Consider the following 138,728-nt stretch of genomic DNA (forward strand, 5'->3'; position numbering starts at 1 on the left):
TTCTACCAACGATATCTCAAAAACTATTCATCTGATTGATATAGTGTTTAGTTATAAAAAGAGAAGTTAGATCACGTGGGCAATAAAGAAAATCTGTGGCAATGTGGCTTGACTTATTGGGCGTGTAATAAATCGATATAGTGTTTATTATTAATGATATAGTGTTAAGTTAAAAATACTCAAGACTTGGCCTAAAAGTCTTGATACTAGGCCATAAGCTCCAAAAAAGAAACTTATTGGGTATGTTCTACTAAATGCCCGCGCATGGATTGGAGTAAAATGTTAATTCAATATGGATTCGCGTAGTGGAACGCACTGATTATTTCCGTTAAAAATATTAAAATATTAATAATTTATTATTGAGTTGTTATAACTCATTAATTCTTTCGGGTGCCATTTGCGCGTGTCATGCGCAATGCGATGCGATTTCATTTTTGGGTGCTGGCGTTGTAGCACCCAATTTTGATTTCGATTTTTCTCAAAAACGAAGACACGCGCAAACAAATGTTATTGATCCTTTTTTTCATAAATTTTAACGCGCAGACGATTAAATAAAATTAAATTATCATAAATTATAAATTCATAATTCTGCGTGCCAACTTCATGAACCTAGCAACTTCTTGGAAATAGACTCGGATCAGTCGCTGGGGTGAATGAGCTTGTCTTCATTAAAATGTTTTAGATGCACTCTCCACTGTTTTAAGCTTCTTGATCTCGTTGATTGTAAGCATCGATGTTTTCGATGCATCGATATGTATCGAATATCCCTAGTCATGAGTGTAATTATACTCTTTGGTTATGACAATTATGACATTTATTTATGCAAAATCGAGTAAATATTATTAATTTTATTTAAAATTAAAAACAATGATGAAACGTAGTATAATTGAGTACTATTCTGAACATGACGGTTATAAATGTGGATACTGTAAGAAACCAAACAGTAATTATAACCATGGTAAGATTCTTAAAATACAAATTTTTTACTGTTTAAATTTAATATAATTTTTAATGAAATAGTGTTTTTATGTAGGGTTATGGGCTCATACGATGACCGTTACTGATTATCAAGATCTTATAGACAGAGGATGGAGGCGGTCTGGAAAGTATTGCTATAAACCGATTTTAGATGTGATCTGCTGTCCCATGTATACCATTCGGTTAGTATTAAATTAGTTCCATCTATATATAAGATATCAAATGCTGAGTATATCATTTAATTTATTATTGTACAGTTGTAGAGCTTTAGAATTTAAAACATCCAAGTCCCAGAAAAAAGTATTAAAAAGAGTTAATAAATTCTTGATCGGACAAGATGAACTATCTAGTGAAAATAAATTAAGTTCTAAGAGTAATGAAGATATGGCTGTAGATGATGAGGGCAGAGAACAGTTTGTGGAAACTACGAGAGCCCCTCAGCTAGGGATTGCTGCTGATGTAGATTTATCATTTATAGAAGATGAAATCGATTTGAAGAATAATGAAACAGGTAAATTATATCAAAATGTATGACACTGGTGTATACATTATGTTTGGTTATCAAAATAAATCTAAAAATACTTGACTTTTTAGTAAATATCTCTAGAAAGAATAATTTTTAATGGTCATCTAGTAACTCAGTTATTTTAAGCTTTTAAAAACATCTCCATTTCAGTGATAGAGTAATTTTTAAAGAGTTCAGAAAATTTAGAAAACATGAGTTTAATAAGTAAAAATCTTAAGCCTTATGGGAAAAAACTTATTACACCTAAATTATCTTTATAATAGGAATACTATTTAATATGACTGACACATTATTGATAAATTCTTGATAAAAGAATCACATAATATATTTTCAGTAACTACGTCCACTCAGGAAGCTCACACAAGTAATGAAACAAAAGAAGGTAATATATGTTTATTTATTTATGAATTCTACATAAGTTATATATATATCTAGTTACTGTGTTGACAGATAAATCAACAACAGAAGTGGATGCAGTTCAGGAACATAGTAAAAAAAATCAAAGTAAAGGTAAATAGAATATTGTTTCCTGTATTGTTTTTAATATATAGATATTTTTAAGAAATTTTATTATTTAGTTGCTGGTCCGGATCCAACAAAAGCCCCATGCAAAAAAGCAAAGCAAATAAGACGCGAAAGAATGTTAGAAAAACTAAAAAATAAAGGTGTTGATATTAACACTTTAGACAATAGCAGTAAGAACAAGGAAAAACAGATTGAAGATTTTATTAATGAATTGTCCAATGACGTAAAAAGGAAACTTGAGGTATGTATTTATAAAGTATATGCTTATGGTCTAAAAAAACACTATTATACTTTTTTTATGTTGCACACAGATATGTACAGTTATGAAATATGTCTTAAGTTAAACATATAAAATATATACTATTTCTATTTTTATCGATTCTGATTTTTTTTGTATATTATGGTTGTCAAGCTGAGTATGTCATAATGTAAAAAAGGAAAACTTTTGAAATTAATTTTAATGTATGTAGTTTATTAATTAATTTATTTATTTATTAATACTTTATTGCACAATACATTAAAGAATTGTGCAAAAGGCGGGGTAAAACCATTCTCTACCAGCCAACCTTAGGACATACAAGTGCAGACTATTGTAGGTGTGCAAAATTGAGTATTAGTAAAATTCATTAAGAAAAAAAATAGAGGAAAAATAAGGTAAGTATAATATAGCAATTGCCACTAATGTTAGTGGCTATTGCTATATTATATACACGAGCAAAATAATTCACATAAATACCATACTATGGTATGGTATGGTATGGTTAACACGGGCTGGTTTCTGCAACTCGACGACTTTGCGCCTATTTTGCGTGTGTGGGAGTGATTCGGTTCACCATACAACACCATACAAATATATACATACATAAACAGATAGTTACTTTAATAATTACCTCTTAGGTTTAAAAGTAGTCTAAAAGCTTAGAGGTTGAAATTTTAATGTAACGGTAACAGCAAAACATAATATTTTATAATGGTAATTTACTAATATTTTTGCTTGTGAGAAAAAATATTTATAAATCATATAATAACTTATGCTTATGCCAATAATTTGATCGATGAAATAAAAGTAGATGGTAGCTAGCTACCATCAAATAGATTCTTAAAAAATAAAACATTTTTTTTTTGATAGAGAAGAGACAATAAAAAACAAAAAATCAGAAACCTAAAAAGCTTATACATTACGTAACATTTTCAATTTTTAAATAAATTATATTCAGTTTTCAATTTTGAATATTTTCCATAGTTTTTGACATTATGGTAATTATTTATAGTCATTGACTGTAAGTACCTGCAACCTGCCATAGCTACAAAGTAAAATTATTATTAGTGTTTTCATAGTTCTCTTTTTGGCTTATGGCTGGCTTGGAAAGTTTTTCATGTAGATAATTATTATAAAATGTAGAGTTAGGTTAGGTTAGGTTAGTGTACATAAAATTTTCTGTAGCTGAATTAATGTGATGTAGTAATAAATATAAAGACAATAAATATTTGGAAAATAATTGTTTTGGTCACTATTTCTTGTGTATATATCAGACGTATACCGGTTATAGTTTTATGTATTAACACTACACATCATGGTTAACTTATAATCTTCAAATCATTTCTATAATTTTCAAAATTCCAGATTAAATTAGTAAGGACAACACCACCTAGTGCTGAGTGGCTGGCTACGTCCAAAGAAACACACGAGGTCTATGTGAAATATCAGACAGTGATACATGGTGATAAGCCTGAAAAGTGTACTGAGTCCAAATTTCACGACTTTTTAGTTAATAGCCCGTTATTGGTAATTATATTAATTTAGCTTTTACTCTATTTTTAATATTTTCATGTATTTCCCGTATCTTTCCAATAGTAGTATGTATTTTATATACATATTAACATATTTTGAAAATTAGCAAATGGCATATGGCATCGCAATGGCATGGTATTATGTTCATTGTATGACATTTTTAATAAAATTAACCTTATTTCTTTAGTGAAATTGTTACTGTTACTCACAGGAAGAATATTCAGAATTGGGTCCTTCGTGTGGTTATGGATCATTTCATCAACAATACTGGCTGGATGGAAAAATAATAGCAGTTGGAGTATTGGACATACTACCGAAGTGTATATCATCTGTTTATTTCTTTTACGATCCAGCTTATAAAAATCTAACACTGGGGACATATGGTGCTTTGAGGTAAAGATCTAAAATTTAAAAGTATAATTTATTATGACTGTAGTAGTCATTATGGTGGGCCACAAGATATATTGTGCTTAAAATCATGAACAGCCCGTCTGGGGATGATCCTCAAGCTCACAAAAGGCCACAGCTAAATAATACTGCTTTCAGGTAGTGTTGTGTTCCTGTGGTGAGTAAGGTTTGCAGAGCTTTTGGGGAGGGTCGGGGATAGGGTATGGTGGGCCGTAAGCTTGTTTGCCGACTTAGTAGTATAGAAAAAAAAATATATGTTAAGTTAAATTAGAATAATATTTTTTGAGATTTATTAATCTGCGAACAGAAATATCAACAATTTTTTATTCGATTTATGGTATCAGATATTAACTGTTTAATAGAATCATATAATCTAAAAGATCCTCTGCTTATGCGGTTGCGTCAACCCTCTCCAGAAGCTATGATTATCTGACTTACCACAGGAGCAACACAACTCAAAAGCAGTATTTAAGAGTGATTTTCTTTAAGGTTGGTGTATTCTCCCAGTCAAGCTGTTGCGAATTTTGAGCAAGTTTCCTGCTATAAAATAAATTGTACTAATATTATTTTATCTCATCTATATAGGCGAAAGAGCATTAATGTTGATTATATTTTTCAGAGAAATAGCATTCACGAGGCATTTGCATAACACCTGTCCGAACCTTAAATACTACTATATGGGATTCTACATACACTCTTGCTGTAAGATGAGGTATAAGGGAAATTTCCATCCATCTGATCTACTATGTCCAGAGACATACAATTGGTTTCCCATTAAATATTGTATACCAAAGTTAGAAATAACACCATATTCGAGATTTGACCCTGATATAGATAATGTTGATAAAGATTTCCCTAACAGCAGCGATATTAAATATATTCCAGTGTTATCAAAGGGAGAAGTTATGCATTACAAATTATATAGACGAAGATTCAGCGAGAAAAATGAAAAATTTGAAGAAATACAGGAATATGCGAGGCTTGTTGGTGCTAAAGTGGCTAAAAGTCTAATTATGGTACGATAGAAATAAAAGTAATCTAGAGGAAAACGATAAAAACTAGTCTTTAGCTAAATATTGCGATTTTTAGTTTGATTTATTCCTGTTATGTGCCACTGGGCAAAGACCTTTTTCCATATACAAGAAGTGGTCAAGCTTTATTCACCACGATTTTTTTAAGGGTTGGTGGATAATTTTCCTAAACTCGAACTCACAATCGCCGGCGAATTAAGCGATTACACGCATCACTGCACCAGAACACTTGTAAATATTGTGATTATTTAAGATATTATTATTTTAAAATCTTTTTATTTTAAAATCTCCTCTACCCCAAGGTTGTCTGGAAGAAATCGCTTACCTAGCGATAAGACCGCCTTTGTGCATAGTATTGTTTTGCAAATTTTATTTTTAAAGATGTATGTTATGTAATATGCACAATAAAGTATATTTCTTCTTCTTCTTCTTCTTCTATTACAGAAAATGTAGTTAATTTCAATATGACTCATGAAAGACTCGTTTGCAGAAAGTAATATTAAAAATATAATAAATTATAAAAACAAAATTGAATAGTAGCATATTGTTAGAATAATGCAATTTTAGTTTTAATCCAATTACAGTAAAAAAATATTGCTCTGCATATGTTTCCTGTATTTATTGTTTGACATCTCATCATCTACTACTCGTTTTGTCTGTTTATGTCCCTTTTTAGCTTCATTTTAATATAAGGCTATTCAGTACTTAATTTAGTCGATCATCATTGCATTTTAATAAAACCCACCTGGCGTGTTTACTAAAATAGTTGTTCCATATTTAGTTTATCATAAGGCATTAATAATGTACAATAATGAAATTATTTGTACATACGTATTGTAATTTGCTTAAATAAAGTGTTTCAACATTTTTTTATTTGTTTTCTTTGTTAAAATAATTGATACTCGTCTTTCGTTAGCATTTGTTAACAATGCCCCGAAAACCAGTTTTCTGTAAAGTCATCACTTTAGCCTATCACAGTCCACTGCCATACTGCCACAGCTGGACATAGGCCCCCTCAAGTTGGCGCCAAAACTGGCGCGAACTCATGTGTTTTGCACATAGTCACCACGCTGGGTAGGCGGGTTGGTGACTGCAGGGCTAGTTTTGTCGCACCAAAGAAGCTGTTGCCCGTCTTCGGCCTGTGTATTTGAAAGCCAGCAGTTTGATGGTTATCCCGCCATCATTTGGCTTTTTAGGTTCCAAGGTGGTATTGGAACTGTGTTATCCCTTAGTCGCCTCATACGACACCCATGGGAAGAGAGGGGTGGCTATATTCTTTACTGCCGTTACCACACTATAAAGTTTTCAAGTTTTGTTCTACAGACTCGTGCTATAATAATGACATCATCATAAAATGTAGGTAATTCCTTTTTTTTACATCTCGAAATTATTACACAACACACGAAGTTAAAATATTATTTAACAAATAGGTACATATGTACCTACCTATAGAAATATATTGGCGAACGTTTTTTAACCGACTTCAAAAAAAGGAGGAGGTTACTCAATTCGACCGTATATATATATATTATGTATGTTCGGGGGGATAACTGCGTCGTTTATGAACCGATTTTGATAATTCTTTTTTTTTTGGAAAGAATATATCCCTAGTTTGGTACCATGATAAGGAAACCAGGATTTGATGATGGGGATCCCAGAGAAATCGAGGGAAACTTTCGAAAATCCACATAACTTTTTACTGAGTTTACCGATTTTAATGATTTTTAATTTGTATTGTTTATCTTGTGGTCACATTTAAATTTCATCGAGATCTAATTACAACTTTTGGAGTAATCTTTGATAATGCGTATTTACTTGACTATTTTTTCATCTACCTACGTTGTATTACTTGTCGATATAAATGAAGTCGCTTTTTCTTCGTTTGCCTGCAAACACAATTATTATTTCTTTTTTAAATTCCTTTTTAGTTATTAGTTTCAATTGCAAGTCATTATCTTGTGCTCACATTAGTGATAAAATCTTATGAAATAAACATTTATTTATCTCACGATTGACATACAAAATTTTGACTATAGCTAACTTCCTCACTCATAAAATAAATGCTTGCTATATAATGATACAGTCGTATTATAAGACAATGCATAATAAAAAACGTAATGAACAAGCCATCGTTAGTTAATAGGCCTGGTTAACCCTAATTTAAAAGTTAAACACAATTTAAATGCTATAGGTACACAAACTGTTTATAAATATTTCTTTATACACATGAAAATAGCTTAATTTAAGATAAACTAATTTAATATCCTACATGGAGAAAGAAGCCTATGCCTAGCAGCGGGATGTTACAGCAGGGCCGGATTTAGAGGACTGGATGCCTCGGGGGAACAAAAGAGTGGAGGCGACCTAAATAAAAATATTTAAGAATAAGTTGTTTACTAGTGTTTACTAGCCTGAATTTGAAAAAAAATCCGTAGTCTCTATTGTGGGGGTACCTCTTTTGTGGAGGCACCGTGGCTGTAGCCTCGGTTTCCCTCCCCTAAATCCGGCCCTGTGTTACAGGTTGAATGTTTTAAGCTGAATGCTCCTACATAGTTGTCGATTTACGAACGAATTCAGCTCTAAAATAGTCCCCTAAATATACTCCGAACTAATTTCTTCACACTATATTCAATAAACTATTACTTTTTTTACATTTGAAGTTCTGAGATGTTGTGCCTGCACGTAAGAAGATATTTTTATTTAAAAAACAGAAGGAAGTTTCAGTAAGAAACTGTAGTATTAAGCATTTATTTATAGAGCAAAAACCAAACATTTCCAAATTAAATGGAAAACTCCTATTTTTATAGGGTACGTAGGAATGTTAAAACATCTAGGCTATAGAATATCAAAAATTGTAGGTTATGTGCAGTACTTAATCAAAACGTAAACCAATCAGACGAGTAAATTTAAATTGCGTGAAACCGCTATGCATATCTCGTTCTATAAATAAATAAATAAGAAAAAAATCAAAACTTGTTTTACAATAAAACTAAAACAGATCTTAGTTACTGCGATTTCTACCTCTCGTTTATCATTTTCTTCTGTACCTACATATAAAATATTTCTTATATTCATTCAATAAAAGATTGCACACACTACCACGTATTTGTCACACACACGCATATTATACTCTTTTTATAAAAGGTTCTTTGAGAGTCCGGCTCTACACAGTAAGTATATTCTTGCAGCGTTACAAATACAAAAGGTGCTTTATTTTCATTATTTTTTGTTATAGTTATGGTCGAATTTCGACCACCGGGCGATCACTAGTATATATAGTAAGACTTCATAGTAAACTTTCAATACACTTTTGTATACTTATTAAGTCTAAGTATAAAGCACTGCGAAGTTAACAGTTATTTAACCGTACGGATAGGATAATTAATGAGATTCTCAAATAATTACAAAGTCTTATTAACGGTACCTAATCGAGTTCAACGTTTGACGTTAAGAGGTACTTTAAGGCTGGTGTTAGGTACAGCTTAGTATTCAGGTCTCTAAAGACCTATTGTTGTGATTTTCAAAGGAACAGAAATACTTAAGTAACAATGTTGTAATTTTATTGCAACGTAGATATTTTAATACGTATTCTTAATCAATTATAATACTGCAATCATAATATGTAAAATCATATACCATAAAACATTTACCATGTACATTTCAAAAAGCTATACTTAGTGTGGGGTTTTTAATTAAAAGTCTTCAAATTATCATCATCATATCAGCCTATTGTAGTCCACTGTTAGACGTAGGCTTCCTCAAGTTCGCTCCAAAGATTGCAGTTTTTCGCAACTCATCCAGCCTCCACTGGCAATCTTACGTATCATCGTATGTTATCGTCGGTCCAGCGAGGCAGAAGCTATCCCAAACAGCGTTTGCCATCACGCGGTCTGCACTCGGACACGTTTGCTCCAACGGCCATCGATCCTGCGACACAGGTGACCAGCCTACTTTCACTTCAACTTGCTAATTCTGAGGGCTATGTCGATCACTTTTGTATCTCGCGGATAATCTCATTTCTAATCCTATCTTTTAGAGAAATCTCAAGCATAGCCAGTTCTATTGCATGTTTAGCGACTTTAAAGTTGTTGTCTAGTCCCTACTACGTCCCGTGGACAGGTCCCTTCGTCCGTGTCTACGACTTGGCACCGTTTATTAAAACGGGCTGGACACATTGTTAGAAGACTTTTGTCTTCAGACATTGTGAAATCATCGAAGTGAAGACCCGACGAGGCCTGCCGAACGCCGCCCAGCCCAACTGAATCCTCCTGTCGGCTTCCCTTGCTTGATGGTGTGGGCAAATTAGACATAATCCTGAACAACTCCCACATAGGTACCATCGACAAATACCGGTCTCCTTGGTTGTTAATTAAAAATAAGAAACAAAAATCAAAGTAATAAAAATAAAGAAGAACTGCAATACCAAGTATAGCTGCGGTTTCTCGTTTCTTTTTATTTACTTATTGCTAAAACACGTTTGTCCTATTACGTCCTTGTTTATTTTGCAGTATCATCCAATCCAATAAAACCTATACGAGTATGAAAATAAAAACGATATATAAATAATAACCTGTAGAAGGGTTTTAATGGTATCTTTTTGTGCGTTGTTTTAAGTACCAATGCTCATTGAGTGTTCGGTGGCTGAGAGGCACGCAAGTCTGAGAGGCTTTTACCATTGCGAATAGCAGTCTCGTTAAGACAATCGCACGCGCAGCCCGCCGCTACCTAACGTCTGTGTGCTTTGAGTTTAGGTGTGCGACTTTGACGAAGACTTTATAGTGTTAACAAGTGTGTTATCAGTAAAAATGAAAATAAATATAAAAACCTTTGGTAAGTGATAATTATAAATATAAGTGTATACTGTAAAAAAAAAAATAATTCGTAAGTAAATTATATGAAAATATTAATCAGTAATTACTGAGATCGTGTGCTTAAATACGATAATAAATCAAATTATTTAAATATATAATATCTATAATTAATATTTTAGTTAATTTGAGCAGGTACCTGCATCAATAATTACATATATAATATAAAAATAAATGCGGTAACTTCTTCTAATATATTCTTATACGTAATTCTATCAGCACACTTTCTTTTCTATTTAAGTCAGGTCTTGGACTGAGTAGTGCCAGTCTGAGCGGCAGTTAATATACGTAGTTTTTGTATATGTCATTAAAGTCTTTTATTTTCAGAACAATAAGATTAGGTATAATTAAAACATTATTAATGTTTCAAGCGTCAATGTTCAAGATTAAAGCCTTGATTAAAGTTCCTTTTAATGATTCACCTCATTTAAAATATATAATGTAAGTAAAAAATATCAAACAAAAGAATAAATTTGCAATAATTTAGATTCGATATCATAGCCTTTATAGTTTTTCTAATTAGAATGCAATAAAAAGCGATTAACAATGAATTACAATTCATAAATACTTTTTTTACAAAAAAGAACCTGAGTGACTTGTTTTCAGTTCAACATACTTAGTGGCAACATATCAAGGATTAAAATAAGTATTATAAATGTAATTACAACAAAAGCTATAGTAATGGCGGCACGGCTTTCGGGGGCAAACGAAGTTGTTCTCATCGGAGATGTCAACCAGTTGCCTTATATAGATAGAGAAAATCTGTTCAAAATGAGGTACTGTAGACCTTATCTGACAATCAACATCTCACGTGAGTTGCCCTGCACATACCGGAGTCCCATGAACGTTGTATATACCATCTGCGAGGTATACGTAAATATGTACTCGTCAAATCCCACCATCCAATCCCTGATGAATGGATACACTGACGCGCCAATACCAAAACTTCAAAAGGACACCTATACTTGGTCTATACGCAGGAAGAGAAATCAATCCTGATAGACCAGGGATACGGCATTGGAGAGGGATCGCGCGTCATGACTATTCATGAAGCACAAGGGCAAACCTACGGCGAGGTCATCATCGTCCAGACAAAGACCGAGAGGCTACAAATCCACGACAGTGTGCCTCACGCGATAGTAGCGTTGACAAGACACACCAACACCTGTGTCTACTACACTGACGACGGTGATGACGCAATCGGCAGGTTCGTTAGCCGAGCGCTGGGTGCGTCGACGAAAACAATCTTGGAACACAACCTTAAAAGAACTATCTAAATACAAGCGTGATATGTCGCTGGCAAGGGCTCTGCTCAAAATTCTGGGGGCAGGCGTAGGGTCCGCGTCTGTGACTTAGTGACACAGTGCGGCGTTTGATGTACAAATAAAGTAGATATAGATATATAATTATATAGGTGTATTTAATGTAAGTAAATAGCAGAAATAAATAAATAATAAATAGTTAAATATTATAACATTAGCGTTGGCGCAACGGTTACAGCCATGGAATGTACCTATTGCGCTGGCGGTTGCGGGTTCGATCCCCGCACATGACTAACATTTGTATTGGCCATACAGGTGTTTACCGTGGTCTGGGTGTTTGTGCAGTCCTTGTGAGAGTACGTTAAGCCGTCGGTCCCGGTTGTTATCATGTACACCTGAGAGCGATCGTTACTCAAAGTAGGGAATATATCCGCCAACCCGCATTGGAGCAGCGTGGTGGATTAAGCTCTGATCCTTCTCCTACATGGGGGAAGAGGCCTATGCCCAGTAGTGTGATATTACAGGCTGAAGAGTGCGAGATAAATATTAATAATAACTATATTAGGGGTTTTCGCCTTGACCTTCGTTTATTGTCATTGTGAATATTGGCTTTACCACAAACAACTTTAAGCCATAACTTAAAGGGAGACCTCCTGAATATTCCAAAGAGATTCAATAGGATATGACCTCATTTTTGTCCATGATTGTGGTTCCATTATCTGACTTATTTCATCACAAAAGAAGTTTTATTTTTGTACTTATACATTATACTCGTACGTTATGTTGAAAGTTTATGTGTACCTATTATTAAATTAAATAGTATAAGATTAGTACTGTTGTATCGTAATTATACTTATATTGTTGTTTATATTAACAAATAAAAACACACTTTCGAAACTGGCTATGCCCGCGACTTCGTCCGCATGGAATAGTGACATAGATTTTTTTTTTTGGATATGGTTTATTTTGGACATCAGAATAGCTCTAATATTTTGTCTCTGGTCGCAAACTTATAAAACATTCAAATAAACCTTACATATTTCTATACAAACTTTTATCCTCTATTCTTTAATGTTATTTTACATCCATGAGGGTAAAACTTTTACAAACTTTGAATGTCATATTTATTTATATCGAATCAAATAATAAAAAAATATATACAAAAAATAAGTTTCAAGCTTCTAGCTCTGTAAGTAACGATACTTCTACACAACTTTTCATCACCACCTTTCGACCCCTTACACCCCTTTTTTCGCACTCAAAAGTCTCTGCCCTTTCTCAGGTTCTAGCCTATCTCTACACCTTTCATTTAAATCGGTCCAAGCTTTGGCGTGAAAGCGCGACAGACAGACAGACAGAGTTACTTTCGCATTTTATAATATTACTAGCATTTTCTGAAAGAAATAAAAGGCTTTTTTATTTATTTATTATATACCTAGAAGTTTTTGAGAGTATCGTTATATTAAGAACAACAGAAAAAAAATATTGTTTAGTTCACAGAGTTATAAAATAAATAAATTTCTAAAATAAAAGTAGCCTAAGTTACTTTCTTACTACATCAGCTCACTGCTAGTGCTAGTCCCGTTAAAATCGGTCTAGTCGTTTTAGAAATTAGCTGGAGCAAACAAACATTCAGACAGACAGACAAAAATTGAAAAAAAAAATGTTATTTGGGTATATGTACCGTGTATTCATTCATATGCATTTAGTAAATAGCGGTTATTTTAATATTACAAACAGACACTCCAATTTTATTTACTTGTATACATATAGAAGACTAGCTGTGCCCGAGGCTTCGCCCGCGTTGAAATCAGTCTGTCCTAATGTTTTTCCGGCAAACTTCTAGTGAAACTTTCATCAAGATCGGCTTAGCTCTTCCGTAAACCTTCCTCTTGAAGCCCTCTCTCCATTGGTGAAACCGCATGAAAATCTGTTCAGTAGATTTTAAGGGAATCGATCACATACACTTTTGGGGACTTTGTTTTATAATACACTAATTGTTTAACGCAAATTATTTTTTATTTAAGTGACTTGAAATGCTTATCATACTGATTAACTTTATAAAAGGCACAATTTAGTATAATTTAATAAAAACTTTATAAAACCTCTCTATACACTACACTTTTAGTTTTATTTTTAGGCTGCAGTATAAATAACCTATTAAGCGAACTTATAGGTGTTGTATATGTTTCGTACGAACTATAAGCCCCCATTACATCCTCTTAGCGGTGGAATATCGCAAAATCCGTTCTTAGCGGACGTCTACTAACTATAATCTACCTCCCTACCAAATTTCATCTTTGTCCATCCATGTATAGATTACGATGCATTATTTGGACACCTCGTCACACATCCATATGTAGATTACGATGCCCCGTTTTAACCCCAAAAAGGAGCTGATTTCTAAAGATACGTTATTTGGACACCTTCTCACCATCTATAGAGTATACATTTTAAATTTCAACACTCTTACTTCAAAAACATAGGACTTTCTTACAAACTTCCAACCCCCGTTTTACCCCCTTAGGGGTCGGGTTTCGTAAAATCAGTTCTTAGCGGATGTCTACGCCCTATAAGGAACCTACCTGTTAAATTTCAAGTTTGTAGCTGTTATAGTTCCAGAGATTTCGTGATGAGTGAATCAATCTACCATTCCCCGTTTTAATCCTAAAAGGGAGTTGATTTCTAAAGATACATTATTTGGACACCTTCTCACCATCTATAAAGCATACATTTTAAATTTCAAGTCTCTTACTTCAAAAACATAGGACTTTCATACAAACTTCCAACCCCCGTTTCACCCCCTTAGGGATCGAGTTTCGTAAAATCCGTTCTTAGCGGATGTCTACGTCCTATAAGGAGCCTACCTGCGAAATTTTAAGTTTGTAGGTGTTATAGTTTTGGAGATTTCGTGATGAGTGACCTTTCGCTTTTATATATATTACTAGCTGTGCCCGCGGCTTCGCCCGCGTTGAAATCAGTGTGTCACAAAGTTTTCCCGTCAAACTTCCAGTGAAACTATCATCAAAATCGGCTTAGCCGTTCCGTAAACCTTCCTCTTGAAGCCCACTCTCTATTGGTGAAACCGCATGAAAATCCGTACAGTAGATTTTGAGGGAATCGATCACATACACTTTTGGGGACTTTGTTTTATAACACACTAACTGTTGCCCACGACTACGTTCACGTGGTTATGAAGATATGCATTACTATTAAGATGCTTAACGCGAATTATTTTTTTATTTCAGTCACTTGAAATGCTTATCACAATGAATAACTTTTTAAAAGGCACAATTTAGTATAATTTAATAGTTATTTTTATAAAACCTCTCTCTACACCACATTTTTAGTTTTATTTTCAGAATACAGTATAAATAACCTATCAGGTGAACTTATAGCTGCTGTAGGTATATGTTTCATACAAACTATCGACCCCAAATAAACCCCCTTACCGGTGGAATATCGCAAAATCTGTTCTTAGCGGACGTCTACTAACTATAATCTACCTCCCCGCCAAATTTCATCTTTGTCCATCCTGGATGGATGGACCATCCAGCGGTTTTTGAGTTCTCGTGATGTCAATCAGTGACCTTTCTCTTTTATATATATAGATTACGATGTATTATTTGGACACTTCCTCGCCATCTATAGAGCATACATTTTAAATTTCAAGTCTCTTACCTTAATAACATATGACTTTCATATAAACTTCCAACCCCCGTTTTATCCCCTTATGGATCGAGTTTCGTAAAATCCGTTCTCAGGGGATGTTTACACCCTATAAGGAACCTATCTGCAAAATTTCAAATTTGTAGCTGTTATAGTTTCAGAGATTTCGTGATGAGTGAGTCAACCTACCATACCCCATTTTAACCCCAAAAGGGAGTTGATTTCTAAAGATACATTATTTGAACACCTTCTCAACATCTATAGAGCATACATTTTAAATTTCAAGTCTCTTACTTCAAAAATATAGGACTTTCATACAAAATTCCAACCCCCGTTTTACCCCCTTAGGGGTTGAGTTTCGTAAAATCCGTTCTTACCAGATGTTTATGTCCTACAAAGAGCCTACCTGCCAAATTTTAAGTTTGTAGCTATTATAGTTTCGGAAATTCGCGATGAGTGAGTCAGCCTACCATCCCCCGTTTTAACCCCAAAAGAGAGTTAATTTCTAAAGATACATTATTTGGACACCTTTTCACCATCTATAGAGCTTACATTTTAAATTTCAAGTCTCTTACTTCAAAAACATAGGACTTTCATACAAACTTCCAACCCCCGTTTTACCCCCTTAGGGGTCGAGTTTCGTAAAATCCGTTCTTAGCGGATGCCTACGTCTTATAAAGAACCTACCTGCCAAATTTCAAGTTTGTAGGTGTTATAGTTTTGGAGATTTCGTGATGAGTGAGTGACCTTTCGCTTTTATATATATTATAATATATAATATTATAGATTATAGATATTGATTATATTAGTAAGAATTAGATTAGATATTCGATATTGATTTAAATGCGTATTTGAAACTTACCAACGTAAATTCCGTAATTCCTAACAGTAGATCATGTGATGTGACGTGGTCACGTATTCCAAACCGCTTTTGGCTACAGCGACTGCTACTGTCGATATTGTCGAAAGTGTCAGCAGTAGCCAATTAACTAAGTAGTCAATCTTTATGACAAAGGTGTGTGTAATTGAAATAGATAAAATTTTATCTTGCACAAGGATCTTTTGAAAATAGTTAATTAGTTAAAGTATATTATTTTCACAATGCTATAACGTTTTGAAATTTTTTATCTGTGTACCTGCCAGTGGTATCGCGATTCTGAAACAAATCAAGACATTTTAATTTAATAACTTGTTTGAATGTTGACTTTATCAAGTGTTTTTCTAAATAACTCATCCGGATATCTGCATTTCATTATCTAGTGATAAAGGCATGCCAGTAACTTAACAAATTAAATCAATACAAAATCTGCTATTATGACATATTACTGTTATTATCTTAGCATTCTTATATACTTAAGCATGTTTCGTGTATGGGTTAATCGGGTTTTATGATTAGTTATCAACGAATATATTGTATAAAGATGATAAGTATTATGACGGTGGTTACATGTTTTTCTTTTTATACTTTCATTTGAACACAATCACAGTCACAAAGCCGGGAACTGCTTAGTAGATCAACCCGAAGATGAAGCTAACATTAGTTGTTCTTTCTACAACAGCTCGAGTACTAATAGTAATAACATGCCAGATTTACTGATATCTAACAGTGCGATGGGTTTTAAAGTTTTGACAAAAATGTTACAACTTTGAAGAAAATGAAACAATTATCTTGAGTGATTTGATTTTTGACGACCAGTTAGCGCAATTGTGGCTGTTGCGCTGGCGGTCGTAGTAGTGGGTTCGACCCCCGCGCATTGCATGCATTTCAAACCACGGTAAACATCTGTGGCGTATCCACAGATATAAAAACTTTTATATTGGAATAATAATCAAACCTGATCTTGTTTTTACATTTTTTATAAAAAAAAATTTGATAGAGGTCACGAATTTGTGTTTTAATTATATATATTTAATAATAATAATAATAACTTTATTTGTTAAACACACTGATCCTAACACACAATATATATACATATACATATAACATCAGGCAGGCATTACATTCAAAGTCTTAAATCTAGTACAATATTTGAGAAATAAAAAAATAAAATAAAACATAAACAATAAAAGAAGATATTTACATTCTCTTACATTAGTTTCTACGTGAACGTTGTTTTCGATTCTATTATTCTTTAATAAAAAAATAGTGGAGATGTCACATAGTATAATTACTTTATTCGTTAAATAGTAACATAGCTAAACATCTGTATGACCTATGATGAGATGTTTGCCATGGTGTGCACGTTTGTGACTGCTTAATGTGTGATAAAAGTTGAAATACACACACATACATAAATATTGAAAAAAGAAATAACTGTAGAAACTCACAATTTATTTGTCTTCGTGTATCGCTTTCCTTGAGATTTAAAGTTTTTTTATTAACCCAGAGGAAATCCCATATGGATACACCACGACCCAAGAGATCTGTGGGTTATGTTGGATTCGCACTGACCACAACCACTGCGATGTTCCTTTAACATTCCTGATCGGAATCACAGAGGCCTAACCAGCGGCAACATGAAGTTGCACACACACGATCGCCACAGCCAGCGGCAGTTAAAGAAACGTCGCTGGCGGTGACGGGGTAGTTAACAAAAGTTGAGCAAGACTGAGGTACGGGTGTTCCACGGCATGCGCTCCACGGATTCACTCTGCTATACGCCAGAAAAGTACCCGGAACGCATTCTCTCCAGTCGGTTGTTAGCCGTGACGTGGAATCCGATCGAGCGATCCACAGTTGCGGAACTGTTGACCATCTTGTTGCCCAGGGTGCACCACGAGGAGGTCACCGACAGTTGGCACCCTGCCATTAGGTTTTAACTTAGATTTATAATAGTCAGTAATGCATATGCATATAAAAAAATATTCGAAAATTTTAATGTTTTTTTTAAATATATTTTTAAAAATAGAATTAATTAATAGGTACGTCAAAAGTTCACGATAGATGACAATATAGGCAAACTCAAGTCTACTCGGTGTACTTCGTGACCACCTTTATTTTTTAGATGTCCCTTAAGGCCCATGGAAGGTTTTAAAATAAAAAAAAGAAATTAAAACAAAATGAACAAAAATTAATTTTTACTATTAACTTTTACAGAGCGAAATCTTTCCGGGCAGCTAGTATATAATAAAATTACTAACACTTAAATAGAATTTTTCGCTTTAACTCTATGCCTAAATAATTACGTAAATCATTCTTCAAAATAAACTTAACCCAAACTTTTTATGTTATTTATCTTATATATAAAATTCTCGTGTCACAATGTTAGTTAAAATGCTATTCCGAAACGGGTGGACAGAGTTTTATGAAATTTACTGTGCATATCGGGTAGGTCTGAGAATCGGCTAACATCTAGAGAGTTCATCTATTTTTCATACCCCTAAGTTATAAGGGGGGGATTAAGGGGTTTAATAACATATATGGCAAAACAACGTTTGCGGGGTCAGCTAGTTTTATTATATTATAGTATAATTTTTATAATTTATATATAATATAATTTTTTATATTATAATATTACAATTTTAAATTTTAACTCTATTACAATTATGTTAGATTACCTATGTAAGCAGTTATGTAACAATTCCTGCGTGATGATTTATTATTTGCATTAATAAAAGTAACATAATTGTTTACCTAGATGCACAGGAAAATATGTAGAGAACATAATGTCACGTTCCACTGATATGAACACCTAGACGATAAACGCTTAGACCATTTGATGCATAAATAAACGTCATATGTTAGTTCCTTATAAACGGTAACGTTGAAAATCATAAAAACATTAAATCACACATTAATGAAAACATTTCAGTATATGCGTTGTATGCTAACATTTATAGTTGTGTAAGCAACTACTGTGTGCTACGGTACTTAAAAATATAGCCACACCCACTCTTCCCGTGGGTGTCGTAAGAGGCGACTAAGGGATAACACAGTTCCGCTACCACCTTGGAACTTAAAAAGCTGACTGGTGGTGGGATAACCACCCAACTGCTGGCTTTGAAATACACAAGCCGAAGACGGGCAGCAGCGTCTTCAGTGCAAGAAAGCCAGCCCTGCGGTCACCAACCCGCCTGCCCAGCGTGGTGACTATAGGCAAAACACATGAGTTCACGTTATTTTTGGCGTAAACTTGTGGAGGCCTATGTCCAACAGTGGACTGTATAGGCTGTAATGATGATGATGATAATAATGAGACAATTGTACTTGTAGGCATATCATCAATCAAAAGTCCTGAACGGCGTGGTTACGACCATATAGAATAAGGGTAACAAAGTTACACTACCACCTTAGAACTATTGAAGCCGACCGATGGCGAGGTAATCATCCAACTGCTGGTTTTCAAATACACAAACCGAAGACGGACAGCTGCGTCTTCGGTGCGATAAAGTCAGCCCAGCGGTCAGCAACCTCCCTGCCCAGGGTGGTGCATGTATTTACCCTGTATGACCCCACTGCTGAGCATAGGCCTGTTTCTCCACGTAAGAGAAGGATTGGAGCTTAATTCACCACGCTGCTGCAGCGCAACCACTATAAAATAGGACAAAATGACCAACTACGTGATGAAGGGTGTGTACACTGGGTCGCAGACACTTTTCACCGACGAAATTAACGAAGCAGTCCTAACTTTTTCCCGAAATCTTGGATCTGATGCAGCGGAGCCGCGAGATTGTTGTTGCTTAAGCAGTTTCGCCAGAACAGAAGGCTCTTTCCAAGAGGATACGGAAACTTATACGCAGAGACCTCTTCTGTTTTTTTTTTCTAAACCTCCGATATATATGGTCGGAGCCTGTATCTACGTTGTACTCTTTCATTCCAGTTCTATCATTTATGCCTCTCGTACTTTCATTCCTCATACTAATTTCTTTCTCGCGTTCATCATCTTTCATACTCAGGGTGGGTTCCCAAACTATTTGCTTCCTAAGCTATTCTATCTTTCTTATTTTTACTATGCCTTTATTTTACAGGGTAAAGAAAACAAAGATTTTACTGGTTTATATTTTGCTTTTTACAATTTGTAGGCTTCGCAGTTTTATCTCGTGAAAACCTATATATATATGAACATTCGTTGTAAACTCTTAATTATTTTTACAAATTACATGATCTTATTTCTACTTAATACTATTTTAACTAATTTATTTTATTTAAACAATTTCAATCTGACCTCTTCCGTAGTAATACATAGATCTACGAGAGAACTAGAGTAACCGACATAGCCCACAGAATGAGGAAGTTGAAGAAGAAGAGAGTCGGGGAAAAGAAGGAATAATTCCCAAAATAATAATCCAACCATCAATCCCGGGCATCGATCTGTAATATAAGTACAAAATGAAAGCGTTGACGTTCAAAATATTGTGTGGTATATGCATGTTAAATAAAAAAAAAAATGAATAGCATTTCAATATTATGATATAAAATCCATAATTTTTACTCATTTTATAATTGATACGTAAAGACAGAGACACGAGAGTGAAAATAGGGGCTGAATATAGTGTTTACCCTTTAATATTGGAATAAGAAACATTGGCCATAAATATTGAAGACTGTCGGGGACAGTCATAAAATAAGGTATATCAAGTCCCTTTCACTGATATACTTCCTATCAATTAATTTAGTGGCAACTACAGTTGCTGAATCCATAAATATGCTACAGGATATTTTTTGTAAGCTCGTTGTAACACTGGCTAAAATTAATGAGTAAAGTCAGGTAATGAAAAACATTAAAGACAGTAAATCTGACAGACACGTTTATCAGCTAAAGAGGACGCGTGGAAGAGTTTAAGAGATTATTGGTTCAAAATCCTTACGACTTTGGAACGGATCAAGGCTTATTGTACTGAGAAGTTTGTAACGTGACGAGAAGCGACAGAAATACATTGTACACTGTGTGGAATAGTTTTTCGAAAGTATAAACGAAGTGAACGTACAAATGCAGGCTTCTACTGGAGATTTATTCACCGTAGCCATTATTTACGAATCACTCCGTATTTTTTTTATAGCTGAACGAGAAAATTTGAGATATTTTGAAGAAACAGCTAAAGTATCATGTGTATCGAAGCAATAGGCTTGAAAAAACGTCTGAAGAAGATACGATTATTAGAATAATTGCAAGTGCAAATAACATCATTAAGTCTTGTCGAAGATAGAAAAACGGCATAAAATCAACTGTGGATCTAACCAGTAGTTTTTATTTCTAACCAATTCATTGACGTGCTACCATTAACTTTGAAAAAATGTATTTTAATGATATGGAGACTGACTTAGTTCAGGTCCTTGTACACTTTCAATGCTAATTTGCCAAAAATCAGAGTTTGGATCATTTAAAAGTGTATCTTCGTTCCTGGGAAATTAAAATTTAGATATCCTGGGAAAATGTTTTTGGAAAACATTTAATCAAACTCAGATATATCACTTCATGTAGCTTTTTGCACAGTAGCGACCAATTTTTCCTATAAGAGAAGTTTTTTCTGCTTAAATCGGGAAAAACTATGAGCTAGGCTCAAGTTTCAGAAAAACTAGTCAGTCAGAAAAACTAAGCGCCTTAATCATTTTTGAAATAGAATCAGAATTAATGAGAAATGATTTAAAATCTCGCATATAATTAACATAAAACTTTCATAACTTGAATGACTTCATTGTCATCATTAGCCGGATTATTAATAAAAAATTCAATAAATATATTGTTTGTATTATTGAACTGTAAGTACAGAAAGATATATTTAACAACGTTAACTAAATGAACATTATTTTATGTAAATTGTCGAATTTAAGAAGTCAGTAGAGGGCGGCAAAAATTTAATGCCTACCTGAGGCAATAAATCTGCCACTAAGTCCTAGTCGTATTAACGTAATACTGATGAAATAAGTAGTCTGGTCAAAATAGACGTTTGTAAGCATAACAATTTCGACAGACCTGAATTTTGGTAGACTTTGAGTAAGCCAGTAGATAAAAAGTGCACAAAGTCGCTATAGATTCTACGTGTCTTAAAAAAAGCTATTCAAGATTAACGGTCGATAATTTTGTTATTTTTTTTGGACTCGAAAACGGTAATTTTAATTTAAAAATTAAATATAGCCTAGGAAAATGTTGTAAAAAAATTAAGAATGCGGCGGCAACTACTTTACGCCGCTGGGTTGAGGTACTTCCCAATCGGACTGCTTTAGATCTTAAGTAAGATATTTACTGCTATGTCCTAGGTCATTGATTTATTTTCAATTACAAAAACAAAATAAAATCAGCTAAAGTTTACAGTAATTCTCAATAGTTTATCATACACGTTTTATTCACACGTCGTTTTATTTATTTATTTAGATTAAAAAGCATTCTGGTTGAAACTTGTAGTCTAGTAGACGACAACGAGTAATTTTAAAATATTTTTCTCGCACATTTTTGCTGTTGCGTGGAACTAAACCTCCATTCATTCTATGTCGGCCTTGACAAATCGCATAAAATGCATAGTTACGATCTAACGATTCTGTTACAAAAAGATAATACACATACACTGCAGTAAAGTACGTGGTACTAAAAGTATTAGATTATTAGGTACCCAGAAAATGTATAAACTATGCTATGCATGTTATTGATATTGTAACGCTGTCATATATTAATTGTGCAATAGTTTTCTTTCTTCATTTATATGAAAGGATTATCGACACGAATAATTTAGAAAAATTATAAAGAATTATCACCGATTATGAACTACTAAGTATTATTAAAATATTAAATGTTAAGATAATGTCACTTTACGAGTAAATTTCATTGCATCTCTACGTTTCAGCATACCTACTTGAAATACCTACATATTATAGATGCTCACAATCACACTAAAATATGTTATAGTTACATGATAATCTGGTAATGCTAACTCGAAATATACTATTAACTTGTTATCGTGGAATAAGTTAATATGTAGAGCGCATTTACAAAGAAATGTTACCTACTACAATGTTATGCAAATACTGTATTTAGATTGTATAAACGATACGCATATGTACGTGATGGGTGAATAACACCAATATGAATCAATATTTTGTTATTTAACGAAAGTAGGGCTTACCGTTAATGCTTGTATTAAATTTGTACTTGAAAGTGGTGTTCGATATATGTCACTCAGATAATATACATTGTAAGGTAGAAAAATAAGTTATTAAATTTTAACGTGGGTGGAACCGAATTAACGACGCAGCGGCGATGGTGTCTCGAAGTGAGGGAGATTCGAGCCCTGCATTTTAGCACTTTCACCGTATCATGGAGCCTTCCAGAAGGCAAGGCCGACAAGAGGACACCGTTACGCAAATATGTGCCGTCATGTGATTTACGCATAACTTTTAATATATCGGTAACAAAAACGAATGATCATGGCGATCGGTGAGCTGAGAGGTCACCCGTATGACCTTAAAAACAATAAGGTTTATTCAAAACAAATATAATGAGGACAAACGCACAAATTTAGCTTTAGAGTACTTTGTGCGATTGGATAACGTAAAACGGACGTAACATAGGTACTAGCTACCTAGATATCGATAGATGCGTAAAGTAATAATATCAAATACTTATTATAATACTAAATAAAAGAGAAAACAATATATTGTAAGCATAATTATTTTAGTGCTCGATAGACATCTGACGATAATAGTCATCCAACAAAAACTAACTTGAATATAAATAAATTGTTTAAATAGCTAATATTTATGTTAGCTAAGTTACTTCATTACATTTTATTTTATTTATCAATTTAATATTCGTTAAATAAAATTTGTTGTTTAAATAAAAACAAAATAATTACTATATAAAACATTTATTAATTTGCTTTGTTTTGTTAATTATATCGTAAATACTTTGATAGTAGTGTGTAATTAGTGATTTTTTTCTGTCCTTGAACTTCTTATAACTACTAATTATGAGCAGATGTTTTTTGTGAAAAGTTCTATCCCAGTTAAATATTCTTATTTCTAATTATTAAGCCTGTAAGGTTTATTAGATAAGTCTAATAATAAATAATTTTAACTCTGTAGCAATTAACTACAATCTTATTTTTCGGTAACATTTTCAATGTCAAAAAACTATGTAAAAATATAAATTATATCTATAATATTAAGCACACGAAAATGTTTCACACCCTAATTAAAATTATAAATAAACTATGCATACTTGTTCACTAAATAATTATTTCGATTAACTAGTCCAAGTAATACTCTCCAATTTCGCTTTCACTTGTCTAGATTCGTTTATTTCAAATGGAATTTTTCCATTAGGCTTGTTGTTTTAATCTCAGGTACCTGTTGTCAGTATCTGTCTGTTATTGACATTGTATTTGAAAGTTATCTTCCGCGAAGTTGCTCATAGGTATGTTCGAGGTCGCTCACTTGACTGAGATTGCGAATTTTTACAAATGTGGAAACGTTAACTTCCGTAGATCTCAACTCTGAATTTGACATTGGATATAGGCGAAACTTATTTTTTTATTCGGCCATGAATAAGACATCTAAAAATACGTCTGTCTATTATAATTAGCTTAGTACAATATTATCTATATATATATATATATATATATATATATATATATATATATATACACGCTTCAGCCTGTAATATCCTACTACTATCCTAGGTGAGCTCGTAGCTACAACAGCTGGGTGAATCCTCCGGGGGTGCCCCTGGAAGAATCAGCGTGGACTCTCGTCGATTACGATAGAGGTGGCATATTGGACAGATACGGCTGCCTATTAGCGTCAAGACACCACCATATCCCTAGCCTATGAGGACAGGGGGGAGCATACTTAGTACTTAAAGCCCAAATCACAACCACTTTCACTCCGTGTATAGCCGACTCTCGAAGAGACTACTCTCAGGGCTCGGAGCGACTGCAACAAAAGGCTGAGGCAAAAAAGAAAATGCAAGGACGGCGCGACCCCGAAGATAACACTTAAAGAGCGAAACCACAACTGATGGCGATAGCAAAGTTCGTCCAGGCTACCATCTCCCCCAAAAGAGGTAAACGACTGTCCCACCTTTCCCCAAAATCGGCGCAAACGAGTGAGCTGCTAATGATAGCAATAAGCAGATTTACCAAGGACGAAAGTCCGACGTAATCTCAAGCACCATCAGCCACTCGGACGAGGGTCGACATGGGGCAAGTAACACCACCCAGACTTCGACCAGCGTCCACACCACTACAGCATGCGGAAAATGCGCTGATCGAGTTCCTGGCCATAACAAAGGCTAACCGCGAGGTAAGCCTGGCCATATGCAAGAAAATCAATCAGACCTACCAGTACAACCATGAAAAGTTGCTGGAGGTGGAACTCAAAGAATCCGAAGCAGCCATTTATAATAACGACACCTGGCAAGTCCTCAAGGGCAACATGTTGGGAAGGTACACGCAGGCGGTGGTCACGGTGACTAGACACACTAACACCTGTGTCTATTACACCGACGACAAGGACGACGCAATCGGCCACTTTGTCAGAAGGTAAAGGCGGTGGAGGCAGACCGTAGGCAAATCCTCGAGCACAGCCTCAAAATGGCGATCCATAATAGGGATGCGAACATTATTGAGGACATGATTGAGCGGGCGCTGTTTTAGAAAAATGAGTGTGGCCGTCGACAATGCGGTAAATTAACATTGGAGAGTTAGTTACACATGTAATATATGAAAAAACCATAGTCGTAAATAATTATCTTAATTATAAACCTACATAAATATATATGTGTATATGGGTATATATATCTCTCACGGTCAGTTTTGGACTCACCATCGAATTAGAGAAAATAAGCTGTAGTTCGCAATTTGAAGCATGCAGTGTTGAAAATTATACGCCTCAATGCTTTGAAAATTAAAATGTAAATAAAAAAGGCATGGGCACTTAAGAGCCCATGGATGTTAAAACTTATATAAATAAAATAAATAATATCCTACTGCTAAGCATAGGCTTCTTTCCCCATTTAGGAGAAACGCTGGTATACATGATAACAAACGGGACCGCCGACCGACGGCAACCAGTGCTGTGGCCGTGGCGCCAACGCGTCGTCTTCATAGTGTATATATATATATATATATATAAGATATATAAGATATATATATATACGACCTTAAGATATATATATATACGACCGACCGAGTTTATTATTTTGTGTTATATTAGCCTATGCTTATGCTTATACTTAGGTAAAAGTCAAAGAAAAGAATTCCAATTTGTCCATAGTATAAAGATAAAAATGCACTCTTATTACGCCTTGATATGATTAATTTTCCTCTCATCTGTTAATTTTTTTTCTTTTCGTCGAGGTAAAAAATTAGAATATAAATAAACAATAACTCTACTATATTTTTGATTAAATCTATTGTTTCACTATTACTATTTATTACCTTTCAGATGTGATTCCAGCGCGTTTCAACGTAGCCTTGATGATGTTCTTTGCTTGCTGGGTCAACTACATGTTACGGGTCAACATGAGCGTCAACATTATAGCCATGGTACCAAGCGATAACGAAGATAAATCGTTAGTATTACCTGTCAAGTGTAATTTTTATTATCTAAGAATATTATCTCAAACACGAAAGAAATTAATAAAAATACGACACGACGTTACGACAGTAAAGAATATAGCCACCCCCTGTCTTCCCGTGGGTGTCGTAAGTGGCGACTAAGGGATAACATAGTTCCACTACCACCTTGGAACTTAAAAAGCCGACCGATGGAGGAATATCCATCCAACTGCTGGCTTTAAAATAAACAGGCCGAAGACGGGTAGCAGCGTCTTAGGTGCGACAAAGCTAGCCCCACGGTCACCAACCTGCCCGCACAGCGTGTTGACCATATGGGCAACACACATGAGTTCACGCTATTTTTGGTGCGAACTTGTGGAGCCCTATGTCCAGTAGTGGGCTGCCATAGGCTGAAGTTATGATGAAGTGATGGTTAGTTAAAAATATTTATTACACCTTGATATAAGATATGTTAGATTCGCCTTGATAGTGCGGGCGAACTTAAAATTTTGAAAATGTTTGTCTTCTTAATTTTTGTATCTCTTATTACAGTGTCTAAGAATTGATTTTGTACTTATTTTTAAACGCTAAAAAGGCTACTCGCGGCATTTATGATCTTGGGCTCGAGTATCCCTGATAAAAAATTTAAAATTAAATAACTTGTAATTAATTTATTTGTAAATTGACGATTCGAAGGTGGTTTTAAAGCTTATTTGTATAAAGCTATATTAATTGATTAAATAAATAAAGTTAGTTTACTAACTAAAGAGCATTAAACAAGCAGTGAAACTAATAAAAAATGTAAACTAATGAGAATTATTTGCAAATAAATTTTTTATAAATATAAACATAATAATTATAACAATAAAATTTTGTATATGTAAGTATGATTAGAGCGGGTCTCGTTTGTTTTTTTTAACCCTACCTGTTTGTTTAATCTTAATATATATAAATCTCGTGTCACAATGTTTGTCCTCAATGGACTCCTAAACTACTTAACCGATTTTAGTCAAATTTGCACACCGTGTGCAGTTTGATCCAACTTAAAAGATAGGCTATATTTTATTTTGATATATTATGTTATTATTATATTTCAGAAAAAAATAAGGTGATACGAAGTTCGACAGGTCAGCTAGTGTATTATAAAGTATAATAGGCTCAGATAATAGGTATATTATAAGGTAATAACTTTCTCTTAGGTTTTGAACTATGAAATATTATTTTGAATGAAATACAAACGTTTTGATAATATCGTGCTACGACTATTATTATTATTCTGTTTGTAACTGCCTTCGTTTTGTATTATTATTAAAAACAATAAAATGTTAAACAACACATATACAGTAAAAACTAACAGTTTGATTAGTAGTTGAATTTTTGAGTTAAAAAATAAATGATGTTCCGATGTTTTTCATTAATCTATATATTGGAAGCGATCTCAGTATTATACGCACGAATACGTTTCTAACGATCTACCACTATCTGTACCAAGGATACTCGTGTATGTTATGTATGTATGTTAGCGGTAGGTATTACTCAATCTTTCACGCTTTATTGGCTGATCATATTAATTACTATCCATGGTTATTTACAAATAATGAGAGTAAAATATTGTTTGTAGTTTTTAACAAGTTCTAAAATTTGTTTTCTCAAAAATAATATATCTATATTATTAAAAAAAAACGAGGGAGAAAAATAATTATCGAATCAAAAATAGGTAACCCCTGTAAGTTTTATAAAGAACTAATTGTCCGGAGTATTTTTGTTACTTTATATTTATTGACTCTAATTTACATACAGCTTTTCACACATGTTGAATGAGATGTGTCGACGTAAAAAAATATTATTTTCAGGATCGAACATCCCTTTCTGAAATACAACCTTGATAAAAACGATCACCAAATTTTGTTTTATCTAAGATTAACAGACTACGTAGATCTATCGACAGGATATATCCAATATGTGTGTATTAAAATAAGAATAAGCACGCAAGGTGAGCAAGTTTAATCTTGTGTCGAAATATCAAAATAGTCAAGTCGATATACCTAGGTAGTTAATACAAAATATTCATATGTAATTTTCAAATGACGTCAAAGAATGATCTGAACATCTATATCATTAATTTTATTCATAGCTCGTGTGACTTCATTTATTTATTATTTTTGAAGACCTAGCGAGAGTACTTTTTTATCTTTGTTTTTTTTTATAATAACTTAATAAATAATAACTTAATGCTGTAATATTTACATTAAAAATTACCAATATAAAATACATATGTATATACATACATACATACATACATACGCAGTGTGTCCCGTAAGTCGACGTCAAGCCGGAATCAGGTGTCAATCAATTTTAAGCAACAGTTTTCAGAAGCATTATTCAGGATTACATAATAAAAAGAAAATTAAAAAAAAAAAGTTAGAATTTCAATTCACAGGTGTAGATTTTCTCGACTTTTTTATAAATGTCTGTAATTTTTAAAATACATAGCAAAGTTTTTTTTTATATTTTTATGGTAACTATTATGACTAGACCTACCACCCGATTTAGGCTTGACGTCGACTTACGGGATAGCCTGTAAACGTAAATAAATATATACATGCAGAGTATACCAATTATGAGAGGTTCTTGACTTCGGAGAAAAGATGATTCCTTTTGCTTGTCCTCGAAAGCATAAATTGAAGTGCTTTCTTGGATTACTTCTGGTAAACGATTCCAAATCGTTGCAGCCCGTATTGTGAAGAAATTGATTAGGAAGTTGGTGTAGTATCTGAGGACTTCTAGCATCGATATGATGCAAGGCATCCTAGAGCGTGTTGGGGTAGGAAGAAGATTGAAACGGGATCGAAGGTAGGGAGAGAATTTTGTCTTGAAGTATGTTATAGAGAAAGGAAAGAATGTGCATATCACAGCGAAGTTAAGAAGAAAGTCACTTAAGTTGATACGAAATTTTGATATGTGATCATATTTACGTAAACCAAAGATAAAACATATCACAAGATTTTGTAGACACTCTGAGTGATTAGAGATGAGTGATTTTGAGATTTAGATAACAATTCAATTGTAAAATTTAGCTGATATACATTAACGTCAATCATCTTAACGCGTTATTACGCACATCATTCATCATTTGTGTTTCAAGTTTTGTCATAAACGAAATGATAACATCTGTTTTTCGAAATCTTTTTTACTTAAACACGCATCTTACGAATACCTAGCTAGAGTAATATTTTAAGACGAAAACAATGAAATTCAATTTATCAAAAATAATTTCGCCTTGGTCTGCTCTCCTTGATAAGTGTTCATTTGCGCTTTTTCGACTGCGCTAGTATTTATAACATTTATACTTCCTTCCTTGATCTTGTCAACTGTACGTGCCACTTGTAGAATGATCTTATCAAAATTGATCGTAATGTTAACGAATTATCTAATAAAAAATATGGTTTTGAAAGATGTTTAGAATATTGTTTCCTGCTTGAAACAATTGAAAATTTCATTTTGCTTACTTTTTTTTTTGAATTTTTAATTACCCAATTGCAAGTAATCTTGACACAAACAAGGATGTTACTATTGTTGATCTCAAGATTACTTGCAATAATTGTTTGATGTGCTAGTTATTTTTCTCACATATATATATATATATATATTTTTTTTTTTTTTTTTTTTTTTTTTTCTAATAAAACATTATACATATTTACAATTCACAACTTAAGAACTAATTATTTACAGATAGTTTTGGTATAAATCATGTCCGCGTGGAATTGTGCCAAGAATGCTGGCAACATTTCCCCGTTGAATCGCTATGCCGATTCTCTGGGCAAAAAATGCAACAGCCCTCTTGTCACCAGTGGAGGCAATAAGGCGAGGAATTATCTCATTTAAAATTTTTTTTAAATAGTTATTAATTTTAACCTATTTGTCAAAATAAATTTGTTTTAACTCAGACTGGTTAATACCAATATGTAATATTATTATATACATACTTACCTTATACTCGTATTTTTAAATCTCGGAGTCGTCTGTGAGTTTTATGAAGTAAATAAATAAATAAAAAATGAAAATAATTCTAGAGAAAAGAACAATCTTATCCATATTGTGTATATCTATACAAATAAATAAAATTGGCGTGTCTTTTTGTAATATTAAAATAACCACTTTTTAATAAATGCATATGGACGTATCCACGGTACATATACCAAAAAAACATTTTTTATAATTTTTGTCTGTCTGTCTGCCTGTTTGTTCCGGCTAATTTCTGAAACGGCTGGACCGATTTTGACGGGACTTTCACTGGCAGATAGCTGATGTAATAAGGAGTAACTTAGTCTACTTTTATTTTAGAAATTTATTTATTTTATAACTCTGCGAACTGAACAATAACTTTCGTAACCGACTTCAAAAAAAGGAGGAGGTTACTCAATTCGACCGTATATAATTATTTTTTTTATGTATGTTCGGGGATAACTCCGTCGTTTATGAACCGATTTTGATAATTCTTTTTTTGTTGGAAAGGAGATATTCCTAGTTTGGTACCATGATAAGGAAACTAGGATCTGATGATGGAATCCTAGAGAAATCGAGGGAAACTCTCGAAAATCCGCATAACTTTTTACTCGGTGTACCGATTATGATGATTTTAATGTAATCGAAAGCCGATGTTTATCATGTGGTCACATTTAAATTTCATCGAGATCTCATTACAACTTTTGGAGTAATCTTTGATAATGCGTATTTACTTGACTATTTTTTCGTCTATCTACTTTGTATTACTTGTTGATATAATTGAAGTCGGTTTTCCTTCGTTTGCCTGCAAACACAATTATTGTTAAATTCCACACGGACGAAGTCGTGGGCACAGTTAATATATATTAATAAGTCCAACAAGAATCTACTCCAATATTTCTTTTTTATTTGTAAAATAACGCTCTTGTAAGAGTATTTTATAAGTGTAATACAAAAAATATTTAGTAACGACCCCGATAGAAGCAGTTTTCATTCAATTACAATACTTGTTTTCTAGTTTCATTGTTAGACTGTAGTATTTCACCGTTGAATGATTTTAACACAGTCGATATTTAAAAGTATCGTTAACTTGGATCCAATCAATTCGTTATTCACCAAGTAGTCAGTACGTACGCTTTCCGTTAACCTTTACACATTTATTTCTAACAAGTGTAGAACGTGAAGGCTCTAATACTTTTAAATTAATATAAAATAACAAGTACACCGTAATTTATTTATTTATTTAACACTAGGGCGATTCTAATGAATTGTGAATAATTGAAGTCTTGGATAAGGACGTAAAATATCCTGGATAAGGAAGAGAAGAGAAACAAAGTTATGTTTATATTATAATTTGTTTCATGATCTTTTTTTAAACAATGTTTTTGAATATACTTTACAAAAACGTGTGAGTTTTTTTTAAATGTATTGAATAGGCAATTTATTTTTATGTTTAATGTGGAATGCTTTAAGCCGATACCAATCTCAGACCACACAAAGCATTTATTTCCTTAAGTACTGAATTGTTCTTACAACAAAGAAATCCACAAATATATTTACCCTTTTATAAGTAACTAGCTGTTTCCGCGGCTTCGCCCGCGTTGAAATCAGTGTGTAACAAAGTTTCCCGGCAAACTTCTAGTGAAACTATCATCAAAATTGGCTTAGCCGTTCCGTAAACCTTCCTCTTGAAGCCCTCTCTCCATTTTCCATTTTCTCTCTCTCCACATGAAAATCCGTTCAGTAGATTTTGAAGGAATCGATCACATACACTTTTGGGGACTTTGTTTTATAATACACTAACTGTTGCCCGCGACTACGTTCGCATGGTTATGAAGATATGCATTACTATTAAGATGTTTAACGCAAATTATTTTTTATTTCAGTCACTTGAAATGCTTATCACACTGGGTAACTTTTTCAAAAGCACAATGTAGTATAATTTAATAGTTATATTTATAAAACCTCTCTATACACCACATTTTTTTATTTTCAGGCTGCAGTATAAATAACCTATTTGGCGAAATTATAGCTGCTGTATATGTTTCATACGAACTATTAACCCCAATTAAACCCCCTTAACGGTAGAATATCGCAAAATCCGTTCTTAGCGGACGTCTACTAACTATAATCTACCTCCCTGCCAAATTTCATCTTTGTCCATCCTGGATGGATGGGACCATCCAGCGGTTTTTGAGTTCTCGTAATGATTGAGTCAGTGACCTTTCTCTTTTATATATATATATATAGATTACGACGCATTTTTTGGACACCTTCTCATCATCTATAGAGCAAAAAAACAGGATTTTCATACAAACTTCCAATCCCCGTTTCACCCCCTTAGGGGTCGAGTTTCGTAAAATCCATTCTTAACGGATGTCTACGTCGTATAAGGAGCCTACCTGCCACATTTTAAGTTTGTAGGTGTTATAGTTTTGGAGATTTCGTGATGAGTGACCTTTCGCTTTTATATATATATATATATATATATATATATATATATATATATATATATATATATATATATATATAAACTAGCTGTGCCCGCGGCTTCGCCCGCGTTGAAATCAGTGTGACACAAAGTTTTTCCGGCAAACTTCCAGTGAAACTCTCATCATAATCGGCTTAGCCGTTCCATAAGCCTTCCTCTTGAAGCCCTCTCTCCATTGATGAAACCGCATGAAAATCCGTTCCGTAGATTTTGAGGGTATCGATCACATACACTTTTGGGGACTTTGTTTTATAATACACTAACTGTTGCCCGCGACTACGTGCGCGTGAAGCGCGCGTCGCGTTTAACAAAATGGTTCGTTGAATTCGTCAGAATTGTGGTATGAAATAATGTAGTATTGTAGTGTAAATATGTTTAACTATACTGCATGCAATTCAGTTTTTAATATGGTTCTACGTAACTATATGTCACAGAATAGCGTTACGCACGCTCCTCCGTGACTCCGTGAAGACAGGGGTAAATAAAAAGTATTCTAGTAACGTAAAGGTTGGATATTGTAAAAAATATATTTTTTTGTACTACTTATAAGTGATCAATATAAATGTTTCTTGAACACATAGGGTTACAACGCGGTTATTTTGCTTTAAACCGACCCTGCTGTATAAGTTTCATACAAACTATCAACCCCAATTAAACCCCCTTAGCGGTGGAATATCGCAAAATCCGTTCTTAGCGGACGTCTATTAATTATAATCTACGTCCCTGCCAAATTTCATCTTTGTCCATCCTGGATGAATGGACCATCCAGCAGTTTTTGAGTTCTCGTGATGAGTGAGTCAGTGATCTTTCTCTTTTATATATATAGATTACAATGCATTATTTGAACACCTTCTCACCATGTATAGAGCATACATTTTAAATTTCATGTCTCTTACTTCAAAAACATAGGACTTTTATATAAACTCCCAAGCCCCGTTTTACCCTTTTAAGGATCGAGTTTCGTAAAATTAGTTCTTAGCAGATGTCTACGCCTTATAAGAAACCTACCTGACAAATTTTAAGTTTATAACTGTTATAGTTTCGGAGATTTTGTGATGAGTGAGTCAACCTACCATCCCCCGTTTTAACCCCAAAAAGGAGTTGATTTCTAAAGATACATTATTTGGATACCTTTTTACTACCTATACATACATTTTAAATTTCAAATCTCTTACTTCAAAAACATAGGACTTTCATACAAAGTTCCAACCCCCGTTTTACCCCTTTAAGGGTCGAGTTACGTTAAATCAGTTCTTAGCATATGACTACGCTTTATATGGAACTTACCTGCCAAATGTCAAATTTGTAGCTGTTATAGTTTCGGAGATTTCGTGATGAGTGGGTCAACGTAACATCCCCCGTTTTAACCCCAAAAGGGAGTTGATTTCTAAGAAACATTATTTGGGCACCTTTTCATCATCTATAGAGCATACATTTTAAATTTCAAGTCTCTTACTTCAAAAACATGGGACTTTCATACAAACTTCCAACCCCCGTTTTACCCCTTTAGGGGTCGAGTTTCGTCAAATCCATTCTTAGCAATAGATTAAGCCCTATAAGGAGCCTACCTGCTAAATTTCAAGTTTGTAAGCATTATAGTTTCGGAGATTTCGTGATTAGTGAGTCAACGTAACATCCCCCGTTTTAACCCCAAAAGGGAGTTGATTTCTAAAGATACATTATTTGAATACCTTGTTACCATCTATAGAGCATACATTTTAAATTTCAAGTCTCTTACGTCAAAAACATGGGACTCTCGTACAAACTTCCAACCCCCATTTTACCCCCTTAGGGGTTGAGTTTCGTAAAATCCGTTCTTAGCGGATGTCTACTTCCTATAAGGAGACTACCTGCCAAATTTCAAGTTTGTAGGTGTTATAGTTTCGGAGATTTCGTGATGAATGATTATAGATATATAATATATATATAATATATATATATATATATATATATATATATATATATATATATATATATATATATATATATATATATATATATATAGATGAAATACGAATTGTATAATGTAACTTCCACTGGAATTAAGCAAGTTTAAGTTTTTTTTAAGCATTTTTAAGTCAACATTAAATGAACTTTAACAAAAAATACAAGTCCACTATACCGTATTTTATAATTATGTCCATGTACATAGGGGTCATTTATGTACCCCATTCATGTACATAGGGTGGTGGGGTGGGTCTAAGTTTTGCTAATCGCCCATGACTATTAAAAGCGTCGGATGTGAAAAACAGCATCTTTACAGGAGAGCGATTCAAAGTGTAAATTGCGTGTATCTTTTATATAGAGATTCTATTCTTTTTTAACCGACTTCCAAAAAAGGAGGAGGTTCTCAATTCAACTGTATTTTTTTTATGTATGCTACATCAGAACTTTTGACCGGGTGGACCGATTTCGACATTTTTTTTTTAATCGAAAGGTGGTGTGTGTCAATTGGTCCCATTTAGATTTATTTGAGATCTAACAACTACTTTTCGAGTTATATCTAATAATGCGTTTTTACTTGACGCTTTTTTCGTCGACCTACGTTGTATTTATTATACCGCATAACTTTCTACTGGATGTACTGATTTTGATAATTCTTTTTTTGTTGGAAAGGGGATATAGTAGTTTGGTAGTAGTTTGGTACCATGATAAGGAAATCAGGATCTGATGATGGGATCCCAGAGAAATCGAGGGAAACTCTCGAAAATCCACAATAACTTTTTACTGGGTGTACCGATTTTGATAATTTTTTATTTAATCGAAAGCTGATGTTTATTATGTGGTCACACAAAAATTTTTATCGAGATCTGATAACTACTTTTTGAGTAATCTTTGATAAACGCGTAGTTACTTGACTATTTTTTCGTCGATCTACGTTGTATTACTCGACGATATAATTGAAGTCGGTTTTTTTTTCGATTGCAAGCAACCAGTTATTTCAAAGAATACTTTTAGTATATCGCAGATATGCAACGACAATATAAAGTCAACTAAGTGTGGTTTGTATGGCTTACATTGTTCTTTTGTTCACAGGGTTAAATCTGAATGCGAGGCAATTGAAAATGACGATAGAGCATTATATAATAGCACTTTAAGTGTGATTACGAAGCAAGTACTACGACAGGTAATCACATAATATATTAATTACAACCTCTGTGGTCAAGTCTAATTATAAACAATATTAGAATAATTGAAAACATTTTTAAGCATAAAAATACACACATTGTTCATTATATAAGATCACTGTAACCATGTAAAAATTAAATGTAATGAATGTTTGTTTGATAAACTATTATAAACATTCCGACACGTAATTGTAAATGTCGATACTAATATTTTAAAGTGATTTACATATACGCAACTTATGCACATTACGTAAGAATTGATTATTTAATGAGTTGTGTAATTGAGTTATCGGTGACATATTGTGTTTGCTAATTACATTGATGCATGCACATAAAATATATTCTTTGTATACAATGAAACGCCAAATGACGCCGTGTTGGCGCAACGGTCACGGCCATGGATTGTGCCTGTTGCGCTGGCGGTTGCGGGTTCGATCCCCACACATAAGAAACATTTGTATTAGCCATATAGGTGTTTGCCGTGGTCTGGATGTTTGTGCAGTCCTTGTGGGTCTCCCCACCGTGCCTCGGAAAGCACGTGAAGCCGTCAGTCCCGGTTGTTATCTCATCTCATCCTGATCAGCCGGTTCGGTCCAGTCCCTTTAAAAACACGAATGTATATTCTTGAAAAAATTGTTTAACAAAAAAAAAAGTGGAGTGATATCATAAATATGTTACTTAACATAATTATTATGATATTTATTTCCGTTTATTTTTTCCAATGTATTATTTAATTATGTTTTTATTTTAAATATTAATTATTTTTATGTTATTAATTAATTATTGTTATTATTAATTAAATTTTATTTATTAACTTCTAATAATTAACTACTAATTAACTATTTTCTATTACTTACGACTGCTCCACTGTGTAGAAATGGACTCCCTGCTAGACTGTCCTGATAACTGTATATATACTAAGTGCGTTTAAAAACATTAATAGCGCAATTCAGGCTCAGTTTGCGTAATTTCTTTCAGGCTATTCTGATCTGGACCGGACCAGGTCCTGATGCAGTATGCCTTACCATAGTTGATTATATTTTACATCAGGCTATCCTGATCTGGACCGGACCGGGTCCTGATCCAGTATGCCTTACCATACTTGATTATATTTTACATCAGACTATCCTGATCTGGATCGGACCGGGTCCTGATCCAGTATGCCTTACCATACTTGATAATATTTTACATCAGGATATCCTTCTCTAGACCAGACCTGTTCCTGATAGAGCTTGCTGGATCTGACATGCCTCATTCTATCCTGATCCGGTTCAGATATATATCATACATGATCTGGTTGAGCCTGACCTTTTTTCTACTTGGGTGGGAAATAATTTCTCGGCTATGTTTAGTTTATTGATGCATGTTGAATTCTATTAGTAAGACATAAAACGATCAGATCAAGAGCTAGAGAGCTAAAATTTATCCTATCATACAATCACTTATATACACTCGTAACTGTCCTCCGTTTATACTCGTATCACAAACTTGACACACGACGGATGTTATAATATAAGGCCATCTTGTTTTTTCCTAATCATGATATAAAAACCCAGATAGATTGATCTTTTTTTCGATAACTTTATTTTATTTACATTACATTCGCGATACACATGGTTAGTTTTGTACCATAATACAATCATTCTTTTATTTATCCATTAAAAAAAAATTCTTGCGAGATATTGATTGACGTGAATGATTTTGAGGATTGATAGATGTATAGACGGATGCTTGTTATTTTTGTATGCTAAAATTTTAATCTTAAGTTTTCTGAATCAAAATATATACAATTGAATTGATAAACACACAATATATGATCCAAATTTTTTTTTTTCATGCAGCCCGAAGGTGTAGTTACGTTTGATTGGACCGCACAAGAACAAGCTTATGTGTTATCGAGCTACTTTTGGGGCTATGCTGTCACATCATTCTTCAGCGGTTTTGCAGCAGAACTATACGGTCCAAGAAAAGTCGTCTTCTTAACAATGTTAACAACTGCCGTTCTCACGATTCTCTCACCGGAGGCGGCAAAATTGAGCTATTCATTACTTGTAACCATACGAGTCATTATTGGTCTTGCATCGGTAATTATTAATCAATGGTATTCTATTTTATTACTCATAAGATTTTTTCTCCAGAAATTTTTAATGTAAAACTTCTAAACGACTTAATGATTGTTTTTCTCATATTATGTCTGTCTTTTTTATGTTTTAATCGCATTTTTTTCGTTTGTATTTGTTTCGTTTATATTGTCGTGTGCTGCATATTTCCATATACTTGTCATATGGTTTTCTAATATTATGTTTTTATTAATTTCCGAAACTAAACAACTAATTAAATATTTAAAATAAAAAAGCTTCATCAAAAAGTAATAACGTTAAAACAGTAAAAATAATGACTTTTAAGTTATTTCGATTTAAATGGTAGGCTGTATAAAGTAGAAGGAATAAAAAACAAGACGAATTATTACACCCACAGAAATTGTAAATTAGTGTTAAAACTAAAATTAATACTTAATAAATTATAAGTGCTTTGAGAATTAAAAGTTTTTCAAGAGTAAACCGATATTTTTCTTACAGCAGTTTATTTTTTTAGGGTTTCCTATTTCCTTCTTTGCACGCTCTTGTTGCACATTGGGCTCCACCGGCTGAAAAGGGTAAATTCGTGAGCTGTCTTCTAGGCGGTGCGATAGGAACCGTGGTCACTTGGTCGCTCACCGGTCCTTTAATTGAGAACTTTGGTTGGAGTTCCGCTTTTTACGTACCTGGTAAGATGTGAATGAAATAATAATAGCAAAAGGTTATATATCTCTTATAAATATTGATGAAAAATAGTGTAATACTGTACTGTGTATATATATTAATATTATAAGAACTCTAAGAAGAATCGTTTAGTTTATTTTTTTGTTAGCGAGAGCAGTCAATTAATAGATAGAAAGTTTGCAGGGTGCGTGCAACTTTGACAGCCATCATTAACCTGAGGAATATTAAATAAAAATATTTTCTTAATTTTAATTATGTTATTATTGCAACGTTTTAGTTGATCGCACTATATAGGAAAGAAATGAAATAGAATTGAATTTTATAATACCAACTATTTGGCTAAATAGTTTATTTTTTATTATAGCCTACAAATTCTATACAATTTTCTTTACTTTATAATCGTATGATTCTTGACGTAGCTAATTTATGGTTAAAGAGTATTTTTATTAAAACCTTTGTTTAATATAAATAAATTTTAGGAATAATTGGTGTCGTTTGGTGTGCGGCTTGGTGGATTTTGGTATACGACTCTCCCACTCAGCATCCTCGTATCTCTTCTGATGAAAAGGAATATATTTTAAAAGCCATTGGTGACAAAGTACTCTCTTCAAGACAAAATAAGGTACATAGTAATATTTTTATTCTGGTCCAAGAAAAGATTAAGTAAATGTGAAACTTTTAGCCTTTAATTGAATAATTATGTAAGGAGAAACAGTGATTTGGCTAAAGTGCATTATTAAGAATTGAGTGTTTCTTTCAGGTCAATCTTCCCCTCTTAAAAATTCTCACTTCCTTTCCCTTCCTTGCGATGACAATCCTTCACTTTGGCAACAGCTGGGGAGTATATTTTGTGATGACAGCGGCGCCAAATTTCGTATCTAATGCTCTCGGCTTTAACCTTACATCGACGGGAACATTGGCTTCACTGCCGTATTTAGCGAGGATGATATTTTCACTAATCTTTGGAGCCATCGGAGACAGGTGAGAAACCTGTTACATATATATTGATTAAATTGCTTAAACTAGGTCATAAAAACGTTTTTGTATTCTTTTGCAATATTTAGGTCGCAAGTTCGGAACTGGACGAAACCACATTCTTTTAAAGCGCATACTCCGTTTTATTTAGTTGTGTGAACAACTTAGGTCTTAACTTAGTTTAACATAATTATTGACTCCACATTTTTAAACTTGTGTATTTTAACTAAAAGGTCGAAGGATTCAAATTTATACTTGTACATTACTAGTTTTAGAGCTCAATTTGTTTAAAAAATATTTCTCGCCCGATGAAGAAAGAAAGAGCTGTGTATTATTATCCTGAAAAATAGCTGTGTATATTATCATAGTCTTGGAATAGATACTGAAATACACTCCTCACCATACATTCACTAAGTTATAGCTTAGCAGCATGACGGAATATATTTCAGTTATTCTTCAAATATGTGTAGAGGCCGTTTTCTAGCAGAAGGATATTAGAACTAAACTAAACTGAAGATTTGAAATACAATACTACATTTATAAAAATAAAATTTTAAACTTGCCTTGCGATAGTATAATTTTAAGCTTATGGATTGTAAAGTAGGTACTTTATATAAAAACCAAAGTAACATAATTGTTTCAATTTTAGAATCGTGAAGCAGAATGTAGTTTCGATGACGTTTATGAGAAAATTCTTCTGCATATTCTCTCACATTTTACCTGGTTTGCTCCTGATTGCTCTTGGATTCACGGGCTGTGCCCCCATACTCTCAGTGGCTCTAATAACATTCTCCATGGGATCCAATGGTGCTGCCACATTGACCAATCTTGTCAACCATCAAGATCTAGCCCCTAATTTCGCGGGAACTTTATACGGAATTGCTAATGGAGTCGGAAACACTGCTGGTTTTATAACGCCTCTCGTTACTGCCCACTTTACGAAGGACGGGGTAAGACTTTAAAATTAATTATTATTCATTGCGAATTAACGGTTTTTAAGAAAAAAAAAATGTTGAGCAAATCTAATTTTATAATGATGTTACGTTATAAATGTTTCATGTAGACCGTATATGTCAGTAGAAAAGTAAAATAAATTTAATTCAGTTATCTTATATATATGTCTTGGAAAAAAATATGTAATTGATTAATATTTATAAAGAATTCATAGTACGAACGATTAGCGGAAAAAAGTATGACGACGTTTTTTCTATAGTGTATACTATTAGGTTATAAGCGACAGTAGCAATTGCTTATCACAGCGATTTTATAATTACTTATCTAAGTAATGTTTGTAATTAACAAAAGCAATCAGCCTATAATTATATAAAATGATTAGTGTTCATGGATTTAATTTCTAATTTTAGAACGGTTTTGCGGAATGGAGACCAGTTTTCATAACTGGAGCGTCCGTGTACATCGCTTCGGCTATTTATTTCATTTTATTCGGAACGGCTGAAACACAATCGTGGAATTACATCCCTCCAGCTGAAGAAGATGAAGCTGAAAAGAGACAGAGTGAAAACTCAAACGATACAAGCATCACTATTCCTGTAAAAACATAAAGCATTCATCGCTATACTCGTACTATATATTGTAAGATTTTTTAACTCCCAGATAAAAAAAAAAAAAACACGGTAACTTTAATGGAAAATTCCGAAGCAAATTCGTGTAAAAAATGTACTCACACGGTTCTTACGTATGTATTATTATCGTAATTAATATAATTTACTAGTGTTAAGGCTATATTCCAAATTTAAAAGAATGATTTCATGTAGAATAAATTACAGATATTTTTGTAGATATAGAATAGAGGCTTAATAATGAGAACAATTTTAAAATATACACATATATTTACATATAAAGGTAAAAACTATGACTTCATAATATAGCAAAGTAAAAAGGCTTTTATTAAAAAATAATTATTTTATATTAATAACAATATTATAAAAAACCTCATACCTCATACCTTTGTTTATGTAAAAAATATATATTTATTATTCCTTCTCCTACACGAATAAAGAGGCTTATGCCCAGCAGTGGTATGTTACAGGCTGATTGCGTATGCGATATATTTATTTATCAAATTCCTTTATAGGTATTAACATAATTTAAATTCATTTAAATTATCTTTTATATTTAAACTTACGATGAAAAAGAAAGTTTATATTATTTTGTTTACAATATTGAATTTTATATTATTCCAATGGATTCAGTACAAAACAAAAAATATAAATGAAATCTTAAGCAGACTATTTTTAATAATAATTTCGTGGTTAATTAGAACGAAAAACCGGCTAACGATAAGTACCGACCAGTATAAGTCAGACTTGTACTTGACTTATTATGCACAGATTTTATACTCGTATCAATACAACATATTTATTAAAATCAGTTTTAAACACTAACTGGCCGATGAACCCTGTTACTGGATCACAAAAATAATCTTTAGAAATGATGTCTGAAATTTGTCAGTAACTTATTATAATTATGTCTCTTTATTCATTTGTAATTATTGAGCATAACACAAAATGATTTCTAAGGTGCATTCTGAGGACGTTAGTGTAAAAACGTTTGTAAAATTTCAAATCAACGAGTTATTATTGAAGAAATATTTATTTATGTGAATAAAAAAAAAACTAAAAACACATAACTATTAGATAGCTATTATGAATTATATATTGAATTAGTTAATAAATCGACTGTGATGAAACTTGAGTGTAAACAAAGTATAAAAAATTAAATTATTTTGAAACTGAAATGTCTTTTATTTTTAACCGACTTCCAAAAAAGGAGGAGATTCTCAAATCGATAGTATTTTCTTTTATTTTTTATGTATGTTGCCTCAAAACCTTTAGTTGGGTAGATCGCTGAGTTGTTTAATTTTAATTGAGATTATAACAAGTACTTTTCGAGTTATATCTAATAATGTGTATTTACATGACTATTTTTTCGTTGATATACGTTATAATTTACCGCATAACTTTTGCGCTGGGTGTAACGATTTTGATAAGTTTTATTTTAATCAAAAGCTAACGCTTAACCTGTGATCCCAACAATTGAGATCTTATTACTACTTTTCGAATAATCTTTGATAATGCGTATTTACTATTTTTTCGTCTACTTATGTTGTATTATTTATCGATGTTATTGAAGTCGGTTTTTTTTCATTTGCGAACAAACACATTAATTATGAATTAAAATCGTTGAACTATTCTGTCTGTATACTGCGTTTAGGTGCAATGACATTTAAGTCTTTTAAAACTGCCGCTCACACAAGTTTTAATAATATTTATTATCTGTTTCGACCTATAAGAACTCTTAATATAACAATTTCCATTTTATTTATGATTGTTTTTTTACGTAGACAAAATCGAAGATTAGGCTATGAGTAATAGTATAAATAATTAATAAAGGCTACAGCGCAACTTCAGATCGACGCTGACGGTAACTTATAACAAAATTTTTATAGTACAATTTTTTTAAATATTTATTTTTAAATAGTTCTGAATGTAGGAAAATATAATACATATTTTGATAGAGTAATAGCAACCTATGTTAAACATCAACAGTTTGGAATTACGAGTAGTCCTTTACTTTTTGACTCGAATTTAAGAAATAGAAATATATTGGCTTAAAACCCTGTTAATTTATCACCAATCTTGAAAACCTTCAGGTTTAATTAAGTACGGCTATAATTTAAAATTGAAGGACGGTTTATGCATAACTAGTTGACCCTTCATAATTTTATCTACTTTATTAATGACTAGCCGACCCGTGCCCACTTCGTCGGGCGTTAATTATTATATTAACCAAATAACATACTTTAAAGAACAAATTTTATAGCTCTTAAATAAATAATATGTTGCTCCCGTGTATTTATTATTTCAAATTGCAGAACCAAATAACATACTTTAAACCACAAATTTTATAGCACTTAAATAAATAATATGTTACTCCAACGCCATCTATCAAAAATCGAGAAAACGTCGTCGATAGACTAAAATAAGACTAAAATAACATCGAAAGACTAATAAATTGTTTCCTAATAGCAACAGATGGCGCTAGTTTATTTACCATTTTGATATTATATTTTAATCTTTTTCTTATTTACTGAATTTTTTGTTCAATTACAATAAAATATAGCCCATGTCACTCCTGAATAGTGTAGCTTTCTGTTAGGAAGCTTTTCAGAAGGAAAGAAGGAAGGAATTTTCATGATCGGATCAGTATTTGCGAAGATTACCCCCTACATACAAACAAAGTTATAAACTTTACCTCATTATAATATTAGTATAGATTGTCATTGTCTGGAGGAAATTTCACTAGTCAACTTATCAATATAATTTTAAATAACCTTTGTTTTATAAAATTATTGTAATTTTACAAATATTTTTAACAGTGAACGTCATTGGCCTTAGTCCATCTATTGCCGAGGATTAGACAGTGTCAGACAGACACTTTGTCGCCTAGGAGACTCTTCAAGAAAATGCAGAGTTGCCTAAGCTCTGCACCACACTCTCGACCTCACTGGCTAGGCCCACAGGAATGACGAGTCGATACGTGTGGAGCCAGTTCGGCTGCAGGAGTCTTTCGCATTTTAGAGCTATGCCACGAATGCTTGACGGAGACCCCATTACGGGTTTCAAATAAAGTTTTCCTTTTCCAGGACCCTGATGATTTTGAGCTAGGTTTATCCATCAGTCGCCTTTTACGACCCCCACGGGAAGAAAGGGGTGGGTGCTATTATACTCGGCCGATACCACACGGCATAGTAATAGTGAACTTAGGTCTTAGACAAAAAATAGTCAAGTAATTACGTGGTATTTAACATTAATCAAAAAGTAGTAATCAGATCTTGATCAAATTTAAATGGGACCATGAAACAAGCATCAGCTTTTGGTTAAACAAGAATTGTCAAAATCGATACTCTCTGTGAATAATTATACGGTTTAATACAACGTAGGTCGACGAAAAAGTAGTCAAATAAATACGCATTATTAGATATAACTCAAGAAGTACGTGTCAGATTTCGATTAAATTTAAATTAAACCACATGACCACCTACCACCTTTCGATTAAGAAAAAACATCGAAATTGGTCGAGCCATTCAAAATTTGTATCATAGTACATTTAAAAAAATACAACCGAATTGAGAACCTTCTTCTTTTTTGGAATTTGGTTAAGGAGAAAGGCGATGCCGCGTTTGTGTAATGGTTACAGCCATGAATTGCACCTGTTGCGCTGGCGGTTGCGGGTTCGATCCCCGCACACGACAAACATTTGTATTGGCCATACAGGTGTTTGCCGTGGTCTGGGTTTTTGTGCAGTCCTTGTGGGTCTCCCCACCGTCCTTGGAGAGCATGTTAAGCCGTCGGTCCTGGTTGTTATCATGTACACCTGATACTGTACTGTGTGGCTAGGGTACTAAAGAATTTAGCCACCCCCTCTCTTCCCGTGGGTGTCGTAAGAGGCGACTAAGGGATATCACAGTTTCACTACCACCTTGGAACTTAAAAAGCCGACCGGTGGCGGGATAACCATCCAACTGCTGGCTTTGAAATACACAGACCGAAGACGGGCAGCAGCGTCTTCGGTGCGACAAAGCCAGTACTGCGGTCACCAACCCGCCTGCCTAGCGTGGTGACTATGGGCAAAACACATGAGTTCACGTTATTTTTGGCGAAAACTTGTGGAGGCCTATGTCCAGCAGTGGACTGTATAGGCTGTAATGATGATGATGATGATGATGACACCTGATAGCGATCGTTACTCATAGTAGGGAATATATCCGCCAACCCGCATTGGAGTAGCATGGTGGATTAAACTCTGATCCTTCTCCTACATGGGGAAAGAGGCCTATGCCCAGTAGTGGGATATTACAGGCTGAAGCGTAAGAAGAAAGGCGATGCTTAGTTGTGTTCAATAAGTAATAAGTAGAGGGGCTAAAAATCATTGTATTACATCATTTTACGACCTTTTTGTATACCACATTAATGGTTCACCCTTAGTGCACTAGACCTACCAGACTCCTTATCGAACACGCTTCGTGAAATATTCGTGCGAAAACAATCTACCATTAGGTCTTCCCAAATTGTTTTTAGGTAATTTCAGTAATACAAACTTATCTCTTATTTTACCATTCAGAATTTTCGCAAACGCTTAAATACTTATTTATGTTATATGCAATCAATAGCCTAAACACAAATCTTTATTATAAAGTTTATTCACTTCCAAATAGCTATATTGAGGCGTAACAATTAAATTAAGACTGGACTAATTATTTATTTATTAATTTTCAATCAATACTTAATTGGGTCTGAGAAAAAAAGATTAAAATATGTTTACAATTTCAAAAGCAGGCCAGAAATAAAAGTTTTGTTCACAGTACTAAAAAAATAAGGATTTTGTAAAAACTTGTTAGATCACTAATGCGATTCTAGTTTCGAAATCCGCTCTTAGAGGATGTCTACTAACTATTTACCATATCTCTGCCAAAATTCAAGCTTGTAATATAGAAAATGTAGTATTTTATAAAGATGTTTCACTGCCCTTAGACCTCTTTAATGTGGCCCTAGTCGCGAAATCCATAACTACGAGTATAAACTATCTCTCTACCATGTTTCAAGTTTGTAAGACTAAAATGTAGGACTTTCGTATAAACTATAATATATATATTAACTTTAATATAGACTCCTATTATCCGACCGGCCTAACCGAAAAATCTTTTCTGCCAAATTTCATCTCTATGCGTCTAGCGGTTTATGAGACTTCGTGATGAGTCAACGATTTTCATATACTCCTATTAGCTTTGGTTAAGCCCTCGGCTAACGTTTGATTAATAGTGAAGAGTTTATCAAGTATAAAACTATTGCGGACATAATAATTAAAATCAGAGTGCAAAAAAAAAGTAGAAGCAAATGTTTTTAAATATATCATCGTATTAATTTATGTCCAGCAGTCGACTGCAATAGGCTAAACTACCTGACTGAATGACGTATTAATTTTATAAAAGCTCAATTCAAGCATTTTTTTTTGGAAAATCGTTATTAGATGATTTTTAATTAATGTTTTGATTTTTGAAAACATATAGTTTTCTTACATATTCAGATTCCCTCCTATTGTAAGTAAATATATCAAACCATAAAAGGATAGAAATCTGAGAAACGAAGGTGTAGTTAAATTTTGACCAACAAATTTTCACACTGTATCACAATAGTTATCAGTATAAATAAAAAAATGTTACTCTGGGCTAATTAATTATATATTCATTTTTAAACAGAATTTGCAATGTGGCTTAGAATTATTGGCATCGATTTAGTGCTCACCGTCAATCTGCGCAAAGATGAATGTTGTGTCTCATTGATATGAATGAAGTGAGGCACAGAAGACACAAAGGTCATATCATCGTACAGTGATTGGTCACTCGCACTTCGCGCCAAAACTGCCTCTCCTTAATGATTCGTTACTTTCCTGAGCTACATGTGCGCTACACTTATGGTACGAATTAGTCCCTTAATTAAAAATTAACTATATTTTTTTTACTTTATGCAATAGCTTATGATGAATTGACTACCACCAATACTAATAGCATTCATAATTTTATGGATATAGACATAGATTGTTTTTAATACGAAATAAAGCTATTTTATTTTTATTTTGCCAGTGCTCTAGATCCGTGTTAGTAACTACACTTATTTCTTCTACGCAATAACTTTAGTAATTTGTCTGAGTATGACAACAGTATAACAATAATACAAATTTATAAAAAAAAATCTGGAAACTTTGTAACATTGTATATTGTGACGAAATGTTACAAGATCTGATTAAATAAAAGACAGGTATCATTACATAATATCATATGTTTTAATAATTATTTTAGTAGGTATATTTAGTTACACTATTATACATTATATACAAATCTATTTGCTTTACATATTATATTATTATATATTTTAAAACTCTAACACATACATGACACGATAGATTAACTTTACGTATATACCAATACATAATAACTAAATAAGTAGTTTAAAATTTTAAAAAGTGGCTGCTGTTAATTCTACATATTCCACTAATATAACGCTATCATTTTATCAGAATCTTATTAATAAGATCAACTATATATAATATAATTATGTTTGCAAACTATTCTTACTTCTTTGGAATTACATCACCAAAACAGCACAGGTTATGGTCACATACATAGAAATTTTTAAGGCGGGATTCATACGATAACGCAAAATTAAATAGAAGTACTATAATAGCGTCTAGATTAAATTAAATTACGGACGAAGAACTTCAACCAAACTTCGATAATGTGCAATCTACTCGCATGTATTACAGTACTGCTATTAGACCCTTAAAATATCATTACAATTAATATTGTTTGTGCAGCGTTTAGACGTATGACTCCGATTCCGTGTCAGATTCTGAACACTCGAGAGCTACAACGTTTTGCCCGTTTTTTTCGGTTCCGTTAGGTGGATCCCTGTACAGAGGAGGCACTGACTTCGATCGAGACGCTTTATCATCTTTGTTTATATGAACTGGTTGAAATTTTTTCAGTACCCTCTGGTAAACCATCTTCCTCGGTGGTACAGGTGGGGGCATATGTGGCGGTTTCTTGCTATTGTTATTCTGTTCTTTTTCAGACGTATAGTCAGGTTGCACAGACGTTGGGGTCGCTTTGTAAATATCTGATGAAAACATGCTATTTTTATCTTCGTGGAAAATGTCCCTTCTGCGATTATAAACAGATGTGTACAACGGCTCAATGTACTGCGTCGTGTAGCAGTTTTCAAATGAATTTTCGCTGGTAGTCGACTCTGTTGAGCGGCTGTTGAAAGAGTTTTGCGGTTGATACAACGTGTCGCTGCTACTTGAGTCGCTGTGTAAAATAATATTTGCTAAAGACTTCGATTGATTTAATTTTGTATTATTGTAATTGCGAGCTCTACATTTGTTAGTCTCTTCTGAATTGTTGCCGTGGTTATCGTCTATATAGGCGTAAGAGTTCTGTGAATTCGTAGTGTGTTTTTCTTTTTCTCTATTATTTATCATAGAGAGCGTTATACAGTTCTTAGTACACATATGAGAGGGATCGAATCGCCTCTTCCGACAACAATTCACAACGTTTACTTCGTAATTACCATTTCGAGTTTTCTCCAAAACGTTACTGTGCCCATCTTCATTAACCTCTAAGCTTTTCGTCCTCGCTGCTTGACGAGACCAGTCATTTCTTGTAAAAATGGTGGCTGCCGGTGTTGTTTTTCCTTCTATTTTATTTTGCGAGGATTCTCCCGAACTTTTAATCATTTGACCGTAATTATTTTCGTTTGAGCATATATTAATTTGATTATTATAGTTCGCACTCTTTTTCTCCCAACCAGTAAAGACACGAGAATAATTCATGTTAGATAACAGGTCTGCATGCGATTGATATTGATTTTGACGCTGAATATTTTCTGTAAATAAGGCAAGGTCATGAATATTACTGTATACAATGTTCTCCTGACTAGAGACTAAGTCACGTTTATTATCGACTGTCTCTTGTTTGGATTCTAGTAGGTTATCAGAACTTTTGGCTCGATTGAAGTTTTTATTTGTTACATTTTGGTTGGATTCTTGATTTTCTGCATACATACTGTATACTTTAGAAGTTCTAGCTGCTTTCGAAATATTACTTCTTGGTGGTTTCTGCGGCTCCAAACCTGTAATATACTTTGCAGGACTCTGACCATAAATATCAGCTGTGGAACGTTGTACAGCTGTCTTGGATATATAATTTCTATCATCGATTCCATTTGCAATACCAATGTTAATCGAATTATGCACATATCTTTCGCTCATATACGGCATTGTATACAGTTCTTCATTCACAGTACTATATAATTCTGCTTTATTAGAATATATATTCTGCTGCCGCTGTGGTACTTGAGGAAGACCATTAACGTTATGGTTATCTGCAGTATATCGAGTTAATAATTTTGGATCTTGTAAATTACATGTCGGGGCAGAAAGGCTGTGTAAAATATTTCTAGGGGCCGGGCTATTTCCTCCATTGCTGTTAGAATCGTCTTCAGAAAGCGTCAGCCCCGAATCTCGACTCAATGATAATTTTTCTTTTCTGGGTGTCGATAATTCCATTGAATCTAATGATATACCAACCGAATGAAGACTATCACTTTCTTCGGCACCCGAATCTAAAAGTGCATTAGAGGATTCAGGGCTGCCATTTCCAAGGAGTCCAGCAATTTGCGGCCCAAACAGGGTCTCGGCTTTTACTATAAGTAGTTCGACAATCATTGGCACTGCTTTGGGAGCTCTGTCACAGGGAACGTTTGGCCATAACAAACTCGGCCCTACGCATACACCTAAATTCATTGGGCACATGAGATTTATGTTTGATTTTTTAGCGATCGCTTGCAAGAGGCACACAAAGTATGTTAACATGTTGTAGTGAGATTTCGGTAGCTTCAACAGTAATGAGCGTACAGCGTTCACTTTTTCTGCTTGAGGTAAACCTGAAAAAAATACATCATTTTATATTCTATGTAATCGTAAGAACTATATTTACTTGAGAATCTTAAATATATTAACTTTTTAATTATTATTTAAAATTAATTATAAATATTTTTCTGAACATGATACCAGTTTTATTCCTTTTTTTTATAATAAATATCTACAAATACACACACAGTCGTCTGTTCCTAAATTATGCAACTTAATGCTTGTGTTATAGGTAACAGCCAATTGGTACATTTTTTTTTCGATAAACATACTTATAAAGAATCATATATAAATAAATATATATGTTACACCCAGAATCGGGGTAGGAATCGAATCCACAACCCCCGCAGCAGAAAGCAGAGTCACTACAAACTGTGCCAACGGGCTAGTCAATTCTACAGACTAATTTTGACGTTTCCTTAACTATACTCAAATAGCAAGAATGTTCTACCAAACAATGGACATAAAGGTGATTATGATTAAGAGTTAAATAATGGAATAATCTATTCTTAGAATAGACTTTACATAAGGTCTTTAGATAAGGTCAACTTACTAAGCACTTGCAGCCAAGAGGAGTAAAGGTCAGCAACAAGCAAAGGCTGTGGTAATGCGCGGAAGAACTCTTTAACAAGGGCTGCTAACAATAGCACTGGGGCACGCTCCAGCTCCGCACAGCCCTCCGCCCAAGGGCCTAAAGCATCCAGCTGAAACGAGAAAACCTTGATTAATACCTTGCATTCTTCATTATTTCAGCTATGATGAAATGAGAAATTCTTCATTAACACTACACATTCTCCATTAATACAGCTGTATCTTAAGATTTCTTAAGATATTAATCTTTTCTTTACTCCTTAGGGGTCATATATTTACGTTTCTTTTTTTAATTCAGCTCACTATATTTGAATATACATACTACATCCTTCTCCTAAGTGGAGAAAGAAGAATACATCCAGCAATGGGATGTTACAGGCTGAATTAAATCAAATATGACTAAGTTTATTCAAAATATATTTTTTTATTGTTGTAATTATTATAGACTATAATTGCAGACATACTTTTAGTGTTGTGAAAATAGTAGATATATACCTTTCTTTAGACAGTTGAGTTAAATATTTGAACCATTACCTTATCTCGAAGCAAACGCAGAGCTTTTGCGTTGGCACTTCTGCGGAAAACGCCGTGAGTGAGAGGCGCTGTGGCTCGCAGGCGGCGGAGAGCGTGTAATAGGGCGGGTGGAGGAGTTCCGTTACACAAACGTGTGAGGGCCACTCCGAACAACCGTCCACTCCGACGTAGTAGACGCAGACCTCGACCAGGAGTCGTGTTAGTGCTATAAATTTTTAAAATTAGAATTAAATCTTTTCGCAACTTATAAATGTAGAGCTTAAAGTAGTAAAACTAGTCACGGTGTTAAATTTTTGTAGCGACTTATAGGTTTTGATTGTTTTCTTTTACAGGATGTGTACTAATTAAAATAACAATTAGATACTTTTATATTTCATAAACGTAGAGTAACTGTATTAAGAGGAAAGGGTACCGGGTCTTTCTCCATACAAACGTAGTCGACTGTTTTCTCCCTGGATAATGACACTAGATCAAATATTTTTGTGACATAGAACTCTTTGCTGCCATGACCATGCCCCTATGTTTTGATTTTTTTCATATTCTTATTATCATAGGAATTAGGAGACTTCAAAAACTCGAAATATTGCATAATTTTTTGTACATTTTCAGACACTCATTAAGAAAAATATATGCATATTTTCAAAAAAACGAAAACATAGGGGCATAGCCGAAGTCTTCTTTTATTATCTAAAAAAATTGTTTTTAAAAAATTGCCATGTTTTGAGGAGAAAACAGTCGACTACGAAACACTGTTTTGGTCAAAAATTATATACCTAAAACGGTCTGAGCTGCAGTTGTCCCTTTCTTGCTTTTTGGGGGATAGGTCTGGGGGAGAGAAGGGTCAAAGCAATACGTATATACGCCAGCGAAGTGATGCCTCATAGTCGACAATTATATCGATACACTAGTGATGTAATTTTTAGTCGATATTTTCTAAAATTCGTATTAACAAAATTAAATAATTTCTCTTTTCATAACTACAATAAAACCGTATTTGTATATGCGGTTTTTATTGTAACACTGTGCAAACCTGGTCTAACGAAGGGTTTCGCTAATAAATAACAATGATAATTATGGTAAATAACTGTGTTGTTTGTTTTTGGTATCAAATTAAAGGGCTCAATACAAGGATTTCTAAAAAGTATATTATGATTATTATTACCGTAATACTAATAAAAAATACAATAAGAAAGTTTAAAAAATTAGGACTGCTCTTTCCCATGCCTATGCCAAGCAAGCTGCGAGCCGCGCTTCTTCCTCGCCTCCTAGGCGAAAAACAACTTCGGGGTTTACTCTTTCCTATATATTTTTTTATCAATTTCGGAATACTCTGTAAAAAGCTATGCATGGTCAAACATAAATAAATATAGGTACGTAGCGACTTTAGAACCTCCTCTGTTTTTTTTCATCGGTAAAAAATTGCTTAGCTGTTATCTTGACATTACTGAGGAGCAGATTATTAAATTTGGTCGAATCTATGTACCTATGCGATTCGTATTTGGACTTCGCAAATAGAATCATATTTCTGAATTGCGTAAAAAACTCAAGTGGCCCCACTAGCGTAGCATTCCTTGGAACCCCGGGAACCTTGGGACCCTGTATCAAAATTAGTGGGGGGCAGGCAAATGATGGGTAAAGATTTCTCACAAAAAATGCTTGCATTGAATTAAAATAAATATTTATTGATTATAAGTTATAACTTCCTCCTAGAATAGACAATAGTGAATGTAGTCTGCTGTAGCTGTTCCTGTTCCATCGAAATCCTCAGGTAATTTTTTATCAGTTTTAGTTTTGAAAAACATCAAGTTAATACCTCCGGAAAATTGGATGCAAGGCTATTGAATTTTATCAGTAATAATTCCATGAGTTCTTTAATGGAATGAATGTTTTGAATTTCGGATTTTAAGCTAATTTAAAGAGCTTGTAGTTCCAAGCTGGAGAGTTATTAGCCTTGACCTGCAGCAATAGATGCGGGGGATCGTTCGCTTCAGCCTGTGAGGCCAATACTATTAGTGAATTCCTATGAATCTTCCGCATCTATATGGGGGATTCACAGGCGCATAACCTGAAGTAGAGATTCAACGCTGCCTCCAGGTCTTACAGGTAGTAAATCACTAGGGCAAAGTTCAAACACAGCAGAATGGCGAGAGACTATTGGGCTTTCCAAATGGAACCCGTGCCTTTTATTTCTTACAAAAGCTGTCGAAGGTAACTTTTTTTAGTCTACACTTCCATCATTGCGCGAACCTGAAGGCTCTCTGGCACATTATGCGAAAAAGTAAGCGAAAATTCTTTGCACTCTCTTTGCGTCGAATTCAACTCTTGACGATGAGGGAAAAGCACCATCGAGCATTCCACGGTGCGAGCACGCGATGCGTAATGTGCACTATGAGCAGTATCGTTTGTCGTGTTGTGCATTCTTTCGATGTCAAGAAGTCTAGTGGTGCTAATTATATCCACCAGTGGTTTGCAATTAATGTGCGAGCTTCGTGCGCATTCTTTCCGCGGACATTCAAAGTGTTAAAATTTGGGGGTTTCCAAGCGTCTAGTGTCTACATCTTTTCTCTAAAGGTCATGGGCGACGGTAGCCGTTATAAATCAGATGGCTTCATCTGCTTGTGTGCCCCATTCTTATATAAAAAAGATTAATTCATTGTTCATAATAATTAACTGAATCCCGAAATAAACGATACAGAATGTTATCAACAATTGGGCGCACGCTTGACTCGGATAAAAGGGGACTGCTTTTCAGACTTCAGTCATTTCTGAAGTTAAAACTCTATAGGTATATATGACAGTTTTTTTATTCTTTTTTCCAGGAAGCACAAGATTAAGTGACGTTGTGGATAACATTTTACTAATTTTTGCTTACACACCTTAGGGGCCCTGTAAATAGGGGGCCCCGTATCATTGATACGGCTGATACGGCAGTAGTTACGCCCTGAGTGGCACCCAATTCCCTACTTCGGGAATACGTATATTCTAAACTTACTTTACTCTATTCTTTTTAACCCTGTTGTACCTGCTTATCTAAAACGACGATTTAAATTTCTTAGTGATTCCAATGAACGCAGTTTTCGTTCTGAGGAAAGCTTACTTCTTGAATTTCCCTCTCACTCCTCTTTCGTTTATACTAAATCTTTCACTGTTCAAGCTTGTCGACTTAGGAATTCTATAGACGTTTAAAATCGGTTTCTATTTTTAATCGACTTCCAAAAAAGGAGGAAGCTCTCAATTTAACTGTATTTTTATGTATGTTACTTCAGAACTTTTGACTGAGTGGACCGATTTCTACAAATTTTTTTTAATCGAAAGGTGGTGTGTGTCATTTGGTCTCACTTGAGTTTATTTGAGATCTAACAACAACTTTTCGAGTAATATAAATAATACGTTTTTACTTGACTATTTTCGTCGACCTACGTTGTATTATACCGCATAACTTTTTACTAGGTGTACCGATTTTGATGATTTTTAATTTAATCGAAAGCTGATGTTTATCGTGTAGTCATATTTAAATTTCATCGAGATCTGATAACAAATTTTTGAGTAATCTTTAATAACGCGTATTTACTTGACTATATTTTCGTCTACCTTTGTTGTATTACATGTCGATGTAATTGAAGTCGGCTTTTTTTCCTTTGCGTACAAGTCGAACTCGGTCCACCCACTCAAAAGTTCTGAAGTTACATATATACAAAAAAAAGAAAAGAAAAATACAGTCGAATTAAGAACCTCCTCCTTTTTTGGAAGTCGGTTAAAAATCAATCTGATACGTATTATTATTTTCTGTTGGTGTTCAATAAAGTGTATTGTTATGTTATGTCATGTTAATCAACCACTCTTTAAAAAAATTCAATCGATTACGTAATTTGCCTAACTAAAAAAACATAAATAAAATAATAATTGAAAAAGTCGCCTTCATGATTTTTGTAAGTGTACAGTACATAATGTTTGAAATTGGTGTGATTTATTTAGCTATCTTTGTGTAATTATTGAATTTTTATCTTGTTCCAGCTTTTTCAATTGACTTTCTAATAGTTGTTCTTCACGCAGGCGGCTTTTCTTGTTTTTTTTTTTTTTTAATTATAATATTATTTTTAACCATTGTTATATCGCCGCAATTATATGTTAATTAATATATATAACCTATACCTATGTATTAATAACTGCGACAAACATGAGACATTACAAATTATATAGGTACTAAGGCAAACATTTTATACTGTGTATGTACTACATTACATATATATACTATACTTACACTTATACTATGTACTACATGTATACACTATAATTATGTATGTATTTCATTACCCATTCTTACACACACCTCAACCATGTAATTACATACCTAATTCATAAATAAAGTACCTAAGTATTTCGATAATTACCCACAAAAATATAGACATGTATCAAGTCACAAAGAGTATCCAAGTCAAAATAATAAAACATAATAATAAGTAGTTTACGAAATTCAATAATAGTAAGCCGAGTCACAGCAATACGATGCAGAACAAATTCAATAAAACAAGCCAAATTCAGAAAAATAGCACTATGCGCTATATGTACTCGTAGTCAATCACAAACGAAAGATGCGAATACTAAAATATCGTCAACAATTAATAGCTGAATAGCCGGCGCACGCACATTAACAACACGACAGTCACACATAGAAAAAACGGGGCGGAGATGGCGCGGGGCGCGGTAGCGGCATGCAGCGCGACAGAAACATTTTATTCAAATACCTATTTTTGAAAAGTCTCTTCGGTACCCTTTCCTCTTAAGTGATTTTTTTTACAGTTACTCGAGTATTTAATTTATTTTTTGCATATAGTAACATAATATAAAAGAAAATAATTAAATACTCGTGTATAATATAATATATATACTAATATAACTAGCAACTTCAATTTTAGAAAATTATTACTATATTACATTTATAAAAAAAGTTACAATTCAAATGACTACAACATTTAAGCTACAACAAAAGTTTGCCAGAGGTTTTGAAGAATATTTTTAGTACAAGTAACTAAAAATTTTATTTTTGTAATAAAAAAAAACTGTTATTGTAACATTGTTATAGAGACATCGATTTTACTTATTTGTATAGATGAGAAAGAGTAATCTTAAGTACTGATATTATTTCAATTTTTTTACCTTTTTAATCCTTGGTTCTTCTTCCTTAATTCGAAGACTAAGCCACATGGATTGTTTTTAGCATTTACGTGTTCCAAATCAAAACCGTCTTCGTTCGAAAGTGTTTGTCTTATTCGCGACATCTGCAAAATATATAATTAGTTTAAGTATAGAGAATAAATACTTTACTTTAATACGAGTATTTATTCTCTTCAGCCTGTAATATCCCACTGCTGGGCATAGGCCTCTTTTCCAATGCAGAAGAAGAATCAGAGCTTAATTTTCCACCACGCTGCTCCAATGCCGGTTGGCGGATATATTCCCTACTATGAGTAACGATCGCTATCAGGTGTACATGATAACAACCGGGACTGACGGCTTAACGTGCTCTCCGAGGTACGGTGAGGAGACCCACAAGGACTGCAAAAACACCCAAACCACGGCAAATATCTGCATGGTCAATACAAATGTTTGTCATGTGCAGGGATCGAACCCAAAACCAGTGTTGCGGTAACGCGTTGTATTTATTATATACTAGCTGCCGAACAGACTTCGTTCTATAAAAAGTTAATAGCATTTATTTATTTTTTTTACTAATTAAACCTTCCGTGGGCCTTTAGGAACATACAAAAAATAAATTAGCAGAATTGGTCGAGCCATTTTCGAGTTATGCGCTTAACAACATTCATTTTTATTTATTTAAGATGTCACATAGGATTTCCCATTCGTAATATGTCTATCTACATGTTAATTGCTTCATGCATTTTGTTTAAAAATAACGTACTTTCTACCGAAATATGACTTTCCAAAAAACATATATACGCTGTACAATCAACTCCTGAGAAAAATATTGTGATTCTCAATCCAACGGTTTGAATGAGCATTGTCTATTATTAAAGCAATCGTGCAATGTTACCAAATAGCTTTCAAACAAGAATAAAACTAACTTTTCAGAGTATGTTTCATTTAAAATTAACTACAGACAATGAATTTTATATTTGTTTAAAAATCTATTTTGTAACTTAAAAGTCAATTAATATCTGCTTACAACGATCTATACTAAATTCCAAGAATATTATTCGATGCTATAAAATGTATCCTTTGGACGGACATCGATATCGAAAATACATCATAAAAATTAAAAAGGCGTTTAATCAATCACCTGAACAGCATGGGGGCGCTCTATGCCCTGCAGTGGGGTGGGCGGTGCATCTCTACCGGCTCGTACACAGAGTGTAAAGTCACTCGCCGCCCCCCACCTCCCTTCATCCCCTTCGGCCTCTACCTCCTGCTCTCCTTCCCCATTTTGTAGCACATGTAAAGCTTGACGGACAACGCAACGAGCATTCATTTCAGGACTTATTGATACTGTTTTACACTGAAAAGGAAAAATTTTAATGAATATTTTGTGAGATTATTTTGTGAGATCGCGTCTTCGGTGCGACAAAGCCAGTCCTGCGGTCACCAACCCGCCTGCCCAGTGTGGTGACTATGGGCAAAACACATGAGTTCATGTTATTTTTGGCGTAAACTTGTGGAGGCCTATGTCCAGTAGTGGACTGTATAGGCTGTAATGATTGTGAGATTAGTGTAATTAACAGTCTTAAAGATTATTCAAGTGATGTATTCGTATTGTTAACTGTCGTTAGAAAGTTCATTTAAATTTTTTAAGGTAAAAGTGTTTTGTTTTGAAACTTTACGTAGTTTGTTAAGCGCTTTTCGCATACTAATCTCAAATACCTCGTTCGATCTGTAAAAACTTTTTTTTTTTACCATCGCAAATATATTCACTTCAAAGTACTTCAAGACGTTATTTGAATAACAATAAACTGTCTCAAGATATGTGGATGGGAAAGAGAAGGGAATGAAAGTTTTAGTTTTACAACATGATACTGTGAATACATACAGTCACAGAGACTTATACAACTTTTACTTAATACTTACGAATTCTATTGAGCTAGCCAGATCCTTATAAAAAATCTGAATGTTTGTTGATTTTGGCTCCGACGCTAACTGAACACTTAAGGCATTTTGAATTTTCCTAAAAAGAAACAAATTATTTATTAGATATATTTTCTCCTCAACAGATTTATAGTTTTAATATCGTTTGGATAAAACATACCTGTGCCAGGTGTCTCTGGCAGCTTGTGTAGGATATGTAGCGAGGTAGTTTGTGACACCAATGGCAGTTGGCCATCCGATAAGAAACCCTGTATCATCACCTTCGGGCAACGAAAGCCATAGTTCTGCCAGCCTTACACTCTCCTTAAGCTTAAAGCAGTTTGTGCCTCTAGACTTGCCAACTAGGAGGAGATCGTTGAATAAAAACAGGTGGCGATCTAACGGTGGGGATGTGGAACCAAGTGGACAGAGCTGCACCGGAGCTTCCATGATGAAGGTGCGCGGTGATAAGGAACTTGTGTTACTGCTGCCAATACTAATGTCCAAACTTGGCCTTTTACGCAGACTCTTTGATTTCTGAAATAACAAACAAAACATCTTTGTAAACTTGACTTTTTTATAAGTATATTATAAAGAAGGAGAAGGAGGCCGATAGGAGGATTCGGTTGGGCTGGGCGGCGTTTGGCGGGCTCCGTCGAGTCTTCACTTCGAAGATTCCGCAATGCTTGAAGACAAAAGAGGCCTATGTCCAGCAATGGACTGCAATAGGCTGAGCTGATGATGATGATGATATTATAAAACAAGCGTACGGCGCACTAAATGTTAAGTGCCATCTGCATCACCAGAAGTATTGCAAGCGCATTGACGACTCTACTCCCGACTCTCCCCAAGAGCCGTGGTCACCTTACTTACCACAGGAACACAACACTACTTGAGTACATTATTATTTATTTGTAATCTTTGTAAGACTAAGTTATTTCCCACACGGGCTGCTTTATATTTTGAGCAGGATATATCTTGTTGTGCCCTTCCTCGATATTAATTTGTCTCAAAATTTGTATACATTTGTGATAGTTCAGGGATATCAAATAAATATATTGAAAATGTTACCTGCGCATGATGAGAGGCAAGCGCGGCGGGTGCGTCGGCATCGTGCAGCGCGAGGTAGTCGTGCGGAAAAAGGTCTTGCACGCGCTCCAAGTCGGAGAGGCGCGCTGCACGGCGTCTCGCGCAGCCGCCGCCCACCAGGCGCTCATACTGCGCTAGACGCTCGATCTGAAACAAATCAAATTAATTATTATTATATCATACAAATTATTTAATTAATTCGAGTAATTTTTGTTCCACAAAAAATAAAATTCTTTAAATACATGTATGTATTGTATTACAACATTCATATAATTATTTTTAAATATTTAATTTGTAGTAAATACTACGATTCTGGTTCGTAATTTTTTAAAAAGGTTTTTAAGAAATTTACAAACACAAAGGAAAGTAATGTCAATAATATACTCGTAAATACACACAATTTACGTCAAGTTTTGATATATTTAAAGTCAAGGCAATTCGCCAAGTAAGTTGTACTAGGAAATATGTGAATTCCAGGATTACAGCGCTAGCGGCTCAGTTTGATGTATGGTGATATTTCAACTATGCGGCCACCCGAGGCATTCGACCATTACTTCAAATTATGAGCCACTACTTACGCTCGCATGATAAATAAATTATGGTAGCTATTTCAACTAAGAGATATAAAGCGATAAGCAGTTGAATAAGAAACTTAATTTCCGTTTAGGCTCTATGCTTCATTAGCGAGCGTTATTGTAAGGTAATGATACAAATCTATATTCTAATGGCATACGGAGTCCTGAGGGAGCCTTGCCGAGCGCACGACGTCCTCTCGAGCGTGTCCGCGACAAAGCCACTGTATTATAAACACGGCGCACACCGTGAGAGTTTTTACTATTCATTGTATGCACCAACAATTTTAAATAACCTATGGTAGATACTTTGAAAGGTTCCTTACCATTTATACATAAGATATGTGATAATACAAAAATACATTTTTTGTAATATTTTAGTTTCTGTAATTTTTTTCGCAAAATTTTTTATTTGATCTTCCAACGAATAATAAAAAGCTTTTGTTCGAATACACTAAAAAAATGTATTTACAATAAGCAGTTTTTACAAAGCAAACAAAAAAACTATAGAAACAAACAAATTGACAGAATGATGCTCATTGAATCGCGAAATAGCTAACGTTGACCTGTGACTAATGAAAGACATCAACGGGTTTACCGACGTCATTATTCCTTCCAAGAACGCTTAACATTCCGCTTATCACCGTCGTAATAAATTATAGTACTCTAAAGACGATTTGTTATTATTTTGATAATTTCAAATATGTTAGCGAGTATAGATTAGGGTCGTCTTACTCAAATGACTGGATGATAATTTATAGAAAAGTTAACGGTTCAAATTGTGTAAGAGTTACTTTTATTGATCTAATATAATGCGGTCTTTAAATTATTTTTTAATTACCCTTTCATGTTAAATAAGTAAATATATATAAGAGTATATAATATATGTTTGTCTGTATGTCCTTTATAGGATCGTAAACTATGCATTTGATCATATCATGATCTTCAGCAAACTGTTGTGCATGAGGCCACAAAGGTTTCTGAGTTGGTACGACCAAAAAAAAATTTAGCAACTAGCAACGAGCGCAGGGTACAGCTAGTTCGTTAAAAAATTGAAAAAATATTTTTTTAAGGAATTTATGATTAGAATATTTTAAGACTGTAAGCCGAACTATAACCAAACAATCAAAAATCTTCTATTTTAAACAACCTTCTCACCTCACCATTTTTTCCAAATGATTGACTTTTGACAGCTTGCAAAAAGTTAAAAGCGTTATTAATGCTAAGGATAAAGTGGGGCGCATGACATGTTGTTATTGTGTTGTAAATAATTATACACATGTAATGTCTCATTGTGAATATAAGAAACTCTATTACGTTTTTTATAAGGTTTAAAATATAATTTCGACCGTCTATTTGTCGTGTCGCCTACTGTATGACCGCGGTCAGTCGTTGAACGTCTTATGCGAACGGACAAGCCCGTTACATGATCCAATTTGTGGCGATTACATCAACGTGTGATAAGTATGTTATTTTTTTGATAGCGACTAATTTTCGATCATTATCAATATAGTACTATGTTTGCTTCTGATATATTATGATTGCCTCATAGCTTTAGCGTCTTCTGAAGCGTGTATACAATGAAATAACATTTATTTTAATTTTTTACGCCAACGTTTTATAATAATGTCGATCAAACATGTTATAAAATTTGCATTAAATTTAAAAATATTGTAATTTATGTTTTGTTGCAAATTTTTGAAGGAAAAGAATTTTTAAAAACAGGAACATTTGTATCGTAAAAAATATAAAAATTCCAAAGCGATGAAAGTTACAACGGTATGATGTTTTTATCTCTTTTAATCCACCTTAAAGAGAAGTGATAAGTACCTACTTATTTTGTTTTAACAACAATAACTTGAAAGATGAAAACTAAAGCCGATAAACAAAGCTTGGTCTCTGATAAAGAATAAGTATTGTATTGTAAGCTAAATATATTTTTGATTAGGTTTGTTTACTCCCTAATCGGCGCCTGAATCTATTTAAGTACCAAGAATTCGGAGCGTCACAAATAAGCACGTAAAGCTTATCTCGGACGTAACACAAAACTGCACTTTCTAAGTCAAATGTTTACTTCAGAGTAAGATGAGACGGTAACGTTAGTTTTTAGATAACGAGCCTTCAGTCCTAATGTACAGAAAATAAATGCTCGTCCGCTTTCTGAGTCTTCCCTCGCGACCGTTTTTCTTACATAAATTAGACCGACGTGTCCTTTAAGTTTTTTTTTTAATTAATATCCAAAAACTGCAATAATACATGTATGAAATACTGACCATAAAAGACAATCAGAAAATATTACGTAACCTATTTCTGAATAAATCATTAGAAACTGCGTCAAACGTAACATAATTATGGTTATCTAGGCGTATCAACATTCTGGTATTCTGATTTAATGGCAAAACTTTCAATGTTAGAATTCTGAGAATGTTATTAGAAAAGTTTCCATAAATGATTCAGTTTAATGGAATCTGCAACTTATTACCAGCAAGTTTAACTTGATAATAAAATAATTTATTTAAGACTAGCTCTGTTACTTTTCACTTTCTTACACGTAACGCGCTTTTAAACCCGTCCTTCAAGGTACACCATCTAATAAACCTATTTGGATTTGTTAACAATACTGTATGATATTGCATATAGGTGTGGAAAGTTGACGAGTTCTGAGACATCACGTAACGATCGTTTTTTTTTTTTTAAAGCAAAAATAATGTTTGTTTATTATGCAACAATGCTTTGTCATCCTAAATAATATAATGAATCTACTAATGGGTTTTTAAGTATCCCATTATTCCTAATTACTACGCGGAATTAATCCTTTTATTGCGATAAAATTTTGACAGACAATTTTAAAAATCAATCTACCATGTTTTGTGTTTATATTACTTCGTTGAAATACGTGTACAGTTGACCGAAGTCGCGAGAAGTCAATAAAATAAAAATGGCAATTACACTAAAGTTATAGCTTTAACTACATTTTAATGTTTAATGATTATTAACAGTAAGCAATTCAAAGTGAACTCTGAGTGAGCTTAACTGTTACAGGTACGCAGAAAGCAATAATTAGGGCGTGATTCACTTGGAATGTAAGAAGCCCGCCGGCGACTGGCGTCGAATTCGAACACGGCCTACGAAGGAATTCAGCAACATTGACTAAATAAGATTATTACGAGAATAAAAAAGGTTTTATTAAAATAAGTTTTAAGTTTAAAGACATAAACCTAATTATGTGTTGTATGCTACAACAAGCACAAATTCGTAGAAGCACAGAAATGTACTACAACTGAATATATATATTTTATAAGGCGGAAAGAAATTTTAAATTTTTACCGAAATGACATCGCAAAAGGTCAGAACACAACGGGTCGCTGCGGCATATATTTTCGCCATTGTTGTTGATACCATTGAACTGTAAACTTGCCAATTCATCTCCGGTGAAAACAAGCCTCATGCGATATCTGATTATTATTTTTATAGAACATTTGCCTTTCAAAACACTACTTTACTATAAAATAATTTTCCAAATATTTGCAATACAGCTAATTTATTCAGAAATTATTGTCCTTATAAAGAAATATTTTAATTACAAAAATATACGTCAACTGTCAAATGCAAATGTACCTATATCAAGAAAATTAATAGTCATAAGTAATTACCACTCGAAGGGATCATAAATCATAAGGAAAGTAATGTTCGTCCCAAAGAAGACATCAAGCGTGGAATTCTCGATAGGATATAATGTAGGAGTGCGGTGAATCAAAATAACGCATTCGGGCCGTATCATGTCGAGATCGAGGCCGTCGACCTTCTTACTGCACCCTCCTGTATCCCGTGACATTCGTTTTAAAAAGCACAGAAAAAAATCATTCTTTCTTTCGTACATTTTTGGTATTTGAAGTTTTAATTGAATTAATTTAATAATTAGGCACAAAATTAAAACAACGTAAAACGGAAAAAGCACCACGAAGTTTCTTCATCGTATAAGGAGCACAATATGAACGAGCGTTGCTTTGTTTGATAGCTATGTTAATTTTACAATATACACAATAGTAGCCTTTTGTGTGCCTACGCTCGAAGTGAGCTATCAACGGGTACATGTTAATTTAGTCCACATTCGAACCGAAGTTTGTACTTAGACTATGTGATGAACGAGTCTGATTTTTGCTCTTGTGCGTTCAATATGGAATAAAAGGTACTTATAGTGGTCATTTTAATATAGGTTTAATTAATAATTGATATTGTTGTATGTACGATTACAATGAAATGTTAAATGAATGTAATGTAAAATTGTTACAAAGCAGATTGGCTAATACGTTTGGGACATGTCGGCTTCTATAGCCTCAATAATCCATCAATAAAACTTTTAATTCAATATCGTCTTCAGCAACTATTGATACATAGGTTAAACAGACATATCTATTGCTTAACAATTAAATGGCAAGCGTACAAAATACGCATCATTACACATTAACAAAACAAAATCGTTTGAAGATATTCGTTTGAGTGACGGCACATCAAATCGGTTATGTAATGATTACTTTAACAATAGAGCGAGTCAATCAAGCGTTGGAGACGATTTTAAATAAGTCCAAGGGAGAAAGCACTTCGCCTCGGGTTTTAGGTGACGTGGAGGATGATTGTAGAAGATTACAGTGTATAGTCCGTAAATTGAGGTGGCTGAGACCGTGGCCCCAGACCCGGGTCACTAATGTTGTAACAACACTGATGAAGCGCGTATTCATGGACCTTACTCGCTTCGTTAGATAAACGATCGGATGTATCAATTTGCTGCAAGCGCTAAGCTGATCTGTGATTATGTAATAATTTATAATAATATTTTAAAATCGGTTACATACTGCGATCGTAACTACTTATTACGTGACTATTAACGATGTATATTAAAAATGTCAACGTTTATGGTTTTTTTTTTTCTGGTTATGCAATAATCGTATTACTTAGATGAAAATAATTTATCTCCCGAAACCCGAATGAGCTAAGAACAAAATCCCAATACCGTTAAAATTTTTGAGCGGATTTGTGTCAACTCGTGATACATTGGTTCGATACCCCGGAATAAAATTTATTGTTTGTCAGAGTAAATTTTAAACATATTATAATGAAAGGAATTTAAAGAAGATGTTAAGCTGCTAATAATGAAGGTATCGCACAATATATTTAAAATGTAAAACATGTAATTGGGAAAAGAATGCTTTAATTTTACGATCTTAACGATTCCTAAGTATACGATACTGTATTAATAAATAATTCAAGATTTGTTAAATTTATTAGAAACGATGAAAATGAGTGAGAAGTCACCAAGAAGCAGTAAAACGGCAGTAAATTATTGGTAACCCACCGTTTCCCGCTTTCACCTTGCGCAACATCGTTTTTCAATGATTTACTTTACATCACCGACCAACAAATACATACATATGTGGTAATTCAAGAGAATTAAACCTGCTCATTTTTATCCTAAATTACTTTTATACAATGTTTATTTAGTAATAAAAGTGTCCACAGTTAAAATAAGTAGATTTTACAAGCACTTCTTGAACATATCGTCACTAAGCATTTTAACCTAAGCTCTTTGAAGATCTGCTTACTGAAAATTTTAGTAGCAATCATGGCCTTTTTTTTTTAATTATCGATATAAGTAATATTAAAATATAAATGTATGAAACGAGATTAATTAGGTAATTTTACGGTTAATATTTTATGTATATTGGTTGTAAAACTTATAATCATGTAATTTTAATAGCTATTACACATGAAATAAGTAGGTTACACAAAACGAAAAGCCCAAAAATTATTGATAAGGAAATTCATTCTACATGTTGCATATAACATCTATTGTCCCACTTTTCATTGTTACGTAAAAAATTTATCGCATAAATGTATTCACATTAGACGCATGTGATAAATGTGGATGTCGACGGCTACTACGTTGCGTGTAGGAAGAATGAGTGGTCAATAATATTTCGAAACAAAACATTTTTACTTCATTGAAGTTTTTAGTTACGTAAATTTTATTTATTCTAGTGAGACCCAAGATCTTCACGTGAAGATCAAATGATATTTTGTGACTACTTGTTTGTGTTGGTAATGATACTTAAGTACGTACAAGTACATAAGTAGGTATAAGACATATATATACTAGCTGACCCAGCAAACGTTGTTTTGCTATATATATTATGACAATTTAGAGTTGTATGTATTTTTCAACACCAAATCATAATAAAATAAAGAATAAAAAAATTATCTAAAAATTAAAAAAATTGGGATGGACTACCCTTAACATTTAGGGGGATGAAAAATAGATGTTGTTCGATTCTCAGACCTACCCAATATGCACACAAAATTTCATGAGAATCGGTCAAGCCGTTTCAGAGGAGTTTAACTACAAACACCGCGACACGAGAATTTTATATATTAGAAGATATATACCATATATGTGTGTATATACATACTTAGATATACTTAAACTATAAGTACATTATCTACTAAAAGTATTTGACGCGAATTTAGCTAACAAAGTCATATAACATATTATACAATCGAAGTATTTTTTTTAAACCGGCTAATATTAACCAAAACAAATTAACGTTATAGATAATCAAACATAATTCAACATTATATAGTAAATATTAGTTTTTTTTTAATCTGTTACTACATTCAAAACTAAGTGGGTATCAAATAAATTTAAAAAAAAAGTCAAAGACAAGTTGTAACGAAATCAACTGAAAATGACAAGGTCTTCGCCTCGAATTTACAACCATTTAGTTCGTTTTAATTATAATAACGGTCTATTTAACGACTAAACCTGTTTCCATTCAAGTCGAACGTACTAAGCGTGATCTTGACTATATGTTGCAACTTTGTTATAACTTTCCTGGAAATTCGTCCGATTACCTAATTGCTCTAAAATAAACACGTTTCAGAGAAAACCCATTTACTAGTTTGTGGGCAGCAGTTGAAAGACAGGTGTAGAATAATGTTGTATGATACAATAAAAATACATCAAGTTGAACAAATGCCAGTTTCTTTTTTCGTAATATCTATTATCCAGGTGCAAATAAAATTAGTAACAAGGTCGCACTAGTTTAGTTAAAACAAGATGTTGTTGTTATAAATGGACGTGTTAACAACGAGATAACAATTGCACCTTTAGGAGTAAATACTCATATGATAATTTGTTATTTCAAACACTTAAAAATAAACAAAGCGTAATTTAAGTCAGATCATCTGGAAATTGTTTCGTAGGGTAGCGAACGCAGTGTCCGTGGTTCCCGGAACATGAACAAACCATTGAACACAATGAACTTTATGAAAATAAATAGATCAATCTTATTATTATAGGAATACTAGCGACCCGCTCCGGCTTCGCACGGATATAAAATATAATTATAGCCTATGTCATTCACTGAAAAAATGATTAAAATCGATCCAGTAGTTTTCATTTATTCATTACTGCCCGTGGCCCGCACGCGTTAACTTAGAGTAAAAGCCGGCCGGAACCGCCGCAAACGCTACGTACCGCGATTTTTAAATCTGTAATATCTTCGAAAATATTCATTTAAATCATATGCTGTAAAGGGCCATATAGATCTATATTAAATAAAAAATATATTTAAGGTATTTAATTGGATAAGGATTAATGCTGTATTGGTTAAAATCGCTTCGAAAATTAGCCATTATTTGTCGTAAAAAGTAAATGACAAAAAATGTTATTGTGGGATATCCATAAGAGATAGGTATATACCATCGCGGAGTTTTCTGTAGACCTTTTCAATGTGTACAATACTTAGTACATTATTTTGATAAATCTCGTAGGGTTCAGCCTGCGTTTGCAATTTAAGCGAAAAAAAAATAATTATTTACGACGTAACATTAGAAAACTTAAGAATAACAGTATTTCTCCACTATTTAATGGATGTTATTATACATATAAACGTTCCTCTTGAATCAATCTATCTATTAAAAAGAACCGCATCAAAATCCGTTGCGTAGTTTTAAAGATTTAAGCGTACATACATGTGCAGGGACAGAGAAAGCGACTTTGTTTTATACTATGTAGTGAAGAACGATAATAGAAGTAAACACATTTAGTTGAACTGAATTTTGTTGGGCGCACCGTGAAGAGTGACACCCACAAAATTAGTCCGCTTTGTATGGATACGTTATTACGTCATTAGACTTTGAGGCTATTTTTTGTTACTTCCCCGTTTTTATGTTAATATTACCAGACACGAATTATATGTAGAATTAAATAGATTATAATGAGACGTTCTAAGAAATATCATAATTGTAGATCTGCTATTACAAAATGCGTGTTGGATTAAAATTTACTATGAATAATCAATAAATTTGTATAAAAAATCTAGTTTTATTTTTACTATGTCAAGTACATGGCCTAAAATTAGGGCAACATTTAAATTTTTAGCTTATGTTCATACATTCAATTGACAGAATTTAAACTAAAGTACCCGCAGTAATCAACAATTCAATTTAGGCGTCAAATTAAAGACAATTTAGTTTATTTTATCAATTCATCTTGTTTGATCACCTTAGTTAGCTTTTTGTGACTCACAAGGTTACAATAAAGCATTGATAATTGCCATAAGAATGAGTTTATGCATAATATGTGTATATATATATGTACATTAACATACATTAAAAACCACAAGTAAGTCATATAAGCGTTGATATGCTGTACGCATATATAACGACTTTAGTACTACATAGCTGGTATAAATACCTTTATGTATCTACTCGTATACATTCTTTGTAAGAATGGAGATCCAAGTAAAGTTGTAGAATATTTATGTCATTTTCTGTTAAAATATATATTTATAATTTTAGTGAGGTTTTAAAATTATTTTCTTAGTAGTTTGCAATAGAGTATTCTCATTAAAATCTCAAAACTCAAGTCAAAATATAACAAAAAAGTATATATTATTCATTTGGTCACGTACATAGTTTTACATTTCAACATCCTTACTGGTGCTTCGGGATAACTTAAAGGAAACCAGACTTTTGTTAAGTCCTTTTCAGTAGTTTTTGAATTGAAAACAATTTCTAGAATCAAAAGAGTTCACAGAAAATATAAAGAAGCCACCGCTGGATATCAATTAATGACTTTGAAACGTGATTAAACAAATTCAAATGTCTGAATACATCATGTCCTGACGTATAAAGAGTAACAAAAGAAAAAATATCCCATATACTTTTTAACCGACTTTAAAAAATAAGGATGTTGCTCAATATATATATATATATATATATATATATATATATATATATATATATATATGTTCGGGGATAACTTCGTCATTTATGAACTGATTTTGATAATTTCTTTTTTGTTGGAAAGGAAATATCCCAAGAGTGATACCATGATAAGGAAACCAGGATCTGATAATCGAATCCTAGAGAAATCGAAGGGAACCCTCGAAAATCTTAGCGACGACTACAAGACGAGACTAGTGGGTTTGTTAATTTTTTTCGTCACCTTACGTTGTATTTGACGTATAATTGAAGTCTGTTTTTTTCGTGTTTACTTGAAACACAATTACTGCTGCATACATTTTAAAAGATTAACAATTATGTGATGGAAAAATATTAATCTTGTTAACAAGATAATCAAAGAAATAATTTGAGAATACTTATTACTTTTAAATAACCACACGTACAATATTGATCATTTATGTTTTCACGGCTAATAATTTGTCACATTTACAGTAATATATAACATTAAAATCAAGAGGACATGTGAAGTGTGATTCCATCGAGAAGCGAGATATTGCTATGATTCAGCTTGGTATCGTGCGTTTTCAGTAACGTTACTTCCTACGTGATTTCATTATATTTTTGCGTTGTGTGGGAACCGATTGAGATGCACAATGATGGCGAGTCTATTAGAACTCGTCGATCGAGAATGCATCGAGAAACGGTGTTCCGTGAACGCAGAACAATGGTTGGTAATTTTGCAATGTCTTCTTATTACTTGCCACGCATGCACATGACGCAAGCTCGAACGTACACATTATTGCCATGTCCCTGCTCCTAAGCTCATTATTCATACACAGCTAGGCAATTTTAAATATAATCTTGTACGCATTTGAATTCGCTAAATGTCTATATTGTTTTAACAGACCTCCCATTTAAATATAATGGATGTTATATTAATAAACAAAAGTTGTACTGGCTCATCGAAGCATATTGTTTGGGTTAAATGGCCATAAAGCTTACAATTTAAATTGTAATAAAACCCTTCGAAATATTTATGACTTTAGAATTAACGCCCTAAGAAGTTTCAATAATTAAAAATTAATGCCGGCCCATAAATTAAATTTATAAGGATAAAATATAAAGGCTTCCTGTTATTAAAAATCAATATCGAAAGTAATTAAAACCCTCTGCCAACTAGGATAGGACGTCGTTAGTCGTAACAGTCGCCGTTTATAAGAACAATTTATTGCTTAAGATTATTATAGGGACTGAGCTTTATTTTAATATTAGAGATATACTTATATCTAACTATTTTTTGTCATATTAGACAATTGTCATACAGATTGATTGCAATATTGGTTCAGTCTTTTAGCTATTTACATTTAAATTATGTACTTAATATTCTAATAGACAGGAGACAGAAATTTATAAAAGTAAATACCTATTCTAATATATAAAATTCTCGTGTCAGTTAAACTCCTCCGAAACGGCTTGACCGATTCTCATGAAATTTTGTGTGCATATTGGGTAGGTCTGAGAATCGAACAACATCTATTTTTTATCCCCCTAAATGTTAAGGGGCCACTCCAGGGTTAGTCCATCCCATTTTTTTTAATTTTTAGATAAATTATTTATTCTTTATTTTATTATGATTTAGCGTTGAAAACTACATACAACCCTAAATTTTCACCATTCAACCACCAACTCCTATTTTTAAATAGCGTTTAGAGGCAAGACAACGTTTCCCGAGTCAGCTAGTAAATCTATAAATTTGAATAATGATTACAATTATTGTATCTTCTAATTAGTGTTCTATCACAAGAAATACTTATATTTTTCGTGTAGTGTCATTTTACTACCGTCAATGCTGTATATATATTATAGTACCTGGGTGACCGAGCTTAGCTGGGTATTTTTAGTAAATCGTGTTTTTTTGGAAATCATATTTAAATACGAATTACATATTGATAAAATATGAATAATCCTTTCTGATTTTACCGATAATAATAAAAAATATAAATAAATATAAAAAATCAAAAAGAAAATAAATAATAATCATCGACCTGGAGACATGGGAATTTGAACCGCGGTCTTTTCAGTCGTTTCCGACTGGTCGATTTCCCACCAGAGCTATTACAATTTTATTGACAGTTGCGAAATTTACCTTCGTATTCTAACTATATTGTAGCCATTTTTTCATTGCCTAAAAACAGGGATAAAACAGGGATAAATTTTTCTAAAAATTAATCCTAGCTAGATGAATTTATCGCCCTCGATACCTCCTAAATACTAAATTTCATGAAAATTTTGGAGCCGTTTCCGAGATTCAGATATACTTCATACATAGATAATGAAACTGTATGTTGAATCTTAAAACTAAATATAAATCTACTTAAACAGTGTGCCGATCTTAGGTAGGTGTTTAGTGTTAAATAATAATTAATGCAGTCACGGGTCCAATACTAAAACAGCACATTAATTGCAAGAATTATTTCACGATAAACTTGCAAAGAAACAATTTATTAATGCTTTTCTATCTCTAGTTTTTCGTGTTATTGTTAATCATTTGCTAACAGATTGATTATAGTATGAAAACTTTATTAGCTAGAAACTTCAAAAAAGGCAAGGAAAAACTACGAGTTTCAAGAAAATTGTCCTTTTTGTTATCAATGACAAATTTAATGTTATACTCATATACGCCGAGTTGCACGAAACAAAATTAAAATTTTAGTAGCGATTAAACTAATTTAATCACAAGAATTTCACAAAATTCTTGCGATGAAATTAGTTTAATCACTACTTAAATTTTAATTTCTTTTCGTGCAACTCGGCGATAGTCATGTAAATGTTTTATATTTATAAAATACATAATTATAACGTAAAACTTGTAAATGATGGACCATTACAATTAGACAATTAGGTTACGATAGATCTGGTTCGAAGTAATTATAAAGGAATTACGAAAGCGAAACCAATCAATCGAATCTTCTGATTCGAAGCGAGACTACAATTATGTAACGTGTATAGTTAAAACAAAATGTGGTAAAACATGCAGCCCTACTATGATTCCATTTTGCCCCCGGAGTATTCGACGGTCCGATCATTAGGCAATTACGATGTCCGAAGTCAGGTAAAAAGAGGATGCTATGTTTATATTCTAGAGGCGCCTTGTTATTGTAAACTACATTATTTTAAAACGAACGTATCCCTACACATTGAAGTTCGCTAATATACTCTATATTTGACTCAATGACTAAGAATGTTGTTGATTTCGTATTTTTTTTTTTTTTTTTTTTTGTTATGTACAACTTAATTAACCGTCATAACTCTTAGTTATCACAGCTTTATTTGAGAGGAGTCAAATGATGCCAAATCTCTGTAACAATAGATGTTTGTTTTCTTAACTGCAGGTAATGCGAGCAAAGCATTTTACACTTCGACGTTAGTACCTTCACCACATTATCTCGGGAATTTGAAGCCGAGGTGTTCAATTTTATTAGAAGAGATCATGATGATCATAACCATATCATTAAAACACAATAAGGCTATAATAACACATCCAGTATGCAGGCGGTCTTTAATAATACATTTCTTTGAATTTGAAATAATAAGTCGCATTATGAATTTATATTAGTAAATAATACGAGGTAAATGTATATTTCTGTTATTTGCTAATTATCTGATATTTCTTCTTTATAACAACTGAACATGATCAGAAGATGCCTGTAAATGACTCACTGATGAGTAAATAATTTTTGCCTGATTTAGGGGAAGAGTAGAGCTGAATCCACTAATAAGTCCGAAAAATAACGACTACTTATATTTTATATTAGTAGTGGTAAGCAGTTGTACTTATATTTTATATAAGTAGTAGTAAGTAGTTGTACTATATTTTATATAAGTAGTCGTTATTATATAGCTTATAAGCTCAAATAGTAAACAACCTTTGGAAACAGAAGGTTACATACAAGGTGGACATGATTCATTTACGGAAATTAATTAATTAAGTTTAAGTAACGAAAAAAATTTACTCAAGCACTCTTGCAAAAAAAAGTTAAAAGTAAAATATCTAAAAAATACACTACTCAAAAAACATTTAAAATATTCAATATTTGATGGATAAATGGACAAACATTTATTTTAAATTAAGAAAAAAAAAATATTTGAAATAATAAATTAATTAATTAATAAAAACTCACATGCATCATATGTTTCAAACACGAAGGTAGTCCAAATAAACTCACTAACACAACATCGTAACGTGGGTCAATATCTAGGGACGCTTGTTTACACCGGTCAAAAGTTCCGTATGAGAATTCACAGTCGTGCGTCTGCACGCGTCGCGCGATCAGGACTGAAGCCGAACGCCGAGGGACTAGCGCGCGCGCACGTTCGAAGTACTTTGAAGTATGCTCCTGCATGTGCAACTGGCTACCATAACAATAGTACTAATAAACGACTATTATAAATATTTTAGATCATTTAAACCTATTTTTAAAACAGATGCAGTTCGATTTTATTACTAGTTCTTGTTACATAAAAAATATACAGGTCCACATTTGCCAGCGTGTTGGCCTTGTCATTTTAGTTTTTTGTATAAATGTATACTCGTCCTGACGAAGATAGATCTTTTATTTATAGGATCTTTTTTACAGTTGTACTAATTTTTAATAAATGTTTTTAGTTGCTAAGGCTTTTATGTATTATATCAATCATTATCTTTACTTTTCATACAAAACAATGTTGCATAAAATACATTATATTTGTACGAGCGTATTAGAACGTTTCTGTTTGATAATTTACAGATAAAAACATAAATTACTAATATAATTTTGTACGTATAAACATGGACTAATTATAACATAAACTTCCATACGTTGACTGAGAAATATAATGACAGAATCTATTTTACTTTTAATCGACCTCCTCTCAGTTCGTAATGACAACACCCACATAAATCATTGTTGTAATATATCACTAGAGTAATAAACGTAAGAGGCATTATTTATAACGAAAGCTTCGTGAGTGGAGATTGCGGCGGGCGGGCGGTTGGTTGGCACGCGCAATACGATTCAGGGCGGTCACACGCAAAAACAGCGGATATATAATTCCTTTTATTAAAATAATTGCTATTTCTTGCTATTCAAAATTTAACGTTTTTTTCTAATATATATAATTATATACTAGCTGACCCGGCAATCGTTGTCTTGCCGCTAAACGCTATTAAAAATAGGGGTTGATGGTAGAGGGTTGAAAATTTAGGGTTGTATGTATTTTTTAATGTTGTATCATAAAAAAATAGAAATTAAAAATTTTGTCTAAAAAATCAAAAAAAATTTTTTTGGGGTGAACTACCCCTAACATTTAGGGGGATGAAAAATAGATGTTGGCCGATTCTCATAGATACCGGATAAGCACAAAAAATATCATCAAAATCGGTCAAGCCGTTTCGGAGGAGTAACGAAAACTGTGACACGAGAATTTTATATATTAGATACCTTTATAATCATTTAAAGAAACACACATGAATATAGTTCATTAGCAATATTATTATCCAGTGTCCGTATGTGGAAGCCTAAACGGTACATAATGAGAAGTAGAGTATGTCGCACTACTTATCAATCAAAGCAACACGCTTATAATCATCACGACGCAGATATCTGATATGGATTATAGAACAATCGTTGCCAGATATTATTAGATAAGAAACTTGAAAATACTATTTTCACATCTACTCAATTAGAAATATCTTTATAAAACTCGTCGAAAGGATATACCGAGCTTTTAATTAATTTACATAATATTTGTGACCATAATCTCGCCACCAGTTGCTGTTGAAACTTCCGATCGCTTGCAACAGACTTCTAATAAGCACCGAGCACTTATTTGGTTGTCAACTATGTCAGTTGAATAACGATTTCATTGCATAATAAGCTTATAATAATACTATAATCCCATACGATGTCATAAACATTTGAAATATTAACGTATTAACATTGAAAACGACCAAAAGAACGATTATGTTTAACGCACCGTCATTTTAATTTTAATTATTATTAATAGGAGTGAGAAATATTTCTGATTTGATTTGTAAGCGCTTGTTTTAAATATACACCGAGGGACCTCTTCTTCGCCGTCGTAACCTAAATTCATTGACTCCGAGCTATGTCCGATTCAATTAAACCAGTTAAATTATATCATTGGCCGCTTTACGGCATTAATTCGATTATCAACCACACGACACGCTTCGTCGCAGAATACCACAACGCTTGATCTTTAGGGTGTGCTTTTATGACCTTTTAAATTAACTTGTCTAGGAGTTTGTTTTTAATTGAGTTTTCATTTTGATTTATTGTTAATACTATTAAAACTTTACATTTAAACGCAATTAATATTCATAATACTTCAACCTAATATCTCAGTTAACGATAAACAATCAAACTGAATAGAAAAAATATAATTGTGTTTGCTCGCAAACGAAAAAAAAACCGACTTCAATTACATCGACCAGTAATACAACGTAGATCGACGAAAAAATAGTCAAGCAACTACGCGTTATTAAAGATTACTCAAAAAGTAGTTATCAGATCTCAATAAAATTTATATGTGACCACATGATAAACATCAGCTTTCGATTAAATTAAAAATTATGAAAATCGGTACACCCAGTAAAAAGTTATTACGGATTTTCGAGAGTTTCCCTCGATTCCTCTGGGATCCCATCATCAGATCCTAGTTTCCTTATCACGGCACCAAACTAGGGATATCTCCTTTCCAACAAAAAAAGAATTATCAAAATCGGTACATCCAGTAGAAAATTATGCGGTATAATACAACGTAGGTCGACGAAAAAAGCGTCAAGTAAAAACACATTATTAGATATAACTCGAAAAGTAGTTGTTAGATCTCAAATAAATTTAAATGGGACCAATTGGCACACACCACCTTTCGATTAAAACAAAATTTGTCGAAATCGGTCCACACTGGCAAAAGTTCTGATGTAACATACATAAAAAAAAAAAAAAAAAAAAATACAGTCGAATTGAGAACCTCCTCCTTTTTTGGAAGTCGGTTAAAAAATGTAACAAGAATAACATATTTTGTCTAGGCGTCCACAGTTATAATTTTATGTAGCACTCAATAACACGTCATTTTATGTCATTAGATTTGTTTCTTCGGCTCATATTCTTCGTGCGTTTAGTTTCACAAACGTATATGAACTTAAACATGTGTCACAACCAAACTCATCGAACGAAGCCGGCGTTGTACTTATTGCGCTGAATCGACAATAGACTATTAATGCAAATTTGCAATATTATCATTTTACACCTGAACTTCCTATTGTAAGGCAACGCGACCGCGCACAACTAGCTGAGTGACTGATCTTTTTGGGTCACGGCGAAATACTCTCGACATTATTTTGGCTTATCCATTTGACAACATTGATACTGAAAATTTTATCAAGGTTTATTTAATAATATAAATAATGTCATTTTATTTTTAAAACAAAATTAGAGCACACTTTTTGTGATCAGATTTGTTAGATACTAGTGTTTATTGAATTATTGGAAATAATTATGAAAGTATATCGTTAAAATAAGGTATTGCCTAAAATATCCTAAATGTAAATATAATAAAAGTTACATAAAATATAATTAAACTATTTTTACTTTTTTTAAATTAAATAGAATATCTAATTAATAGTTGACAGCTCTTTTCAAAAGTGTATGAAAGTGAGAAATTCAAAAGTTTAGATTTGTAATTATATAACCCTGTGACATACAAACGGACTTACTACTCACATATTCATTTGCTTTTAAAATTGGAATCAAGTATAATTACGTAAAAGTAATTTATAGACGAATCTATAACTTACTACGGATATTTTGCTTCTCAAGGTTGATCGGTAAATTAAAATTTGAACTGTAGTCCACAATATTGAAAGCGTTCTTGTGAATATCTCAAGTTTCAACAGTGCAAGCAGTTGTTAGATATAATTAATTTGAGCTGTGAAATATCTCAGTTGTCACGATGATTAAGAAACGACACCGCGAAAATGTGAAAGAATAAAACTTTAGTAAAGAAATTCCGTCAACTGTTACATAAAAATTTACCAAAACCTTGAGCAATATTATAATAGATGTAGAAAAATTGAAAAAACGTAACGTAAAAAGTCACGCGTCAGAGCAACACTTATTATAAATGAGTGCAAGAAACTTTACAGGTACCGACAAAATAGGTCGGTAGGTCTGTTAAGGAGTCATTTGTGGAGATATTATCCAATTTTCACTCTATTATATGAATGGATCTACGTGGAAGTGCGTGATCTGAAGTGCTAACAGCTCACGCGATTCTTATTGAACCTACTGGTAATCTTTATATGTATTCTGTATCAGTACGAAACATAAAATATAAAAAATTGCTCTTTCATATTTAGGTATTTCTGTTCCTTTATCTGTTATACGTCAAACTAATATAATTTTTAAATTCAAAATGTATATATTTTTTTCGTCTCAAAAATAATATCTGATCTAAATATTTGATATACATAATTAATTTATCAACAATAACATATCTTTTAAATTACCTCTAAAAATTGTTATTTATATATAAGCTACATTAAGAGATATCAAGTATACATTAATTTGCATCCATCATTTTAGATCTGCGTGACCTGACATGTACTGTTTCGTATTATTGAAACACTTCTTTCGTCAATGGAATTTGCTATGCCTTAGAGTAAGTTACTTATATAAATCTTAGTAAAATGAAACCTTATTAAACGGTTTTTATTACAGTACAATTTTACTGTTATGATGTTTCGATAGGATTTAGTGTCATTGAAAAATTTATTTCAAGGTTTAATTGATTTTAGCGGTATAAACAAGAGAACGTTAAAACAGCACTCAATATTTACAACTATTAAGTTGTAAGAAACTTTTGTTATGTTCTAAATAGGTTATAAATACACTCTTGTCTTTCTTTAAATATAAAAGTATCGAAAAAAAAACAAGTCATGCTTTTTAATTTATTATACGTACTTACGTTCATGTAACAATCTTCGATATTTGTTCTACTAACCTTATTGTAGACATTTGTTTTGATTTTTTGTCTTAGGTAATTAAATTGGATAAGTTATTGTGCATTTATACGCGTATCAGCGGATGCCGTTGTATTAAGGTATCCTTTTATAAGTGGATTACTTTCACAACCAAACCGATTAACCGACTTTAATAAGATTTAATATCAAGATAGCTTAAGCATCGTTTAAAGATCACAAGTTACTAAGTAACCTCTTCAACCTTGAAATGAATTTAACAAAAAATGAATTAAAGATTCTTACGAAAAACAAGCTGGTTTACTGTTTTTTCGGCAAACTTTTTGATCCGATTTGTAGAGTAAGTGCGCCAATTATGGACCACCATAAGGATTTTGTGTAATAAAACTCAGAATTATAAAGATTAATCAGCCTTATATATTTTGGATGGTTCGATAATTATTTGGTATCAAAAACAATTGTTAGAATTCTTAAAGAACATGAACATCTTAAAAATAATCAACATTTTCTAAAATATGTCATTATTGTGCATTAGCAAAAAGTGTACAAAATATGGACCACGTGGTTTTAAATATGGACCATAGTCAATTTGGTTCAAAATTATTGAAAAAAAAGGCGATGTGCCCGAGGCGTGTTGCCCAAAATTAAATCAGTCAATTAATAAGATTAAACTAATTGCTAGTACACAATTCACATACAAAAAAATCAACCTTATCTTCTATGCCAGCACATTCTTCATGAGCCCACTCCCTACATGATGCACATTGGATCCATATCTCTCCATGAACGTCTTCAGAAAAACAGCCCATTACAATACAAACATTTACCATTTTGATTTTGGGAACGATCAGGACTTTCGTCGGTACTATCATTGACTGAAAAAATGCTCGAACCATTGAGTATCAATAGATCAAGTTGTATCCATCCGGATGAATGACAAGCATGGATGGCACCAAGTGGAGCACCTTTCATCAGTAGTGGATTGTCCTATTTCCTCGGGAATATCATCATCGGCGGGACAAATGTGCCACCTGCACTCATAAATATCACACAAGTGATCGATGATCCACGTTCTGCTGACGTTACGGTTCCTATTTGGTTTTTGCCCTTGAGAGCTAGTATCTCCGGCATTTAGATGGCACCACTGAAATCCCAGTTTCATCCACGTTATAAACATTGGTTGCAGGATACTGGATTTGATCAAAAGAGCTCTCCAACAAGTCAAAAAATTCGTTTACATTTTCTTTGTTAAATCCTTTCATTCTAGCGATTGATGTGTCTGTTGGACGGTGAAAGGATAGGTCCTAACCTATCCTTTCGCCGTCCAACAGAAAAATAGGTTAGGATGGCGCTTGAGGAATAACCTCAACCATGATCTTCCCCGCAGATTCATTATTCTGTAAAAACGTGTGCTTTAAATTATTCTGTTCCGCTAGCTGGTAAGCCAAAGATCTGATGTCGCTGCGCGTAAGACCAAATCCAGATTTTTCAATTTCTAGGATATAATCACATAATTCAGCTTCCAATTCACTCGGCAAAGTTGATTTTCTTCCAAGTTTATGATTCGTAACGTCGCTAAGTGATTGGTCTTCCATTTTCGATAAGCGTATAAGCGTAGTTTTGGGCACTCCGTATGTTTTAGATGCTTTTAAATAACCCATTTGCTTATCTCGCATAGCTTTAATTGCATTAGCCATTGCATCTTTATCCCATGTTTGTCTGGTCTTTTTTTTTGGTTGTAGAATTTGTAGATGCCATCCTAAAACAATCAAATTAAAACATAAGTGAGTGTTTGTAATATGGACCACTAAACCATATTCAAAACATGCCGGTGGTCCATATTATAATACACATACATTTCTAGGTTGATATTGTTGCTAAAAAAAATATTTAAACTATTGGATATATCAACATATTATGAATAATTGTAAAATAACTCACCTTTCCCCTAGTTTAATCCACTTTCCTAAACAGTAATATTTGCTGAAATTATGACCTTACGAAGTTCAGTAAAAAATTACATCACACGATTATAAAAATGAAAAATGGCTGCCGTGAATGCGTTAGTGCTTTCTGACGACCGGCAAGCGACTAACGAGACGCGGGAGGGGTGGAACTTAGTGTGCGGAGACCGATAACTAAATACGACCGATAGTTTTTGAGAAATGTAGGTAGTCCATATTACGGAACTAGTCCATAATTGGCGCACTTACTCTATTGAATAAAAATAAGTAAGTAGGCTGTCTAATATTAATAAAAAAACAAGTGTGGCTTAGACCACACGACTTACTAAACTTACGAAACGTAACTCTCTCTCTATCTCTTTCTATCTTCACTAACTTGATCTACTACTTAAATTACTGATCTCTCTCAACTTCCATTCGCCTCGCCCGATCACACTTTTCGTAACGCTCTCGTCACGCATTCGCCAGCTTCCTCCCCAAGTCAAGCGTGAGTAAAGAAGTTTTACTTCAAAAAACAAGTAATATATTGTAAGACAAGTATTCGCCACTGCGTTCTTGTATCTGCACGGTATTGGATTCATATCCAAAACCTTGCAGGACCGGTAATCCGTATACATTCTCAGTCAAAGATACTGCAAAAAGGAATTCAAATTCATAAATCCGTAAATATATACAAAAATTCTTTTTATAATTTTATTTAAGGTAATAAAATGTACTTCGACGTGTTTACTAAAAATAATTCCGCTCAGTATTAACACCGCCACAACTCTCTGCTCTTAGGGTAATGACATCGCTTTCTCCAATAAATACCCATTACATGATTTGGAAACAAATATCGTTTAAAATGATCGAAATCAAAAGTTATGTGAGATTATAACTTTGACTTACTGCTACTACAAGATAACCAACATCCACACGAGACCGTCAAGGTTTTTCAACCAAAATTCATGTCTGTAAGCACTTCGGTATTCGTCAAGAAAGTATTGAATACAAATTAGGCAATAAAGAACATAGATAAATAAAATTTGATAGTGGAGGAGCTTTAGGCTTTTATAACACAGTTTATCCTCATTGCCATGCAGCGTGCTTGCGCAGACGCATTAGTCATGCGAGTGGGGTAACGTTGTCCGCAGCGGCACTATCGATTGTTTACAGACCTACACGTTTATTTGTTACTTGTCAAAGTCGACTGATAAAGCATTTGACACTATATATCTATCGAAATAAAAGTGAAGTTTGTGTGTAAGTAAAGTAAGAAACTGCAACCCGTGGCCACACGGACGACATCGATATGCCCATTTCAGGAGTTTAGTCACGAACACACGCACTCCAGCATGCCACTTTAGAAGGGGATATCGACGTTGACCGATGATTATGATGTTAGAATAACTTTGAATAGACTAATTAAGTCATGAATAACCAAGACGAATAAAAGTTTCCCGAAGATATTATTAATATGTCACAACTTCTATTGTTTACCATGTATTAGTATTTATTAGGTGTTTTACAACGTGATAGCGGCGGTGTGTCTTTATTAATCTCTTCCCTCTATTTTTCAAGCTCAAGGCAACGCGTACTAAATAATGATACAAACATGTCAAAAAAAGCACAAAGGCTGACAATATAATAAACACTAATTTGAATAAGAATTAAAAATTTGACTATATTGTTCAACTATATATTATTTTTGGCGTATGTGTTACTATTTCACAAGAATAAAGGTGCAGAACTAAATGTGTATATAAATTGATAATGTAATGCAGATATAGACAATATAATTGATAGATAGATATAGAGATTGAGCTTATTTCAAAATAAAATAATGTCCTACTCGTTGCCGTCGTTGTTGTACATCATCATACGTATGATCTTGATAGTCCACACAGGCGCATGACCTTCTACTGGATATTACTTAACTCCTTGGTGAATACTAAATTAGATTTCATTGTAAACAATACAATGGTCAATTTATTTATCGCATTTTATTAGGTTTTTTATTACCTTTTTCATCTAGTTTTCATGATTAAAACTACATAAAAAAAGTTGTCTGTCTGTCTATTTGTCTGTCTGTTTGTTCCGGCTAATCTCTGAAACGGCTGGACCGATTTTGACGGGACTTTCACTGGCCGATAGCTGATGTAATATGGAGTAACTAGGCTACTTTTATTTTAGAAATTTATTTATTTTATAACTCTGCGAACTGAACAATAACTTTTCTGTTAAATTCCACGCGGACGAAGTTGCGGGCACAGCTAGTATAAAAATATAATTGTGTTTGCTAGCAAACGAAAAAAACTAACTTCAATTACATCGGCAAGAAATGCGTACCGCACGTAAGTAGACGAAAAATATGAACAAACAAACTATATAGTCGTCTTCTCTGGGATTCAATCATCAGATCCTGGTTTCCTTATCATGGTATCAACCTTGGGATATCTCCTTTCCAACAAAAAGAATTATCAAAATCGGTTCATAAACGACGGAGTTGTCCCTAAACATACATAAAAAAATAGATGCGGTCGAATTGAGTAAGCTCCTCCTTTTTTGAAGTCGGCTAAAAAGTCGGCAGAATAAGTTGAAATGTCAAATAAAAATTAAACGTTATATATATATATATATATATATATATATATATATATATAACGTTTAATTATATATATATATATATATATATTAACGTTATATATATATATATATATATATATATTATTATTATTATTGAATCATTGAAATGAATGAATGAATGAGTATTTTATTGTTCCAGGTTTAAATTATTTTAATAATTATTAATTTTAAATATGAAGCATAATATTACTAGGCATTAAGATGTGTAGTACAAATCAGTTATCGGATTAAAAGATGATCGCTGGGATGCCTGATTAAGCTTGAAATATGAAATAACTATATCGAACTTCTTCGAAATGATAGTCATATTTCATACAGAAAGATTGCTGCAATCAATCCTATAATGGTATCTCTCAAAAAATGTTGGACGTCACTGGAAGATCCAGAAATAACGCCGCGGGCGCAAGAACGTCGTTTATCCGACCTATCTTCGTAACGTATGATGATTTCACGTTTGTTAATGAGCTGCATAAATCTCAGTGATTTCAAAAGCGATCACTTTCACTCTGTAACGAGCATAGGACGAAATCGAGATTGAAATGAATCGGTTTAATTTCACTGTGCATAGTATTATCGCAAGTGACAGCAGTATACGCTTTATATTCATAACGTTTTTATTATGTCATGCAATTTGAATGATTATATATGAGAACAAACATAGCCGACTAAACAAGATATACAATTTAAATCTAATTACAATTTAAAAATACGTTATTAATAAAACGAGTCATTTCGAACGATAGTTTTTAAATGCATAGGTAATTAATAAAAACGTGATCACGAAAGTTGTGAAATAAAAACCTCAATAACATATCGAGCGATAATAATGTTGATTGACTGTAGCAAATATTTTGTTTTTTAATTTATAATTTCGAATTTAATTTGCAATATTCGATTTCAAGTTTGGCGGCTTTTTAACCCACTTTATAAAAGAGCAAAGGGTCGATGTAACTTCGCGTGTTACGTAAGAACGTGTTGACATATAGCTCACAATCAGGCGAAATTTAATTGATCCCAATGTATTATATATTACTCTCATATCTTTATATTGGTTGAAAATAGAACGTTATAATAAGAAAGTAGATGGTATTACTCAATAGGTGTGTTGACATTATCATACGTTGAATTAAAAATACACAAGATAGAGATAAGAATATGATGAAGCGAAGTCGAGAGCTGAAGTCTCAAGTATTGCTTAGAGAAGAGATGTCATAAGCAAGTGCTCGAGGGTATCATGATCCTCACGCTTATTATGTAACGCCCGCAATAGATAATGGTTAACGCTAATGACAAGCGATATTTAAAATGTATTAGAGGCCGCACGAGTGCCACTACATGATCGAGCGAGACTAATAAGATAAGAGCTTGTGATTAAACTTAACTTTCACTAGGGCTTAATTAACCCTGCATTTATTATAGTATGTCAATTATAAATAATATGGCGCCGAATGACGGCTCGACTGCGTATACACGGCTTTTTAATATAATTTCGTGAGAAGAGACAGTTTGTTGGTAATTTGTGTAATTAGCGGCGTAGTGGCATACTCATGTCTCCGAGCGACATGTTTCGCGCTCGGAGACCTACACAAAAACATTGCACATCGCATTCGACAGATTCTTTATGGTTTCGTTATCCTCGTTCAACAACTTTTATTTGAAACTAAAATATACTACATATAGATATTCTGCATATACATTTACTAGCTTTTGCGCTATTTTGTTGTAGTATTTATTGTTTTATCATTGCTTTGAATTGTTAAAAATTTTAATATGATCTATTTGGACAAATTCAACATTTAACAGCTCTGACCAGACATGATAAACTATTTTCTCGAGTGGAGTTCTTATCACGAATTCCTTATTTAGTAGGAACTTTCTCTGATAATGTTATGGAATTTGTATTGTATAACTACCACCTTTATATTGACCGTCGCTTCGGTATCGAAATAATTACCTCTCTCGATATTAATTATGTCCTAGAACTTTCTAATACGAGAGATAAATAGTACCGTGGTAGGTAATTGGTAGCGGGTAATGAGACGGCTATGGGCATTTCTCAGATGGATGGCAGTCGCCGTCGAAACATATCTCGCATTACCACTTACGATGTTTATTGAAACTAGTTTATGGCCCTGGCTATGTTTGCGCGGTATTGCTTAACGTGCGTTTTCAAACTTGGCCCGGGTTGAGATTTTTTCTCGTTTCGTTGCTTAATAATAAGATATCGCCTTTATTAGCACAGCTTTTTGGTTATGATAAGTAGGTGTGTTAATTAAATTAATTGTGGCGTAAATAACGAGAATGAGATAACGAAAAATATTTGTGCATAGGTAACAATAGCTTGTGACAAAATATGTTGATACCTAATTCCCAAACTTTATATATATATATATATATATTAATTTTATCAAAACAGTTTTAATACTACTTTTAAGAAAAAGACGTAATATATGACGTAATAACGTTATTAAAATAATCTAGCTAACAATATTTAACACTAATAAACAATAAAAAAATTGTAAGTCATAAAATAATTATAATGTTAATTAAGCAATTGACAAATTATTTTCACATAACATTGAACAATTACTCAACTCTTTTTATTTAGCAGGTCACATAAAATAATAATATTACATAAAAGAACGTGTTTGTGATTTGCATTCGTGTTATCAAAATGTTTATTAATTAATGCAAGAAACTTGTATTATGGCCAGAAAGCATCTTATTTTTAATACATTACCTCCTTGTTTAAAAGGCGATTGTGATGACAACATCGAACTTACCTGAAAAACAAAAAAATAGTTTATTAGACACAAGGTATTCCATAACATCGAGAATCATCTTAATTATTGCCAGTAACATACTGTTAAGACTATTAAAACCGCTTTCATGAATTATCTATGTTTTTCTCTCTTAATAAATCGAATAGCAAAAAAGCTTAATAAATAATATATTATCTGACAGTCTATCCGTTACTTATGTGCGAATAAAAATATCTCAGTTAAATCAGGTCGGTGTAAAACGGGCGTAAAGTAAATAATAGGTGTAATATAGTAAGTAGATAATATAACACAAAATTCAAATATAAGAGTAATGGTTAATACAATATAATTTAAAAACCAAGCAAAAACTAAATTTACAACGCATTATGATAGCTATGGGATTGGTAAATATTTTATGTGTGACGTCAACTTAATCGACCTCTACTACATTCATTCCAAATTATATTAATATTATACACCTTATTAAAGGCCTTATAAATTGTAAACGATTTAATCTAAACGAGATGGGCCACGTGACCAAGCTCATAATGGTAAGACCGTAAGAACAATCGTTTTTTCTGTGATAATCTGTTTTGCAACACCTGTTCCGCACGGCGCGGGCGGTACATCCGCCGGTCGCCACGTGACATATTGCACACGTGCTGATTACATTCTCCACCATGTTTTTGTTTTGTCATAATAAAACAATGTACGGAAATTGAGATGATCAATATTGCAGTAAATTTCTTCACAGCGGATAATCTTACGAATAATATAGTGTAATAAGCAATAAGTGTGTCAAGTGACATATGGTTGGTATTACTATCCATCTTTCTTGAGATCTTAGCTAATATTTTTAGTTGAAGAGATAGTAAAAGTTAGTTTCAAACGATTGTAGCTTATTTATTAAAAGGTTAAAATGTTAATTTTTTTCATCATGTATCATGCTACAATTCGTAGGAGTGGAAGAGTGATTAAAGACATCAAATTATTATCAGACAAGTATTGACATTTAACGCAAATCAAAATGCGCGAGTCGTCATATACGTAGCTAGAGATTCGTCATAGATTTGTACCAATCCTAGAAATATTGAGGATGATGAAGAAATACATACGATAAAAAAAATCCGTATTCGTAACCCTGCTTTGTTAGTAGAATTGCTTTCTATGCATTCATATGTACGTCATTGTGCTTACTTAATCATAATGATTAAAATAGGTGTCCATATGTACTTTTTGTCGGACTCTCAAGACAAATGAATTAATCACCAATAAATACGCAGCTGCAACATCCGACGGCTGACATATCGCGTAACAGTTGTCATAATAACTGACTTTTTTAAGTCACAAGATAGCACCTGCGTAATACAATTATAGAACTTAAACAAACGCTTTAACAACGTACACACATTACCTATACTCCTCGCATTATTCCTCGCTAAGAACCTACCTATAACTGATGCTAAGAAAATAATTGCTCTACTAGAATATACAAAAGACAGATATGTGTGTATTAAGGTAGTTCGAAATTTTATGAATTTAATATATATACTCGTAACAGCGGAAGGTATTTCGTCAGTAAAGGTAAAATCATGGTTGTGCAAACGATCGGTGTCATATTTTTGTCGTGCTAAACATATTAATTATATTAGCGCGCGTAATTATATTTGTAGGTTTTAAAACTTGCCTGTTACTTATAATATACATTTAAAGTATATGAGTCAATAATTTACGTAACATGTTGTTTTCGTATAAACTATGTATTAAAATAAACCTTTAGATACGAATCAATAAGTACATATAGTACTACGATAATGTTAATTTATGAAAGATGAAATAACCTTTACACATTCTAAATAAAACAACAAGTTTTAAACGTAGGTACATCAACAGGTCGTATAATATTAGAAAGAGTATGGAATATTTTGTTATATAACAAAACGTTATACGAATCTAAGCTGTCTTCAAAAAATAGTACACGTTGTCACAAATTCTATTATTTTCTACTATAAATATGTCCAAAACTAAGCGACTCGTTTACAGTCGATCTATTTCAAAGAGAAAGTTATTCCGTGTCATGTTTTTACCTTTAAATTGTGTCGGAAATCGAAAAATGTTCACTTTCTTTATAAAAAAAGTAATGCACTTTGAAAAAACAGACATATGAAAGTGAAACTTCCTAGTAAAATTTCTAAACTTCATCGCTCGTTTTGTCAATCACTAAATATCAAATTATATTTTCGCTCATTTTTAGCTATTTTATATGATTCGAAATCGTTTGTGCGTGAGATTCTAAAACTGTTTACAAGCGTTAAATCAACTGAGACGAAAAATTTCAACAACTTTACAGTCTTTTTATTGTAAGCCCACGTGTAGACATTAAAAACTTCTCATAAAAATTCTAAAAACTTGACGTATAAGTTTTATATGTCTCGTACCGCCAAACTTTTCCAAATGTTATTACAGAAACAAACAAAACTATTTAATTGCTTTTGGTGGAACCGGTATCTAAAAATTTTTAACTTCTTTTCTGTCTTTTGTGGGTAATACGTATGATTTTGTATTAGGAAAATAAAACAAAATAAAGATTTTCGAATTAGCTTTTAGCTTAATATTATGCTTTTTGTTTAAACGTGCATTACATATTATGTGGTTTTGGTTGTTTGTCGCAACTCTAGTACATGTCAAATATGGACATACACACCTATTTACTTACTGTTAACAGGTTTACATAACTTGGAAGGTCGGTTTGCTTTTCATTTATCTCTATATATCGTAAATGTACTTAACTAGGAATCCGCTCTCACTTTGTTAGCGAAAGTTCATATGTAAGTGATTATCCACTATTTAACGAAGCAGATTTCATCTCAGTGTCACTTGTAAATAAAAATATAGGAGAGTTGATCTGTGCTTTAAGCGATAACGAACATAAATAAAATAGAATAGGTACCTGTCTGTTTTGTTGGTCGAGAAAAAACGTCTGAATTGATTGATTTTAATAAAACTTGCCACGGTCAGTAAAGGTCAAAAATCAAGGTTTCAATTGTTAGGTCGTGTATGTATTCTTTTTACTATTTTTATTCAACCGCAGTGAAATAACTTGTTTTTTATAAAACAAATATGTATAGGTATCAAAGTTAAAGAGTTCTTCTGACTTTTATCCATAAGTCCATACGTTTTATTTATAGCAAAATATGTTGAGGTAAATAAAAAAAGATATTTTTTTTATTTTACTCAAAAGAAGTTCAAGCGGTCTTGTTAGTTAAAACAACTATCAGTGAGAAGACCACCTTTGCATTATGTTAAGTTTGTTAATTATTATTTTCTGTAATCTGATTTCGAATTGTGCATTTGAGTACCTATAAAACAAAAATTGTTTGCTTCATTTTAATTTCTTTCTTATTCGATAAATTATATATTTTTTTGACTATTAGACTATCTGTTTACTTTAATTTAGAAGATATATCTACTATATTTTTGTTTTATGAAATGTAAGAAAAATTGTTTCTATGGGCCATTTGTAACCTGAAGTAAAGATTTATTTATTTATTAACTATCGAGTAGAATTAGGCTATAAGCTATCACGCAAAGACTCATATAAGAAGAACAGTATCTACCTGTTAAGAAGTTTTGTCAATATATTATCACCTCGATTATTACGTGTTGTGTAATAAGTTGAATTATGTGATGATAAACATTCGTTTTATGCAGAAGTATCTAGGAGATTTTTAATTAACCTTCATATATTGATTACATGTTACAAGAACAATAACTAGATATATTTTGAACAGCAAATAAGATATAATTTTAAAGATGTGATTCCCTCTACATCGGCAAATCACATCAGCAATTACATTTGTAGGTATAGTAGCAACATCAATCATATTTATTTTTCTCATTCATCTCAATATGAAAGTGATGAAAGCAAGAAACATTTAAAAATCATTATTAGCTTTAATAAAAAAAAAAATCAATGCCTCGTTTATTAATACTTTCACTTGTTTACACAACGTTTTAGTTTTAAAACTATCATAAATAGCAAAAAATATTAAATATATTTATCAATTATTTGATCAAGAAATTGCGGTATCAAAACGGATTTCATTTACTTTCATTTCACTTTTCATAATTATGCTTGGTCTCAAAGAAAAAAAAAACCGATTTCAAATACGTATTATTTGAGGTAACTCAAAAACTAATTGTCAGACCTCGCTCAAATTTAAAAAGGACCACATGACAAGTACTCGCTCTCTAATACAAAAAGAATCATTAAAATCGGTAAAACCAGTAAAAAGCAATGTGTGTACTACAATTGAATTTAGAACTATTTACTAGTTAAAAAGTACAATATAACGGATATGGATATATATCCAAATCAATACATGTAATAAAAATGTAACGGATCGCTGTCTGCACATTTAGGATATATGAGAAAAAATATTATTGGGACTTTTATCAACGAAATAGCACCCAAAACAATGATTGTCAGGATTTTTGTCTCTTTGTATGTGCGTTTGTGCACGCTAAACTCAGAAACGGCTCATCCAATTTAAGTGTGGTTTTTACTAATATATTGTGGCAAGCTTAGCTTAGTATTCAGTGTTTGTTTCATCTCAATCGCTTCGTAAATAAAAAAGTTATGTCTTTTTAAAGAATCACGTTGAACATGTAAAGTCACTATTCCACGAGGACGAAGTCGCGTGCACAGCTAGTGTGGAAATAAACACGAGCTATGTAAAATGATACTCATTGAATGCCAGAGCAATAAAGATAAAGTATTATTTAAACAAATTGATTTATTTATCACATTTTGTTTTATAAAATTTATATCTATTGCTCACAAAAGTTCATGAATACACGTTATTAAAAGATAACGCACTAGAACATCAGAGCAAATGGCTTGCAATTCATTGCACCGAGTTATCGGAAATGCTTAAACCAGCGCCGCCATTAATTTGAGCATTTAAGATAAGATGAAAAATTCTTCTCATGTATTTACATACTATGTTATTTATTTAATATATTATCTTAGAGATTGTATTAAATGTGTTATTAGGAATGTATGATGGAAATTTCTCTCGTAAGAGTGCGTTGGTGATGCATCACATGACTGAAATAAAATTACGACGCCTACTTTTGTAAGAAATTATTACTGTTTATTGCCGCTTGCTCGCAGAAACACGGGAAATAGTATGGCATTATGGAGTCTACTTTGAATCTTAGGCACACTTTGTACGATACCTAAGTGCTGTGCTGCAATCCGAATTGTATCGATTATAATACATGACTCGTAGGATTGGGTCGGCGGTCGGCGGTTTCATTTGTGAACCGATATATAGGGAAGTGATCGTTTGACGTGTGCACATAAACCGGACGCATCTAATGCAGTTTCTCTTCGGTAGCGGGGCTCGGTCAGTTACCGCGGGCTAAAGATAGAGAAATTAGTCGCGCAGGAGTACGAGTGAATGCACTCGAGTGTTGCGTCTGCACCGCCCCGCCCCTACCATATACGAACGAGCGTAAACAGCGAGATCGATTACCACTAATTACTGCCCTTCGCGCGAAGCCTTGCCCTGAAATATTACTGGGCTACAGTGGAGATTGATTATCCGTTTCTTCTGACGATAACACTACAGCTATAATCATTTCGTTTACCAGTACCTGAACGAGGAAAGTTAAATTAAATTAAGAACGTAAATTCCAATTATACTATTTAAATTTAATTCTAAAATTGAAATTAAAAAAATTATAAATATATTTTAAATAAGACATCGATAAAAAGCCGAAAACCAGAATTCATCGAGTTATTACGATTAATTCAATATACTTGTCTATCCGCCTTAACACATAGAAACGTGCAATTATAATCGTACCTGATTTAGACTAATTACATGTTTTTATTGTGTACATCGAGCACTCGGTATATTTCCACAATCTGACGTTTGCTTCTATCAATTATATGTTTAGCTAAACTGTCAAGACGGTTAATCACAACGTGTGGTGCAGCCCTTACATCGAGAAAGCTGAACGACATAAAGACATGGGGTATTTATCCTTCACGCTAAACGTGATATTCAATTGCAATTTGATCGCTTTCTACTAGTTACTCGATGAAGTATTATTACGCAGTTGGTTGCGGTTGTAAATAAGGTCTATAACCAAAACATGAATTTCTTTTTACATTTATTTGTATTTTTATACCTTTTATAGCTATGAATTTTTTCTTAAATATAAAGATGACAGAAAAGACGTAATAAAAAAACAGACGACAATACCTCTAGCTGTGAAGTAGCATAGTGGAATAAGATTTAACCCTTAGTCTATACATTTTGAAGAGAGCTTTACCGAGCTCTTGCAGATTGTTACAATTAACATTAAATCAAAGTAGGAAAATGACCGATTATAGCACAAACGTTAACAATATACTTTAAAATACCGTCACAATATGCAATAATTGATACTTAGGAAACTCTAGAATTAAAACTAAACTTTATAAAAATAATATATGCCTTACTAAAAATATATAAAACTAAAAAAAAATTGATAATTTTTATGTCATCAATTTTGAGTGCCTCCTAAATAAAAAATACTGTTATTTTTATAGTAATTAAAAATAAAATATTAATAAAACCTTAATTCTGTAATTAGTAGGTATTCGAGTAGATAGTTAATTTAGCTAGTTTTAATACGTTTTATTTAAAAGAAAATGTGCTTAATACTTATTAAACGAGCGAACAACCAATAAGATGGTTACCGAAGTACGTTGACCGTCTGTTTAAACATTAAGTAGGTACAGTTCTGCTATGAATCTAATAGTGAAAACGATATTGAAGAGCAAAATTTTACAGGCAGATTATTCCAAGCTACTTATTTTTATTCCAAGTTAAAAATTGATATTACTGTAACGGTAAGTTAAGATATATTTTCATATCATGCAACGGGACCAAACTAAGTAATATCTATTAACACTTTTATTAAAAACATTTTAAATAATAATTAATGTTCAGATTCTCTGAATCGGGATTTATTTAAAATAAATTAAATTTGCATGAGAATGTACGTTTGTTGGAGGTTAGGATATAAAATATTACACATATTATTACTATCTACGCGTGATGAAATAGGATTATGGACAGATAAATAAAAACGGCGAATCGTGAAACACGAAACGTGTTATACGTGGCGACTATATTTGTAGCTTCAATAAACAAACAAAAAAAAATCTATGGATAATATTAACAAGGACTTAAGAATGTTAGGTAAATGTATAAAATATAAAGATCTATATTATTCACAAGGCAAACAATTAAATAAAGAATTCTTCATGTACAAGAGAGACAAGGCGGTCAATAAATAAGCCGTATTCGGAAACTTGATCAGATAGCCAACTTTAATCAATAAAAAGATACATCTTTGTTCCTTTCCATGTCTAACCATACATAATAAAACAGTTATGCTTTAATGCATGCTTTACATTACCATCTTGCCTAATAAGAAATTTCTATCATAAAATATCGGAGATTAAAAAATATATGTAAAACTTTACATATGGAAAAAGGATATACTTTTTTTATTAAAATGTGTTGTGTTTAGAATTTTAGACAAACTAAATTCACTAGTGCGTCCATTGTAACATGACGCTGGTAAAACGGGGTTGAATAGCAAATGTAAATCCTAAATAATGTAGCTTTGAAAGACGACAAGAATACATATCTTAGTTTATTGTACTGGCATAGATTGAATATCATTGAATACGGGTTATAAAAATACATATTAAGTTAGTAATAAGAAAGTAGAAGCATCGATGCAAAGGTTATAATTGGCGCGGCGCATTTCCCGTTACATTAGCCGCATTCAACGACAATTTTCTACGAGACCGCCCCGTAATAACTGAACGACACTAATGAAACAACACTACTATGTACTTCCTCCATAATAAGAGACAACCTGCACGATGTTTGAACATTATTTCCGCCGCAATTGAGATATTGAAGACAAACCAAAACGCAAAAAGCAGTACCATTCAACACAATTTAAATAATTTTGTTTTGTGAGGTAATAAAAGTATTTATTAAAATAATATCTAAATATGACTGCTTATCAGCCGCATTATACTAAGGGTCCATTCGTATCTTGAAATTTACCAATTCATAGATGAATAACATAACATAACACATGCTGTAAATACATCTCACAAAGTTTCCGCTTTGAGCGATTTGCTTTTGATGCATTTAATAGACAAAAAAGGAATGCTACTGTACCAGCAGGGCCGAATAGCGGTTAAGTCTATTAGTATTACATTCTACGATCTCATGGCACACCTGTATTCGAGGATGCGCCTTTCACTAGTGCATCGAAAGTGCAGATTTGATGCAACTTGTGTGACCTGTGACCTCAAACGCGATGCAATATTTTAGTCGGCCCTTCATTACAACATATTCTTGCAACCATAACTCTTGATCGCCTGTGATTTACAAATACTATAAAGTTTCCACATTTTATTAAATGGTTTCTATTGATTACATTTTAACAATCGCAATTACGTTTATTATGCTGTTAAATAATTCAGTCATGTTTAGTCGTTATAAATTGATGTGAAAATACAATGGAACAAGAATCGGATGCAAGTATTAATGATGCACCAAGTTACTTCTGCTAATGGTATTCGTTTAACAACCTGTCAAATAGTTACCATTGCGCCGGACAAATCGCGGAGACCACCTACCGGGAGAGACTCGTAAACATGCAAATACATAAGTTATAAAATGATGCTTGCCAATAATATAATATCGAAAGCCACCATAACAACGCTTTTGAGGCGAGCAAAAAACAATCCACGCTATAAATATTGCGTAACATATTGTATGCTTGGATACAAAACGGCCACTAAATTAACTTCTTGTATTGCGACTATAATTTCCTACATTGATATGATGTAAATAAATATTATCCTCATGGACTTAACGTGAAATAATATTACTTACATACATTCATGATGAACCACTAATTACTTAAACAATAATATAGAATTTAGTAAGCCAATGTTTGTTAAAACTCATAACTCCAGCAAAATAAAATACGGTTTACGTGAACAATATTGATAGCTGTAAATCATGCAGATATAAATGACAGGAATGCCAGTCCCGTTTCTGAGGAAGCGGCGCAATCACAGCATCCCGCAATCATGAGGATTATAACACCATAGCGCGATCCCGATGAGTTTAGTAGCGTTTTAAGCAGTTATTCTATTACCGTCGTGTTCTATTGGAAGCCATAAAATTACATAATATCTATATAATAAAATGTATATATAGTATTGATAATAACATTTTATTAGATAATATAATTTACTGCTACTTTACTTGAAATAGAAGACATTTGTTGAAAACAAAAAATAATTAAAATTTAATAATGGCTAGTAACTACTACATAGCAATTAGTATTTAAAATAAATAACATATTAATAGTATGATTCTCATTAAAGTATGCATTAATATTATATTGTATCTAATTATAAACACGTATCTCCAGCAAAATTATCAAGCATATTTTGGGATGGTTTTCTATTTCAAAGCATGAAATAGGTTTTGACAAAGTAACGTTATTTTAAATAACATTTTTATGCGATTTAAACTACTTTAACTACTAGCAATTAGATCTACGTAATACTTACCAAACGAACAAATATTAGAAGGACAGTTTATTTATTTTTTAGTAATACCTAATTTAAAACTATACAGTCGATTTCTTTTAATGGCTACAGAATTAATGTCTACATTCTTACTTAAAATAAAAATATTCATTTGACTAGAATAGGGGCTATAAAAAATTAACCTAATGTCATAGTAGCGCACCTCATAACAAAGCAAATAAGTACCATAATATGTTAAGTTTATTATATAAGTAATTAACTATATAAATGAATTCTACACTTTGACCTGTGATATTTTAATGTTTTTATTTAAAATAAAGTAAGATAGACGTGAGATAGAGTTTTTTTTATAATACTTTCTCTACCTAATTGGGCATTTTGCTATTATAACAATTTTATGGAGTGGGTGTGTTACAAGTTACTACAGCTATCGCCTACTTGCCTGCTAATTGAGTTATATAACCAAGTTTATGTCCAAATATAGCATTACAAATATCAAGGGAATATTCTCCACGTTTAAGAATAATAGATAAGCGGCGCTGTTTCGTGTATTCATATGTTTGATTTCTATATTTATCAGATTATTTAAAATTTACTTATTGATTACTTCTTTCCTTTGAGTCCGTAATACGACGCCGACGTCTGTCTCTCTACGATAAATAAACTGACACAAAAACTTTTTTTTTTAAAGATTAGTTTCTTCAAACACACAATTCAGCTTTATAATCTATTTTGGATTTTGAATAATACGGCCTTAGTATTTTATTGAGTATTCGCTTTCTTATATATATTTTTAATAATTAATTTTTAGTAATTTTTGGAATTACAAATTCAGAATGACATGAATAGATCCCGGGTTGTAAAATAAATAAATTAATAAAAAAATAAATAAATATCTGTGTCCCTTTTATTATTTACAAAACTGGAAATTTATAACCCAACATAATTTGGATCTAAACATTTGAATAATCAATCTACGCTACTATAAAAATTAAAAGTCAGAAGTCCTTTAGTTCATTAGTACAGATCGAAACATCGTAACACACTTTCTCCAATAGCACGCAACGGGATTATAAATTCTATAGCTAAAGTAAAATAAAATTAATGGAATGTTGATTAACTGTTAAGAGACCCATTAACTTCTGTGTTTTGTTAAATAATAATGTGTGGCGTGTGTTCAATGTAATGTGAAGTATAAATGTAAACTTAACTGCTATCAGATTATACGTTAAGTGGTTGGACAAACGGCAAGGGTGTTTGTATTTTTAAGAGAAATATTACTGTTTCGCAACTTGAATCTATGCACGTACCGTGAGCCACATTTAGGATTGAAATTAAAAAAAAAATTGTTCAGTTTAATATTGAGTGGCAACATACATGTCATGTTTTTATAAACTTGTGACTAATTAAGTCATCATCACATCATCATACCTTTGATTATCACTAATACTTCATAGTGACTTAAAAATATTACACATAATTATTTTCAGTGAGATTTTTATTTATTCCACTATAACAGAAAAACGAAACAAACAAAAGTTGCCTGTATGTAGAGCCAGCTCGATGGTAAGCCAGACATAGTTATTCTTTTGACAAAACTTCTATCAGTAACCTAAACATTGACGGCAAAATATTTTGAGGTCAGAAACCATTTTGTTATAATGTGATACGATCAAGATATCAAATAAACATATGTATGTTAATATATGCACCAAACTGGTTGTAAACAGCCCTATAAAAGTCATTAGTTTTATAAAAACAAACTATGAAACCCAACACACTACAAGCAGCTTATGCAACCGAATTTTCCATCGTTGTGCAATTATGAATATTAAAACTGAGTTCCGATGAAGAGAGAAGTTTTTCAGTTCGCCGAAATAAAAAAAAATTATAAAAGAAAATTACCATATAATAAAATACGTCGACAAAATTGACCGTTGTCGAGAGTGAGTCAGACTCAGCATGATAAACCGCCCGTGTTTAATATACGGGCATGTAAATGCCTGAACGGGTATTGAAAAGTCGGTATAAATTATATTAGTGATCAAATTCACGTCGCTGAAAGACCGAAATAAATATATCATAGCGAGCATCGACTCCGACCAGACCATTGTACTTTTATGATTGAATAAGAAAAATTAAATTTTTATTTTTAGTTTAGTAAAGATATAAAACTTAACACTGAATGATGAAGACATAATGATCAAAAATGTTTGTTTTATTATATTGTTAAAACTATATCACGTACGAATGTCATCATGACGTTAAAAAATCACTACTGAAATATTATTCAAATTAAAGTATAAATAAAAAGTTCTAAGAAACGAATTTTAAGAACTTTAAGAGCTTTGCAATTGATATAATATCTGATTGCATTCTTGTGAACGGCTATCTACTATCAAGGCTTGTTCGTTGCGTCATCCATTCACTGGGTACTTATCATCGATTATTATTTATCTATATTCGTATCTATATTTTATTTTCACAACTAGCTGCGCCCGCGACTTCATCCGCGTGTTATTTAACAAAAAAGTTTGTTAGTATTTGACTGACTACATCGTACAAAACCTATTTAACGAGAACCTAAAGACATTTTAAAACTAAATGCTTAAGCGTGACAATTCTCTACAGTCAGGTAGTATGTACTAAATAGACAAAATAGTCGTCAAGTGTCAAAGAGCACGTTAGTTTGAAGTTCGATATGTTAGCAAACAATGAGGTGCGTAGCGTAACATAGGTACGCATACTCATGAGATGGATCGCGGGTGCCGAGTGTAATAACCTCAGTATGCACATCGCGTGCGCGGGGAGCCGGCGGGGTAGAGGGAGGGGGAGCCAGGGTACGAGTGCGAATTCCACGGCCCGCCAAGGAGGACGGGTCTCGTGCAAGACATCGCGCCATTAACACTACGGTTACCAGTCTTGCCAGAGTACGCTAAGGTATTTCGAGTATGTTAAAAAATGGCGCATTTTCAAAGGCCGCTTTTTTATTTTGTTTTTAAAGCATAGGGTATGTAGTTATATATATTCACTTGTGTCAACATTAGATAAAATTTTTGCGTTATTTTTTTTTTTTTGTAGTTTGCCTTCAGTTCAAAAAAAAATCTACGATCGTACGTGACTTAAAGCTTTACATTAAACACAAAATATTTGTAAACCATCCTAAACAAATATGCGCAAGATCGATAAAAAAATATATTTGGTCCTTTAAAACCGGCGACAAGGATCTTTTGTAAATATGGAAAATAAACATGGTATCTATAATAATATATAAAGTACACTTTATAAAAAAAATCGTTTTAACTTTAAATGTAATTTTCCTTTGTAAGTATATTTTAATATATAAAGCGTTCGAGGGTTTTTTACAGTTATTATTCGACAAGATGTACTCTATCCGTTTCAAGTTGCACATTTCATTAACCTATACTAAACTAAAGCCTTCAATTAAGCCTGAATACACTCAATGCATATCAAATGAGTTCTTTAGTTCGTTATCAAATACGATTCATATATTTAAATAATACATTTTAATGACTAACAATATAATATAAAATTAATAGAACAGTATGAAACTTATCAGACGTTAATTAACACCGTTAAACAAAAACAAATAAAATATATCATAGAAATGTTAAAAATTGTCAAAATTATAAACGACGACTTTCAAAAGATTTTCAATGTTACTTTCGCGTTTGTATTTTTTACACTACGTGAAGCTGCAGCGCTGTAATGACAGCTGTAACAGTTTAATGCCAATTAGATGATGATCCAGGTGTAATGATAAACCTATGGTAGTTTATATATTATTTTTCAAAAGAGTAACTGTGAAGTTTCTTGCCGATTCTTCTCTGCAGAATCTGCATTCCGAATTGGTGGTAGCTTTACTTTTACAAAAATAATAATTTATTTTTAAAGTTTTAATTTGTAAAATGACGATTCGGAGGTGCTCTTTGGGTCTATTTGAATAAAGCTGTATTTGATTTTGATTTTGGATGCGACAAAAAACAATAGCATATTTATGAAATCTTTAATAAACTATAATCTGTGTACCCTACCCTACCTACTCGACGTTGAAGTTACAACATACGAATTTGGTTAAAGTTTTAGTAGATTCTATACTTAAGCATAATAAAGATTATCTTATTTATAATACAAATATTGTATTTAAGTAATTATTTTTCACGTTACTGTAAGTTTTAAAAATAAGTGTATAAAAATGCAGCAGTGTATTTTAAAATGTACGTAAACACAACAGACAAACTTTTAGAATCGGTGACACAGAAATGAGTTTTAAGACACACCAATGTACTTCAACAAATTTTATTGTTACTATAAATAGACTTACGAATACTTTATGTGTTACATTATATAAAATTATTTACTGTTATGACTACATAACCAGAAAGTAATAAGCCCATACTATAATAGTTATGTTACAGACAATTGTTCTATCTTTAGAACTAAAACGAACACCAAATCTCTGTTGGCCAAAAGTAATTGGATGTGTTCAATAGTAGCAAAAGTGGTCCTTAATCGCTTCCATTAATTAATTGTAAGTCATGGCCCAGCGGTAAGTAGCGCGCCAAAAACAAACAAATGTAATGGTATTTATAACTAAGGTTGCCGTAAGTAGAACTTTGAACAGAGTTATTAATTATCGACATACTATTGAAACAAGTTCGGTTTGCGATTTCAACCGGACGCAACAGACAATTCAATCTCATATCAATCATTTGAAAATATACTAATGTTTTTTTTACTGCTTTGTTCGGATTTTACTTATCAAGTGCTCTACTTAAATTTATATTAGCAAAAGATATTACATCTACGTATACATAGTCAAAAGAATTAATATTTTCATGTATATGTTTTTATAACAAAAACTCCATGAAGTAATTTTTATGTAGGAAGTACAGAAAATTTAAGAAGTCGTATATAATTATTTCCTTATTTAATGATAAATAAGATTTTAAGTGTGATGATAAAGAAGTATTGTTATAAAATATATTGAATACGAAAGTATACATTTAACTAGTCAACAACGTGTTAAAATAATGCATGTGTACGTTTATTATGAAGGTTGATCGTTTATTATAAGGATTATACCAAGGTCTCATACATATTCTATGCGATGTTATTTTGGTAATTGATAATTGTTGAATGAAGCATATTCACACATTGTAACGTAATTTATACCAAAACCTTTATTATACAATTGTGTACAGTTTATCGGCATCATTGTATAGCGCTACGAGAACGCAAAAGTATGGAGTTTCTGAATTTGAACTGTAATATGTGAGAAATAAAACCCAATGATTTCCTCATAAACACAAAGTTATTAATGAGACTATTCAATTTACTTTTCCATAATGTCAAACGAACACAGCAATTTTGAGGCGTTTATTTATTTATTATTAAGAGCTTCTTTTAATTATAGATTATTCACGCCTGTACATTTAGTTTGAGATAGTACGTATAATCTTAATAGGACCTTTCACGGTAAATTCTTGGAAAATCAGAGTGGAGGTAGTTTATTATAGTGCTAACTTTTATTGTATAGCCGGTGACTCGGCGAACTTCGTACCAAAAAAAAATTTGTGAAAATATGTATAATCTTTTAAAAATTTATTTTATATACATCTTGTCCTACAACAACGAACAAACACAACAAAAAAGGAAGTATTCATTTTGGTGCAGCATTTGGAAGTTTCGCGCACATACATTTCGGTGATCCATGTTTATTCATATAGTTTTTTTTTTCCATGTGGAGTTTACTTTACAAGTTAAAATCAATAAGTTACTCGTAATTTTACAAAAGTAACTTACTTGTTACTTGTTGTTGTTTAAAGTTACTTGTGTAATCATTTATTTATATTTCACGGTGTTATTAGTTTAATTTATTTATAATTTAATGTAGCATATAATACCTAATAAGTGAAGTCATCTTCATCTTACACAATTGCTTAATTGATCTTATTTTGGTAACGTTGTCGCGTACCGTTAGTCGAGCTTGCACAAATTGGTTCCAGGTAAATGACTCGCTTTACTTGCAAAAAACTCGACACCGCAACTGTCTCTATGTTGTTTTTGAAGAGTATTTACTAATTCTCTATTTAAAACACTGCTTTTTATAACACTTAATTACGGTTAACATAGTTTTTAAGTCAAGTATTATGTTTTTTTTACAGAAAATATAAAATTAGCGTAAATTGGGCAGTGTTGAATACGTTAAAGTAATATTCTCACGACCGTTTATAAAGTAACAAGTAGCTTTAAAGATAAAGATATCACGAGCAGGTGATTTGACTTCTCTACTAAACAAAAAACATGTCGTTCGGTATAAGAATATAAGACATTATTTCGTCATCTCAACGGACTAGTCGAATTGATATACATCAAAACGCACTAGACAATGAAGAGCACATAACTCGTTTCGTAATAACCAACCTGGAGTATAAATTTAATAAGAACTTCTTTAAGAGCAGATGTTCCTATACGATGCGACAGACAAAAGGCGTTAACGCGTTGAGATGTTTCACAAAGCGGCAAACAGATGCGCGACTCGACGTGGCATTTGTCTGTAAATCACATGGACAAATAGCACGCACACTCCACAGTGCGTCTCGTGGCCACGCCGCCCGTACCGCGTGGGTGTGTGAGTACCACCACTCAAGGCTAATCGTACCTGCTCCTACCTGCCTATCGCATTCTTGCTCTATCTGCGGGATATCGGAGTTTCGCGTATGTCGTAACGGTTCAAACTTCCCAGGCTTGTCTAGAATTCGCTTTGACGATTTCGTTGATTGACAACGTAATTACGAATGCAGAAAACTTATTCATTAGTAACCTTCAGACAGTGCTTTATACGATTCTGAGATGTAACACTCTTATTAAATTTTAATACACATCGTTATAGAATATTATTTTAAAATAATACAAACAGATATTTAATATAGATAGAAATCTGTAGATTTAACTAATTTTTTTAAAGAAGTGATCAAATAACTATTACAAATAAGCTTTAAAAAATGAGTATAATGTACCTATGTGATTGTTGCGATGAAAATGAAATTATGGGAAATAAAAGATTGTTAAAATGAAACAAACTAATGTAGGTATTAGAAAACGAAAGGAATATGTTAAAAATCGTGCATAACGTGTTTAATGTTTACTATAACATTGTTATAATGTATTCTCACGTGTAATGTAGGTCATGGACTTTTCAATCTGCAACATCAATAAATGCCTGCTAGGAAATGGTCATAGTAGATCAAAATTAACAATGCTAATTTTATGTTTCCGATTTCATTTTAAAATAAAATTAGTCAGTGACTTCCACTTTGCCTTCTACTTTTTTCGATTTATTAATGATTTGAAACAGTATTTTTTTTTTTAGTAAAGTTAACTGTACTTACTCAAGCTATACTTATATTAAACGTAAATTAATCGATATAATAAAGATCAAGTTTAAACATCTCAGTTATGTACAATACTTAAAATCTAAATATTAACTGTAATCGTACACGTTGAAACTTAGATTGCATTATGATTTAGCCATGTCAGAAATTTCAGAAGTCATGCCGACGAATGTCGATTCCCTTGTATTGTTTGTATTATCTTTTACAAGTTACAACCCAATGTTATGTCATAGTTCAAAAGAACGCCCTACAACTCAGTATCGCAATATAATTTCCGCTATTGTAGACTGATCAATAATATATGAGTATTATAACAAATTACAATTTGTTTATGATGCTATCTACGAAATTACAAAAGTAGAAAGACATTCGGAACCAGTACGAATACAAGCCGTTTTGACTTTATCAATTTATTTCACAACAGCAACATGAAATGCAATAAAACCTGTTAATATATACCTAAAAGTTGTTTGTTTTTTTTTTCAATATAGACACGTCCTTACTTGGATGTTACATTTTATTAAGAAATTCTTTGTTGTCAGAATAACTCACCTCTTTAAGACCGTCGAGTCTTCCAAGCGATTTAGATTGTCGCAATGGCAAGAAGGCTTTAAGTGCGTCCATACGCGATGTTCTCTCTGGTTCTCCATTAACAACGGTGGTAAGGTCTGCACAAGAGAGGCGAGCCTTGCGTCGCTTGTCTAGGAGCTGTTTGGCTGTTCTCGAACGCCGCTGAACAGGCGCAGCATCCTCCTCGGGCTCACTGCAGACTTCCCTCGCCGCGTGCACTGTGTGTCGCCGCCGAGATACTGGCGGCGACGTTAGTCGGGACACCAAAGACTCAAACATCGCACTTAACCGCTGTGATACTTTGAGGACCAATCGCGCGGGATGCTCACATCACCTTCCCTAAACCCCATCTTTCGTAGCTTGATCTATCTCGTAATCCCGTACGCCTACAACCAAATAATAGTATTTCACAATTCGATCGCTTTTAAACTTAGAGTGGTGAATCTCATAGCCTCATAGTCGATAGTCCGCCGCTGATACGGGCGGGATCGGTAAACATACAGTACCGCTTTTGTCATTGAAGTAATTTGTCACAAGATCGCTCGATATGGTTTGTTTGGGATTCATTCACACAGAGTGGGCACCGTGACGGACAATACGCAATTCCGGAAACGAGCGAGCGCTAGGGTCGCACATTTTATTAAAATTCAGTAACGAACACAAATGTATTGTTAAAACAATAATTGTGATGAAATTTTCGCACGTTTTACGTTTGATGCACCATAGGTTTGTTAACCTGGTTACCGCGTTTTGTAATTAAGAGACACGACAGCGGGTCCTAATGCGAGCGTCTCACGGTTCTGGCGGGGATTCGTCTTCGAAAGTGTGCCATCGCCGATCCCAAAACATTGCGATGGCACCTTGCCACGCACTAAACTTCGAAATAGAACTACACAAGGTCAATCATTGATAGTGAAAATAGACACAAACCCGATAAAAATTCCTAGTATTAGCCAATTTCAAAATGATAGCTACAATATAGAAATTAATAATAATTAAAAAAAAACTAATTCAATAATCCTTATCACGTAGGTAAAGGATTTTTACAAGATATCTAATTGTTTTATAATAGTTTTTATAAAAAATATAATAATAATATAATTGTTTTATAATAGTTTTTATAAAAAATATTATAAAACAATTTACACTTCTTTTATTCAAATTATTTACAAGCAAGTACCATTACGAAAGCACCTGTGTCAAGATAATTATTTCTTTTAAGAGTTACGACTGTGACGACTCGCAAGCGCAACGTACCAAGGTTAAGAAATATATAATGGCCTAGAATTTTGCTGTTGGTTGTTTTATATACAACAACCGAGTTTTCTTACAAATAGCAATATAAAAAATATGAATCAGATAAACTATACCATTAAATTTAATGTCAAATTGTTTACAACGCGCTACTCTATGGTGGCGGTCTCGGTCTGTAGGTAATGATTCAAACTTCATAGATGACGTTTGTCGGCTGTAGAAGGTGTTGCAGGCGCGCCACTTTAGGGCTGTTAGCTCCAGTCGGTGGCGATCGTTTGTGGAGCATGGCTCAGCTAATAAAACGGTTAGTCCTATGCCAGCCTGCTACGTCGAAGCAAACCGGTACGGAGACCGGTCTACCGCCCCCCGCGCACGCATACCCCCGCCAGCTTCTAAAATACACGCATCCACATCACCTAATCAAGAGTGCCATTGCGGCTAAGCTTGTTGTTTGTCCGCTCTCCTATTTCACAGCCCGCTCGAACTTGAGATAGCTCGTATCGAATTCATCGTTGGGAGCGAACTCCGGCTAAACTGGCAACATGATATGTGGCTGCTGATCCGACAAACCGCAGTTTATATTAAATTTAATAATAGGAGTAGCGCGAACGGTTTCAAATGTAGCGTGTGTATAAGGGTACGATGTTCATAATGAAATCGATTCGATATGCATGTATTACAGTGATGCAATGGCACTTAAATGTTTATGAGCAAGAAGACCGAGAAGATATCTAATGTAGCGTGAAAACAATTGGCGAAAGTCTGGTATAACAAGTTAGCCAATAGGCAAGTAGTGACAAAGGCGTAGATTAGAAAGTGTGTTGTGTTGTGTATCAGAAAGCCTGTGATACGGTGAGCGCACACGCTCTGATTGGCGTCCTATCTGTAAATCTGTCACAGCCGCGGCCGTGATACACCATGGCGGCAAGGCGAACACCTTCAACTAAAAGCACGTTCTACCTAAAATAGGCTACGTTCAACAAGAAACTGCTCTTGTTGATACAAGTAACACAGGTTTCGAGATTTTCGCAGTAAGAAAAGGTGCTACAAAAACTAATTTACCGCTCTTCTTACAACACTCGAAACTCAATAAAGTATAATGAAGCGTAGAATGCTAAATTAAAATAAATAACGCTATGGCATTACGGTCGATCTATTTACAAAACGAACACGACAACTAAATTGTTTTTTACACTTTTACCGTGGCATGGATTTAGAGCAGAAATTGTGTTAAGTATTGTACTGTACATAATCAGACCGTTAGATTATTTTTTGTAAGATGTCAAGGAAAATCAAAACATGACACTGTATTTTGACAGTTACGTGATTACAATTCTATGACGGTGATTTATTGTAGCTCTTAACCTGGCAGGATGACCTAATGGACGAAGGTACGGAAATAGAGAGATTAGGAGGTCAGACAGTGACCTTGGTTGAAAGTGGGTCAGTCGTGAGATGAGCTATCGGATGTCACTGAAGCAGACGTCACGCTTCAAACACCAGCTCGTGCTTACGCCGTCTCAATCATTGATTAGGAACAAATTATCTACAGGTTTTATGCGACTGCTATACTTATGGCTACAAATCGAATAAATTTTAAATTTTAAAGAATATTTTCTAAGAGTCTTATTGAAGATAATATATAGTTTAAGATTTTTTAATTCGTGAATTATTACATATTTATTTTTATTTTTTACGAATAGAACGAATTTCCGTTCAAAATTGTACCATAATTATTATTATAATTGGAATCCAGATTAGTATTTCGTATACAAATATTTCATTATGTTTGTATCTTTGATGTCTTAAAATTTAGCTCAATTATATTATACATATTAATAAATAAAAAATTACGTAATACGATATTTAGTTTTTTATTATAATAATCGTACAACTCTTATTTAGACAAGTTGAGCTCACGTACCTACAGACAGCAAGTTAATTGATGAGTATTAAAAGAATTAAAAAGTACCAAACCACGGTGCACGGAATCGTTTACTCTAACGACAAGACGTGAGTGAAAGCCAAGGCCTTCGGCCTTATCTTATTTTGTATTAAAATATGACAGATAAACATTGTAATAGCTAAGTAAAGCCCATGTCACACTTACGACAATGACACAATCTCGTCCCTCCAGTTAAGAATAGTCTACACTCCGACTTACACATAGCGTTCTATTGTAAGCTTCTTTTCTTGCTTAAGAACAAGATAAGTTTGGCACTCCTTCGTGTATACACGTTATAAAGTAGTTATCATCATAGCGATAGTTATAGCTCAGTAATCAATCAAATGTTAATAGTGTTTCAAATATACGTTTGTTTGCGAATACATCTATTCTCTATACTTAATGCGTATTATAGATAGGAAAGATTTAAAAAGGTTTTTTTTGTTTGTCATAGATAAACTTAAAAACTACTTAACCAATTTTAAGAATTTTTCCACAAGTATAATGCTGCTATCACTGAGTGACAGAAGCAAAATTTTATAGGTAATAGAAGAAAAATAAGTAGTTAAAATTGTGTAGTAGGAAAGTTAGTTTAATATAACTACAACTGTAAATTATCTAGGTATATAAAACCTTTCTATTACAATGAAATGACACAAACCGCTTACCGGTCATCTTTCATAGGAATGTTTACATTCGCTTCAGTTATGTAAACACATTTCGATTAGTTAATGTAGTGTTAAACATTTAAAAAAAAATTCATTGATTGAGTGGACTCGGTAACTATGTATGTAAATTTGTTATGAAAGGTCTATGCCGTTATATGGCCCTTATGTTACAACGCTTGGGTATATGAAGCTACCTACGCCGTGACAAGGTTATTTAAACGGTTCTAACTGTTGCCTCTCGAAGCGAAGAAAAACGGTCGCTGCCTTGCGGCTGCACTCCACCACCTTAAATTACGTTCAAGATAAACTATTACGAGATAACATCACGTAATTATTTATCTTTGATCAAGAAATGACGTTATTAAAGTCAAATGATAAAAAAAATTACTAAAACGATCTTTCATTAAAATTTATAAGTTGAACGCACGAGCCCAAAATTTACGTACAACCTACATTTGTAATGACCCTTTACGACATAATGTTTTTTGTGTTTAAGATAAGTAGTAATACGTAAAAAAAAATAATGTCATAAAAGATCTACAGAATTTGCGTAGTGTAAACAAAAACATGTCTTCAAAAGTCCATTGCAAATAAAAATATTCATAAACTTTCCAGTCGTGGCCTAAAAAGTGTATTTACCTCAATACGTTCGCTGTTCTACGTGTACTTGTGAATCAGTAGGCTCTAATTAGTGCTAATAAGTAACATACATCACTTATATAACACAAAACATTGACTTGATGAATCGTTACTCATAAATTATTATAATTAGTTTTAAAAAAAGACATTATGATGATATTAGACATACTTCCGTACAATTAGATGTCATTACACGCCACACTCACGCGCACACAGGTTATCAGAAGAAATCAAATTGTCTTTACCCTTTTTTCTTACAACTCACTATATTGACTTATGTGCCACAGTTTTTAAGCTTGTTTGTAAATTATATTTATTTCTATACAAAGACACTTTGTTATAACAGCAAGAAAATAAATAATTCACACAGACACTAATTATATAATAATTATATAATGTCAAAATCCTTAAGCTGACTATAATGGGGTAAAGAGGTAAAAAAACTGATCAAACAAATCAATGATTATAAAGAAGTTTCTCGCTGAAACTGGGTATATTATATAATATTTAGGGTTAATAAAAAAGTTTTATCAATAGATTATGAATGAAAAGTACATAAATAGACAGTTGATAGATTAACAAGTTTTTTAGCAATAGCAAGAATTTTTGTTATCATTTTCAGGTCTAATTTTTTTTTAATATTTTCTTCGTCTTGTTATCATCTATCAGTTTAAAGAAATATATATACCTCAGTCTATGTACATTACTTATGTATGGACTAAAAGTGTCATGTCAATTATTAAAGTATTTATAACGGTCAGTTAACTCGTTTCGTAAACCAGATTTACTACTAGTACTTTTGCGTCAGATCTTTATACATATGTATCTAAGGTCATAGTTTAAATATGAGTTGGTTTTGATATAAACATACATATGTTAATAGGACTACACGTATATTAAAATATTAATATTACGGATCGTTACGTTCCAAAACGTTTAAAAAAAGTTGCAAGAGACTAGAAATATTTAACTACATACATAAAAAATCATAAAGTAAGTTCTCAGGAGATAAAAAAGATCTTAAATAAAATCTAAATTATTTAAGACAGTTTTCCAAATTTCATTACATGCTAGGATGTGGAGGTAAAGCTTCTAGTGCCTGTCAACTTGCTGACATCATTTCTTGCTGTCGCGTATATTACCACTTCTTTTAGATTTTGTACTACTTTGATTACAACTAAACTAGTTTAAAGTAATTTCCCTAATTGTCGCTTACAACACAAGTTACGTATATTTTACTTATAACACAAATTATAATGAGCATTTATGGTATGGTATTTATAATCCCATGGCCCTTACCTGTCCTTTCTCCTCGAAAATAATAAAATTTTATGTCCTATTTTTAAAGGTGATAAAAAAAAATCTATTCGTTTTTAAAAGCTTTAGAGACTCAACAAACTCTATAACGAGACGTTAGTCCCTTTGAAGTCACCAAAAAACCATAAACAATAGTTCAACCTTTTTAAAAAATCTTAAAACAGCCCGTTAGATATTTATTATTCCCATTCACACGTTACACAGGTTACTACACATAACGTAGTGGAGTTCAGTTACGAAACAATGTACTCGTACGACGTAAATGATAAAATCGGGCTAACAATATTTATTCTCAGATAACTAGCGAGAGACGCGTTAAATTTGATAATTACCAACAGCAATTATCTTATCTAGCACCATTAGCTCCACCCACTTACACCGGTTAGAGCATTTGGGTCAGTTTTAAGTGTCTTGCTTTAAACGACAAATGTAAAAAATAAATCTTCAAAAAGCACGAGATGTAGAAAAAAGTGACATATCAAGATAAATATTTAAAGTTTTAAATGGAGAGCAAACATCATCATATATTTTTAGGAAAAACCTCACAATTACTCCACATACACTAATTATACATATATCATTTCATAGATAAGTGCTCGCTCTACCGGCATCAACAATTAAAAAATTATTATTGCTTTTGTTTTTGTAAATTAATTAATTATTAAAATTATATATTTGACAGCTTTAATTTTGAAACAACGTCAGCATGATTTACGGTCGGTAATTTTTTGACTTATTTAGTGCGAATTATTCGTACGGGTATTGCTAGTATATTTATAATACTAAATATTACGAACTGAAAGTATTATAGTAATACATTTTGATTTATTACATTTATTAATGCATATAAATATACTAGCTGACCTGGCGAACTTTGTACCGCCTTCTTTATTTTTTTCTTAAATATAATAATAAATATATAACAATATAATATAGCCTATCTTTCAAGTTGGATCGAACTACACATGGTGTGCGAATTTTATTATAATCGGTTAAGTGGTTTAGGAGTCCATTGAGGACAAACATTGTGACACGAGATTTATATATATTAAGATATTTGAAACTATTAAGTGATTTAAGATTTGATTAGGAATCAACATCTCCTACTACTTCATTATCTTTATTCATTAATTACTTTTTAAACTATTAAAACTCATAGAAAATATAATGAAGAGTGAAATTTTAAAATAGTTTGTTTAAGATCTTGTGACAGTTTAATTACGAATAAACAACATTTTTTCTTAAACAGCTGCAAAATACAACAAATTTAGAACATTACGCCGAGGAGATGTATCCGAAATTTGGCAGCAGCTTAAAATGAATAATTTTAGCTTCTAGTATAGAATATATATTACTTTGAGCTCATATAGAACACAAAACCGATAGTATTCGGAACTAAAATTAAGGCATTGTTTTTATATTTATTATAATGTGAGTTTCTCTACAAGAGTAATAATAAGTAATAACTAAGTAAGAACTTAACGTGGTACATTTTAGGAAAGTTTGTGATTTAATAACAATTCCTATATACATTGTTATATGATGGATATTTAATTGGTTATTTCCATAATAACATTTCCTATGTTGTTAGAATATAATGGAGTAGAGCCACATTCCTTATCTCTATTAATTTCACGGGTGTATCATGACGCACATGAGTCACAAGATACTATCAAAACTATTCTTTTTCGAAATCATTTTCGTATTGTTTTAGTGTTACTTTTACTTGGCAGCTATACAATATAGACTATTGTTCGTCTTTTACTCTTTTTAAGTTAAGAATGTAGCAAAAAATTTGTTTAAAAATTATTGCACCAATATAATTTCAATTAAATAATTTTAGTTACTGTAAGTCAAAAAGTATTAATAATAAAATCAATAAAAGAAAATTACATTCTTACACTACTTTGTATATCAAAGTTTGAACTCTATCTGATACCTTTAAATTGCTTTTGCTTAATACCGATTAATCTACGGGTTTATACGAGTGATAGAAAAAATTTAGACGTTCAACCGGATCTTTCGTACCATTGTAGTGACTAATACAGTCTTACTAAACGTCGAACAAAGCTCTAAATGTTTCAATGTAGCGAAGGGAAAATGAAAGCGAAACGAAGGTAGTGCAACAAGTGTCAAGTTGGTAATGAGGTTATAATCAGCCTTTCCGGCGTCGCATCCGGCGCTGGTTCATGTAGAAAGCGCATTAGCTCCAAGACTTAGTCTATTTCATTGATTAACTTACGAGCGTAATTGAAAAACTTGTATACTTTTTAGTGTACACTAAAATCACAAGTCAGAATTATTTTCATTCATTGTGTATTATTGAAGCTTTTTTTAAGCAGGTATTAAACATTGTAAGTCACTTTGGCACGCATTGCTATATTAATGAGTCTAACTCTATACAATACTTGTATGCGTAAAAAGAAGGTATTTTTTTGTATAAAAAGACAAGAAATAGATTTTAATTGTATGTCAATTTCCTATTGTTCCAAAATTGAAACAATACAAATTCTGTTTATAATAACAAGCTTGGAAAAAATAATAACATTCATCTCAATCTATAAGTAGAATAATTGTATGACAGTTACAAGATATAAATATTTTGGCTTTAGGTACAATGTTTAAAAATTCAATTTAAATAAACTTTTATTTCATTACCATGCGTTTTAATTGATGCGTACTAACGAAATATTAACGAATAACCTTTCGGTACCGGTTTTACAAGTAGTCCTGCTTGCGCGATTGACTCGAATATTTGTGAATCTCGTCTATATTGACGGTTGAGTAAAAAACCTGTCTAATATATCACCTAAACTCTGGTCCTGATAATGCTAATATTTTATGGATAGTTTTATAGCAAATAAATTATAAATAAAATATGTGTGGCTAGTTTAAGACGCTCTCGCTCGTGAACCTATTTCGGAGAAACCAAAAACTTTTTCTTTATCTACGGGTTATTAAAGTGGGTTCTTGCATGGATCTACTTTATTGCTTGGTTATCATGTATATTCTGTTCTTATTATTTATGTGCATTTCTTGATATAAATCTATATAAATAAAAATGAATGTTGCTATGCGCATAACTCGAGAAAGGCTCGACCAATTCGGCTAATATTTTTTTTGTATGTTCCTTGAGGCCCATTGAATGTTTTAATAATAAAGAAAAAAATATATTTTTACAATTAACTTTTGAAAGAACGAAGTCTGTCCGGGCATCTAGTTCTTAATATGTTGTGACGTTTATCTCTGCACACAAAAAAAAAATAGCACATAATGGTATGATATCTATAAGTAAATAGACTACACATACTTGCAGCTTAAAGAGCTGTTAGTATTTTTCCAAATTAATAAATATTAGTTCGTAAAAAAACATTAGTTAAATAATTTAATAATGTCGTCATCAGCATCGTTTCTTTCCGCGTATAATAACCAGAACCCCTTATATATTCTCATATCTCTCCTTTACAGTCTACATATACCTACACACACACACACACACACACACACGTCAGCCTATCGCAGTCCACTGCTGGACATAGGCCTCTACAAGTTCGCGCCAAAAATGGCGTGAACTCGTGTGTGAACTGTTGCCATAGTCACCACGCTGGGCAGGCGGGTTTGGTGACCGCAGAGCTGGCCTTGTCGCACCGAAGACGCTGTTGCCCGTCTTCGGTCTGTGTATTTGAAAGCCAGTAGTTGGATGGTTATCCCGCCATCGGTCGGCTTTTTAAGTTCCAAGGTGGTAGTGGAACTGTGTTATCCCTTAGTCGCCTCTTACGACACACACGGAAAGAGAGGGGGTGGCTATATTCTTTGCTGCCGTAACCACACAGAATAATAAAATATACGATATCAATATATCAATTTGATTATAATTTATATGATTACAAGATATCAGTGATATTTTGTTATTTATTTATACCCTATTAGACCTGAATTACTTTGTAAAGTCTATTGGACTGAATTCTAACTTCGGCACACCTTTATTTTTTTTTTTCTATATTTAAATGTTTCTAATATTTTTCTAAACTACTCAACTATTGAGGATAAAATGCCTCGGTTGAGCTATATAATTATATTCAATTTTTTTGTAAAACTAACGCCCGGCGTATCGTTTATTCATACATTTAGATGTCGAATATTTTCAGGCCTTGGTTGATAAGTGCACGTATTTCGATATTCTTTAAATTTTTAAGTATTAAACAAGACTAAACTTTATTTTCTATTTTTCAATAAAAATGATTTATTATGAATGTAATAGCCGCTACATCTATGACTAAAGCTCTTAACCTCGTTTGGTTCGTAAAGCATTATTACTAGTAATAGTTTAAGTATTCAATGAAATTTTATTGTAGTTTGTACTTTTATTAGTAACCATTTTTGATACTCGTTATTAGAGTTTATTATCTGGTAATTCAAAGTAGAGCAGTGTGTTGGAGTATTATCAAAGCCATCTTCTTCATAGGCGACGCGTATTTACAGTACAGTAAAGAGTATTTAATGTAATTATAAAATATATTTTACACATTACGATTGGATTATCAAACGATTTTATCTTTCTTAACATCTAATGTTTAATACATTACGTTTACTTGTTAATTGTGAACAAAACAAAACCATTGGAACACATTTAAGTAAACATAGTACCTAACATTTTCGCAATGTTCAGGAACGTTTCGCCATAAAATTTGTATTCAGTTGTTTTGTTTTTACCTAGATTTTACAAAAAAAAAAAACTTTCACTACACTATTACATTGTAAACTTTTAATTACTTTACATTTCTGTACATTACATAAGCGCCAAAATCATAGTTCAGTGTTAGTAACTTCATGAATTTTAAAAAGATCCTATTAAACTGAAGTCAGTAGTTTACTGAAACATCGTAAACCATATCGAGCGACTCTTCAAGGCGTTTCAAAGGTCTAAACATAGAGACGGTCAAACAAACATTTTGAAATATTGACTTATTATTATTTAAGCTAACGGATCACGCAAGATGTGGACTATTGAGGCCGCAGACTCACCACCCGCTGAGTAACCACAAAATAATTCTGTACTTAATTATCAGGCTACTATTTACCGTAAAGTATAGGACATCACCAACATCCGGAGATATCGCAGTGACAACTTCGACCAAGGAGTTATTCACTATCAAAATATAGTCACTTACACACAGTCGTAACTTACAGCCTATTGCAGGCGATGCACGCAATCCAAAACAAAAAATAACACGGTTTCTGCAGTCTGCACTGAGTCAATCGAGTATCGAATACGAGTTCCCTTTACGGGTCACACACAATATATTAAACGTAGTCAATTTTTTAAACAAACACTCAAAAACTTCTACATCAGTTATTTCGTTAATGAAAAGTTTGTTGACAGAAAGCTTGCGCAGTCAAACTAGCAACACGTTCTCGCCGCTCTCGCGCATACTTCAGTGTGAAGTCGGCCGCAGACAGCATGCGGTTCGGTTATGTTCGTCACCGCTCGGTGATATTCGGGTGGAATGTTTGGCACGCAAGCCGAGCCAAAGCCTACGGTCTACGGAGTACAAGTTCTGCCGGTAGATACTGATTCCGATCTACGTGGCTTCTCCTTCATATCAGATACTTACTCAAAATATAATTAAATTGCAACGATCGCTATTTTAGCGCTATACTATACACTTGCCTAAGATCAGGTTCCGTCCAAAGTCGGAATTCAACGGTAAATACAGTTAGATGCAAGCGCGGGAATGCGTGAGCGAGGTCACGGAACTAGTTGTAAAATCACAAATTTCCTAAAGAAGAATGTATTTATGCTCTTCGCTAATTAAATACCAAAAACAACCAAGCCGAATAACCTAATTCAAGATACTATTATTGAACATTCTCCATAACTTTGCCATTTCTAAATTGTAGTTATTATATTTAATCGTTGCTTAACATATTTTACTAAAATTAAGATACCAGTTAGTGGATGAATGCGGATTCGCGACTTTTGCGGGTCGTTGACGCATCTCCGCCCACACAATTCCTGATCAAAGAACCTTTAAAGAGCCTAAATTCCAGCCTGTCTTAAAACCAATTGGCAAAGATCGAGTTTCGCGTTCAAGACTGAGAGTTTATAATGTCTATATAACATTGAAGAGTACGTAGATCTTTTTAAGGCTCAAACACAAGGCACGGTAAACAAACTTATTAAGATCTTATTCCTCAACAAATACAGCCCAAAACGTTTGTCGACACGTGTGCCGGTCGTCCTTCATTTCTCGTGTATTCAAGACTCAACTTAAAAGACTCCGCTCTATACATAAAAACAGTTGTTTACTGAGGCGTGTTTTTTCAAATATTTCTTGAATAGCATTCATAAATCAAAGTAACACGTGCGATTGAGTTTGTTGCAGTTCTACATATACCTACCTATATTCTCTTCCATCTCGTATTTATGACTTGTTCCTCAAAATATATTCTTAGAACGCAATCAGTGGATATTATACCGCAGTGCATCATAATAGCTCTGCAATGGGATTAAATTCGCACAAAGGACCGGATGTTGCGTGGACAGAGCTACCGAGCGTAATCGCACCAGGCGAACTTCCGTTGTACCTTTATTTATACAACAGTAATACCTATATTAAAGTTCCCACCAGCAGCTTCATTAAAATAATGCACTTAACAATTATTCTACTACAACATTTGCGATGACGATTCCAGTCAGTTAGTCTTGAAATAGTAGCTTGCTGGTGAGCTTGTTGACTTATATATAGGTAGAGCTTAAGATCTCAAATATTGACAACTAAGTTATAACTCTTTTTAGAAGCGAAAAAAACTTAACCGTGCTTACTCACTGTGACAAAATATTTAACCACTAACACACGTATATACGAATGTAGTAAAAATAATTCGAACAAGCATTGTACATATTGCAAAATAATGTGCAGTTACCATTTTTTGTTCGATCTTCTATTGTTATTCTTCTTCTTTATAGAAGAATGAATAGCTTCAAATTTTGAGAAGGTAGTATCCTGTTATGCCCTACCTCAGTTATATAGAGACGAAAACGCACTTAAATAAAAAATATGGATAGCATATTTCATTAAACAATGAAATCATGACGAGATCGCGTGTTTAAACTAACTCACTATAATAGTATATTTTACAACACCAATACGTGACTACTCTGCTCGTAACCTGTTCGGAGACCTTCACGTTACCCACTTGTACTAGAATGAAATTAACCTCCAACTGTGCCTCCAACAGCATTACATGTCACTAGTGACATTTGCTATTCTTTAGACTAGCCCGGTGGCGGAATTTGTAATGGCCTTGCTTTCTGTTCCGCGGATTGCGGGTTGGATTCCCACCTGAGTCTGGGTGTAATATGTGTATTTATATATGTATGTATTATTATTTCTGCCGTGTGGTGTCGGCCGAGTACAATAGCACCACCCCCTTTCTTCCCGTGGGGGTCATAAAAGGCGACCGAGGGATAAACCTGTCTCAAAATCATCAGGGTCCTGGAGAAGGAAAACTTCATTTAAAACCCGGAGTGGGGTCTCCGTCAAGCATTCGTGGCATAGCTCTAAAATGCGAAAGACTCCTGCAGCCGAACTGGCTACACAGGTATCGACTTGTTGTTCCTGTGGGCCTAGCCAGTGAGGTCGAGAGGGTGGCGCTTTGGCAACTCTGCGTTTTCCTAGAGAGTGTACTAGGCGACACAGTGTCTGTCTGGCACTGTCTAAATCGTCTGCAATAGACGGGCTAAGGCCAATGATGATGATGATGATATGTATTATTTATATTTATCAAAAAAAAAAAATATTTAGCTATAACAGTCGGCTGTTACCAATTACACAAGCATTAAGTTGCTTAACATAGGAATAGATGACAGTGTGTATATTATAAGATGTTTATTTATTTATAAATAACTTTTAGCAGTGTAATATAGAATAACTTTACCAACCCCGTAAATAATTTGTTAAAATATATTATCACAAGTTGTAAAAAGACGATTATTCACATTTATTCGATAATAATGAGGTACGAATATTAAATTAATAATTGGTAATTTTATAATAAAATATATAGTTTGATTGACGAAGATATTTCTCTACATTCACTTTCTCGACCAAAGAAGTAATGCTACTTCTTACGCTTTAAGCTCTACACATTAATGTTATTCGAATTTATAGTTTCACTTGTTTTCCAAGTTTTTCGATTGAGACGCTAAGCTAAGTCACAATATTTATGCAATCATTTATAAGCAAAAATAAATCCATGTTCGTTTAATAGCTTATATGGAAGTTACGCAGTTTTTAATTGGGTAGTAAATATCAAGTCGAGATGTCAGCCCGGTCTTGGGGGTTTTAGTTCTGAGTCAAACGTGAGTCATCGACGCTTGCGCAGCAAAGAAAGCCACTATAGACGGCATTCTTACGCGCACTGAAATAGTCGAAGAATCCTATTGTGATCACCGAACAATTTATTACGTTATCTTCCTTCTACTTCTCTTTTATGAAAAACAAAAATTGTAAAGACGGAGTAAATCATTTCACGAGCTGTAAATATGTTCATTTCTGTGTTTCTTTATGAAAAATATATTTTAGCTATGACAGTCGGCTGTTACCCACAATACAAGCATTTAGTTGCTTACCGTAGGAACAGCCGAGCGTGTATGTATGTTATAAGATAATTATTTATTTCAAAAAAAAATTTATAAACATAATGTCTTTGGTATAATATCTTAAGTTTTACTTCTGGTAATAGTAGCATAAAAATAATGTACAAGTAGAACCTACCTGGTGCTTTTTTGTCACATCCCTACAAAAAAAATTTACGACTTTGGAGGTGTCGTTAATAGGAGAGCTATTATATAATAGAAAGTCAGCCTGTGTTTTGTGACGAAAAGACAAAAGCGCTACACATGAACGATTCGCCATCAAAAATTTTACTGTAAACATAGTCACTCAACGTCTTTTTAAGTCAATTTATATGTAAGAAAAATTAACCAGTATTCATCCTTTTGATTCATTTCATTAATATGAACACCAAAAGTATCTAAATTCCTATGAAAATATTAAAGAACTCTTAAGTTATGATTATGTATAATTACTTATACTTATTGAAATTCGATTTCAGGAGTAATAAAATAAACCTGATAATAAAAGTGCATCAAGAGATGGTGAGCACACAAGATGTGTTTGACCGTCTTACGTAAATCTACTCAAACCTAACGCATAATGGGTGCTAAAATAGACGAGGTTCGTGAAAAATCGCGTGTAGCAGTATAAAAAGCGAGTCGGCGGGGGCGCGCCGGCATCGGTGAAATCGCGCGTAGAAAGCAGAACTTAGGAGGGGACATCAGCACGCACTGTTGGTTTTAATATACGTATGTAATGCTAGTTATTGTCAACGCGAATCTGAATTAAATTGGGCTTAAAATCTTGATTGTAACCCAAAAAAAAAAAAACGCTTTCATACTACTCAGTAAAAACTTTATTCGTTTCACTTCATTACCTTTACAACATATCATACTTTATTTTTATCACATATGCAAGAGCACGTGAGTGAAACTCTTAATTTTACACTTTACGTAGGAACGATACAGAACTTTCTCAACAAAGCAACAAATAAAATAGCTCCCGATCGTTTTTGCTTCGAGATAAAAAAAAACATGAATTTAAATTACGTCATGAGATTTCATCAACGTTCGTTAACAAAAAAAAAAACACACAGGCATGGACATGATAGCGTGACCTCTACGATTTTTTAAAAATAAATACTACTTTATATCAAAAACAAAATCAGATTTACATTTAAATATAATACTTGTGAACATATATTAACAATTAATGTAAATTTATTTATAAAACATTTATTTCGAAATTTCACAATATTATACATATTATTTACAGATAGTTACGGTAAAATAAAAATGTATAGGTGAATATTATATGTATAAAATCATTTACGAATGCAATGATATTGCAAAAATGTTTGAAATCGTGTTCTATCAAGCGCTCTACTACTTGCGTAAGAAGCAATTTTGCGTAAACATATGAGCAGTTCCTCGTGACATACTAAGACATAAAATACTACGTGAACTAAGAAACTAAGCATTTTTGTTTAAACATTAAAAAAAAGTTTCAATAGATTCAAACAAATTTAGTAATAGGTATATTGTTTTATTATTTTAATTTTTGATGCCGTAACAGGTAAAACACGCACGGGCATATTTAGGCAAGTCACATTCAATTAAACATATCCGAAAAAGAAAATGTCGTGCCTTGTTGGTCAAGACAAGATTCGGTTGCAGAAAAATGCGTATAAAAAGCACTACGAGCGTACCTATATTGGAAAATATTGGTAATTGTTGATACACGCGAGAATGTCGAGTAGACTGTAAGACTAATCATCACATTATCATCATCATCACATCAGCCTTTCGCATTTCACTACTGGACATAGGCCTCCACAAGTTCACGCCAAAAATGGCGTGAACTCATGTGTTTTGCCCATAGTCGCCACGCTAATAAGGCTAATATTGTTTTCTAATGTTTACGCAAATTTCACTCATTATAATGAAAAAAACTTTTTCGGATTTTATCGCGGTTTATTTTTGTTTTTTAATTGCCCGAAATTTCGGATACTTTAGAGCAACCATGATCACGGGAGGACTGAGGTGTCGGACAGCCTAACGTGACAAAGTTATTCAGAACTATGGATACATCAATATTTTTACGTCGTTGAAAATATAAATAAGGAGTAACGGAAATAAAATATACAATTTATATAACATACTACTCCTACATTATAAATTCAATACATGAACCATTCCTCTGCCGTATTAACCTTTATAATGTGTTAACTTAAAAAATAAACGTTAATTTATTTATTAGAGAGAGTATATTAAGATATCGTACTGATAATTGACACGAATTCTATCTGTTACGAACAGACTACGGTTAATGAGTAGCAATCAATACATCGTTAATTAATTTATTTTAATATTATATTCATAAATATTCAACATCGCGATATTACATGACAAAGCCTATGAGCCGCTATTAATAATATACAAGTAAGTACATTGCTTCCTTGGGACAGAATTTTGATATAAGCTTCAAATGAACTGTGTGAGAAATCTATAACTTAAAATTCAGAGGAGTATTGATTATTTAGACGGACAACAGTAAGATCTCGATTAAGGCCATTTTGATGTGAAACATCTATAGACGCTGTATGATGTAATATATGTACTACTTATATTGAATTAAAAAAAATGTATATAATGAAAATAAATTTTTATTAAATGTTTCACATCTGAAAATCGTCAAATCTGATCTGACGTGATCTGACGTGACGGCTCAAATTTTTTAATTGTCATTAAGATTTTACACAGCCTAAGCAATACAAATTAATAATTTTTTATATTCAGCATCAACGCGCTGGTCGGTAAGCGTGTTCTCATGATCATTTCATTACCACTTATTACAATGAAGAAAAAAACTAGTCTAAAAAAATCTCACAACAGAGAGAAAGTGTATGCTTTATTTAAGACTATTTACAAAGCTAATTATAATAGCCGTTGTTATTGAAGTGTAAAGAGTGCAACATATGTGTAATGAAATGAACACATGCTGAAATTAGTTTGTCTGTGTCAGTGATTTAAAAAAAGTAATTTGATACACGAGTTTATATTACTCTGCTATAATAATACTTAAGTTGCAAAACAAGCTCTAGGCGTCGACGTACACTGCATCCAATGTAACAGTGTCTGCTACTTATGTAAGCAATAGGTATTGTAAATCTTTGGACAAGATAGTTCTGTGTGGTACAAGTTTTGAATAATAAATATACACGCAAGAAATTCGATTTTTATAAAAATGTAGCTGCTACTTGCGACTTTCATCAAACATAGTTATAGTGTTTTTTGGTAGATAAAAATGTAAACGAGTTTTATTTTTATTTAGGTTTATACTTTTTTTTTCAAAATCTGAATGTATTTTATCAAAATTGCAAAATCCCCGGCAGTAATGATCCAACTGGACCTTTTCGAAGGTTAGCAGGAGTAAACAGACAGACAGACGAAAATTTTAGTTGTTCTTTGTTACATGTTCCTTGTAAAAATAAATCAGAAACATACGCTATTTTGAGATACAAAATTATACCTATTTTATTTGTATATGTATTGTTATGATACATATTTAATGTATTTTTAGTATGAATAGTAATGAGAAACTATAAACAAATTACGTTTTTTCATACAATAGTAATGATTATAAATCATTTAATAGAGATAGTTTTATAGAATGTTACTAAATTAATTACATGTAATAAAATTATTTAGATGATATAAAAACCCCGTGAAACTAATGCAGATTTTTGTACAAGTATTAAATATTGTAGATGTAATTTCTAGTAATAACGACAACACAAATATGTAAGCAATTTCCGCTTAGGAAGTGACGGGATTATTACGAATTTAAAAGTATCAGTGATTGTCTAATAATATACATACTGTAATAGAAAAAGCATTTATAGAGTTAATGTATTTTAGTAAAGCACGCATTTTTTTTTTTTTGTTTTTAGCTGATATTGCTCTACTTTTCTTACATGTTTTTTATATATTTTGAAGTAAAACTTCTTTTGCGCATGAGGGAAAATTGTTTACGGATGAAACGGCAACGTTTTTGTCGATGGCGCTGGAACGAAATTCTAAAGCTTTAGATTTGTATAAATATACATGAGACTTAAAAATTAGTTTGCCAAAGAAGTTTCACTTCTGACATATGTACTTTGTTCGCACGCACTTTTTTTATGTCTGCAAATATTAAAAAGGAAAGTGCATATACTTACAAAGTATAGTGCATACTTTTTATTATTTCCTTTAAGGAGAGAAGAATTTTTATAAGAAACAGAAATAGTTTTGACGCGTAGGTGCAACGGTACAGCACTAGCTTATGACTGTTGCGCTAGTAATTACTGGTTCGATACTCGCACATGGCATGGCTTGTATTGGCCCTAGAGATGTTGAGTGTGAAGGGTTTATTTAGTCATTACTGTAATTCACCAGTCTCTAGTCTGATTACGCTTAAAACTTTTATAATACTTTTCTGTATATTTTTTAAACACCGGTTTGCTTCAATATTAAATAAGCAATCTAATATGTACTATAATTTTTAATAAAAATATCGGCAAAACACAAAAACAGAAACATTCGCTCCTATGAATTATAAGAATTAAAGAAAGAAGTTAGTTGTTTTTTAAAATTTATACAAAGTTTCGTCAATAATGTATCGGGGGCTTATAAGCAAAGTGAACAAGCTTAGAATAATAAAGTAAGTCACGTTTGTATCCTTATGTTCTCAATCAAACTAATTTGCATATTCTGAGGAAATCTTTTTACTATCAAATGAGTTTTTATAGCGACTGGATAGTTTAGAGTTCTAGACTCTGATCGATTAAAAAATAAAATCTAATTGAGAACCTCCTCCGTCGGTTAAGAACTACTCACGTATAAGTAAAAAATAAAAATCTCTCTATTTTTTAAGCTTATTTATTAAGAAGATAATTAAGAAGTATGATTTCAATATTTAAAGAAATTACAATACAATATAATTTAAATGGTAACTAAAAATACAAATGAGCAAAACAACACAGATGAGCGAAGTAATCTCGCAGTAGAATTTTATATTAGCCGAAACGTGTATTTATTGTAATGTATATTACTCCGCGTTGTACATGTCTTGTTTTTTTTTTTCTTTTGGTCCAAAGTTGCAAGAAGAATTTTCCGGTCTATCATTCAACATGGCTTTCCAGCATCAAGTCTATGTATATCCAGTATGTTTTATAGGAATATTTCTAAATAGGAATGACAGTAAAATATTTAATGTGTTAAGTCTATTTTGTTATAAGTTGTTTATGTATATGATACTATTGTACAATTAATGTAATAAATATGCCATTAATTTCACTAATCTCTAACATTTAAATTGATTTTACTAATTTAATACTGTTTCATTAATTAAATTTCTATGATCTATAAGTTTTAGGTCAATATTAAAACCGGTTTTTATTAACATTTTCCTTAACGAATTTCATTCTGGGTATTTACGCAACCCTACAAGTTACACGAATTGATAATTACGACAGACAAATGTAATTTTATTTATACGTAGCCATATATAAAAGTTATAAAGTTATAATATATAAGATTACTAGATAAAATAGATATAAGAATAAATTTTGGTCTAACTAAATCCAGGTATTCTAACAGGTACCTGGTGTTATTCTATTTCTAGGTGACATTTTTGACATTTATTATAAATGCATATTTTCTGCATTAGTATTTAAGAATAATAAAAAAAGTATTTTATTGGTTACAAATAGATAAGTACAATTCACAGTTTTACAATTAAGGTGGTACAAAGAAAGATATTTCAAATTAAAGTGCACGTGTTAGGTATCCGAACTATTATCTGATAAAAATGCAATAGTCCTTATTAATTTTAAATCTGATAATTATCGTTTTTTATTATAAAAATATAATATTAAACGATAATGCACCATAAGCAGTTTTCAAAGGTCATTGATCCAATTCAATCGGTAATTGCTAAAATATTTTGTCACGATCCCGCTAATCTCTTCGACGAATTCACATTAATCGAACGTTACAAAAAACTAATTGTTACTTACGATTGTATAACAATAGGGTTTGGCAATATGGATCTCGGGAGTAACCTTCATAATCAAATCCAGTGATTTGGCATTTTAAGTAATTACCTTTTATCCGACGACAATAACGTGTGGGCGATATAGCACAATAATGTGGGCGGACAGAGCACCCAAGACACTTGTTTTGCGATTACCTCACACAAACACAACAATAAACTCATATAAATATATAACTGTAACACATGGAATTAAAAAAAGCTTTTAACTTTTTACGTATTCTTTTTCTCTTGGGAACATATTAAATTATTATATTTGATAACGCCAAAAATATTGAAAAAAGTATTTCGTGTCTTTAATACGGACTAAAGAAATATAAGCAGATTATTTACCAAAGTAAGCACGTTGTATAAAAATACAGTTATTATAACATTTATCACGACACCGGAAGTAATAGAAACAATTAATTAATTGATTAGTTAATTTGTCAGTAAAAAGGTCACCGAAAAATTAGCTATCACGCTTTATTTAACACAAATAGAAATAAAACATTTGAACAAGAAATAAAAAAATTACAACAAAATAAACTAAGACACTATACTACCTAAACACCTACATCACGCTTAATGTTAAGATACTAAGAGAGATAATATCAGAGATAATTATCTTTCTTCAAAAAGCTATTTCTTTAAAAAAAAATAATGATAAATAATGACAAGGATCTGTAGGTTAAGAATGAGATCTGTTAGCTGAAACAATTTAGAACAAAACTGAAAAGAATAAGAGAATGAAGTTAGTTCTGTAACAATTGTCTAAAAATATTCTACTTCTTTTAGTTTGGGTTTTAGTGTCAAATTCAAAGGCTATAAAAATAATTTTATAATATATGATACTTTTTATATGTTCTGTTTTTTTTTTTTTTTTTTAACAATCGAGTACTGAGTATGTTTCTCGCAGAAAGGGGTTTATGCCCAGCAGTGGGATGTTACAGGCTGAATGTGATCGTCGACTGACATTTCTGATATTGACAGAATGAGATTGGTCATTGCTAGAGGTGGGGCCAACGCCTTTGTTCTTGTTTTGAAATTGAAAAAGTCCGTTATATTATATTGAACACTTCTGAAATTTGTTGTAGAGAACATTAAATTATTTTTATATTTAAATAATTCCGAATTCGCAGCCTGTAACATCCCACTGCTAGGCATAGGCTACTTCCTCGTGTAACAACCGGGACCGACAGCTTAACGTACTCTCCGAGGCACGGTGGGGAGACCCACAAGGACAGACATCCAAACCGGAAAGAAATATTTGTACAAATACAAAGATCCATCCCGAACAGTCGGATTAGTCACCGGTTTTATTAGATTCAAAATATTTCCATCCTCCTTCTACAAATCCACTTGATACTGCCGATGTGTACAATTATAATCCGCTTGCCTTTTCCTGCAATAACAATAATAATAAAGTATCCGTCAGTGAAATAATGTATATTATAATTTTGTATAGCGTATTTTATAGGGTATCTGTAGATTTATCTGACGGATTTTTCGATCCTATTGATAGCCCACCTCAGAATGCACATCTGGATGTATTCACTGTATTGTCGTATCAGACTGATTTTTTTATGAAAAGCATTTACCCACGTCTTATTTTTTGGTGTGTTTTTGTGTGTAGTTTGTACAATGGCGATCTTGACATAGACGGGAAATCAGAATCTTCCTTTATGATGTTCAGGAATTTACCTAATGTAGTACTTCATTTTGTAAATAAAGTTCTCTTCGAAAGGTGGTCCACAGCGCTTTTCGTAAAATCATCATAATTATTAATAACACTCAAGTGACTCCAACGATTTTTTTTTTTTTGATGGTCCATCAGTTTCATGTCCCAATAATCTTAAAAAGAACGAAACACGTTTAATACTATTTATAATATAACGTTTTTTTTTAATAATTTATTTAATAATTTACTAATGTGTATTTAATTTTCTTTTTCTATTTATAAAAAAAAAATGTATAATATAATTAACTAAAAATATTTACCTTGCACACCGTAGAGACATGAATTCCTATTGAACTTGAGATTGTCTGGACAATTTCATTATGTGATCTATTACAATCAGAATCTTTAAAGGATTTAAGCAAATGGAATTTTTTTTTTCCTGTAGATTGCGAAGGGTGCTTAGTACAATTATCATCGTAACAATATCGTACTCGCTAAGTCAACTGATAATGTGTATGTAACTACAGCGTTTGTGTGACACGGACTCTATGTTGATTAAATGGATCAATAACAACGCAGTCAAAATCTTCGGTACTCGTTTGTTGAAAAAACAGACTATAGTCTTGACCTTAAATAAATACAACGCGCAAATACAAGAAATACTAATTAATGTATTTCTTGTATTTGCGTTTTAAAAGTAATTTACATATTAAAAGAACGTAGTTTAGGAAACCACTTTTTTATCTATGTTGTGATTTACGTTTAATAATATAATGATAAATGTATGTGTATTCCAAGCTACTGTATCTGCATTGCGTTCTGTAGTATGAGAAATTACGTAATAATTTTATTAAAGTGTCATCAACCCTAATTTCGTAACACAATATCGGTGAATGCTCAAGACTCGTTGATACAATCTACATCACGAAATTTACGAACACTCACTCGTATGAAATAAACACAGACATGGGTTACTGCAAAAAGTACTATAAATATACATATATATATATTCAAAAGTTAGCCGCAGCCGGTGTTCTATTACAACCGAAAATGTTAAACCATTATATAATAATTATAATCAATACATTTATCATATTAAGTAGGTTACATTTTTATTTCTTCCTTTCGCTCGACACATATGTATTTTGAATATTATAATGTTTTTGTATTATGCAGTTATTAGGCGATATGATTGAACTGGTTTCTTTATGATATGGTGTCTAGGAGGCGATATCGAAATCAAAGGAACCTGAAATGGCGGTGAAGCGGTGGGAAAACAATGTCTGTAATCACCGAGAGAGAGTTACATGGGCACTCTTCCGGCCCATTAGCATTGAATAGCGACGCGTGCGCATGGCGTGCGTATCATTGTCGCGCGGCCGCCATCAAACCCACACTGAATCAATCCGCCAAGCGATGCTCTTCGTATAACGTATTGTTCTCGATTAAACGTAATGACCACATTTAATACTAACTTTTCATTCTAGCATCGATAGGATGCTCGCCGTAAGGTCAAAGGCGTGAAAGACGCGATTACATCTCATTACACGTTTTGAATGCTTCGACTTTTCATGTGACGAAATTTAATCTGATACGCATGAAAGGCTTTTGTTATGATTTTTTACATGTATTACGTAAGACGCTTAAAGTATGTACTTATATAACTTTCCTATTTTTTCTACTACATAAAACTAGTCAATACAAGATTATACATAAAACTTACCGGTAGTTCCAGATATTCAGCAACGGTGTATTTCGCAGCGCCTCGTCTTATCTCAGCTAGTGCTGCAAAGTGTTCATCACGACGTATCTTTCTTCGTAGCAGCGCTCTCGCATACGGATATGTGGATAAAAACTCCCCATAGGCATCCAGAAGTTCACCAAGAAAAAGTTGTCTCAATAAAATATTGCTCTCGTCCAATTCGCTTTCTGCAGGTGGAGGCGGTAATTCACGGCATTTTAGCAATTCTGGTAAGTTTTTTGGAATAAATGAACTAATACCACTCGTCGATTCGCAAGATGTATAAGCACCTGTAGAATCGCTTGAACCACATTTTGAAAATGGGAATGCGGACGAGGTTCCACTTTTATCGCTACTAGCGGAGCTCTGCCTAGTAGCATTTGATTTTTCAAAATAGTTCGGAAACTGCGGCTCGGACTGACACTCTGTTGAGGGAGAAGACTCTTCAGCTGCCATATTATTATAAGTAGGATTTTTTATGCAATCGTATAGATCCTCTATTGATTCGTATGGTGTCATGCTTCCACAGGATCCCTCATCGTCACGTAACACTTCATAAATCTCTTCGTTACGTCTTTTGACTACTGGAGTTATAGCAGAATCAGATCGACTTCTTTTTACATTAGGTACTTGATCGTATCCAAAATCAGCGGGATTTAAAAAATCCCACCTAACATTAGACCAAACATTATCTGTAATATCAGCTGATATTCTATGATCGGTGCAGCACTGCCCACCACTAGTTACTGTGACGGTCGTAACGTTTTCTCGGCTTTCAGATAAGACTGCGTTATCTACAACTGAGTCAGAGTTATCAAGAGAAATGTTAACAATTACTTTACGAAGCGAAGAAGATACTGAAGAGGTACTGGATCTGTTATCATCGTCTAACTTATCTAACTTATAAGTAGTGACTTCTTCATTGCATTCTGAAGTTGTTATCACCGAAGATAAGTCGATATCTTGCTGTGTAATTATACCTTCTTGGATAAGTTCATTTAATATACTTTTAGATTGCTCTACATTATGATTATTCTCTATTTCTATTGTTTCTTCTCGATCATCTGATTCCTTTGAATTTTTGAGTAAGCCAGAGTCAATATATTTTCTCATTCTTTGCGTAAGGGCATCACTTGCTTCAGAAATAGATTCCAGATAATAAAAAAGTAGATGATATTCTTCTTTGGTAATAACAGCAGCCCGTAATAACGGTTTTCCATATAGTTCAAGTGCTGAGAACAATGTTGAGGCTGCAATGAAGGAAAATAAAACAAATTATATTTTGACATATTAGAACCCAAACAATTATCGTTGAATTGCACTCTTTTACAAATATTTAAAAAATATTATTCTAGTCATCTGGTCAAATTTAAATCATTTGTATAGTAAATAACGCCTGCTAGTATAAAAAATACTACAATAATATCTTTATTGGGATTTATGCAGGAAAACCCGTGTTTAAAGCACCCAAATAGATATGAACTAACCAAACGATTTCTGCTAAATACGATACGCAAATCTATACATCTATACTAATATTATAAAACTGAAAAGTTTGTTTGTTTAAACACGCTAATCTCAGGAACTATTGGTTCGGATTGAAAAAGTAAATTTTTTTTGGATACCCCATTTGCCGAACCGAAAACGCAGGGTACAGCTAGTCTATACTCATCATCATCATCACTTCAGGCTATCGCAGTCCATTGCTGGATATAGGCCTCGACAAGTTCGTGCCAAAAATGGCGTAAACTCATGTCTGTTGCCCATAGTCTGTTGCCCATGCCCTTTTCCAAGGTAGTAGTGGAACTATGCTATCCCTTAGTCGTCTCTTACGACAGTTGACACCCACGGGAAGAGAGGGGGTGCCTATATTCTAACCTGCCATAACCACGTAGCAGAAACTATACTAAATATGTTAAAACCTAAGATATCATTGATCTTGATTCGATTTCGCCGACGACAATGCTTTAAAGCAGTAATAACACCGACTGACTAATGCGCTAGTGGTCGGTGATTCGATGGCTGCACCTGACCTGACTTTGTGATTCTGATGGATATGTGTTTCTCCTGCGACACAGGATTAATATTCAACTTGCAGCTGGTGAGCGTGAATCTTTTATTGTTTGTATGGAACCATAACATTCCATTTTATAAATGTATAAAACATCACATTATGACAATCAATACGACGATTAAAATTAATGTAGCAGTAACCATGAAAAGACTTACTATATAAGTGCTGACCACTGAATAATATACTCTACGAGAGTAAAATCACGAGAGAAGTCTATTTGTGCGTACCAAGTATTACGTACAAAAATTTTATGCTGTTATATCTAACTGAGAACCTTCTCTCTTTTTTAAAGTCTGTTAAAAATTAAATATTGTTGTCAAATATGGAATAGATATGTCAAGATAGATTAGATGCATGGATGGAAGTTCATCAGTTGTAACTTTATGAAACCGCGAGCTTACGAAAGGGACATAGCTGAACGGCCGGCCTTAATCAATATGACAGTCACAGTAGTTGTACTCGTATTAGGTTTGCATACAAGTAGTTTCTGCGAAAGATTACCGGACAATGGTGCGCGCGTTTCATTATTGCCAAACAGCTTTCTACAAACTTCGTTCGACTGCCGGTGGAATACTCAATATAATATCCAGCACGTTAAGATAATCTTTAAAAATATAAAACAACAGTTACATTTAAATTTTCATAACTGTAGTTTAGTTAATCGATGAAATAAAGAATAAAGATAAAATCTTAACTTCCCTAGCCATTATCATATATCATACAAAATTATCTTATATATATTTATGTAGCAATTAGTTATGGTAATGCGTCGTTATGAACTTACCATAAATCTTCTCCCAAGCAAGGAATACTTCAAGATCTTTCCCATCCCATTGTGGAGGTTCGTGTTCTACTACCAGTACTTCGCCTTCCAAAGCCATTGCTGAAGCACGCGGATCGACTGGTGCTTTCGATCCTCCGAGGAATAGTAAGGCAGTGGGAGGCGCAGTAGTTGCTGTCGGTGGTGGCAAGGGATCAGATAAAGGTAATGCCATTGGTGCTGAGAGAGGTCCAGTTGGTAATCCCGCTAAGGCTACTCCTACTTCGTGTAGAGTTTCACTAAGAACTTCAGCAACAGTGCTGCCACCCCATACCGTGACCTGAAAGAAAATGCCACATTATTAATCCGTAACATAAATTTATTTTGATTATTTGATTATATTTTAAAAGTTCCAGTACGTTAAGTATTCACTAAGCGTTACCGGTAAGTTTTTTTAGTATTTTCTTATTTAAAAAATCTAAATAAAAGTCTTTTAATTCCAATTAATGAACGTGTATTGTATTTCAAATCCAAGTTAAATAGTTAGGTATGATGTGTCCATAGAAAAGCCCATGTCTTTATTCTTCTTTAAATCCAGGCTAATACAATTTTCAAACACTAAATTGTTTAAAAATTTGAATAAATTTTCATAAATGTGTATGCGCTAACATTAAGTAAGTAGCGAAGTGAATTCAGCTGACACGTTTCTCTCAAGATCTTCTACTAACTATTTAATATAATTAAATTATGACTAAATTTCATATTAAAAAGAGTATTATTTTCATAATTCAAAGAACGATATCCATTTTTTTTTTTTTATTAAAATTCCTATAAAATTATATAATTATATTAAGTTATATTACGCTAAGATTTTTCATGCAGATAATATCTTAAGTAGTAATGTATTTACTTTAATGCACAAAGCTGTTTTAGAACTAAAATAAAACAAACAGACATCACAACTTTATTAGCTTTATATAATGTTTTTTTATGCGGCTAGACGAATTTTATCTACGGTACGGTGACGTGTCGTGTTCTCTTTAAGATTTCTAGAAACTAATCTGCTCCGGGCATCAGCAAAGACACAAAAAATAAAAGTACGGTCACTGGAGAGATACACGTAATTTTTTCTTCGAATTATTATTAACCGTTAAAATGCTACTTCCTTGTGAATTTAACTAAAAATAGTTATTGATTTAGGTAAAAAAAAAATAAGATGTATGTAAATTTATGTATATAGTGTAAAAAAATAAGTTATATGTAAATACTAGCTATGCCCGCGACTTCGTCCGCGTGGAATTTAACAAAAAAGTTATTGTTCAGTTCGCAGAGTTATATATAAAATAAATACATTTCTAACATAAAAGCAGCCTAAGTTAATCCTTACTACAGAAGCTATCTGCCAGTGAAAGTCCAGTCAAAATCGAACCAGCCGTTTTAGAGATTAGCCGGAACAAATATACAGACAGACAGACAGACAGACAAAAATAGTAAAAACTGTAATTTTTGTATATGTACCGTGTATGTAACATCCATATGGATTTATTAAAAAGCGGTTATTTTAATATTACAAACAGGCACTCCAAATTTATTTATTTGTATAGATATATTATATAAATACTATTTGATTAATCTTTGGTAATTTAAACATAATATCTATATACATATATAAAAATTTCGTGTCACGATGTATATGGGCGATAAACTCCGAAACTACTGAACCAAATTATTATCAAATTTTGGAAGCAACTGCACTTTGGTGCAACTAGGAAGTTAGGGTAGTTTTTATCTCAATTGGACCCGGTAGGTACTGCTGCTATCGGTATGTAACTCCGAAACTACTACTGAACCAATTTTTATCAAATTTTGTAAGCATCAAATCATCAAATTTCGTAATTTTGTCCAACTTGGGTGATAGGGTAGTTTTTATCTGAATTGGACCCGGTAGGTGGCGCTGCTATTGGTATGTAAGCAATCAAATTTGGTAGCTATTTTCCGGGTAGGACAGGACAACATCTACCGGGTGCGCTAGTAATAATATGAATATAAATGTAGAGAGGAATTTAAGGTAATTGGGGTAGTAATAATATTTTATTAATACCCAAATTACCTTATATAATATATATTATATAAGGTATATATTTATGCGTATGCGTATATGGCAAAACAACGTTTACGGGGTCAGATAGTATTACATATATAAATATATATAAATACAAATATTACACCCAGACTCAGGCGAGAATCGAACGGAGCAGAAAGCAGGGCCACTACAAACTGCGCCAACGAGCTAGTCAAGTGTATTTAAAATGAACCTTTTTGGTAATTATTAAATTAATTACACTTCCTTTTGAACTTTTTACTGGGTTTTAAATGATTTTTTTTTATTTAATCGAAATATCACCATCTTTTGTCATGTGGTCCTTCATGGCTATATTTTTAATCGAAAGCTGGCTTGTATTATAGTTTCGTTTATTTTTTTTTCTAAATCCTATGAGTGCTATTTGTGTTATTTATACTAATATTATAAAGAGGTAAAGATTCTAACTTCGTTTGTTTGTAGGGGGTAAGCTTCGCAAATACTGATCCGATCACGAACATTCTTGTGTGTGAAGTGACAAAGGCTATATTTTATTATTATTGAACAAAAAATTCAGAGAAAAATCTTATATATAAAATTCCCGTGTGACAATGTTAGTTACAATACTCCTCCGAAACGGCTGGACTGATTTTTATGAAATTTTGTGTGCATATCGGGTAGGTCTGAGAATCGGACATCTTTTTTTTATACAGCTAAGTTATAGGGGGGGGGGGGGGGGTTAAGGAGCTTAATAACATATATGGCAAAACAACGTTTGAGGGGTCAGCTAGTCTTTAATAATGCGTATTTACTTGACTATTTTTTCGTCTCCCTATTTTGTATTGCTTATCGAAGTAATTAAAATTGGTTTTTTTTTGTTTTCGAGCAAACACAATTATTGTAACTCTGTACATTTATTACTCAAACACGTTATTCTTTGTCAAGTACCTACATCAAAAAATTTTACTTAAAAATCGCCATGTAACAAGGGACTTATATGAGTAAATACGTACAACGGAGATCATTGTATGTAAATTTATGCTTAAAATTAAAGCAACATCCCCTTTATAAGCTCTCAGCTCAGCTCCTATAATAAGTTTTCATTAATAGCAGATCATCAATGACGAAAAAAACATCGAACAACAAAAGATAAATCTCTCGGCGTGCAACGCAACGATATAGCTAATAAATGCGAAGGAATCGTATAACACGTTTGTATATAACGACATGTAAATGCAAGCCTCGAAGGCCTTGACTGTCCGGGTTCATGGAGTTTTTACCGTCCCTCGTGACGTCACGCTGGAGTTATGCGCACGCGCTCCTCCCCGCGCGCACATCTGCCGCACCCAAAACGAACCTACAGGATAATGCGTTGATATATCTTCCACGAGTTAAAAAAACTGAAACAAGCTCTGTCCAACAAGAAGCAGCCAGTTTTACACAGCCAACACGTTTTGATATTAAGGAACGTGAAGGAAGATGTTGTTTTGTTTCACGTGTTAGGCCGGTGGTAAATTATATCCTTCTACGAGTTTTCCGGTTGATGAACACGTTACCTATAATTAAATCAAATATACAGCTTTGACGCATTTTAATTTACACATAATATTTTAGGTAGTGCTCAGACAACGTGTAACGAATCCAAATTCTGCTAATACACGATTTGGTCATAAAAGACAGCTTTGATTTTTTAAACTCCTTGGCACATCACCAAAGCTGTTATGACTTTACATTTAAAAAGCTTACGCAATGAAAAGAAATATGAGTGTTTTAAATGGTTTTAAGGTGTTATTTATATAAATGACTGAACAAAAGCAGGACAAAAGGTAAATTAGCAACCAATGTTTTTTTAAATTATTTTCTGTTTAGGAGTGGACGTGCTGGGTGTCACGTGGGCACTATTGTTGTGTCATAGATGTTATTAATCAAAAAAGCCGAAGGTATCTCTTAAAGCCATGCAACATAATGCATTCGAAGTCATAAATTTATGTACAGCTTATCTCAAAAAGAAATAAAAGAACGTGATTTTAATACAAAAGGTGGTCAGTCAGTAGCGTTTATGCGGAGGTATAGTATTAGAGTAGGTATCAAAAATTATTATAAATTCTAATTAAGCTAAGATTGAATTAATATATATTTTAAGAAAGACGTTAAATAAAAGAGAACATATTATATGTTTAAGTATACATAGGAAAGATTCGTGATCGCTTAAGTATGGAATTAGCTTTTTTTTTTTATACAATGATAGGCTTGCGTTTGACCACTATTTCACTTGATGATAAGTGAAAATGCGGTCTAAGACGAAGCACGATTACCTAGAAGTAACCTATTCACTCGCGACTTAAAGTTCCCCAGGTTATAGTTTTCCGGAAACACAGACGCTGGTAGAGAGTTCCATTCTTTGACCGTACGGATCAAGGATGTACTAGCGAAGCTCTTAGCTGTTAGTATGGATGTTACGGAAATGGGTCTTTAATCGACAGGGTCAGCTCGACTACCTTTTTTGGGCACAGGCTGCACGTTAGCCTGCTTCCAGGCTTTCGGCACATGTCCGGTCGCTAGAGGAAGACGATACAGGCGTATCAGGATTGGAGACAACTCAGGTGCACAAGTTTTGAGTGCTATGGAAGGTATTGAATGGTATGAACTGCCAAAATGGCGTGAACTCATGTGTTTTGCCCATAGTCACCACGCTGTATTCACGGCTTTGTGGCACCGAAGACGCTACTGCCCGCCCTCGACCTGTGTATTTCAAAGCCAGCAGTTGGATGGTTATCCCGCCATCGGTCGGCTTTTTAAGTTTTAAGATGCTAGTGGAACTGTGTTATCCCTTAATCGCCTCTTACGACACCCACGGTAAGAGAGGGGCTGGCTATATTATTTATCTATTGTTCACCACTATCTAATTTGACGTTAGCTAATTGCCTTTTCCTAAAGAAAAAAGGAGAAGTGTACCAAACAAAGAAAGATGTACAAAGGTCTAGAAGTCTAGACAAACGATCTCCTGGAGACAGCAAATTTAGTTGTCCAATAACTATTCGGTCTGGCGCCTATAATTTTCAAATAAAAAAAAATTGGCTGCAAAGAAATGAAATAATTTTACTAAAGAATTTCGTCTTTCAAAAAGAATCAAATTTTATATTTAATTTAACAAATAATCTTCATATTAATATAATATAAATTCATTGCATACATTAAATTATCTCTTTAAAAGTTGCTATCCTTTTAAGGTAAAAAAGTAACTTTAGTTTAATTGTTTTCATTATATTATCTAAAAATATATAATATAAACAAAATCTTTTTATCCTGTATAGACAAAATATAAAAAAAATTCATAGTAGGTTATTAAAATAAAAGCAATGGGACGATATATATAAATAGGTACATATTACATATTATACATAATAGTAACTGTTATTCCAAAGTAAACTATTATAATTAAGATTATATTTACTCACGAAGTTATTTAATTTAATAAGATAGGTATTTATTATTACAATAAAAAAAATCGTTCAGCATAAAGAGCTCTCTAGTATAAAAATTTTGAACTAACAAGCTGCAGATAGCGCCACCTTACGTGAGATTCTTGCATTAGCTTGCACATTCAATTTTACCAAGTTGACGTAATTTCTAAATGAGCCAGTAGATGGCAGTATATAGTAGAAGTTGTTTTTTTTTAATTTTAATAAAAAAAAATTATATTTGTAAAACTTATTGAAATTAAATTAGATTAGTTTAAAAATATTAAGTAAAATTAGAAAAATACAGTGTGTTCTAATATTTAAACAGAGAAACTTGTGTTTAAACTTTTTTAACTGTTACAGTTAATATCCAGTTTGACGGGAGGTAATCTTTCTAGTTACCTATTAAACTGAAATAACTAATTAATATAGAGTGTAGAAGGAAGGAGAATCATCTGTTTATAAGGAAAAGTGTCAGTCGAAATGCATTAAATTGTGGTGGCGCCACATTAGCAACGAAGCCTCGAATATTATTTAAGTTGGTTTTCTGTTATTCACATCCTCTTTAATAAAATTAAATGTTAATAAATCAATAACCGTACTATTCACAGTGTAAGAAATAAAATCACTCTAGGTGCACGTTTCCTTAATAATTCTTTAAGGTTATATTTACTATATTATTTTGCACAACGTAAGTTGTTGAAATTTTCAATAATGAAAACTACTTTATTCGACAATGATATCAATTTTTTTAACTTGGCATACTATTCGGCATACATTCATCTACAATTACTAATTTGCTACATTCATACCATACCCTTAGTCTACACCAGTAGTTTTTGAACTATGTTTTTTAGCATACACTTGGACATTTTTTCAACTTTTCTCCCATATGAAATGATTCTCCTTCCTTCTACACTCCATACCACGGTACTACTTATTAAGACTACACCAAATTAAACCAGAAACCTTCCCAAGACAGACTAGCGAGACGAAGTAGAGACGTAAATCGATATAGATAAAGAAATATTAAAAAAGATTTTTTCACTAAGTAGGTAACTCACTAAAAAAACCCACACGAGTGAACCACTTACTTTAAGCGGTGTATTTACCTATTAAAGAATCATGTCCTAGAACATGTGTGATGTGTCAAGAAAGTGTTTAGCCCTAATTGGATTTAAAAACCGGTCGATAAGTTAGCTTATTTTCGCTCACAACTCTCGCTTATAGTGTGGGGGTGTCTGATGCTTTCCCATGAAGGATTCAAGGTACGAATACTAAACATTCTATATGTAGCTATAGGTACATATTTTTATAAAGACTGCGGAAGAAAGGAAACCTCATACGTCAATCTTAGTACTAATATATTTTTGGCTATAGATAAAATAACAAAAGAATAATTTTAGTTTTTGCTTTATCTGTACTTTTTTTCTTTACTCATTTCACTTTTAGAGAGAAGAGGACAAAGTTTTAGACAAATGACAGTCCCTTGTGGACGCAAATTCTATATCGGCTGATAACAAATGTTTTTATAGACACTTACACTTTACAGTTATTTGTCTTAGTTGCCCATTACTCAATTGGACTGATCTTAGATTTCAAACTGCCCTCATCAGCTTATTTTTGAGTTTCAGGTATTTACTAAATAATGTATTCAATTATTTATATGATTTGCAGTTTTAAAATCATATCAATGGTTTTTGTAATACAAAAATGGCAAACAAGAGTACAATCCGCCCAATGGTAAGCATATAGATTAAGCACATTTTTAAGCTTATGGACGCCTGCAAAATCACTCTAGCGTAGAGCTACAAGCGCGTTGCTGAGCCTGTCTGCTACCAACCCCCGGAGCTCAGGCTACACCCGCCACAGGAATACAACAATACTTGAAGTGCTTTTGCAGTCGGGCTGCTCCAAATTTTAATTATCAAGCAAGATATTTCCTGCTGCGCTCGACTTCAATAAAAATCGTGACAAATCATTTTCACAAACTTATTATATTTTTCAGACAGGTATTAAATGATAATCCGAACATTTCATGACATTATTTAATAATACTTAGGTACTGATAACTCCATTACTATTTCTTATAAGAATTTATTTGCAATATTGACCACATATGAAAACAAAAATTTACGCGTTATAATACTTAAGGCTCACTCGGATATCATAGCTTGTCAAAATAATAACAGTTTCATACGATGCTAACAAAAATTAAAAATGCATCAAATTTCATAACAGTAATTGTGATAAATAACAATAATCTAAGTGATCTAAGCAACTTTTCGTGTGAGTGACCTATATTGAGATAATTAGCTTACTTTATCAAGTTATAATAAATTATGTATTTTTAAGAAAGTGTGTGGTTTCTCTTACGTAAAATGCTTATGAAACAATCACTTCCTTTAATTAATCTAAGGTTTTAGTAGATAAACGTTTTTTTTTTTTTTTTTTCATTTTGACCAATGAAGGTCACAAATATTCTACCAAAAACTGAACTATATTATAACTCTATATGACCCTTGTCTTTATCTGCCAATATTTATTATATTTGTCTATATTAAAATACTTAGACTGCGTTTTCACTATTCTTATTATCAAAACAAATAACTTTAGTTGACCTAATGATATTTCGTGCTTTACAATTTCATCTTTTTGACTATGGTCCTATGTAAGGTAGAAACGTCCACAGTATCTAACAAAGATATAGTATATTTACAGTGCCCCACATCAAAAACACTGGTATATTAATGAGTCTTTATTAAAAAATTTACTAAAAACATAACATTTGATTACTTTCCAAAAATTAAAGTTTTCTCCTATGGCATCTATACTTGTAGCAAAAGCCACAAACTTAGA

General features: G+C 32.8%; 3 protein-coding genes across 3 annotated transcripts; 2 read left to right on the plus strand and 1 right to left on the minus strand.

Moving 5' to 3' along the window:
- The first annotated feature begins 791 nt into the window (after positions 1–791).
- LOC123660728 (arginyl-tRNA--protein transferase 1) lies at positions 792–5,303 on the plus strand. Its single transcript, XM_045595776.1, has 9 exons — positions 792–958; positions 1,034–1,160; positions 1,236–1,489; positions 1,839–1,886; positions 1,955–2,014; positions 2,083–2,270; positions 3,654–3,815; positions 4,033–4,214; positions 4,849–5,303. The coding sequence occupies exons 1-9, from the start codon at positions 868–870 to the stop codon at positions 5,252–5,254; spliced, it is 1,518 nt and encodes a 505-aa protein (XP_045451732.1). The 5' UTR covers positions 792–867; the 3' UTR covers positions 5,255–5,303.
- Positions 5,304–25,650: 20,347 nt separating this feature from the next.
- Positions 25,651–41,792, plus strand: LOC123660661 (uncharacterized transporter slc-17.2). The gene is made up of 9 exons (XM_045595715.1): positions 25,651–25,674; positions 26,415–26,563; positions 36,082–36,172; positions 38,015–38,257; positions 38,769–38,940; positions 39,415–39,557; positions 39,696–39,916; positions 40,560–40,860; positions 41,275–41,792. The coding sequence occupies exons 1-9, from the start codon at positions 25,651–25,653 to the stop codon at positions 41,470–41,472; spliced, it is 1,542 nt and encodes a 513-aa protein (XP_045451671.1). The 3' UTR covers positions 41,473–41,792.
- A 5,896-nt stretch (positions 41,793–47,688) lies between these two features.
- LOC123660662 lies at positions 47,689–79,395 on the minus strand. The gene is made up of 10 exons (XM_045595716.1): positions 79,276–79,395; positions 73,707–73,955; positions 59,693–59,857; positions 58,803–59,158; positions 58,625–58,721; positions 57,843–58,058; positions 56,702–56,823; positions 51,545–51,749; positions 50,973–51,123; positions 47,689–50,433 (listed from the first exon to the last, which is right to left on the minus strand). Exons 1-10 carry the CDS (start codon positions 79,393–79,395, stop codon positions 48,308–48,310), a joined length of 3,807 nt encoding a protein of 1,268 aa, XP_045451672.1. The 3' UTR covers positions 47,689–48,307.
- Between the last annotated feature and the right edge of the window lie 59,333 nt (positions 79,396–138,728).

This window comes from Melitaea cinxia, chromosome 15 (assembly GCF_905220565.1).
Source record: "Melitaea cinxia chromosome 15, ilMelCinx1.1, whole genome shotgun sequence".
NCBI lineage: Eukaryota > Metazoa > Arthropoda > Insecta > Lepidoptera > Nymphalidae > Melitaea > Melitaea cinxia.

Bases quoted from the DNA above. Each gene is read 5' to 3' on its own strand.
- LOC123660728 (XM_045595776.1), top strand. From the start codon at position 868: ATGATGAAACGTAGTATAATTGAGTACTATTCTGAACATGACGGTTAT. The intron at 3,816-4,032 runs GTAATTATATTA...TGTTACTCACAG, and splicing joins TAGTTAATAGCCCGTTATTG to GAAGAATATTCAGAATTGGG. The intron at 4,215-4,848 runs GTAAAGATCTAA...TATATTTTTCAG, and splicing joins GGGACATATGGTGCTTTGAG to AGAAATAGCATTCACGAGGC.
- LOC123660661 (XM_045595715.1), top strand. From the start codon at position 25,651: ATGAGTGTGGCCGTCGACAATGCG. The intron at 26,564-36,081 runs GTTAGTATTACC...TTTTGTTCACAG, and splicing joins AGCGATAACGAAGATAAATC to GGTTAAATCTGAATGCGAGG. The intron at 39,917-40,559 runs GTGAGAAACCTG...TTTCAATTTTAG, and splicing joins TTTGGAGCCATCGGAGACAG to AATCGTGAAGCAGAATGTAG.
- LOC123660662 (XM_045595716.1), bottom strand. From the start codon at position 79,395: ATGGTAAATGTTTGTATTGTAATGGGCTGTTTTTCTGAAGACGTTCAT. The intron at 59,858-73,706 runs GTGAGTTTTTAT...GATTTGTTTCAG, and splicing joins GTTTGAAACATATGATGCAT to ATCGAGCGTCTAGCGCAGTA. The intron at 51,750-56,701 runs GTAAAAAAATTG...AAAAATTTATAG, and splicing joins AAGAACCAAGGATTAAAAAG to CACTAACACGACTCCTGGTC.